This window comes from Alosa sapidissima, chromosome 2 (assembly GCF_018492685.1).
Source record: "Alosa sapidissima isolate fAloSap1 chromosome 2, fAloSap1.pri, whole genome shotgun sequence".
Taxonomy (NCBI): Eukaryota; Metazoa; Chordata; class Actinopteri; order Clupeiformes; family Clupeidae; genus Alosa; species Alosa sapidissima.
In genome coordinates this window covers 17,438,673-17,560,568 of record NC_055958.1, presented here as the reverse complement: position 1 = coordinate 17,560,568, position 121,896 = coordinate 17,438,673, and the positions used below count along the sequence as shown (strand labels likewise).

The 121,896-nt window shown below is 42.6% G+C and overlaps 7 protein-coding genes and 1 long non-coding RNA gene across 37 annotated transcripts in view; 3 read left to right on the top strand and 5 right to left on the bottom strand.

Annotated features, from left to right (window-relative positions):
- Nucleotides 1–381: 381 nt before the first annotated feature.
- LOC121699150 (fish-egg lectin-like) lies at nt 382–2,236 on the bottom strand. The gene is made up of 5 exons (XM_042081737.1): nt 2,100–2,236; nt 1,561–1,791; nt 987–1,219; nt 697–824; nt 382–582 (listed from the first exon to the last, which is right to left on the bottom strand). Exons 1-5 carry the CDS (start codon nt 2,164–2,166, stop codon nt 441–443), a joined length of 801 nt encoding a protein of 266 aa, XP_041937671.1. The 5' UTR covers nt 2,167–2,236; the 3' UTR covers nt 382–440.
- Nucleotides 2,237–16,598: 14,362 nt separating this feature from the next.
- Nucleotides 16,599–18,236, bottom strand: LOC121703926 (fish-egg lectin-like). 2 transcript variants are annotated; one of them, XM_042084397.1, is made up of 5 exons: nt 18,101–18,236; nt 17,767–18,000; nt 17,424–17,677; nt 17,061–17,188; nt 16,599–16,946 (listed from the first exon to the last, which is right to left on the bottom strand). In XM_042084397.1, exons 1-5 carry the CDS (start codon nt 18,165–18,167, stop codon nt 16,805–16,807), a joined length of 825 nt encoding a protein of 274 aa, XP_041940331.1. In that variant the 5' UTR covers nt 18,168–18,236; the 3' UTR covers nt 16,599–16,804. The 2 variants fall into 2 exon arrangements, with proteins under 2 accessions (XP_041940331.1, XP_041940332.1); XM_042084398.1 differs by having other exon boundaries at nt 17,767–17,997; nt 18,101–18,200.
- An 8,614-nt stretch (nt 18,237–26,850) lies between these two features.
- Nucleotides 26,851–42,657, top strand: LOC121703927 (high affinity immunoglobulin epsilon receptor subunit gamma-like). Of its 4 annotated transcripts, none has more exons than XM_042084402.1 (8): nt 26,851–26,989; nt 39,263–39,360; nt 39,471–39,512; nt 40,045–40,113; nt 40,433–40,462; nt 40,917–40,979; nt 41,063–41,092; nt 41,305–42,657. In XM_042084402.1, exons 1-8 carry the CDS (start codon nt 26,932–26,934, stop codon nt 41,380–41,382), a joined length of 468 nt encoding a protein of 155 aa, XP_041940336.1. In that variant the 5' UTR covers nt 26,851–26,931; the 3' UTR covers nt 41,383–42,657. The 4 variants fall into 4 exon arrangements, with proteins under 4 accessions (XP_041940336.1, XP_041940334.1, XP_041940335.1 ...); XM_042084400.1 differs by having other exon boundaries at nt 26,852–26,989; nt 40,430–40,462; XM_042084401.1 differs by having other exon boundaries at nt 26,852–26,989; nt 40,042–40,113.
- A 7,034-nt stretch (nt 42,658–49,691) lies between these two features.
- On the bottom strand, nt 49,692–64,545 carry pou2f1b (POU class 2 homeobox 1b). 21 transcript variants are annotated; one of them, XM_042080860.1, is made up of 15 exons: nt 64,500–64,545; nt 59,374–59,439; nt 58,869–58,960; nt 56,973–57,068; nt 55,421–55,600; nt 54,350–54,494; nt 53,841–53,959; nt 53,421–53,594; nt 53,152–53,293; nt 52,580–52,734; nt 51,859–52,041; nt 51,395–51,524; nt 50,869–51,241; nt 50,440–50,540; nt 49,692–50,186 (listed from the first exon to the last, which is right to left on the bottom strand). In XM_042080860.1, exons 1-15 carry the CDS (start codon nt 64,543–64,545, stop codon nt 49,915–49,917), a joined length of 2,274 nt encoding a protein of 757 aa, XP_041936794.1. In that variant the 3' UTR covers nt 49,692–49,914. The 21 variants fall into 21 exon arrangements, with proteins under 21 accessions (XP_041936794.1, XP_041936822.1, XP_041936844.1 ...); XM_042080888.1 differs by having other exon boundaries at nt 50,452–50,540; XM_042080910.1 differs by having other exon boundaries at nt 51,419–51,524.
- An 11,065-nt stretch (nt 64,546–75,610) lies between these two features.
- LOC121704017 lies at nt 75,611–80,360 on the top strand. The gene is made up of 2 exons (XR_006030208.1): nt 75,611–75,767; nt 80,243–80,360. It is a non-coding gene; the product is annotated as an uncharacterized LOC121704017 (long non-coding RNA).
- An 11,624-nt stretch (nt 80,361–91,984) lies between these two features.
- Nucleotides 91,985–110,774, bottom strand: col28a2a (collagen, type XXVIII, alpha 2a). Its single transcript, XM_042084585.1, has 36 exons — nt 110,577–110,774; nt 110,141–110,296; nt 108,747–109,324; nt 107,868–107,888; nt 107,701–107,760; nt 106,344–106,397; nt 106,075–106,119; nt 105,855–105,881; nt 105,682–105,726; nt 105,534–105,578; nt 105,282–105,335; nt 102,952–103,020; nt 101,842–101,910; nt 101,614–101,682; nt 99,721–99,789; nt 99,037–99,105; nt 97,947–98,015; nt 97,636–97,704; nt 97,447–97,518; nt 97,147–97,215; nt 96,977–97,048; nt 96,748–96,816; nt 96,516–96,584; nt 96,316–96,384; nt 96,135–96,203; nt 95,914–95,982; nt 95,586–95,654; nt 95,369–95,437; nt 95,190–95,270; nt 95,037–95,072; nt 94,877–94,913; nt 94,224–94,781; nt 93,557–93,828; nt 93,186–93,414; nt 92,864–93,055; nt 91,985–92,740 (listed from the first exon to the last, which is right to left on the bottom strand). Exons 2-36 carry the CDS (start codon nt 110,286–110,288, stop codon nt 92,733–92,735), a joined length of 3,669 nt encoding a protein of 1,222 aa, XP_041940519.1. The 5' UTR covers nt 110,289–110,296; nt 110,577–110,774; the 3' UTR covers nt 91,985–92,732.
- Nucleotides 110,775–115,560: 4,786 nt separating this feature from the next.
- zgc:172182 (coiled-coil domain-containing protein 89) lies at nt 115,561–117,669 on the bottom strand. Its single transcript, XM_042065212.1, has 7 exons — nt 117,514–117,669; nt 116,665–117,137; nt 116,445–116,575; nt 116,223–116,359; nt 116,031–116,107; nt 115,843–115,942; nt 115,561–115,723 (listed from the first exon to the last, which is right to left on the bottom strand). The coding sequence occupies exons 1-7, from the start codon at nt 117,571–117,573 to the stop codon at nt 115,637–115,639; spliced, it is 1,065 nt and encodes a 354-aa protein (XP_041921146.1). The 5' UTR covers nt 117,574–117,669; the 3' UTR covers nt 115,561–115,636.
- The window catches only part of lrp2a (low density lipoprotein receptor-related protein 2a), a 65,537-nt gene continuing 61,118 nt past the window's right edge, over nt 117,478–121,896 (top strand). For 3 of the 6 annotated variants that reach the window (XM_042065151.1, XM_042065144.1, XM_042065161.1), the window contains exon 1: nt 118,784–118,962. In XM_042065151.1, coding sequence (XP_041921085.1) covers nt 118,893–118,962 — 70 coding nt within the window. In that variant the 5' untranslated portion in view covers nt 118,784–118,892. Of the gene's footprint in view, nt 117,493–118,770; nt 118,963–121,896 lie in introns of those variants that run through there. The other 3 variants (XM_042065179.1, XM_042065135.1, XM_042065171.1) reach the window with 2 other exon arrangements.

Here is a 121,896-nt window from a genome sequence, read left to right as displayed (position 1 = left end):
CAAGTTTTCCAAGCATTTACATGAAGCTCATGATATGCCGAGCCGACTGAAACACATTCCATTCAGATAGCTAGATGGCTACCAGGCTCATAATTCACTTTTAATTGCAAACAGAAATGTGAAGCAATATGTCCATACATAGCTTCCATTTCCAAAGCAATGAAGGCTGCTTATAACAATTTAATAGTGTGCATATTATTGCTAATATTGCTATAGTGCTATCAATGTGGCTCAAACAAATGAGGCTTGTAAACAAGAGCTGGCTAAAGGGCATTATGAGAATGTAAAGACTCAAAGTTATTAAAGTGACAATGCATCATTTAAAAGTCAAACAGCATTTCTTCAGAAAGTAATACAAATTAAAAACATACAGCAATGATCTGTAAATTATTATTAGTTTTTATTTATTTATTTATGGGGGGGGGGGGCATGTTGGGTATCTACATGAGACACACCAGAGCAACCCCAGTCTTGGTGACCACCCACAGTCTGCCCAGGTCATAGCTGACATGTCTAGCTGGTAGGCACACGTCAATCCTGGTCCAGCTGGTTCCCTTAGGCCTCTGGATGGAAATGCCATGTCTACAACACAGAGAAGATCTTGAGCTGTCTGCTGCTCTGCTACTTGGCTTGGTTTTCCTTCATTACAATGCTGGTAACACTAAGGATTTATCAAAGAGTTGGGAGTGATATTACCTGCGTAAGATTTGACCTTGGCTGTTCACTCCATATACAGAGCCATCTGAAGCCACCTCCACCATAGACAAAGACCCACCCACCTTATACAGGACATTAGTGCCTTTACAGGTTCTTGGATCCACGGGCTGCATACATACATACAAATACATACAGCACACACACATACATATCCATGCATAAGTATTCAAAGACTCAAACTTTACATTATGCATTGTAAATTAAGTTAACAGTTAAAAATACAGATTACTTGTATTTCTTGGCATGCAACTCTGTAAGCCTTCTCTTACATTAGTGACAAAGACTTCATCTTTGTTGTTGATTACCCAGCAACGACTGGGGCCACAGCTGTAGTATGACATGTTTGCCCCAATCCGAAATTTGGGCAAAACAGTTCCTGGAGATTTGAAGGCCACAGCAGAGGGACGGTTCACACAGACGGCGCTTGCAAGTCCAGGAACCGGTGTTCCAGCCGCAGCCACAAACTGGTCCCCTCCTGCGTCCACTTGCCGCATCCGGCGTACTAGTGACAGGAAAAACAATTGTGGGAAAGTTAGGAAATCGTATTCTTGGTCGCTGGTAATGAGTATAAGTATAGGTATTAATACTCTTTTGATCCCGTGAGGGAAATTTGGTCTCTGCATTTATCCCAATCCGTGAATTAGTGAAACACACTCAGCACACAGTGAACACACACTAATCCCGGCGCAGTGAGCTGCCTGCAACAACAGCGGCGCTCGGGGAGCAGTGAGGGGATAGGTGCCTTGCTCAAGGGCACTTCAGCCGCGCCTACTGGTCGGGGTTCGAACCGGCAACCCTCCGGTTTCAAGTCCGAAGCCCTAGTTCTCTGCACTGTCTTCTTACCTCCTGTCCTTGTCCATTTTCCTGCCACAACCTTGTTGATGAAGCCTTGGCGATCAACTCCCCAAATCCCTGCTGGTCCTACGCTAGCATGCTGCATATAGCTATTTTGGGTGATCCAGTTGGAGCCGTGCAGGTGGAAGACTCGTCGGTTGCGGTCCACAGCTATCACCTGACCTGCTCCTGCATCAATCTGCTGCACATTCCTCAAAGTGACCTCCTTGCAGTTGTGTACTAGGAGCAAAAAAGCAATCAGCCAGTAATCACTTCATAGATAGATAGATACTTTATTGTCATTGTACACAGATACAATGAGACATTGTTTGGAACAAATCTGAGGTGCCCACAGATGAGCTAAAAAAGACTAAAATACATAAAATAGGTTAAATTAATAGTTACATTGTTATGCTAGTAGCAAGTTGCACTTGTACCCTTGTACACTTAAAATTGTACTTCATAAGATAACAATAATGTAGAAATGTCTCTATACAGTACATTTCATATTCTTACACATTTTACACATTTTTTGCAGAACACCTTACCTGACTGGCTAGCCGCCAGACTGATGGACAGCAGAGCCAACAGTGCAGAGCTGAGTTTAATCTTCATGTCTCAGGAGTTTGATTGACATGGGCAGAAGTGGAGCTTCTCAGCTTATATACTCTACAGCATGGCACCCTGTCAGGTCAGAGGGGAGAAAGAGGAAGGTTTCTCCATTTTAAGAAAAAAAATATACATTTATTGCAGGTGATGCAGCAATCACTCACACAGTAACGACTCATGTGGAACACACTATTGTAAGAAGAACAGGAGGCTGTTTCCCCATTGAATGAAAACAGGAATGTTTCTTGGAGTTAATGTAGCAATCAGTGAGTATGACTTCCCCTATAATTAGACTGACACATAAAGTTCAGTTGAAGATGCACTTCACTGTGTTGATTTGCTGAAAATAAAGCATTTATTAAAACATATATACAGTAAGTATATATATACAGCTCTGGAAAAAAAATCAAGAGACCAATGCACATTTTTCTGATGTCATCCTACGGTTGCTGAGTGACATTTGAATGAGTTGATGGTCATATTCAAAATTAAGAGAACACTGCAAATTTGAATATGACATTCAACTCACTTTGAATGTCACTCAGTAACGGTAGGATGGCATCAGAACAATGTGCAGTGTTCTCTTCATTTTTTCTACAGCTGTATACATAAAATAAGTGCAGGGGCTACAGGTTCCATGTACACCTGTTCCACGTGTTTGTTAGGGCTTACTGGTCTTTACTGGAATAAAGACTGATTGTTATATGAACCACAGGAAACATGCTTTTTCTACAATGGAGAAATATTCTCGATTTCTTTCACAATCACAATTCGTTACTGTTCATCAACTGAAATACAAACTGATTGCTGCATCAACCGCAAGAAGTGTAGATTCTTTTTCTTAAAATGAAGAAACCTTCCTCTTTCTCCTCTCTCACCTGACAGGGTGTCATGCTGTAGAGTATATAAGCTGAGAAGCGCTGAGTGCAGGGATGGATTACTGCACGGGGCTACCTGAAGCCCAAGCCTTTGCATGGAATCATTGCCTCAATATCAACAAATCAGGATGTAGGCTATGAATCTGATTGAATTTAGTATTGGCCCATCCACAAAATGCACCAGAATACAGGAAATCACATCAAACAAATTAAACATTTTCTGGGGGAGGACCCCCAAACCCCCCCTCCCACATATACGACAATTAGTGGGGGGCCCTTAATACATCTGGGCCCAGGGGCCCGAAAGTTCATAATCCGCCCATGGCTGAGTGTAATCTTCATGTCTCAGGAGTTTGTTTGCTGATATGGGCACAAGGTGAGCTGCTCAGCGTATACTCTACAGCAGGGATTCCCAAACTGTGGTACATGTACCATTGGTGGTACGCGAGCTTCCACTAGGGGGTACGCAAGATGAAAAAGGCAATGTCGGAAAGGTTCTAAAAATTATTTTTTTTAAAATCTGAAGCCTGTTCTCTTTGTTCTTCCTCTCCCTCTTACCCCCCACAAGCACGCCATATGGCAACTGTGGCAAGGAAAAACTCCCATATTCCAGGAAGAAACCTTGAGCAGAACCTGACTTAATAGGGGGAGCCCATCTGCTTCTGGCTGGCTGCGCCCTCCAATAGTAGCAGATGTAGAATAATCTGAAAAAGTAGTCTACAGGATAAGATGAGTTAACTAAAAGCTTTCCTGTACAGGTATGTTTTCAGATCTTTTTTAAAAATATTTACTGAACTCGCCTGCTTGATGTACAGAGGCAGGGTGTTCCATAGTTTGGGGGCATAATGGATAAACGCAGCTTCTCCACTTTGTTTGTGGAGCACTTTGGGTACGATTAAAAGATTAGAATTGGATGATCTAAGTTTCCTTTGTGGTTGATAAGATATTAAAAGCTCAGAGATATATGAAGGTGCTATGCCATTCAGAGCTTTGTAAGTAACATAACCTTAAAATCAATTCTATAGGAAATAGGGAGCCAGTGCAGTTCAGCCAACACAGGGGTGATGTGTTCTCTCTTCTTAGTCTTAGTTAAAAGTCTAGCCGCAGAGTTCTGTATGAGTGCCAATTTCTTTAGATGTTTTTTGGGAAGACCAGTGAAAAGTGCATTGCAGTAGTCCAGACCCGGCGGCAGACACAAATTCACGGACGGGCATTACACCTTTCCAGGGGGGGCACTGGAACTTAAATTGATCACGGCAGATTAAAGGGCGTCGAACTGGGGGGGGAAGTGGGAAGTATAGGGCCCCAATGGAGGAGAGGACCCTTGAAAAGTGGAAAGGGGGGGCACAACATTTTCACCAGGCATTAGTAATAACTAAGGTAATCCACACATAAAAAATCCAAACAACTCCATAAGTAGAGTCATCTGTAATGAAGTGGAATAACACAGGGGAAAAGTATTGAACACGCTAAAAAAAAGCACTATGGCAAGGAAAGGGAAGGAACGAGCTGGAATCTAGTAGTTAGAGAGTAGTTATCCTTTCTATCTGTGCAAATTAATATAATAATAACCAATAAGCTTGGTTAGTAGCCTACATATTGATGGGCTATAAAAAGATTTTTCATTACCTAGGTGTCACACAAGAAACATTTAATGATGGATAAAAGCAAAAAGCTCTCCCAATACCTTTGCAACCTTATTGTTGCAAAACATATCAATGAAACTGGTTACAGATGCATTTCAAAACTTCAGAATCTTCCAGTAAGCAGCATGGGAGCCATCTGCAAGTGGAAGGAACATCACAGCATCATCAACCGGCCATGCACAGGATCTCCTCGCAATATTTCTGACAGGGAGTCAGAAGGATAGCCAATTCCAAGAGCCAAGGACCACTCTGAGAAAGCTCCAGAAAGACTTGAAGGCATGCAGCCAATTCAATTCAATTCAATAGTCTGGAAGTAACGATCAGTTTTCACAAGAGGGACCCCTGGAATCTGTTTAGAACAATGGGCTAAAATCACACCTGATAGTGCAACTAAGTTTTGTCATACAGGAAATGTCTTGAAGGTGTCATTACAAACAAAGGCTTTTCCACAAAGTATTGAAGAAATTTCAGTATGCACGTTTAATACTTTTTCCTGTGTCATTCCATTTTATTACACATAACTCTTATGTTTGGATTTTTTATATGTGTGTTAATATAATGTGTGGTGAAAATTTTGAATAGACTCACTGGAAGTTTAGGCTAATTACTGGAAAAAAAAAAGCATTCAATACTTATTTCCACCATATATTTTACCTGAATATTTTAACTTCCAAATTAAATGTCAAAATGAATGTCAGACGGAATTTAAAGTTTGACTGACTGGATTTTGTACAAAACATAGTGAAAACGGTCTAAGGTCACTCTCACTCTCCCTTGCTAAAGAGCTAAAAGGCTTAGTCCGCCTGCACAATTCATAACTTAGTCTATCTTTTGTTTATTTAGTTGAGCATCGCTAGTAGTGGACCGCTAATTGTTGTGCTGCTGGTGCAATGTCTTTCTCCAAGAAAGCCAAGTCAGGTTACCAAACACAAAGGCCAAAACAGGAAAAAGAGAGACATCCAAATGAGGGGAAACAACTGCTAATAAACTTCTTTCCAAAGAAAGGTGAGCACAAACGTCAAAACACGAAATTCCATGGTGTTTGCTTGAATATCTCCGCAATCATCAGTGCTAAAACGAACTGAGACAACCCATTGAAATAGCGGAAAATACACTTTCATAGGTTAGGCACATGTAATAATGCATCTCGTCATCCAGCTCCATCACAAGACTGCATGGCGCCAGCTTGATTCATGTCCTTTTGTAGGCTACATGCTGATCATAATCAGGCTAGTGGTTTAATTAGGGCGCGATTTTTTTCTCTCCCTTTCTATTTTCGTTAGTCTTAATTTTTTTTTACTCAAGTAACGTATGGGATTTTTGATGTAGCGAAGTACAATACTTCACTCAAAATGTAATCAAGTAAAATTTAAAATACCGATTTTATAAACTACTTAAAAATACAAAATACACAGAAAAACTACTCAATACAGTAACGTGAGTAAATGTATTTCGTTACTTTCCACCTCTGCATTTAGGTGATGGGCTTACCTAATGTTCCTGATTGATTAGCTACGGAATAATACAGATTTTACCAGTTTTATTTGCTACTTGCTAGATTGACAAACGTATAGGCTAGGCCTACAGTACATTTAATAAGTGTTCAAAATCAATCTATGGGATTGGGGTTGGTTGGAGCAGCCAAGCTCGTTCAGGGCGGGCACAGATGACTTCCAGGACGGGCCTGACCTCCCAAAGCCCCCCCATGCCGCCGGGACTGCAGTAGTCTAACCTGCTAGTGATAAAGGCGTGAATTAGTTTTTCTGCATCTTGTTGAGTTAAAAAGGGCCGCACTTTGGCAATGTTTCTCAAGTGGAAATAGGCTGTCTGAGTAACTTTACTGATATGGGGCTTAAAACTTAACTCTGCATCTAAGATGACACCGAGGCTTGTTACTTTTGGTTTGACCTGGTGCGCCAAGTTCCCCAGATTACTAAGAATAATATGTTGTGATTGTTTCTTAATTGTAAAAAAGGACAAACATCAGTGCAGCTCAGCGCCTGGTTTCTTCCACACATGCCATTGTGAATTGTGGCCAAGTAGTTCAGTCTTTGTTTCATCAGACCAGATGATTTTACTTCTCATGGTCTTCTCAGAGAGTTTTTCAGGTGCTTTTTGACACCGGGCAAGAAATGGCTTCCATCTGTCCATTCTACCATAAAGGCCTGATTGGTGGAGTGCTGCACTGATGTTTTACAATTCTCTCATCTTCTCAAAGGAACTCTGGATCTCATTCATAGTGACCATTGGGTCCTTGGTTTCCTGTCTGACCAAGGTCCTTCGTCCCAGATTAGGAAGATGTAGGCCAGATGTAGGAAGACTGTTGGTTGTTCCAAACTCCATTCCATTTTCCATTTGAGAATGATGGAGGCTACCGTGATCTTGGACACTTTCAATGCTGCAGAAATGTTCTTATATCCAGGGACGGATTAAACAGATATTGCCCCCTGTGCACAATATCAAAAAAGGCCCCCCCTCCCCCTGACCGCGACGCGCGCATGCACGTGACGTGCGCGTCTCTCTTTGCTGTCGCTGTGCAGGCTGGTGCACAATTTCACACAATGAAAATGTAGTACATTATTATCATATTATATTATATAAAATGTAGTACATTATTATCATATTATAACTCAGGCCCACACAGAAATGAATTCCAGCAGCTGTTTTTATTAGGCTTTAATCAGGGCTCGAATTACGTGGGAGCCAGAGGGAGCCGAGCTCCCATAGAGTGAGGACTGGCTCCCATGAAAGCAACAAAGTCAAAAACCTCAGGGGGTCTCTCATATCTGAAGGTGTCTGGCATTGTAATTTAATCACAACAACCGCTCATTATCCATCCCTGTGCGATCTCTTACCATAAAGACGTTAAATTAAAATATAGGCTACTAAGGGACGTAGACCTACACTACGCTCTTGAACGCAGCATGACACTTCACCACCACACCACTAGACTATATGAACAAACCGTATCGATTTGACAGCACTCGCAAATCTGAAGAAGTCTATTTGTCTATTTGCATAGGCGTTCATTGGGCTAGCCTACGTGGTTTGATACGTGCTGAAAAGTCCTGTTTGCTGTTGAACTTGCGCTTCACCTATTCTATGTTGATTGACAAAGCCATAAATGATGGCCCATAATGCAGCCTACAATGACTGTGAGTGAGCACAGACCACATTGACTGTGCTGGGAACCCTCTGCACCCGACCTCCACTGGAAACAGCCATGCTTGCCAGCCTTTGTCTTTGCAGTCCATGATGAGGTCCTGGTATTTTAGGCTCTTCCTCTCATGGGCCTCCTCACAGCCTTCCTCCCAAGGCACAGTCAGTTCCACCAGGATGATTTTCTTAGCTTGCTCTGACCAAATGACAACGTCAGGCCTCAAGGTGGTCTGGACGATGGGTGGGAAAGTGAGCTTCTTCCCCAGGTCGACTGACATCTCCCACCCCTGTGCCCCCTGGAGGATGTTGGTCCTGGCTCTTTTAACAGAGGATGGCTTTTCTCCTGCCCTGACGAATTGCATTGATGGTACTTGTGGCTTGGTCGGCTGTGGTCTTCTCCTGGCCTGCTCGAAAATGTCAGCCATCACTCGGAGCACTTGGTCATGCCGCCACCTATATCTCCCCTGAGCCAGAGCGATTTGGCACCCTGCTAAAATGTGGGCCAGTGTCCCCCTCTTCCCACACAACTTGCAGAGCGGGTCCTCCCTCAAGCCCCACCTGGCTAGGTTCGCTGGTGATGGGAGTGTGTCATACACAGACCTCAGGAGGAAGCTAACACGGAAAGGTTCCAGCCTCCAGAGCTCAGTCCATGTGACCCTCCTGTTTGGGAGGTCCCATCTGGTCCATGTTCCTTGGGTTGCCAGTTCCACAGCCTTAGCCTTCCGTGTCTCTTCCTCCTGGTGATGAACTTCCGCTTGTACCATCTCCCGCCTCTGCTGGACGCTTGCCTTCCTCCACTGTGTGAAGTGAGATGTTCCCAGTCCTTGCCGACCTATGCAGACATTGACTATTATAATCAATAATATGTTGAAATTAATTAAAAGTAATCAATTTCTATGAAAAAAATGCGTGTGTCAAGGAAAATCCTAGGCCTACCGTGCGCATACTGTACTGCGCAAAAGCGCCACTTGCGCCTAGGCTATTTCATTGTATCGCCTTGTTAGGCTATGCGCGGGGTGTGCCAACTTTTTATGAGATAGAGAGACCCCCTTAAAGACAAAAAGATAATTCGAGCCCTGGGTTTAATCTCCCTTTGCTGTCCAAACAAAAACAGTCTACAGCAGGGGTTCCCAACCTTTTTCATTAAACGGACCGGACAACAGTCATATTTCTGACGGACCGGTAGCAGGGACGTTGATCGTATTTTGTGAGAGGTGGTGCTGATCATATTACGGGGGGTTCGGGGGTGTCTCCCCCGGGACAATTTTGAAATTCTGGCTGTTAAATACACCCTTTTAGCGCAGTTTGGAGGGGGCATATAAACTTTAACAGAGCAAGCAGGGCCCGTTTTCTGTCTGACTCAGGTGACGTGAACATTGGCTACCTATATGATAAGGTTTTCACTTCACTGCTGCGTGACACTACCTTGCATGGAGACATATTTCACGTTAAAGGGACACCAGGCAACGTTTTCGTGTTAATTAATCATCTTCGTAAGTCGGTATATGGTTAAATGACTCATTACGGGGCGAATGAAGGCTCTCTCGCCCGCCCCTACTGCCTGTAGGAAGAATATCCCACTTGCAAGTTCGGTGTATCCTACCCGCCAACCGAAGCAGAATCAGTTTACAGCACAGAGGCAGGCTAACGAAACGCTAGAGATTGTTGCAAACGTGTGTATAATGGCAGAGCCGGCGAAGAAGCAGCGAAAACCCTTGACGGAAGACGCAAAGAAAAAGAAAAGATCTTCAGACCGAGCGAGGGGGAGTTTCGTAGAGAAAAAGCATCAGGCTTGCCTGGTGTCCCTTTAACAGTAGAGATGTTAGCAAAACTATAGCGTTTGGTAAATGGAGATGCAGATCATCTCCCTAATTAATTTCTTTGCGCAACAGCCCACATTATGCGCTCACTCCAGCAAGATGAGTGAAATAAATGTAAGCCAAATCTGTCATCGGCATCGCCATAGGCTATTTGCTACGATATAAGCTACTGTTAGGCCTACAACATGTTGTGATTTATTAGGCTATCCAAATGCTATGCTGTTTTTATGAACACTACAGGAATCCACTTCATTCACCTACCCACGAGTGGTTCAGTTTGTCAGTTTCACTTTCGCAAACACGCATACACATTGAATGAGCACTCATAGCCTATACCACTTCCACCTAATGTTATGCCTCTATATTTTATGAATTAAGAAATAGCCTATTTATTGATCAAGAAAACATTTAGTTTTCTTACGGTCCGCATTTCCATAACACCATTCAGTTGTGCTGCAAATTAACAGAGAGAAGCACCGGGCATTATCTAGCCATCATCAAGTCATGGTTGATGGTCAATTTTTTTTTTAAATCCGAGGGCCCCCATTGGCTCAGGGCCCCTGTGCACGTGCACCTGGCACAAGCCATGATCCGCCCCTGCCTGTATCCTTCCCCAGATCTGTGTCTTCACACAACCCTGTCTCACAGGTGTACAGACAATTATCTTGAACTTGTGGCTTGGTTTTAACTCTGACATATATAAACTATATAAAGAGAAAGAGAAATGAGCCTCTCCTAATAATGTCAAGTGAATTAATTTAGGTACAGATGGACTCCAATCAAGAAGCATCTCAAGGACCATTGATAGAAGTAGGATGCACCAGAGCTCAATTGCAAGTGTCAACAAAGGGTTTGAATACTTATGTAAATAGAATATTTCAGTCTTTTATTTTTTATACGTTTACAAAACACTCTAAACACCTGCTTTTTTGTGGAGTGTTGGGTAAAAGTGAAGTGCTGTGAATACTTTCCGTATCTGTACATATGTTTTAATATACAGTATGTTTTATTTTCAGCAAATCAACACGGTGAGGTGCATCTTCTACTGAAGTTTTATGTGTCTGGAACATTCTATTTTGAAAAAAAGTAATAGAAAGGGCAGAATGCTGCTGGACAGATTACATGTGACAACTGCTTCCACAATGAGTTAAGCAATGAATGGCAAGAAATCTTGTGGGTTGGGGTTGGGACTATTCAACAGAAAAACAGTAAAATGCATTTTGACCAACATGTTGCAAAATAAACTGATACCACCGCTTGATTGATACTAGCCTGACGAGCCAGACCCACATTAAAATGTAGGGTCTGGGCACTCACCGTTCGCAGTGCTCAGTCCGAGGGGCGGGATAATCAGTTGTCTTTCAAATTCCCTCTGCACGCAATAGGACAGCAGCAGTGCTATGAGTCCCATGCATTTCCCACCAGCGGAGCTAGTTGGCTAGTTCAAACGTTTGCCAACTTAATAAAAGCTTAACTCGTGTCTCACTGTTCGCCAACAGCAACATCCATCTTATTTGTTTTCAAGTAGCAGGGAATTCAAGCCAAACCTTTGCAACTCTGCCATCAATCATTATGTTAAGCTCACCTAACGACTCTATACACGATTTCATTGGCCTGATTGAGTTTCGATTTCTGGAGCTCACAAGCCAACGGAGAGTTGCTAGACTAGCCCTGGCAGCAAATGTAATTTAGGGGCGCATCTAGATTTCTAGGCTAGATTGATACAGAACCCAACTGCTAAACATGGACTCATAACGTGTGTGTTGTAAAATATGTTACAGCCTACTGGATGGTTGGTGAGTGAGTGAGTGACTGTGTGTGTGTGTGTATGTGTGGTGGGATGGGCTGGGGAGAGACAAGCAATTTAATCAGTTATTTAAAATATATATAGTTATATATGTGGGGCTTTTCTAGCCTACATAGACACAGTGAACACACAGTGAGGTGAAGCACACTAATCCCGACGCAGTGAGCTGCCTGCTACAGCGGCAGCTCGGTGAGCAGTAAGGGGTTAGGTGCCTTGCTCAAGGGCACTTCAGCCGTTCCTACTGGTTTGGGTTTGAACCGGCAACCCTCCGGCTACAAGTCTGAAGCCCTAACCAGTAAGCCACGGCTGCCCTGAATTTAACGCTGGTTTCATGTGATTGGTTTATTCAATTTCACATCACCTGAGAGCCCTGCCCCACCTATACGGAGCTTCCTGCTACCTATATCACTGCCGAACACGGGCCTTTTAACTGGTCTGGTCTGCTCTCTTTGTTGTCAGAGGGTCTGACCTTGTTCGATATTATGGTTTATCAACAATACCAAATATTTTTAATTACATTTCTGGGCATAATACCTAGGTAGCTAGCTTTCTATGATTGACAGTGCCAATTGCATTCACTTGAACTTTGAACTTTCCTTTCAAGTTGTAAGAAAAAATAGGAAAGGTTTTCTCTTCAAGGTTCACAAAGGTTCAACCTATGCCTGCCCTCGGCATATTCTCTGGAGTTCTCTCTCCTTTGTCCTGTCTGGGTCAACTACTTCGTCCTGTGTGCCTGAACTAAGAGGCCGTTTACACGACACCGCCGGGTGGATTTTCTCTTACCGCTTTCACACCTTTAACGACTCCGGCAAGAAAAAACCTTGCGTGTACACACAGAGGTGTAACCGGCTAAATGTGCTGTAGTGCATATGCCAGACCAGTCGATGGCGCCGCTGTGCAGAAGCTTCACGATAATTTCGGGTGAATCGCGTAGAAGAAAACATTGTTAAAACAGTTTGTTAAGCCAGAGAATGTCTAATAAGTGCTCTGGTTAAGCAGTCGCATGAAATAAGGAGACTACAGACAATTCGGTTTTCAATTTAACTGTTAAACTAATAAAGTTCATTTTCAAGGTATGTGACTGCTATGTGAAATTTCAAATGCTTAGCCTACCTACGCATTGCATTAGGTCTGAGCACCACTGGAGAAAACACTAACATGCAGTAAGCTAATGTTTAACTAAGTTAAGCTAACGTGTGCTTCTAACTTAGCCACTAAAGGCTGATAGGCTACATTGTGCACATAAATCATGACAGGGGAAAGAAAAACATTTTAATATGATAAATAAATGGTTTGGTTTGTTTTGACAAGCAGCATGTCAGGTCGAGTGCCGTGGCTGAGTTGAGAGCTGGGGCTATGTCATCATAAAGTTGCCGGCTTCGCACCTACAGGCGTCTACACGGCGAAAGTTAGCCGGCGGTTTCAAAAGTTCCCACTTCGGAAGCCGGTTTCAAAAGCTATCGGTTTCAGTCTCCTAAACTGCCGGCGTCGTGTACATGCAAGGCGTAACCGTTAACAAAACCTCACCGGTTTCACAAAAACCGGCGTCGTGTGCACGGCCCCTAACTAAAAGTTACCAACTCAAGTCATTATATGCTGGTCTCAATGCAAATTAATCTGGCTTCCCAGATAACCTTTTGTCCTATGTATATGATAATTGAATTAACCTCACACCTTTGGCTGGGATGGTTTTCAATGGCTTACCCCCAGAACCATTCTATGATAGTTGGTGTTTCACACCTCACCTGGCGCCAAACTGTCTGGCCTGCCATCAGAACATCAGGCCTAGTCCACACGTACCAAACCGATCTTTTTTTCCTCCGTCTTCCCTGGAACCGTATCAAGAATATTTGCGTCCAAACGGATCCATCTCAACATGACCCAACACGTTACTTCATACCCCAGGCCTATAGGTGGCACTGTGTCTTTACAGAAATTCACCAAAACTTGCAAAACTTGCACTTTAAAAACAGACAGAATAGGCTACGGCGAAATGGCTAGTGCAAGGAAACCAGAATTGTTTGTGTGGACTGATGGTGAACTGTCAACTGTAGTCAACTGTAAAACTAATAAACTTTATTTTACGGTTTGTGAAGGGTGCAGTCCCGTCCTTTATTTGGCAGGTAGGCCTACTAATCACCTTTACTTTCTTTGGTTGTAGGATAGTCCTAGCCTGGCGGGCCATCCTATATCATTGAAATGTATAGTCTGGCATCGAACCATTCACCTCGCTTAATCCAAGGGGCAGGCAGAGAATTGTCTTTCAAACTGCCTAGGCATGCAATAGGCCAGCGCTACGACCATATCCGTATCCGGTCGGCAAAACGGCAAATACATCCTTCTTCGAAAGGAATGACTTAAGTGCATTGTGTTGCTCAACTTTCAAAGAAAAGCACAAGTCCAACTTCTTCAAAGTTGACGCCAACACCGATTCAAACAACCGCTCTTCGTTCGCCATAGCCACCTTCCTTGTTGTTCACCGTCGCAGGACTATCGTTATCCTGTTAAGCCCGCCTTAAGACTCTCTAACAAAATAGAGCGCTGTGATTGAATAACATCCACGGTGTTAGCCAATAGAAATCCCTATGGTTTGATACTAGACGTACAGGCTGAGCAAATTAATTTGCCGCCACTAGGGTGCGTCTAGATTTCTAGGCTAGGATAGTCCGTGATTCACATTAGTTTTGGCTATCACCGCAATTAGGCTACTAAACGCAAGGCTTACCCAAGTTCTAGGCTATTCTGTCGCCACATTTATAATATTGCTATAAAACCTTCGGTAGTAACAGTCAATACTTTTGCCTGCATCAAATCGTGCATTCGCATTCAGTGTGCTACCATCGGCTTAACGTCTATGTATGCTTCTATCTGATTTCACTCGACTGTGAATGCATGTATATATGTTGTAAGACATGTAAAATAAATGAATGACACTGGCACTACGCACAAATTAATGTAGCCTAAACTTACACCGCACTTTCCTAATAACTTAAGTTAAGTCTCGCGTCACTGACAGTAGCTAGAATGCATAAAAAAACACCGGTAAAAACAGTGTTCAGTCCACCAAGTCATAAACTATCGGCGCTGCGCAGCACCAGTTGTGATATTTATCTTACGGAGTGTAATCGTAGGTAATGTCATGTATGAAAACTAGTATTGCTAGGCAATACAAGTCCAGGGCAGCTGAGGTGTGGCGATGACATCATCGATACGCAAGCAGGATGTGCGGTTTCGCTGTCTAAACGAACTCAAACGGGACGGGCTACGGTTTCAGATTTCTCCACTCTCGGACCAGGTTTCAGAAAAGTGCGGTTTTGGGCAATGCGTTTACAGGATTCGTTTGGACGCTCGGCCAAGATGAAGCAAAACCTCTGCGTTTAACCTAAAAAGCGTCTCCGTGTGGACAGGCCCTAAATTGCATTATCCATACTCAATTCTCACTGGTATCTGCTAGACAACAAGTACCAAAACATGATTAGTTCATAGATTTCACATGTAAAATTCATTTTATACAACCCCACCCCCATCTTGCCTGTTCATAATTCTGAGAAATTCTTGAATTGTGTGCATGTGTGCGTGTACACGTTTATGTTTATGTGTGTGTGTGTGCGTGCTTGTGTGTTTGCCTGCGTATGTGTGTTTGTGCATGTGCATGCATGCGTACATATGTCTACTGTGTGAGTATGTGTCATACGTATGATTACTGTGAATGTATGTGTGTGCGTGTGTATCTGTTTATGCACATGTGTGCACATGGAATGGGTTAACATGACCCCTGGAGGCAAACATACGGAAAAAATTGGTCATCCTAGGCCCTACGGTTCTCAAGATATTCACAGAAAACTGTGTCTGCCCTACCCTCCTTTCGGGGGGTCCAGTACAGCGGGGGGGCTACAGATCAAAACGAAAAACGATGGTTCCATACTATCTATGTGGGGTTACATGCCCACCAAGTTTCGTGTACCCCGGTCTTTCAGTGTCCCGGGAATCCTTGTTGGTGTACGGTCACTAAATGTACACATAAATTATTTTATTGTAAGGCCCCCCATGAACGAAAGTTCACAAAACTTGGCATGCATTCGGAGGGTGTCATAATGATCCTACACTTTCAATTTCGTGCAGTTTTGACCATGTCAGTCAGAGATATTGTGATGAAAACACCTAGTTTTTTGCTTTTTAATTTTTAACTAGGTGGCGCCATACATGAAATAAGTGGTAATGGGATGGATTGACATGTCCCCTTAAGACCAACATACAAAAAAAAGGTGGACCTCCTAGGCCCTACGGTTCTCGAGATATTCACAGAAAACTGTCTCCGGCCACCTACAGGCCAGTTGGTGTATAGTAACATAAATTAATTTATTGTGTGGCCCCCCATGAACGGAATTCCACGAAACTTGGCGTGCATTCAGAGGGTGTCATAATGATCCTACACTTCCAATTTCGTGCAGTTTTGACTATGTTAGGTCACAGATACCTGCGATTACAACACCTCATTTTTACTTTTTTGTGTTTAACTAGGTGGCGCTATACATGAAATGAGTGGTTATGGAATGGGTTGACATGGCCCCTTGAGATCAACATACAAAAAAAAATGGTCCTCCTAAACCTTACGGTTCTCGACATATTCACAGAAAACTGTGTCTGCCCTACCCTCCTTTCGGGGGGTGCAGTCCAGCGGGGGGGCTACAGATCAAAACGAAAAACGATGGTTCCATGCTATCCATATGGGGTTACATGCCCACCAAGTTTCGTCTACCCCGGTCTTTCAGTGTCCCGGGAATCCTTGACGGAAATTTGGACATGCGAAAAAAAATTTTAAAACAAATCTGACTAAACCTATATGACCGCCGCTTCGCTGCACGGCGGTCATAATAATTGACTAATACGTAGGAACTCCATAATAATTGACTAATACTTAGGAACTCCATACTGTAACCATTTGCATGATTATATTATATATAACCATTGTCAGAGATGTAAAAGTCATGCCATGTATTGATTCCACTTGTGGGCTTGTAGGTGATTTTACTAATTAGGAGATCTACCTGGCTTAAGAGTTGTGCTAATTAGAATCAGCTGATTAAGTGAATGGATGGAACAAAAATGTGGCAGGTAGAGACACACCTACAGTAATGTAATGAGCAGTCTTTATTGAGAATTTTGTGCAAAGAAAAAAGTAACAAGAAGTTAAGGATTTTACACAAAGAAGACGTACATTTCTGTTTTCTGTCATTTCAAAGAAATCATCTCAAACATTTGCTGACTGCACTGAAACTCTTGGAAAAGATAGAGACTGCATTTATAGTGAACTGCTGTGGACACATCGAGTGACTATATGAGACACTCCAGAGCAATCCCAGTCTTGGTGACCACCCACAGTCTGCCCAAGTCGTAGCTGACATGTCTAGCTGGTAGGCACACATCAATCTTGATCCAGCTGGTTCCCTTAGGCCTCTGGATGGAAATGCCATTTCTACAACACAGAGAAGATCTTGAGCTGTCTGGTGCTCTGGTACTTGGCTTGGTTTTCAACCATTACAATAGTGGTAGCATTGTTTATTTAACCGAGAGCTAAGAGTGATATTACCTGCGAAGGATTTGACCTTTGCTGTTCACCCCATATACAGAGCCATCTGTAGCCACCTCCACCATAGACAAAGTTCCAGCCACCTTACTCAGGACATTACTGCCCTTACAGGTTCTTGGATCCACCCTCTTCATACATACATGCAGTACACAAACACACACACACACACACACACACACACACACACACACACACACCATTCATGTATAAGCATTCACAGTCAAACTGTATATTATGCATCGTCAATGAAATTAACAGTTACAAAATTCTGTATTTAATATGGATGTTGTAGGGTGCTAGCGTTCCCACTACCACTACATTACTTCTATTTCTTGGCTTGCAACTCTGTAAGCCTTCTCTTACCTTAGTGACAAAGACTTCATCTTTGTTGTTAACTGCCCAGCAACTATTAGGGCCACAGCTGTAGTACTTGAGATACCCTGCTGTGATCCAAAATGTGGACACAGAATTTCCTGGCGTCATGAAGCCCACAGCAGAGGTACGATTCACACAAATGGCACTTCCTCTAAGAACTGCAGTCACCATTTGTTGGTCCAGAATTCCAGTCGCAACCACAAATTGGTCCCCTCCTGCATCCACTTGCCGCATCTGGTTTACTAGTGACAGGAAAAACAATTGTGGGAAAGTTAGGGGGGAATCGTATTCTTGGTCGCTGGTAATAGTTCTCTTACCACTGTCTTCTTACCACTTGTCCTTGTCCATTTTCCTGCCACAACCTTGTTGATGTAGCCTTGGCGATCAACTCCCCAAATCCCCGTTGGCCCTACACTTGCATGCTGCATATAGTTATTCATGTAGAGCCAGTTGGAGCCGTGCAGGTGGAAGACTCGTCGGCTGCGGTCCACAGCTATCACCTGACCTGCTCCTGCATCAATCTGCTGCACGTTCCTCAAAGTGACCTCCTTGCAGTTGTGTACTACTGTAGGAGCAGAAAAAGAATCAGCCAGTAACCTTAACAGTAATGTAGAAAGGGTCTCTATACATTTCATGTTCTTACACATTTTTTGCCGAACACCTACTTGACTGGCTAGCCGCCAGACTGATGGACAGCAGAGCCAGCAGTGCAGAGCTGAGTTTAATCTTCATGTCTCAGGAGTTTGATTGACATGGGCACAAGGTGAGCTTATCAGCTTATATACTCTACCTCACACCCTCAGGTCAGAGGGGAGAAAGAGGAAGGTTTCTCCATTTTAAGAAAAAACAAATTCTTGCGGTTGATGCAGCAATCAGTCTGTATTTCAGTTGATGAACAGTAACGAATCATGTGAAACATACTATTGTAAAAGAAATCAAGAATGTTTCTCCATTGTAATGGAAACCAGTATAATGCATTTTGACCAACATGTTGCAAAATAAACTGATACCACCGCTTGATTGGAAGAGAACCCAACTGCTCAACATGGACTCATAATGTGAGTGCGGGACTGAGTGAGAGAGAGAGAGAGAGAGAGAGTGTGTGTGTGGGTGTGTGTGGGTGTGTGTGTGTGTGTGTGTTGGGGGTGGGGATGACAATCAATTTAATCAATCAATTCAAGTTATTTTAAAATATATATAGTTATATATTTGGGTCTTTTAGATAGATAGATAGATAGATAGATACTTTATTGATCCTCAAGGGGAAATTCAAGAAATCAGCTAGCCTACATAGACAGGATATAGTGGACAGTAGATAGGAAATTAGTGGGAGAGAGATGGGGTGTGGGATCGAGAAATTACCTGTGGTTGTAATCGAACCTGGGACCTTGCAGACTCTGGACCCTGGGACCAGCTTCCCTCAGTTTATTGGGTGCTTGGCCCAACAGAAAAACACACTTATAGCAGTCTACTCCATCTGAACAGTTTTAACAGTTTGGGTGCAAGTTTGACAAAGTATTTTGCTGACAGTACATGCACACTGTGGCCAGAGCGAAGTCAGACACACAAAGTGAGAGTCAGACCGAAGTTAATTAATAAAACATAGATAGATCAGAATTTAACACTGGTTGCATGTGATTGGCTGGCATGTGTCTGACCTTGTTCAATATCACGGTTTATCAACAATGCTAGGGTGTGGATCTTTTCTTTGTTACCACAATATTACCATTTTGAAAATTGTAGTCATCACATATTTGGTGGTCACAGTTTGTACAGACTGCCACATACACCATCACTGAGTGCCGCCTTTGTTGATTACATTACATTTTACTGTGTTAACAGGTTGTGACGACACAACATATGACAACAATAGCGTGTGCTGGGATGAATGATGAGATAAAAGACTATATATTGAGGAAATTTCATTTCATTACAGGCCTAGATTTGTGACAGCATATTAGCAGCCATTGGGTCAGCAGACCCAGCAGTGCAGAGCTGAGTTTAATCTTCATGTCTCAGGAGTAAAATATGCTTAAATGACACACATGGAACCAGGTGTCAGAGTAAAGTGTGCAAAATGTGGTGTGGATATTATTGGTAACTGTCATGGGGCAACATTTCCGGAAAGGTACTGGCTTGATGGAATTCATTCTGGGCTCTATCCGACCACATAAAGACCTCGGGATACTTCGGTTTGGCTTTAGGGACCCTCTACTCACTACCACGTAAGTGTAATGTTGTTTGGAACTGTAGAAGAGGTATAAAAATAGCATTTTGTAACGGCGAAATGACATGCCCATGTCACTTCCAGGCTAACGAGTTTTGACTAAAAATTGAACTTTCTCAAAACACATCCGAATGACATGATTTGGATGTCAACTCAACGTATGTACTCCCAATCATCCGTAAATTGATCTAAAGTGCATTTTACTCCAGATAATTCCTTTAAGTCAGGTTCTGCTCAAGGTTTCTTCCTGGAATATGGGAGTTTTTCCTTGCCACAGTTACCATATGGCGTGCTTATGGGGGGTAAAAGGTTAAGGCTGCCAGTCTTATGACATGTTATTTTCTATATTTTTGATATGTTGCTGAGTGGATCATAAACGGACCCAGCAATGAAGAAAAGTGATTGATAATGACTGACTGACTATTATTGTGTTACATGCTTCAAATGTAAAGCACTTTGAGCTGCATTCTGTGTATGAAAGGTGCTATAGCCTACAAATAAAGCTTATTACAGTGCATGAAAATGCACTGTACTGTTCTTCCTAGGCATTTTATTACAGTGCATGAAAATGCACTCTACTGTTATTCCAAGGCTTTTTAGAGTGCATGAAAATGCACTCTACTGTTATCCGAAGTTTTCTTATTATTATTCCGCTGACGCTTTTTGTGCGTTTAATACAGTTTCAACCGTTTAACTTAGAAACTTCATTCAAACTGCGTTGCGTAGGTCTTACTTATGTGACTTCAGCTATGTATTTTTCAACTTTGTAACTTTTATACTTTTTAAACTATTAATTAAAAACTACTAAAATGTCCCCATTGACTTAACATTAGACTATGACATCACAATAGAGCAATTAGAATCCTATGCCAGGTGTTCAGGCCACCTGGAGCCACTGTCTCAGGCTTTAAGCATACAAGGATACAAGGATACAAGGAAGTTTATTGTCACATGCATATAGTTACTGGAAGTACAATATGGCTGTATTAAGACTGCAGATCCTGTTCAACTGCTTCCTGTGCCCACAACTGTTTCAAAATAAAGTTTAAACTATCCAACTTTTTAACTGTTCAACTGTTATCAACTGTTCAACTGTTACTGTAACTGTTTGTCAACTATGACTCCCATCAACTGTATCCTCTGCCTTCAACTGTTTCAAAATAAAAGTCCTCACTAGCTAGTTAGCATCATTATATTGTTAGCGTAGTTAGCATTTTAGCAAAACTGCTAAAAATGATTAGCTAAGTAAGCTCACATGGTTAGTGAGCTAGTCACATAGTTAGCATGTTAGCATTTTTAGTAAAACTGCTACAAATGATGAGCTAAGTTAGCTAAGTAACGTTTTTAGCATAGTTAGCATGTTAGCATAGTTAGCATAACTGCTAAAAATTATTAGCTAAGTCACATGGTTAGCATAGTTAGCTTGTTAGCATTTTTTCCAAAACTGCTAGAAAACATGAGCTAAGTTAACTAAGTAACTTGGTCAAAATAATTATCTTTGTTAGCATAACTGCTAGTAAACATTAGAGCCATTCCAACTGTCAGTTATCATCAACTATCTACCTATATAGAGCCTTTAAACTATTTGTCTACCAACACGCATTAAACTATCATTATGTCAACAACCTTTAAACTATCTACATATAACTTTTAAACTTTCAACATTCATTAAACTATCTGTCTATTAAACTGTCTGTCTATTAACAACTGTTAAACTACTACTGTACTGTTCTTCCTAGGCTTCTTCTTATTACAGTGCATGAAAATGCACTGTACTGTTATTCCAAGGCTTTTTACAGTGCATGAAAATGCACTGTACTGTTCTTCCAAGGCTTTTTCTTCTGATTATTCTTCTTCTAACGCATTTAATGCAGCTTCAAACGTTTAACGTAGAAACCTCATTCAAACTATGTTACGTAGGTCTTACTTAGGACATGTGGGCTTTGTATTTTTCATCTTTGTAACTTTTATACTTTTTAAACTATTAATTAAAAACTATTACAATTTCCCCATAGACTTAACATTAGCCTTTATGACATCAGAATACGGCCGTTAAGCAATTAGAATCCTATGGCAGGTGTTCAGGCCACCTGGATCAACTGCCAGTCTCAGGCTTTAAGCATACAAACTGTCCCTATTAAGACTACACATCCTGTTCAACTGCTTCCTCTGCCAAAAACTGTTTCAAAATAAAAGTCCTCACTACAATATTTCACTGTTAAACAATTTAACCCTTTAAACTACTGAACTTTTTAACTGTTCAGCCATTGTAACTGTTACTTGTCATAAACTATGACTCCTACCCACTGTAGTTAGTTAGCATGGTTAGCATAGTTAGCATAACTGCTAAAAATGATTATCTAGGTTAGCTAAGTCACATGGTTAGCATAGTTAGTATTTTAGCACTGTTAGCATGCTAGTTAGCATAGTTAGGATAACTATTAAAAATGATAAGCTAAGTTAGCTAAGTCACATGGTTAGCATAGTTAACATTGTTAGCATGTTTGTTAGCATTGTTAGCATAGTTATCATTTTTTACAAAACTATTAGAAAACATTAGCTAAGTTAGCTAAGTCACATGGTTAGCATAGTTAGTATGCTAGTTAGCATTGTTAACATAGTTATCATTTTTTACAAAACTATTAGAACACAGTAGCTAAGTTAGCTAAGTAACATGGTTAGCATAGCTAGCATGTTAGCATTGTTAGCATAACTACTAAAAATGAATAGCTAAGTTAGCTAAGTCACATGGTTAGCATGTTAGCATTCTTAGTATTTTAGCATAACTGCTATAAATTATTAGCTAAGTTACCTAAGTCACATAGTTAGCATTGTTAGCATAGTTAACAACATTAGCATATTTTTGCATTTTCATGCACTATATTTCCTTCAGGAAATACTTTTCTAGTTATTACAGTACTGTTCTTCCTAGGCTTCTTCTTCTTCTTATTATGACCGCCGCGCAGTGAAGCGTGTCCAAGTTTCCGTCAAGGATTCCCGGGACAAGTTTCGTGTACCCCAAGACCGGGGTACACGAAACTTGGTGGGCATGTAACCCCACATGGATAGCATGGAACCTCTTGTTTTCGTTTTGATCTGTAGCCCCCCCGCTGGACTGGACCCCCAAAAGGAGGGTAGGGCAGACACAGTTTTCTGTGAATATCTCGAGAACCGTAGGGTTTAGGACAGGGGTCTCAAACACCCGGCCCGCGGGCCAAATCCGGCCCGCGACATATGTCAAAATAATAATGTAATCCGGCCCTTGAGACTATCTTTAATTGCGACAAACAACGATACTGATTCAAATAGACGATAGTTCCAAGTACGGTGACAAATCTCATTTGTAGCCTACTCTGCTCCACTATGTGCTAGACATCCAGAGCTTCATTCAAACCCAAAATCGCTGCGCAAAGTTTTCAGGAAATACTTGTATTACACGCGAGAAACACAAAGACGTGCATTTGTAATAACGCGGAAGCGATGCAGGCCATAGTGTTGCATAAATTTAAGCAGAAATAGACCTACACCAAATGTTGAAAAACGTTTACGTGTGATGAAGTCTTAGGTAGGCTATGCTATTCACCTATTCTAAATCTGAAGGAGAATATCCTTTAGGAGATTATGATCGATCGATCGTCTATTGAATGGAGGTGCGTCTGGGTGTATACGACGGTGTCCACTAAGCATACCATGCTTATTTTGACCCTCTGCCCAACATAGGTTGGAGGTTGCAGTGGTAATCGTGATGATAGTGTCCGTAATGGACGTGGTACAGACAGCAGGGCTAGTAGAAATAGGGCTCTAAAGTCACCCGCAATATGATGCGAACTTCTGATTACCCGCGAAAGGAACTGATTTGACCAGAATACTTTATTGTAGGCCTTGTGGTTTAGTAATGCATCACTAAACCATACACATCTTAGGTGTTGGTATACATCTTAGGTGTTTTCCTGTTAATTTGTTATGTGGGTAATATGAAAAAAGGAAAGTAAACCTGCTCAAATATGTTCCAGTATTTACTGAAAGGTGCATAATTTGAGGTGCTTGCCATCCAGTCGCAAATTAGATGGGTAAATTTACCCCCTTCATAAACTTTTGTTTTACTCAAAGATTTTTACATTTACAGTAGGACTTTATCTCTGACCACTTTAGAGCCATGGCCTTTTGAAATTTTGATATAAAAATTGAATGGTGTTGCTTTCTTAACCCTGACGCCTATAGTTTGCCAGGTTTAAAAAAGTTATGAGAGGAAAATATTTTTATTTGGTGTGAAACACACACATACCTGTTTTTATGCTTTTCATTTGTTTTATAATTTGTATTAATATTTATTTTATCATTATTTTATTTATAAGCTAAGGTTGCTAGCACAGGTGTCTAAAACTAGATAAAAACACTTGCACTTTCTGTTTGCAGTTGTGTGTGGTATTTGAAAAAAAGAATATTGCATTTTCAGAAATAGCCGGCCCTCCAATCAGATGACGTTGGCAGAATTGGCCCCCAGCTCATTTGAGTTTGAGACCCCTGGTTTAGGAGGACCGTTTTTTTTTGTATGTTGATCTCAAAGGGCCATGTCAACCCATTCCATAACCACTCATTTCATGTATAGCGCCACCTAGTTAAACACAAAAAAGTAAAAATGAGGTGTTGTAATCGCAGGTATCTGTGACCTAACATAGTCAAAACTTCACAAAATTGGAAGTGTAGGATCATTATGACACCCTCCGAATGCATGCCAAGTTTCGTGGACTTTCGTTCATCGGGGGCCTTACAATAAAATAATTTATGTGTACATTTAGTGACCGTACACATACCCACTTGTATCAACTTTCAGCTGCTCATCTAGGCCCCATCAAAGAATCAGTTCAACTGATTGCACCTGTATCAACTGCTTTCTGCTGAACTAGGCCAACTCTTTCTGTGACTCCATTCTACAAGGATATAAGGCACATTTCATCCAACTTTCTATCCATTCATCCTCTTCAAGCCATTCACTCATCCACCCATTAAACTATCCATCAACATCCATTAAACAATCTGCCTATCAACATCCATTCAACTATCATCTGTTTTAACAATATATTTCACACCATATGTTTTGCATTTTCATGCACTGGTAATTCCCTGGAATTGCATTTTCTAGTTATTTTTCTTCTTCTAACGCAGTTAATGCAGCTTGAACCGTATAACGTAGAAACTTCATTCAAACTTATGTTACGTAGGTCTTACTTAGGACGTCTGGGCTTTGTATTTTTCAACTTTGTAACTTTTATACTTTTACTATTAATTAAAAACTACTCAAAATGTCCCCATAGACTTAACATTAGGCTGATGACATCACAATGGGCTAATTAACTTGATTTGCACCTGTATCAACTTCCAGCTGCTCAACTAGGCCCCATCAAAGAGCCAGTTAAACTGATTGCACCTGTATCAACTGCTTTCTGTTGAACTCTCCAACTCTCTCTGTGTCTCTCCATTCTACAAGGATATAAGGCACATTCCATCCAACTTTCTATCCATTCATCCTCTTCAAACCATTCACTTATCCACCCATTAAACTATCCATCAACATCCATTAAACAATCTGCCTATCTACATCCATTCAACTTTCTGTCTAATAACATTCATTACACTATCTACATTTAACTTTTAAAACGTATACTCTGTCTCAGGCTTTAAGCATACAAACTGGCTCTGTTAAGACTATATATCCTGTTCAACTGTTTCTTCTGCCCACAACTGTTTGTCATTCCAACTATATTAAACCTCATCTACCTAGCAAATAATTTAACCATTTAAACTATCCACCTATTTAACTGTTCAGTCATTCCAACTATATTAAACCTCATCTACCTAGTTCAGTCATTCCAACTATATTAAACCTCATCATGTTGGTTGCCAATTAGCACATCATTTGTTTTAACAATATATTTCACACCATATGTTTTGCATTTTCATGCACTGGTAATTTCCTCGAAATTACATTTTCTAGTTTAGTCTATTACTATTATTCATATTATAGGCTATGTGACTACTTTGAATTTTTATTTTTTAATGATAACGCTTATTACATGTCACTTTGGACAAAAATGTCTGCCAGAGTTTTAACTAGAAAATGCAATTCCGAGGAATTACCAGTGCATAAAAATGCAAAACATGATGTAAAATATACAGTGTTAAAACAGATAATGTAGAGATAGTGACAATAGTTTTGCTTAGATAGACATGGTTGTTGCTATGCTAAACAAAGCTGTTTCTATGATGGTTTCTAAGGTAATCATGTTGGTTGCTATGGAAACTGATATAGATTCTTTATTTCAATGGTTGCTATGTCGGTTGCTAGGTAGGTGGTGGTTTAATATATTTGGTTGGAGGCATAGTTGACGATAACTGAAAGATATAACTTGATTGGCATCTCAGTATCGGAAGGTTGTATGTCAGGTTTTTCAAGGATGCTTCAAACATTGAACAATGCATGGCATCAGATGCAGGCTACAAAAAAGAAAGAAGAGAACGTCATGCATTCCTCGACCTGGCCAAAGACTTTGAGTTTTGTGTTGTATTGAGTGACCATCACAAAACTGGTCAGAAACTATTTTCAATGCCTGCAGTTTTGTCTCACACAACAACACCACATCTTCTTGTCAATTGTTAATAACAGCACGCATAATCTCCCCATTAACTAGCCATGCCATAAAGATCAATAGAGGATCTGAATTAGTGGTTGCAGGAAAATGCTTGCAGTATCTGTTTGCCTGTATGGATAACATGCTCACTCTGACGGCAACCATCACATGAACAAAGTAACTCCAGGAAATACTTTGTAACATGGGCATACATACATGAAGTTTGGCCAATCATTTGAAACCTACACACCTCATTTGAAACCTACACACCTACGCACCAGACATTAGTGCCTTGCTCAGATGCTTTTGTGTCCTCCCACCTACAATTAGAATCACATTAAGACCAACTTTCACTCTCAGTGATCTAACTCATAAGCTCAGATGAAGAATCATGTGGATCAGACCACTAATGCATCTATTTATTTACTGATAGATACACAGAAGACCACCAGGGGGAGCTACTCAACATAGCCACTTCCTGTTGGTTATGGTGGGAGGCATGAACTAGTTGTTCAGAGAGTCTTGGGGGTTGGTGGGGAGGGTATGAAAGAGGAAGAGTATCAGCAGCAGTGAGGTCATTAGAACCACCACTGATTCAGAGAAAGAGAGACAGAGGTGGAGGGCTACGGCCGAGACAGTGATGAGAATGTGGAGGACCATCAAACTCCTTCCACTGTCCTTGATGGTCCATGTAGCAGGTAAGAAAATATCTGTTCATCCATTATCATATCTTGACCAGTCTCTCTGGTCTCTCTCTCGCTCTCATATCCATTGCAGGTTTACCTGCTTGGAGGCCTCCTTCAACTCGAAGACAGGCTCTGTGTGGACCACCGTGCAACACTGACTGTTGTGTTCACATAATTTTGAATGAATGTGAGGTATATTTGTAGTACATATAACTTTTTGTCTTTTCCGCTGACTGGAAGCCAAAAAGTACTCTTAACCTATTTTCGCATTGGTTTCCGTGTCGCAATCACAGAGACAAACAGAGCTGACAAAACAAGGCCCTCTTGGGTAACAGTTCATCATCAAAGATGGCTACATCTCACCACTTTTTCTTTGACTGTTGGGTTTTGACTGATTATTGTAGACTCAGTTTGTAGACGCAAGTATACAAATCTTACAAAAGTTATGGTTTACTTTATAATGTATACATACAAGTATATATTTACATCTTATGTTTTTTTTTACTAATTTCTTTCAATTTATGTTTGCATAATTTACTTTCTAAAACCAAACAACACATTTTAAACCAATGTTTCACATATGAAGGTGTTTATTGAACAACCTAGTATAATTAAACAATATCCCCATATTGCAGAAAGCCTGATATATTATACTTGCATAACTATATTAATTAAATAATAATAACACTCAAACAGTAATACTGTATTTATCTTTACATGATGTTAAATGTCACACAGTGTATTGTGTCAAGGCTGGCCATTTGCTATTTTATTTTTATAAAATAATTCACTGAGGATTTATATTGAGCAAAAATATAAAAGTAACACGAAGCAATCTCAATAACCAGTCAATTAATTTAACAGTATGGATTCTGCATGACTTTTGTCCATAACATATGAGAGATTTGTGCATAGAATTTGAGAAAAATGTTTCATGAAATATGATACCAAAACATGTCGTTCATGTTTATTCAGTGTACATTTATAAAATGGAGGAGAAAAAAGTCTTGAAAAGTATATAGACTATGCATATAGTCTTGAAAAGTAGAGAATTATGAATTACTGTTTTCAGATTCAATCAATAATCCTGAAAACAAAAGGTCAAAATTCCAACAAAATACACACTTTTCTCACAAAAACTACTAAAAAAGTATAAACTAAAACAACCAGCTTGAGAATCACCATACCTGTTGTTCCTATTATAGGCCAGTTCTTTGGTTTGGGAAGGACCACCCTACAAAAATATGAGAAAAAACAATTAGCCTATATAACAACTGTTTCACCAGAATACACCATTTATGCTACCAAGTGTTTATCAGTGTCAACAGTTGCCGTGTACAAGGTTCAGGTAAGCCTTTAAAATTGCTTGGTTGTTTTAGACCAGAACTCATCACTGCTTTTTAAAAGCCTCTTAATGATTTATAGCTACTGATTTACTGGTACAACTTGGATCAGACATGTGGTATTACTTCAGCATTTTATCTGGTTTCAATTTAGTTATGTAATGGTCCCACGGTGAGCGTTGTGAAGTAACTGAAAACATGTCTTCCAGATGACGTATTTACGTATTTACAAAATATGAAAAACTGTATTAAGAATAGAAACCAGTTACACTGAGAAATTGAAGGGATTACATTATAATCATTATAGCATGTACACCATGCCTTTTCAAAATCAAATTCAAATATTTTTAACCACACCATGTAGCCTATGTATCTCTCAAGTGGCTCCATTCTCTTTCGCTCTCTGTTTATATTTATGTCTCCGACTTTGATGAAAATCCAAATGTACATATGAAACAAACCTTTTCTAGCAAGAACAAAGCATGGGTGGTAGTAGAAGTTAACTAATGACCTTGTTCCTTGTGTCACAGAGAATTTTAAGCAAAAATAAGTCTGCCAAGTGTGAGGCTCAGGTGAACCTGTTGGCAAATTTGATTTTGCTCTGCAGGTTGGTCTGGAAAGGATCCCATTGATGTCCATTCCCCAATCACCAAAAAAAGTTCGGAAACGGGTGTCAATGGGCTCTGTAAAATGTTACGTTTAATGTGTTTTGAACAGGACAGAATGGAGAAGCAGTGGTAAATATTACGAGAAACTATGATTAATCTGACTCCATAAAATTAAGAACTTGACTTTGAATAATTACCAAGTAGTAGCAGAGTAGTGGCATACGAGAATAAATGGTGGTCAAATTATGATTTATTAACCAATAAACCATAACCTTAATTGTAAACCAATATCACTTAGATTTAATGTAAGGTCAACTAACCAACTAACAAACTTAAACATAAACAACAAATTATAAAACAAGTTAGATGTTAAACATCAAATAAAACAATACATCAAATATAAAGAAAACAAAGCAAAGAAAGGGGGGTGGGGGGTCGAGAGGTCAGAGAAAGGAGAGAGTGACCTCCAGCCAGCGGTAGACCAGAAAGGGCAACCCTGCTTTATCCCAAACACCATTTGAATATGCACAACCCTCATTGGTCAGTTGAGGTAAAGATATAAGTGTCTACAGCGTAGTAACTAGTCTATAACTATGCAAAAACACATTCAATTATAATGAAAAAATGATCAGACTGTCCACATTAAAGTATCAATTCAAGACCAAACATGACTAATATTCACAGCATGACAATCAAACCAGTTTCTCTTTTTGGAGTAATTTGACTGTGTGTTAATTAGTTACCCCTGGCACCCCTGTGTGGTGAATGTTCTTTGTTTGAGAAGGGGGGTGGCCATTTGGCTGCTTTGGTCCAAAGATCCTGGCCTTACAGCTCCTTACAGATGTACCTGCAGAGCAAATTCAAATTTGCTAACAGGGCTGGGTTCACCCAGGCTAGTGAGGGGTCTTTTACATTCACAAACATAACACCTTTACAAGCTAAGCCACAAATGATACAAATATGCATTATATATACGTAATAATCCCACAAAAATCCTAACTTATACACAATAACTCATTTCCCTCTTTGTTAGAATGTGATGTAAGTATAATAAAGCACATATTCCACTGTCAATAGTCATCACCATTTCCTGAGTGTTGTGTGTTATGTAAGGGATAAGGGATATATATAACACGTTCATTATCAGGAAAATAAGTCCCGGCATGGCGAACTGGACTTATTTTACTGATAATGACCGGCGTTCAATAGCCTACATTAACCCGCTTATTATATGGCTAGTTGCTGTTGACAGCGGTAATTGCATGAATTTATATTATTGTGGAATGTTTGGAAATCCAATTCAAGTTAATGGAGCGTGAAGAGCTGTATAATAAAAGGGTGTAACGGTACACATGTGTACCTCAGTTTTGAAGTCACGGTTTGGTTCATTTTCGGTAGTGAGCCTGCAGGTACTGCTAATTTAAAATTCACTGACAATATTGCTGATGCACAACAGTAATGGTATTTTGACGTTTAATTGACCACTTATGTTTGTGTGGGAACTTGAATTTAAAACATGGTCCGCATGCAAAAAGCCTGTCTGAAAGACTGCATTTGGTACATTCGGTACAGATCTGTATTGAACCTAACATCCTAAACGGTTCGGTATGAATATGTGTACCTTTACACCCCTAGTGAAATATCCTATAGCTTAATGTCCATCTTAATTTCCTTTATAACTAGAGGCCAGGCTCCAAAATTGAGATGTGTGTGAGAGTTTGTCTACAGGTTGTTTGATATTTATATAAAAAAAATTATTTAAACACTGACTGATACAAAAGGACGTGGCCTGCATTGTAGATGATGGTCAAAAAATGATCCAGTACTATTAATCTAAGATGATCATACTGCTAACCTGTCCAGTGCAAGTTAGACAGAACTCCTTTATGATGGAGGTCTGTGAATAAACTTGAAGAAGAACACCCCATGCCAATAATGGATGATGAATTCCACAATTCCAATTAGGCTGATGAAGACACAATGCCAACAACTGTGTGATTATAAGACAAACAATGAATTCATACATTCAGTCCATTCTTACTAAACCCTATAAACTGGACATATTAGACCATATAAAAAATTAAGTGAATACTAAAATCCATCGCACACCAGAGCCAGCGCACTCAGACCAGCGCACTCAGCCACCGACGTTCGATTAGATTTGTTTTTAACACTGCCACGCATACCATCACTAAGTGGCGGCTTTGTTGATTACGATTACATTTTACTGTGTTATCACAGATTGTGACGACAAAACATATGACAACAAAAGTGTGTGCTAGTGTGAGGTGGGATGAAGGATTATATTTTGAGGAAATTTCATTACATGGCCTTTAGATTTGTGACAACATATTTTCTAAACTGATAGCAGGTACAAATTCATTGTTTTTGATTCATCACATTTGGTGTACTACTTTTTTTTTACCTTTCCACACTTGAAATAACTTTTTTATTTAACTATCAAATGACAAAGCTCTCCTCCATGTGCCCCGGTCAAGGCTCAAACAAAAAGGTGACCGAGCCTTTGCAGTTGCAGCGCCACGGCTGTGGAACCAATTGCCCTTGGACATTAAAAATGCCCCCTCCATCAGTGTTTTTAAGTCTAGGCTCAAAACCCACCTTTGTACCTTATCCTCCCCAGCTCCCTAACTCTCTGTCTGTTGCCCTGTCTGTAACTCTGTACATGTCTCCTGTTGTCATTGTTGATCTGTGTCTGTCTGTTGCCCTGTCTGTAACTCTGTACATGTCTCCTGTTGTCATTGTTGATCTGTGTCTGTCTGTTGCCCTGTCTGTAACTCTGTACATGTCTCCTGTTGTCATTGTTGATCTGTGTCTGTCTGTTGCCCTGTCTGTAACTCTGTACATGTCTCCTGTTGTCATTGTTGATCTGTGTCTGTCTGTTGCCCTGTCTGTAACTCTGTACATGTCTCCTGTTGTCATTGTTGATCTGTGTCTGTCTGCTATTTTCTGCTTTATTTCTTTTTGGTTTCTTTATTTTATTCTGTACAGCACTTTGGTCAGTGAAAGCTGTGTTTAAATGTGCTGTATAAATACATTTTACTTACTTACTTTTTTCAAACTTAGGTGACAATTATGTTTGTGGGAAAATTAAATCTGTGGAATTATCATATTAAAAAGTACAGATTCATGCAACAATTATTTCTGTGGGAAGTTGTGGGTGTAACAGAAGTCCCTCTTACAAATCAGTCCTCCATTTTAGTCTTCTGTTTCAGAGTCACTCAGTAATGTGTTGGCCTATTTGCATACTTTTTTAATCGTACTTTAGAATTTATCGCTCTGCTAGAGTGCTTTTTAATCTTATGCACATTGTTGTTTTTGTAATCTGAGGTTGTTAATCAGTCAGTCAGTCAATCAATCAATCAATCAATCAATAAATCAATCAAACAATCAGTCACAATATATTTATATTATAATACCTCAGTAAACCCATTGTAGTCAAGTAAAGTCCTCTGCCTACACAGTTTTTTGATTTGCAAGAACATTTCACTATGTTAATCTATTTATACACTGCATCATGACTATACCACTTTCTCTGTCTTTATACTCTAACATGTAATGCAACCTTTCCTCTCTTTTCTGTCACTCAGACCCTAAAAAACACCATGACTACCCTAGCAACACTCAAGTAACCACCTCAACTGCAACTTAGGAACTGAACCACTATCATAGCAAACAGCCTAGCAAACATAGCAACAGCACCAACTAAACCAGCAAAACCTTATACTCACATGTACTCTCTATTATAACAAAATGCTTGAAGATACACACAACTATTGATATTTAAACAATCTTTTGGGACGATGGCAGCACTAGATTAGTAATGACTTGTAATGAGACACATTTCACATGATCACAAAGTGCAATTTAATGCGTATGTTATGTTATTATTTTAACATTATAATTTTTTAGATTTACAAAAGGCTCATACCACAAAGGGGGTTAGAGGATATTGCACAAATAAGGTCTCAGATGGCTGGATGTATTTTCATCTTAGCTTTCACATCTTCTTACTGAAACACTTGGTTTCATTTACTTTCAAATGCACAGGTGCTCATGTGCAAAGATCACAGATGCTTTTCCAGCTTTTTTTCTGGCAAGATGATTTATTTCCTGTTTTGCTTGATATAATCTCACTTGTAAGTCGATGTGAACAAGTATCGTCACATATTGGACACATATGATGATGTCCACGCTGGTAGGTTTGTAGAGACGCACTGATGAGCACGTATGATCATTGCATTGTGAAGTATAGCGGCATGTCATGTTATTGTCAGCTATGAATATGAACACATACTGTATGCAGACACACTGAGGAAGGGAGACTTAGTAAGTAAAAAACTTACTAAGTAATCTACTTTTGTGGCACCGTGTTTCATGGTGATTTAATGATTTCTGTGTATTCATTTTTCTAATGAACAATTTCAAGAAATTGATGACAGCTTACCCTATAAATAAAACCCTATAAAAGGGAGATAGACAATGACATTGTCAGAGTGAAAAGGGGGTATATACGCTCACAGATTCAGAACAGAGACATTGTTGTCGGCAGAATTCAGAACATCTTCTCTCTGGCTTTACGTTGCTTGTCTGAACTTCTATCTGATGTGTAACATACAACCATCTCAAAGTCCTGATCTCAGGTCCATATATACACATGTAGGGTATGGAGATCTCAGGTCCAGATATGTACAGGGTATGGAGGTCTCTAGTTCATATATGTATACACATGTAGGGTTTGGCGATCTCAGGTCCATATATGTATACATATACAGGGTATGAAGGTCTCTGGTTCATATATGTATACACATGTAGGGTATGGAGGTCTCTAGTCCATATATGTATACATATGAAGTAGGGTATATATCTAATCACAACAGTATGAACTACACGGATGAGCATATCAGTGCCTTTATACACAAATATTGATGTCATTTTGTAGTTTTCTGTACGTTGCTAGATTTTAGGTTTTAACACTAAACACTTTAACACTGGCTTTATTTTCATTCAGAAATTGCTAAGATAAGAATGAAGAATGTTTGATGTGCTCATTGATTAATTATCCAATAACTGCAAGTGAGTAATGACAGAATTTGACTCCATTTCTTTGGGAATGGCAATAGATAGTATGTGACTGGCTTTACAGCTTAGGAGGTAGACACCCTGTATTCAAGGGAACCTCTTTTGAATCATCTTATATCCAATATCCACACACATGGTTCTGTGTTGTCTTCAAGAAACTCTCATTTCCACTGCAGGTTGTCGTGTCTGTTATCAATGGGTACTCATTAGGCAAGATTTTTCACTTATCTGGGACAATAATGCAATATGAATAGAGTGCATTCTTCATACACTAAACAGTGATACATTCTGGTGGAATATCAGCAACTGGTTTGCAATACTGGTTGTATTTTTCTATAGCTATTCCCTCAACTATATGACCATTTCTAGCCTTTGTTAACTTTCATTGGGAAAAGGATGAGCTGCTGCGTTTGATGTGGGTCCGGTAGGCCCTGACAATTCAGCCTGCCAACAGACACAAAAGGATCTCGTCTCTAAACTCAGAGCACAGTGGAAACTGAAGGTGGAGGGAGAAGGTAAGAAAACTAGAGAGACAGAAAGAAAGTTTGAAAGAAAGGAACTGGCATGTGATCACAAGGCCTGATGCTGAACCCAGAAAGGGTCACATTTATGGAACAGTCACTTTACTTTTCGTGGACCTATTTTGTACACAAAATTAGGTACATTTTCTGGTGTCTGTAATTGTCTATAGCGGACAGGTGCACTGCATGTCTTTGTGTTATTCTCTTTCACACTCTCAAAAGCACATGCACATGCAGAAACTCACACACCACATGCACACACACACGCAGAGAGAGAAAGAGAGAGAGACAGATAGAGAGAGAGAGAGCTGTTAGCACACCAGTTGTGGGTAGGCGACCGCTGAACTAGATACTGCGCCACTGACACAGCCTGACCACAGAGGGGTGCGGAAGCCCAGTGCTCTTCCTCCCCTGCGAAACAGAAATAACCTCACCTGCAGGCTCCACCACGCTGCTCGCAGGCGCCCACGCCTGCTCAGGGTGTTTTTCTGCTGAGGGTCAGGGAGTCTCCTGATAACCATCTGTGCTGAAAGAGACAGAAAACACAAAGCTGGTAGGCTGGATGATGAGAAATGAGGCGGCCTGAGTTCTGTAGTGTTGTACTAAATCTGTAAATGGCTATAAGCACTACTCATTGTAATGCAAGTATCTACAGAGAATTAGTGATAAAATACAGTTAAGAACAAAATTATTCGTACCCCTGGCAAATATTGATTTATAGTAATGTTGATTTTCTCTTGACCAATGTGTTTATTTTGACTGAAAATGACACTGCCACATGCCAAAAGGTTGTAAGACAATGTGGTAGAAAATTGGAATAAAAAAAATAAGCATTTTTGTCTTTTTTTTTACATTTCTATGAAAATGGTGTGTCCACAATCATTCATACCCTTTTAGAATAATCAATGGAAACATCTTTATTTGCCATCAAAACTCTCAAAATGGTTTTTATAATACCTACCAAGCCTCTCTATGTCTCCACAATGATTGTAGGCCGCACCTTTTTAGCAGCAATCCGGTTATGAGGCACAAACGGTTACTGGCCTTGTGCTCACTTTTTTGATGGATTGAGGTCTGGACTCTAAAATGTTGACATTGCTCTTTATTAACCATTTCTTGACTTGTTTGGTTGTATGTTTTGGATCATTATGATTTAATGTTCCAATGACGCCTGTTGGGGCAGGTCTCTTGGCACACTACCTGATCTTTTCCTCCAGAATCTTAGTGTAGCCTCTTGCTTGCTTTACTTTGAGAAGGTCACCAGGTCCCCCTGGTTGAAAAACATCCCAAAAGAATCATTCTCACAGCCCCACAATTGAAATGGACATGGTGTCATTGGGATTTAATGCTTTCTTATGCCAATCTTGGGCCATGTCCAGGTGTGCCCTTATAATGGTTTAGCTGAGTTGTGCATGTTTGGAGAACAGTGGTCCATGATCAGAATCCATGATGACCAAGTGATCCATTTTGGGATAGAGGGAAAATTTCAACCACCAAACCACCATCCCCCCAGTGGAGAATAACTATGTATTAGTTTTGAGTGTTTTTCAGACAATGGGACCTGGTGAACTTCTCAATGTAAATGGTAACACTAAAACAAGGGGCTACATTGAGATTTTTGTAGGAAAAGATCAGACAGTCTGCCAAGAGACCTGCCCCAATAGGCACTATTGGACCATTAAACCACACAATGATCTAAAACATACAACCAAACAAGGCAAGAAATGGTAAACAGAGAACAATATCAACATTTTAGAGAAGCAGAGCCAGAGTCTAGACCTCAATCCATCAAAAAAGTGAGCACAAGGCCAGAGTGATGGCAAATAATCGTTTCTGACTCATAAACCCGGATTGCTGTTAAAAATTCATTGTGTATACATATAAGTAAGTATATATACTCTTTTGATCCCGTGATGGAAATTTGGTCTCTGCATTTATCTCAATCCGTGAATTAATAAAACACAATCAGCACACAGTGAACACACAGTGAGGTGAAGCACACACTAATCCCGGCGCAGTGAGCTGCCTACAACAACAGCGGCGGTCGGGGAGCAGTGAGGGGTTAGGTGCCTTGCTCAAGGGCACTTCAGCCATTCCTACTGGTCGGGATTCGAACCAGTTGTGAATGCAAATAAAGATGTTTCCATTGATTATTTTAAAAGGGTATGAATAATTTTGGACATGCCATTTTTCATAAAAATGTTAGAAAGAGGAAAACGCTTCTTTTTTTATTTTGGCATGTGAAACTGTCATTTTTCAGTCAGAACAAACATATTGATATAGAGAAAATCAACATTAAATCAATATTTGGCAGAAGTATAAATAATTTTGTTTTGTAAAACATGTGGGCGAAGAGGTCAGGCTGGTTACCCTGGTTACCCTGTGTTGGGCAGTCAGAACCAAGTCTCTTTCCTTAGACTTCTTTAATATCCATCAAACTATACATAAAATGGAAATTTGTCTATACACACAAAAAAACACACACACATCACAAACAATACAACACTATGCACAATAAATAGATATAAATAGGAATATATAAGTAAAAACTATAAAATCAGTCCAGTTTGCTCCAGAGGAGTTAAAAGATATAAATAAATGAGTAAGATAAAATGCCTAACTGCATACATCTATCTGACCATGGGCAGTTCTTTGTTAAGAATGGTCACGGCTGGGGGAATGGATGACCACTTGTAACCATTCTTCCTTGCCATTGGGACTGCAAGTCTCCGTCCTGATGGCAGCAGCTGGAAAGAACAGTGGATGAGTGGGATCTTTATAAACCTGTAAGGCCTTTTTTATTAAAATCTGTGAGTACAAGTGTGGGAGTTGATGTTGTTTATGTCCAAAGATCTTTCCGGCCTGGTTGACGATTTGTGCCAGTGTGTTCTTCTGTTTGACCGAGAGGTGCCCATTAGAGTGCGGATCGGGCCGCAAATTTCTGTCCGAACCCGGCCCGCGTCCAACAGAGTTGCGTCCGAACCCAACAGGCATTTTCATTTTTATGTCCGAGCCCGAAGCAGATGATGCCTCAGTTATTCCCATGATAGTGATTAAACGTTCACGTTTGTGGATAGCCTGTCTTTTTAGCCCATTAAACGGAACACACAACAAATTGTCTACAGAATCAAATGAGCGCACGCTCAAAATGCACGCACGCAGGTCACACACAGCGCACATTAACACAAGAGGCCCAAGCAGCATAGCCTATTGAAATAGAATTCTTGTCTTACCAAAAGTCTTACAAATGAACTGCAACAGTCGTTGAAACTACAGTGCCTCTGTCACTGATCCATATGCAGCATCGACGTTAATTGGGGCAACTCGAGGAAATCCTCATCCAGTTGAACGAGACGACCTTCCGGTAGGCCTATGTCTTTACCACAGTATGCAACGCAAATAATCTTAAAATCTCCTGATAGGCTAACAACTTTTTTTAACGTCACCCAAGACTGTGCTTATGTGCATATGTGCGAAATGTGCATAACCATTTGTTTATGTATCGTGACAACGCGGCGGCATGCCTGAAATGCCTTGTCACGACAAACAAATCTTGCACACAGGAAGAAAGCTATTAGGTCTTTTTTACATTTTACTTTATTCTCAAAAAACAAACGTTTGCATCATGTAAAGCAGACCTGTTGTTTACCCAACATAATAAGGAATTTTAAATGTAAAGCTTCCAATGCATATCGCCCCATGTTCGAACCCGAACTGAACCCGAATTTCTAAATATTTGTCCGAACCCGACCCGTCGGGCTCGGGTCGGATAGCCACACTCTCGTGCCCATACCATGACACGATGTTGAATGTCAGCACGCTCTCGGTCAGTGATTTGAAGACCATGGTCATTGTGCGCTGGCTGGTGTTGAGGCTCCCGAGCTTCCTCAGAAGGGCCAGGCGCTGTCTCCCTTTCTTGTACACATAGTCCACATGGTTTTGGAAATTTAACTGGTTGTCTATTATTGTTCAGAGGTATTTGAATTGAGTGACCTGCTCCACTTCCTGACCCTTCATGCTGATTGGCTTGAAGGTGGGCACAGAGTCTTTGTTGCCTCCTCTCTTACTGCTTCCCAGCCACATCTCCTTTGTCTTGATGATGTTGAGATCCAGGAAGCTGCTGTCAAACCATGAAGTCAGGGTGTTGATGCACTGCAGGTAGGGAGAGCTGTTTGAATCCTGAAGGCAGGCAATTAAGGCCATGTCGTCTGCATACTGAATGAGGGAGAGGTCACTGCTGTTGCACTGTATTTCATTCGTATATACGGAGAAAAGCAACCTCACCTCAACCTTTCCTCACCTTTCATCTCAGGTCTCTGGGTGATTCTCAAAGTGACCAGTGTGAAGAGCATTAACTCAGGCATGTGTCACCTGCCAGCAGGGAGACCTTGTGTCAGACCTGGCTAAAGCCATTCACACTGTATGTGCTCTACAGTGAAGAGGGGCATGGGAATTCTGTGTGATTATTATTTTTATTATTGATGATAATACATTTGTGTGTGTGTGTGTGTGTGCGTGCGTGCGTGTGCGCGTGCATGTTTGTCCTACAGAGGCTACATCTGTGAGTGACCCAGTGATCTGCTACATCTTAGATGCCGTTCTCCTCTGATGATAATACATTTGTGTGTGTGTGTGTGTGTGTGTGTGTGTGTGTGTGTGTGTGCGTGCGTGCATGCGTGTGCATGTGCGTGTGTGTGTGTGTTTGTCCTACAGAGGCTACATCTGTGAGTGACCCAGTGATCTGCTACGTCTTAGATGCCGTTCTCCTCCTCTACTGCATCGTCTTCACGGCGCTCTACTTCAGAGAGAAGGTCAGAGGTCACCCCAGGTCCATCACATAATGAAACATTATCAGTCCGCAATGATCACAACAACAGGCTCATGTTTACCTGTCTGGCTTTCCTTCTTGCTCTTCCTGTAGTTTTTGAGGAGTCCAACTACGCAAGAAGAGAACAACCAGACAGTAAGTGTAGAGGAATCCTTCAGCATCGCTTACGTATTGTGCTTTTCTTATATATGTGCTGTTATGTGTTCACTTTGCATTTTTAGTGGACATTAGCATAGAAAAGGGTTTTGACAAACATAGTTCCCCAGATTACATATTGTTCAGGGCAAGATGTTGAAAAAAAATTGTTTTGTTGTTGTTGTTTAAAAAAAGTGATCAGGTGCTTTGCTGTTAGCCCTTTCGTAGATTCGTAGTGATCATTCATTTTCGTTCACATGTTGTGGATGCATTTGTTTCGACAAAATATACAGTACCTAGCAGTCTGTTTTGTTTAATCTAAATTTATGTCAACTAGTAAAATGCATAAGTTAGTGCTACAGCAGTTTTATTATCCAAAACATTTCAAAACATTTCTAGGGTTGTGATAAAAGGCATACGCATGCACTTCTTTTGAGCTGTGGTCTGCTGCACCTGTGTTGTCTTCGTGTGTGTGTGTTGGTGTGTGATTGTCAGTTGCATCTCATCACCTACGGACATTTGTTCTCAGCAGGAGGGTGAAGGGGGTACTTACGAGGCAGTGGGCACCCAGAGCAACCCAGAGACTGGGGCAGTGCGACGAGTGAGTACCATCTGTTAGATCATATCTGTGTGTGTGTGTGTGTGTGTGCGCGCGCGTGTGTTTTGCGTGTTTGCACAAGAAAGACTTAATATCTTCGTAAACCATCTGTAGGTTTGAGACTTGATACTTGGACCTGTGAAAGCTGTAAAATGGTTGTGAGATGTGTTCTTCTGTACACTAATTATTATTGTTCATATATACATGTATACTCCACAATCTTGCTTGCGTGTTTGTTTGTATGCAAAACCAATCAGTAATGGTTAATATGAGACTAAGTTTCCACTGTGAACCGGATGTACTGTTCACTCTCTTTCAGCAGCGGGCCCCAGCAGCAGATGATCACTATGCGGTGAGTTTGCAGACCACAGCCTATTAGTCCCATGTCATCAGCAGCATTAACCACAAAGGGTCTACAGAAAGCTAAGAAGCTAAGTGCTCGCCCAAAAATCTGACTGGTTGACAGGTGACACGGGGCTTTACTTTTATGTTAAAGGCCACCTGTGTTTGTCTTATTGTAAGGAAATCTGTAAGAGTTAAGAGAACAATATAAAAAAACAACATACAAAAGTTGAACAAGAACAGCACATCATCCAGTTACTCTTATGACCCATCTGTGAGTGGGTCAAAGTGAACACAGACTGTCTGGGCTAGATCTTGGGCCTGAAGAGCTCCATACAAACTGTCGGTGGAGATGTAAGGTATCCAGCAGTGCCCTCATGAGGTCGACTCAGGTATGACACAGAGACAGTGTAAGCTGTGACAAAGTGCACTACCTGATAAAGCTGTTTGTTTGCTGTTTACAGGCTCTGCAGCACCGGACGGGAGACACCTACGCACAAATCCAGAACAAGAAGAAGAAGAAGGATGTGAGTCCATTCGGTTCCTAAAATGTGCCTGTATACTTAAATGTGTTTGCTATGCATGATATGTATTTTCCTTTTGCCCACAGGCCCAAGCAAGCAGGACCCAATTGTATGAGGTACAGTGAAATAGACTCAATCTGTCTGTCATTGCTCATTGGCAGCCTAATGGTGTCCTTACCTCTAGAACCACAAATGACTCAAACAGTGGTTCCATGCCCCATTTACTTTACTTCTCTACAAATGGTGTCCCAGCAATAATGAGTGTCTGGCTTCTGTTCAGTCAAACTAATCACCTTGACCTTGGTCATGTCTCTCTCTCCTTCTCCAGTCTCTCCAACAGACAAGTGCAGATACTTACAACTCACTGGAGATGAGGCCTCTTCCACCCCCGCATCCACCAAAATGAGCTGGTCGTCCTCTTGATTCAACTGTGTAGGTTTGATTTTAAAATGGGAGGGGGACATACATTTGTCTGCATCACCTACAAACAACATCTTGATAATTCACCTTTTTGAGTCAGGTTCTTCATCAATTTATGATAATTTCATATAATTCAACAGAAATATTGGTCAAACGTATTCCTTTAACCTTGAAATGCCAGTCATTTCTCTAATTTACTGAATACCTCTGTAAAATGTCCACTGTTTGCTAGTACTGTCCATCTGTCTCCATAATTCACTAGGCCTATACAGTTGAATTTACAGTTTGATGAAGAACAATTGAATTTATATCATGCAAGGCTTTGCACTGATGACCATCTCTTACAGTCAGGGTTGGGTCAGATTACTTTGAAATGTAATCCATTACTGACTACAGATTACATGGCAATTTTTGTAATCAATAACGTGAACACACGACATACACATTCTTATTTCCCAATCTTTAATTCAGATGCATTCAGTTGGTGATATTGCCAGGTAGGCCTACAGAACACATTTTTCCTGATTGAAACAGGTCTATCGTTCGACGTCGACGGCTCCATAGACATTAGAAAGCTAGATACTGCATTGGGCTCCAAAACGTATGTAAATAGCACCGCCATATTGGTGGGGGCAACAATCACTGGAGGCCAATGGAGAAACATGTGACTGACTGGAAATCAGACAGGTGTCTCTGATTGCCGGCAAGTGTTGCCCCCAGCAATATGGCGGCCGCGTTTACGTATGGCACCTAATAGAACTCGACGGACAATGCGGTATCTAGCTTTCTAATATCTATGGACGGCTCTTCCATCTTGGGTTTTGATTTGAACCTTTTTCTTGTCAAGAAACTACACAGGCAATTGGATGATAGTGACATCTAGTGAACAAACAAACCTATAATCTAATTACACATTTTTTTTTAATTGTAATCTGGGTTGATTATAGTTACTTGATTTTTGTAATCTGATCACATAATCCAGATTACATGTAATCCATTACTACCCAACCCTGGTTACAGTTTAACCCACTTAGCTCCTTGACTATTTACTACCTTTATGTTTAAGCTCTTATCTTGGCCCATCTAAGCATGCGTTTCAGGTTAGGCTACCATCTGGTCTTTATTCACCGAAGACCAGTTACTGGAACGTTGAATAAAGTATACAACCCGTGTTTGCATATGTGCAGATGTCATGTAGCCCAATGTTGATCTGTGCATGCTTTGATATGGAAAGCAAATAAACCACCTTTTATAATCTTGAGCCTAACTGTACAGATAAGCACAATATACCATAGATTTGGTAAGTTCTAAAAGATTTGGCTGTTTGGTATGTCTGATATGGTTTGTCATATGAGTGAAGAGTTTGTGAGCTACTCAACTGAGAAGAATGGATGCAGCTGTATGCAGAATGTAAATTTGATGCAAATTCAAAGTTAGTTTTCTCACAAACTGCTCATCACAGCAACTAGTGACTATACCATTGGATAGCTCTGGTTGTGCTGTTTCATGCGATATCTTTGTGATGTTTTGAGGCACTAAAAGCTCTGGAACACCGGTGATGAAATTAATGTAGGTTGCCGTTTCAGATATAGCTACTGAGAGTTCCTTTTCCTTCTTAATTCAGAATTTATGAATTCTAAGGTTAGTGTTCACAAAGAAATTTAGTTTTTGTAATTAATCAATCTTTTTATATGAAATACAGATTGTTGATGTTAATGATGAAAATGCATCAATTCTATAAAATGCATTCAATTCTAAAATAAATAAAGATATGAGTGTTAGACCTACAACTATTCAGTAAACTGCCATACATATAGCCTAGGCCATTGTACTTGACATAATCAAACCTCAATGAGTTTATGTTGAAGCACATGTGAGGCAGTAAAATTCGAGACATAAAGACAGTGCTGAGATACAATATTAAAACACTTGAAAAATGGTTTAATGATGTTTACAACAAAAGAAAAAAAAACTGTACACCTACAGTAAAAGATTATCTTTATATATATATATAATATATAAAAAAGGAAAACAATACAGCAGAACAAAAAAAATGCATCAATCTACCATGTATTCTGATTCACATACTTCAAAATTTCTACAGTCATTCAGTACTACACCACCATGTTGCAGCCCATTTACAGTCTGGTCACTGATGTGTGTCCCCATGGTAACCAAGAGCGGGGTGGGTATCCCAGTGCAGTGACATCCGGGGCCCCACAAAAAAGCGTCACTATGACAACAGTGAGAGTTCTACAGAGTCAAGAATAACAATTTTAGAAGAGAAAGGGGCACACATTCCTTGAGCCATAGTTGCAGGAGATGAGAATAACAAATGCTTATATGACGCATTTCTTTCTTTTGAAAGAGAGTTCCACTGATGTGTTTATGTACAAGTTTTTTTTTTCAACATTTTTTTCCCCCCATTTTTCCTTGTTTTGGTAACTTGGGCAGTGAAACTGATATCACACACATGGACACACCCAAAAAACATACAAAAATACTATTTCATTTACCTACCAAGAGTAAGACAGTTCTGTAAGTAACTCCATGCGGTGACAGAAAAAAGAGCAATACACCCAACAAACAAGATATTGAAAACGACAAACTTTTTTGTTTCTTTTTTTTCCCCGTCTTTTACGTTAAGTATCTCAGAAAAATACCAAAATATACATCTAAGCTTTGGAATTACTGAGGTTAGAGCTAAATCACCTGGGTTTCGGCTAGGTCTCATAACACACTCACGCTTCGGGAAAAAAGAAAAGAGACAGAGGAAAAAAAGTCTTTGGTATCTGTGTTTGTCATACATGTAATATTTGGATTTTTGCTTTGGGATAGAGCTTGTAAATTCCCACAACCCTCTCCGCTAACGTGTACAGCCATTAAGCAAGAGGGAGAGGGTCGGTTAGGGATCCATTTGGTGAAGCCGTGTCGTCAAGACTGAGTGGAGGACTATAATGCATAGTTGCACAGCTGATGAGTCTAACCAAAAAAAACGACCCCACAAACGGCAGAGGACCGCGACAGAGACTGAACGGAGACGAGACAGACACAAGGAGTCCAACGGCACATAGAAGGGGGGACTGCATGTCCAAGAGACGTCCACGGCGTCCACAGAGCTAAGTGTACTACAGTCTTCGAATGTAGTATGATGGCTGTGGAAACCACATTCTGTGGCTGTGATGCAAACATGGCACGTCACACCATGCTGGACATACAGGCCCTCCCCTGTGTGTGTGTGTGTGTGTTACGAGACCTTCACCCAGCCCAGCAAGGGTTCAACATGTCTGTTAGAGAAACCAGCCCAGTCCTAGCAATCTCCACACAACCCTGAGTCTTAGTAACGTATGTATGTCTGCGTGAGCACACAAGCTTGTGTACAATGTTCAGCTATTAGGTGGTGTAAGTTGATTCAGGGTTGTGCTGAGAGATTGTTTAGTCCATACAATCACTTCAGTAAGTCTTTGGTTACCATGGAGAAGAAGTGAGAGACTTGCAAGTCAAGCCAAGGAGAAGTAGTCAGACACCCCTACTGTTCCAACACACCACATAACACATTCACAACTACATTCAGATGTAAGAGAGATGGGAAATCAAATACATGATTGTCAAATCATAAAGAATGAAATGGGGTAGGATATTCAATAAAAGATAGAATATATAAAAAAACAATTTACATAAAAAAATAGCAATACTGATTTCTAAACAGATGATTAACAACTCAAGAGAAACAGAAAAATTGGATCTTTTAAATAGAGGAAACAAAAATTCAGCACTACAGAGTCCTTGCTGACATTCATCAGTATGAGCATGTGTGGTTGTGTGTACAGGCATGTCTGTCTCTCCTTGGCCTCCTCCAGGTCACACACACACACACTCCAGAGACTAAATAGACATGGGCAGACTTCTCTCACGACAATTCATTTTTGTATCTTTTTTTTTTATTCCTTTTTTTGTTTAAAGTAGATTAAAGCAAATTTGACTCAGCCTTGAGTTAGAAATGAGGTATACAACAGCTGCTTTTCCCAGGCCAGCTACCCCACTTTTCTGGTGCACCACCTGTGTCCATTCACCAACCACCAGAACCAGACAGAGCGACCACAAAGCAGGCCGTCCACTTCTGGCCAACAACATGATCACATGATCCAACATTACCCCATCAAGAACACCAGCAGCTCTACTCCTAACCAATCACAGACTAGAGCATTCAGCTCTAAGCTTCAATGTCCTAGACCAAGCACTGTAGCGGGGACACTAGCAGGAGCACATAGGTTTTCAAAAAAAGCAGTGGTCACTGTGGTATTAAATCTCGGAACATTTTGAGTTCTCTTCGAAAGAGAAACTAATCTTCAATGCACAGAGATCCTTACCTTTTTCAACCTATTTTTTAAGTGCTCCAACTGGAAATTCTATCTGCTCCATTACAACGCAAATGCACCATGGCCACAGACTAAGGTCAGCTCGGCCACTTGCGCGCACACGCACGTTATTAGTAAAGCTTTTCAATCTACAGGTGTTGCACCTGTCCCATGTCACACCATTTCAACCATAGGTAGCAACAAAACCTGAAAACACCATTAAAAAAAAAGAGAAAAACAAAATAAAAACCTCACAGCCTCATTCTGCATGATCGAGTGAGTCACACATACATGCATGCAGGGATGCCTGGTTTATCCCACATATTCGTCCATTCACACACATTTTGCTACAATGCTTCCATCTTCCTAAAAAATTAACAATAAGGCATAAATGATAAGGGAAATTGTTTGCTTTGTCAAACTAAGAAAGCCAGTGATGTTGCTCCCTCATGCTATACAAACAATTAAAAGGCAAAAAAAAACAAGTAAAATAAAATGATTGTTAAAAACACTGCAAAAATCAAGTCTGTAATCATGAAAAAAAAAAAACCACAAGAACAAAAAAAGAGATTAAGATCGGGTGCTTTAGAGTCTGTTACCCCAGCAACAGCAAAAGCAGGGGTGCTGTCTACCAGGAGCACCAGAGCTACCACCCCTCTCAATAGGAGGGCCACTGACGACAGCAACTCACCCAAGGGGGTGTGGTTTCATTTTTGGTCTTGATAAAAGATTTGAGAATTGCTATCATTATTACAAGAAGTTTTTTTGTTTTGTTTTTTTCTTTGTGAATAAGCATGACAAAAACACTACATTCAATCTTGATAATAGTTCAAATATAAAATATGAATATCTTACATATGTGTGTGTGTATATATATAGAATTTAAAAAAAAAAGTTTTTCTTCCTCTCTAATCGTTAAGTCGTTCCTCAGATAAATATTTCAGTAACTTCCCATGGCCCCTGTGCTGACCCAGATGACCATGCTACTGCACTAAAACTTAGATAACACAACCACAAACAAAACTACAAATCCCATGAGGCCTAGCTGCGACCTCAGGACAGAACCAGCGGAGTGAGCAGCAACGAGACATCAACCCAGCCGCAGAGACAAAGGCTTTTTTTTACTTTGGCAAGTAGGATAAAATAATCTTTACTGGTTAACCTGGAATCACCCTAAAAGTAGTAGTACTTGAACTAGCAGTAGTAGTTTGTCTTGACATTAGTTCCTTCTAGTGGAGGATTTTTTGGTGGTGTTTTTCATAATAGAAAAGAGGTTAATATTTGATTGGTGGGTTGTTTAAAGTGAACCTTTCTTCTAAGTGCTGCTGAGGTATTTAATAAAAATGTGACAACATACAAAAATGACAAATAATGAAGAGATGAGCACTGCAGAGTTGCTTTAGAGGCAAGAGGCAGTGAAGCTGCTGTTAGAAAGCAAGAGAGAATGAACTAAGATAGAGAGAAATGTAAGAACCACTATTAAGCTCTACATAGGCACAGTAACAAAAAGCTGGCATCTTCTTTCATATATTAGGCTCCTAAAGGGTTCACCATTTTACCAGACCACAGGAGCGTGGTGTCCTTCTGCAAGGACAGTTAATGTTTTTTTTTATTATTATTAATAATATTATTAATAATTAGGTGGCTGCCTTACTGACAAGATGGCAAACGTATGAGCAAAAGGGAGATAGCAGATGACAGACGTGACCCGACCCACATTTACCCCAAAAACCACTCAACAGCACTCTAAGAAGGCTCCGAGATTCTTTGGATGTATTCATTTTACAAAAGCTCAAAGTAGTTAGCATTGCTTTACTTATTTTTTCGATATCCACGATACTGCACAAGCTCTTGTCATTTTATAACTTTTAAAATTCTTGCTGTAAAGCTGAATTAGTTTAAGTTAACTATAAGTGAAAAAAAAAAACTGGGTTTTCAGTCAGTAGTGTGTAGACTAGTGAGCGTGTGAACAGCCTCGACTGTTCGACACAGGCACAGCAGCTAGTGAGAAAACGACTTTGGTTAAAGCTTTACATCATGGCTGAATATCGGTTGGGAACTTAACAAGGAGAGAAAAACAGGACAGCCCCTTTAAAATCGCCCTAACTATGGTGCTTAATGCCTCCAGTACTGGATTATCGCTGTTCTGCAGAGGATCACAACTCTCAGTCTGTCAAAATGGAAAGGGCAAAGGGGGGGGGGGACTAAGGATGCAAATTCATACTAGCACAACATTTCTGAAAGACCACCAAGGACACCCCTTGCCCTGTAACTGGTAGCAATGTCCTGGAGTTCTCTTGAAACCCATCTGCTTGCGTCCACACACATTAACACACAACCCAAATATATTAACTTTTCTTTTTTTTAGGGAGAGGGTGGGGCAAATGCACCACCACCTCTCCTCTTGCACTCATAAAACACCTCATCAGTTCAAGCACCAGAGAGCGAGTGAGAGGCCTCGGGCCTTGACTCAGTAACCTACGGGATGCAAAACCACCACACACAGCTGTTGCACACTCGCTCTGCTACAGCGGAAGTGTCCTGCTCACCCTAAACCCATCCCTCCAAACCTGAGCCCTAAAGCTCCAAAACACCCACCCCCGCAATCTTTTATTTTTGGTTATCTGCGTTGTCGCTACAGAGAAGAGCAGGGAAAACTTTTCTTACAAATTAAAAAATAAGTTTGTCTTTGGACATGGATCTTCAAAATATTGCATTTTTAAAAATCTCCTGCTGTCTACCCAGAGCCTTGACTCATAAATATTTAGGCTTAAGCTACACACTACAATGACAATATACAGCAATAGTTTAACAAATATTTTTGGTATATCTTGGAAAAAAGGCCAGTTGAAGACCTTGAAAAGAACGACCTCAACGTGCGACAGAAGAATTTTCTCCTCCAGAGTAGGCAGACTGCAGTTCTCTAGTCCAGTTTTTTGGTACAGACACTGTGCACAAGTAGAAAAACAAACATAAACCCCTAAAAAGAATTTGAACCAACAAGCATTCCTTTCCTTAACACCGCACCGACTTCACCCTAAAAGTTGAGGCTGCTTTGACATCAGCCTTTATAACTCCTGCTGACTACGCCACAATTAAAAAAAATAAATAATCATAATAAAAAATAAAAAAAAGCCCACCGACTGGCCTTGGCCGATTTCAGAGCAGACCAGGTTACAGTATTGGCTGTGTTTAAGAAGACCAAACAGACTAACATTCATGTAGAAATAATAATAAAAAAGAAAAACTGTTTCGCCCAACATATCATTCGCCAACTGAGGTCTCAAAGCTCATCTGTTCATCACACATAAAGCTATGAGACGCAGCGGATGGCCTCTATGCAGGATTCCGCGCAAGCGATCACTATTAGTCTGCTCATCCTGCAAGAGATTTTACACCAAGGGCTATATATATATAAAAAAAAAAAAAAAAAATGAAAGTGTTCTCAGACAGACAGTTGCACATTTCTTTAAAGTGGTGAAACTATATATCTGCCATTATGTGATGTACAACTTAACGCTGACTCGTGGATAGAGAACCAAAAAAGAAAAAAGAAAAGTTAAATTAGATATGAACGATGTAAAAGGCCTGTGATACAGTACCTCTCACTGGGAAATGACAGTGGACCTTACACTAGGATAAGAAATGATCATTCAGGAAAATGAAGAAAAAAAAGGTTAAGATCCCACATTTTTTTGGTTAGAAGAGTCTTCAAAGCAGCTCTGAAACAGAAGTGGAGGATAGATTCAGTTCAGGGAAGATGAAAAGGACGTGATGATGGGGAAAGGCGGTCTTCGTTTATCTAAGAACACCTTCTGCAGGTCATCCAGTGGGTCAGAGTCAGAGACACACTCCACTCAGGCATGATGTCAGTAACCCGTAAGACACACCACTCCCATAAACAAAAATTACAACCCCCCCGCCCCCCCTCCCAACATTCTGGAGTTAATGCTAGGAGAACACTTCTTAAAAATCCTTTCTTTTTTAGTGTCCTTTTTGGATGGCAGCAGAGATTAAATCATGAGTCTCGAGACAGCTCAGGATGCAGAAGAGAAGTAGAGGATAAGGAAGGAAGCAAGAGGAGAGATGATGATGATGATGATGATGATGATGATGGAGGAAGGTGCGGGGCACAAGGGCTCCGTCAACTCCCCGCGGCTTTACTGTGCCTTGGAGGCGGTGCTTATGGTGGAGGCGGGCATAGCGGCTGTGGTAACCACGCTCTGGTGGGCATCGGCTGTGAGCTGCAGGTTGGCACCGCCGGCAGATACCAGGCTGACAGGATTGCTGGCGAGCAGCGACAGGTTCTGCGGGTTGAGGAAGAGTGGCGCCGTCACCAGGTTGGGCGTGCTGCCCGCGCTGGCGTTGGCAAACAGCAGGTTCCCACTGCCATCCAGAGAAGTGATGGGCAGAGTTCCACTAGAGGCCAACGCTGTAGAGAGGGAAAAAACAAAAGCAAGTAAACATTGGTCACCAAAATATACAGAATTTCTTTGAATATATTGAGTCAGTGGGTATGATGCTGTGTAGTTACCCTCAGAAGGCACAACAAGAACCCGATTAATTAAAAAAGTCACCACTATGAAGGGCTTAAATACCACCTTGGATGAGTTTCCCAGAGGGGCTAAGGGACACGTGCAGGCGTGGCTACTGTTTGTGTTAATGCAGAAAGTTGGTGTACTTGCCGCTCCACACACCTTGGATAGTGGCCAAGGTGCTGTTGCTCATCAGTGCAGGACTCAGAGCGCTGCCCAAACCTCCTGGTGCCAGACTCAACAAGGCCCCCCTGCACAGACCACAAAGAACAAACAAATTAAAAAATATAGTTTTTTAAGCTTAAAACATCAGTCAACACTGCATTACATTTTTGTAATTGTGAAGAAGCATGCTGAAATCTTGGTTGAAAAAGCCACAAACTTCTACATACATCTACAAAAACATTTTCATAAAAATAAATAAATAAATAAATAAAAATAAATAAATAAATAAATAAATAAATAAATAATCAGTTGAATTAACCAGCAAAATACATGACCAATTACATTATTTGTCATTATTTGCAGAGTTTAGGCAACAGTTGACACACACACACACACACACACACGCACACCTACCCAGGGGTGAACTGTGAGGAGGCCATGAGGCCGGGGTTGAGGCCTGCGGCGGCAGCCATGGCGGCGAGGCTGGCGCTGGTGGGGAGCTGTGCCCCCTGTAGAGCGGCCGAGAGCCCTGGCGCGGCCACCATCACCTGGCCCGAGCTCAGAGCCGACGCCAACGTGCAGGCCGGGGTCGGGGCATGGGACACCACGCTCCCGCCAGAACCCTCCTGGGGCCCGCCGCCCGAGTCGCCGACAGACGTCTGCAGTGATGCCCCGGTTGGGGACGGGCTTAGTGAGGGTGAGCTGGCAGCGGCTGCTGTAGTTACCAGGGTGGGTGTAGCAGAGATGACAGAGGCTGTGTTGGTAGGGGCTGCAGTGATGGTTGTGCCTAAAGAAAGGGGGGGGGGGGGGGGGGTGTTAAATCATAACAGCACAGTTGAGCTAAGCCTCTTGTTTTAGCTAAAATTAGGTGTTCTACTTGGAAATCAGCCTGCATAAGTCTTTTGAGCAAACTTGAGGCAGTGTGCGATTGGCTTCTTACCAGCGAAGGTGAATGGCATCTTACCAGTGAAGGTGAGGCCAGAGACACTCGTGCTGGTGAGAGGCAAAGCTGGGTTTACAGTCAGTGTGGTCGGTGTGTTACTGCTCACAAGGCTCGCCGTGCTGGACACCTGAAACGCACAAGGCACACACACACACACACACACCTTTAAACGAGGAACGAGGACTTACAGTTATGTGATTGTACATTGAATGACCCCAAGGCTTTAATTCATTTAAATAATCCTTTGCTCTTTCTACTGACCATGTGTTTATAAACATGGGACACCACCTTGGCTGAAACTGAAAATAACAAGCCACCCCAAACCATAACATCCACTCAAAGCTGTAATTCCTAGCCAGTCGTTTTTTTCCATATACTTATATCATTTCATATTACTAGTAAAGCACTGACTGAATTGCAGACATTTTTCAATTAGAAAAGTACAGTGGAGGCAGCCATACCAGGGGATTGGAGGGGGAGAAGATTGCTTTGATGGGGGTGGTGCCGCTGCTGCCACTGCTGGGGGGGTTGATCCTCTTCTCCTTCTGCCGGCGGTTGCAGAACCATACGCGGATCACCTCCTTCTCCATGTTGAGCTGGTCGGCGATCATGGTGATCTCCTCAGAGGTAGGTTTTTGGTTCTGCTTGAAGAGGACAAAACGCGTCGGGCACAAACGCCCTTTCAATACGGGGAGCACTACACTGTAGGCCATGAAGGACACAGCTCCGAAAATATAACATTATGTTCCTTTGACTGACAAAAACAATGGCTTGCTCTGATAGCTTTTTTGGCAGAATGGAGGTTAAACAGTTTTTACTGAATATTCATAGCATAAAATGCATTAATAACTAAGTGAAAAGCACTAAAATGCAGTAAAATGCAGTAACATCATCCCTAGAAACAAGAACCATACAACTGTATATTGATTCATTTTTGTTGCCACTTCTAGACCAACACACTCTTCAATGCTACTAAATCAATGTCCAACCCTCAAGCCCTGATTTAAGATTATATCTCTAAAACTACTCCCAGTAATTGTTGTATTACACGCATGCAGATCCTTACACCTCGTCAACGTTAATACGGATGTTTTGCTAAATGAACAAAAGCCCCCAGTTACAAACAGTACCCTACAATTTCATGCCTGCTTGTTGAGGCTCTGGAGGTCCTTGATCGCTCACCTCTAGAAAGCTCTTCTCTAAGGCCACACGGATGTTGGTCTCGATACTGGTCCTCTTCTTGCGCCGGCGGTTCAGCCCCTCCATGCCCAGGCCTGGGGAGCCCAGGGAGCTGGGGCTGGACAGGGCCTGGTCAGACGTCAGGTTCTCTGCACACACAGCACGCAGAGAAGCGCACAGGGATGGAGGTAAGGACCATGGTTTGACCACAGAACAGCCATGAGGAGAGCACACTTACTTCTACTATACACCGACATACAGATTTATCTATTATCTGTTAGGGGATTATCTGTAAAAAGATGGCAGTATGGAAGATGGTACAATAGGTTGATATTGTGAAACCAGGCTGACTAAAGTAGAGGCACAGGAAACTCATCATTCACACAAATATTAACACTCATTCAACATATTGTCACATCTGACAAACATCTGTCAAATTTAAAAATGCACCTGCAGTCATGAAGACATGCACACACACACATGCACTCACACAAACGCTACACAGATGGTTCTCCCATCTAATATCCTGGTCTGTTTGTTCTCTCGTGTGAAGCGTAGCCAGAGGAGAGACATACCTGCATCGTTGAGCCACTTCTCCAGCAGAGGCTTCAACTTGCACATGTTTTTAAAGCTCAGGTTCAAGGCCTCAAATCGAGAGATGGTGGTTTGGCTAAAGTCATTGCCATAAAGCTTTCCCATGGCAAGGCCAACGTCCCCCTGAAAACAATATACACAACACATGTTAATGAAAAGATAGACAAAGAGGGGGATGGGAATGCACTGTATTTCTCAGTGAGTGTGTCTGTGTGTGTGTGTGTGTCTGTCTGTGTGTGTGTGTGTGTACCTGAGTGAAGCCCAGTTTGATTCTCCTCTGCTTGAAGGTCTTGGCGAACTGCTCAAGCTCCTCCAGGTCACTGGGCTCCTCCAGACTGGGGGTGTCCATGCGCTTTGGTGTACTCTGGGTGAGGGGCAGGGGCTGGATGGGGGTAGCTGCTATCGTGCGAGTTGGGGTCGCGGGCTACAGCACAACCACACAGCAGAGTGAAAAGAATGCAAGAAAAAAACAAGCAAACATTTTGCTTTGTTTGTGCCGACTTTGTAAAGTGACCTTGAGTCTGAGAAAGGCGCTATATAAATAAAACGTATTATTATTATTATTATTTTACAAGCCATGAAAAAAGTGCTAGCACATGGCATTCCAATAAAATTAAGAACAATTTGAGAAACGGAGAGAAGAGGATTGTGGGGTTTGTAGTCTCTTTACCTGGGTGGCGAGGGTGATGCTGGGTTGGGTCTGCAGGAGGTTGGCTTGGCTTTGAGGTAGTTGTGTTAGTAGGTTGGAGGCCTGCAGGAGACCTAATTGATGATTGGAGAAGAAGGGAGCTTATAAAGAACCCAACAACAAAAATCAAAAAGAGGTGAGTGACAGAGTAGTATGCACACTTGGGCCCCTGAGAGGAGCTACGTCTTTAAAGTGTGCTACGTCTGCATATGTTTAACATAGAGATCAGATTTATGCATCTTTTGTAATGTTTTTGCAGATCTCTTAATAGAGGTCAGATGTATGCATCTTTCCATGCATTTTAAACACACAATATTAAATGTGGTTGGTTGTTTCTGCTCTGTCTGTGGATCTTCACTGGATGCAGGACATGGCAATGCAAAGTGGTATGGTGCAGGACCATGCGGTGTGGTGCAGGACCATGCGGTGTGGTGCAGGACAGTGTGTGGCGGTGTAGTGTGGTGTGAGTGGGTGCGCGTTGCGGTGCATACTTTGCTGGCCCTGCGGCGTCTGGGAGATGATGAACTGCGCCGGCTGCAGCTGGGTGGCGATTGGCAGCCCCGGCTGCACCAGCACAAACTGCTGCAGGTTGGGGTTCTGCTGCTGAAGCTGCTGCAGCTGCTGCATATCCCATCCCAACACACACAAACATACACATAGCACACATTATCATCGGGACATAATTCAAAGGGTAAAAGAAATAAAGTGTCAAGACAGTCTAACAGTTATATATCACAACCGCATTTCAGAGGAGACGAAGATATCAACTTTAATTACTGTTCAACATTAGAACTCTTTCTGGATCCCAGCAGGAAAAATACCCATATCTGCCTTTTTGAAGTTTTACAGCAGCTGCCTTATTCTGTCACTTTACACAGCATGGCTACTCATCTTTCCTGTCCTAATTATAGCTAAACTTATCACATCCCAGTTATTATCCTTGACATTATGAAATCATCTCATGTTAAATGAATAAACCCTCATTATATGCCTGAGACAATCTGGGTCATTTAGAATAAAAAAAAATCCCAGCTAGACAGACACATTAAGTTTTGAATTCAGCTAGCCTGCGTTGTTCTGTACAGAGAGATAGAAGCGTTTCAGGCTCAGTTTCAGGCTCAGCAAGTGGAAGCATCTGTGAGTTTTTCTGGCCCACTCCTTTCACTAAGGCAAGTGATTTCACTCACTCATTCACGCCATTTCCTTGTTAACAGGTTCAGTTAAGCAAATCAATATGGACAGAAAGCACTCGAGTGTTACCAGTGCGGCTCCAGTGGGTGGGTAGGGGAATTCCACAGCAGCACATGCTTTTTGTTTGTTTGTCTTTCCCAGAGTAACGTAATGCACAACGGGAGCAGAATACAGGAACAAACCAATCCTCCAACTATCCACTCACAAAAGGGCACCTAATACTGTAACTGAAAACCTGCAGTCAAAGCCCCATGCACAGGCACGGTTTGCCCCTAAACATGATTTCACCCCTGACTAAACCCACAATACCCAACCCCAAGCCCCCATGATGAGAGGAAGGGTAAAAAGGGGGGCCAGCGTGTCTCTCTTACAGGCGTGATCTGGATGGGTTGGGACAGGGGGATCTGGGTGATGGGTGTGGCTGCGGAGGCAGAGATGTTGGCCCCGCTGGTGCTGCTCTGCTGGCTGGCTGAGTGCTGCACGGCCGCCGCCAGCAACTGAGCCTGGGCCTGCTGCAGCAATAACTGCTGTTGCGCCGGAGTCAGAGTCAACTAGGGGAGAGGGAGACAGAGAGGGGAGAGGGGACAGAGGGGAGAGAGGGAGAGAGAGAATTATGGTTATGGGCAGATAAACATTAACTTCACACAAATGGCTCATCTACTGATGTTTGATGCAGATAATAAATAGAAAAAAACACAATACACCAGGTGAATGTCAAATTCAATGTGTGGATGAAACGCGTGTGAGCAGCACTAAACGTGCATGTGATGAGTAGCACCGCCTCCGCAGTGAAGTGATTATTTCAGACAGACACAAAAACACCATCGTGCAAGAATGACAAACAGACCGACTGGTGACCGGTGACAGCGGGGAGGCTGTCGCCGCCCAGAGGCACACTCCTGCCTTATATAGGCCTCGCGCCGGTTGAACGCTTGACTGGCAGGGGCACGCAGAGCACATGGCACTCTGATGACAGATGGGAAACAAAACCAGGCCTCTCTTGTCCCTCATCCTCTTGCCACGTCTCCAGTCATAACCCAACAAGGGCAGCGGCACCATCACGTGACGCGATTTTGCCTGTGCTGAACCATACACACAACACGCAAAAAGCCGGGTAGTGTTTACTGTAACCAGATGAACCAAATTAAGCCAACTTAATGCTAATATTTGGTCATTTATATTAGGCTATTAACACATGGTAAGCAGGCACTGGCAAGCCTTCTGGAGATCAACTAAGTGTGAAGGCTTCTAATCCTGCAGGAGCCCCAGGAAAGCACCAGGTGGAGTGGCTTGGATTGGACTTTTCAAGCCCCAGCGGTCAGTGAATTAAAAAGAACACAACATGGAAGAGATGAGCTTCGGTGCAGGGCCGCTGGACGGAGCCATTATCACAACTAGTGTAGAGTCGGGGCTAACCCCATTACTCCACCTCGAAGCTCCACTTTTTGTGAAGTACTGGAAGGGTGGACAACAGAGATGTGAGTGGACGCTGGAAGAGTGAGGAAGAAAAAAAAAAAAAAAAAAGTAGTCTTGTCCGACCTTCTACTACGTCACAAAACTGGGCCTTTGAGAGCCGCAAGGCTGCAAGAGTAAGGAATGGGATAAGGCTTTAGGAGTCCCACTAAACCGCTGAGCTGAGAGGAATTGAAAGCAGCGGCAGTTGAGGGGAGTTTCCCTAGAGGTCTCCATTTCTCCACGTGGAGATCTATGGCTGGGCGTGGTGCTTAGTCTAGTTGTGTGATCCACCCAATTCCCACCACCAAGTGAAGCAGGTTGGAAGATCCCCTGAAGGACCTTGACCATCAGCCCTGGGTGATACGTGATACCAAAACAGTGATGCCACACACACACACACACACACACACACACACACACACCCTTCCTGTCCCATGAGCAGGCAGCATGGGGCAGCATGCCACTTACTCCAGCGATCTGTCCCCCAGCCAGCATGAGCTGGGTCTGAGGCAGCGGCCCCGTCTGGCTTGAGGCCACTGGCTCGTCAGCCTCCTCCGTCTTAAACTAGGAGCAGAACACAGTGCAGAGGTCAAAGGTCACTCAGTCACAGGCCAGAGGAAAGGGTCAAGTGGTCAATCTCAGCAGGGTGAGATCTACTCAGGGTCAGGAGTTCTAAATGTTCTTGAAAAAGAGCCTTTACTTACTCTATGATCACTGTGCGTTCAACCATCCTGTTTGTTTTTTAGATGAAGACGGCAACTACATAGACGGTTGTAACCCACTCATTACAAAGCTCCCACAAAATCACCTGAAACCTTCATTTTTATATGTACACAAACATTTTATAGGCATTTGAACTCTGAAACAAAAATGAAATTTAAGAAAGGTGGTTTCCTGATCTGTCATGTAGTCTCGCACTGAGCAAAATGCCAGGACGCAGTCAACCAAAGCGCCCTTCTGACGCTCTACAAGTTCTCTCATTTTGACTAGAAAAGCTGCTCCGTTTGCATAAATTCTTCTGGAAGTACAACTTATCACCCTGGAGCGGGGTGGGGTGGGGATTGGGGGTGGGGTTGCGGGGGGTGGAATGCTACTCACTGCCCTGTGACACTGAGGCGCGACGCTTTGAGGGGATTTAGCGAGTCCTCTTTGACCCGACTCACATCACTGGGGTTTGTGCACACTGACTGCTTTTGATGGGGAAGAAAATCTTGTTCGGATTAATGCTCGGACTGAGGGTTAATTAGGTTGCCATACACTGCTACGCAGGGCTCAACATTTCCGTTCACTTCAGGCAGGAAATATTTGAGGAAGACACTCGAAATACTGCCTCGCCCATATTCATCGAAACAGTAAAATGTGGTGCCTTACATAAAGAGTGTTTGAAAAGGATGGTGCTGGTTAGGAACATCACGCAGTCAACTGAGACTTTTAGGAGGAAAAGGGGAGGCAGGCTATGTTAATTAAAGGAGGGAAAAAACAAAAAGGAAAAAAGGCGGTAATGCTGTGCATGTAATAATTCTGCATAGATTTGCATATTCTCCACCATCTGTTTCCGAGCAACTGCGGAGCAGCTAATTAGCATACAGGGCTGATTAATTTCCCTTGTTGCTGGGTGATGGCAGGCACTGCTACAGCTCTCTCCCTCTCTCTCTCTCTCTGGCAGAACTCAGCCTGATACCGCTCAGTCTAACTGTCTGAACAGTTCACATCCCCTTCAGACCAGTCCAGGTAAACACACGCTCACACATCCCCTATAGACTTGCAAACAAAGATTACTTTTCTTCTTTAATATAGGCTACATGTTCATAAATATGAAATATGAAAATACATGCATGCGCACTCACTCACCCACACACACACTCACAACCAAGGCTTTTTTTCTAATACACAGTATTAATAGTCCATGGAAAACAAAGAATATGCATGTGTGCACATACACACACTCATCTATAGTCACAGCCGGCAGCTGGGAGCCTCGTAGAGGTATGATAATAACATGGCAGTTGTTGAGCTGTGTGGACAGGACGCGTCATGTCAGGGAAGAACAATGACCCCCCCCCCACCCCCGAGACATCTGCACATTCCTACAAGCGTTTGAACAAAGCTTTTGTGTGTGGGTCTGTGTGTGTACTACCTGCCAAGGTAAGGCTTTTTAGTGTAAGTGAGCAAACATTACTTGTTGGTACAGGTTGTTTTTTTGTGTGAACACACACTATGTCCGAGCATGATTTTTGCATGTGTGTATGTGCTCTCTACCAGTTGGAGCAGAAATTGTGTGCGTGTGTGTATGTATGTGCTCTGTACCTGTTGTGCTCTGTACCTGTGTGTGTGTGTGTGTGTGTGTGTGTGTGTGTTCTGTACCTGTTGGAGCAGAGCTTGTGCGTGTGCGTTGGTGATTGCGTTTGTTGTCTGCACTGTCTGTCTCTGAAAGTCCAGTCCATTTGTTTGGGCACCTGGAGAGGGATAGAGAGAAGAGGGGTTAAGATCCACTCACTCAGACCCTCGCATTAACCTGCACACACACACCCCTCATCCACTTGAAACATTCTCACTCTTGCATGCCCTCATAAAGACACAGACACAGGGATTTTTGGAAAAATGATTATCTTGTTTATAACAAGAAATGTTGCCAATGTAATAAGGATAAAAAAAAAAATTAAAAAAAGCCAACAATTTCCATTGTTGGTTAACAAAGGAATGCAAGTCGAGTTTGAAGATGTGCACAACCAAATTACTGAACACACAACGCAACACAGTAAAAAAAAAAAAAAAAAAAAAAAAAAAACCCTGGGGCAGGTGAATATCCAGAGGTGTGGCAGGGAGCTGGAGTGGTGGTGATGAGGTGGGGCACGGCAGGTGAACTCACCTGTGTTTCCGTCGCCACTCTCCATTGCACATTTACTCGATTCAGACGGATTACTCATTTTAGAATCTGAAATGAAGGAGACAGGGCACACACTTCAGCCGAGTGCTCACCAAAAAGAATAAAAAATAAAATAGAAGAAAAAAAAAAAAAAAAAAAAAAAATCCCAGTTCATTTCCATGAGTAAAGCAGCCATTCAGCCGACCCAGCCCACCCACGTGTGGCACGACCCCACAACCCGAAACAGAGCCTCCGGACCACTCTAATCTGGCCCATGTTAGCGCTCACTCGCCAGCTGCATGGACCACTTCACTCCAATGACTGATTTGGATCACAGACATTCTCCTATTCAACTGTCACAATCGGCAGCAATACCATCTCATGCACCAGCAGCCACACCAGGGTGTGTTGAACAAACTGGACACTGGCAATTCAATCAAATTGACAATTTCAAGAAACACGGGCTGACTATCCACACGCAGAGAGAAAAAGAAAACAAAATAAGGATAAGGGGAAAAAAAAGGAAATCACTGTATGCAAACTTGAATAGACAAGCCGAGGCTGAATCTCTGGAGGGCAGAGCCTGCGTAGATTTAAATGCCTTAGCACACCCACACCCTTTTTTTACAACTCACCCGCCAAAGCTGCACCTGCACTTTCCAGCATGGCTTTCAAGGATGGCAAGTAGCAGCGCAGGTCTCTTCCAGCAGATGCAAACTCAAGATAAGAGATGGGAAAAGCTCCGACAAGCGATTGGGCCTCGATGGTATGCGGACACAGTCCGAAGATGCAAACGCGATCGTCCCAAACAAACCAAACAGCAAGATGTCCACAGTAGGGTCTTCTGCACACGCTAAAGTGGCACAGTAGGGATAATGACTGCAACGCTGTTCTCTCAATCGCTACCGTTTTTTTTTTCTCCTCTCTCCTCTGCCTCCCTCTCCCTCTCTTTTCGTGCCATGATCGTCACGGCAACTCGAGTGTGAAAAAAGTTCCCTCTCTCTTTTTTTCGGGATTGAAACAGAAACAAAGAGTGCAGCTGGCAGCAGCCATAACGAAGCACAATCAGTATTCAGCTGATTAAAGCCGTATGCAAATTTCCCCCTGCCTCGTTAGCGGCGCAACACTTTGAAGTCCTGCGAGCAATTCATTTCACACAGGGCTCTGAAAGCTTTCTGCATAATTTAAAGCCTCCATAAATATTTATCAGCTCATTAGCATATTAATTGGATGGCTTTGGAGGGAAAAGGAAGGGAGCAGGGAACGAGCGAGAGAGAGAGAGTGGGCAAGTGGGGGAGGTGGCACGGGCCCAATTACTGAAAGAGTGAAGGCATTATAATTAGAAGCAAAGGTAAGCAGAGACATTCCCATCATGCACTGCACAGATAGAAAGCTCACAGGAGTCTTAGGCCAAACTAGTAAACACTAGTTTCAGGCAGCAGATTTTGCTTCCCTAAATGTACCAAAAAGCCTTACAACTGCACTGTGAAAGTAAGGAAAGTGGGGGGAGGGCAACTCACTTTTCATCGTTAATAAATAACTTGTCATTAATCCACACTGAGAGAATTATAATGACAGGACCCCCTACCACTCAAGCACTCCAGTGATCAAAACCAGGCAGCTCTGACACACACTCACACACAGTGTGTGACTGTGGCAAGATTAGCATATTTAGATTAACTTTAGATTCCATTAACTTTTTTTTCTGCTCACTGAAATTAATTCAGCCTTTGCAAACTGAGCTTTGGCAGTCAGCTGAAAACCAGACAAAGTGTCAAAAGCAAATGCAAAGTTAACTTGCTCTGAAGTTAGCTAGCACCCCCCACCCCACATCCACCACCACCGAGCCAACTCCAGAGTGACTGCGGGGAATGTTTCAGCTCCTAACATTCAAACAATGCCAAACTGGTCTTTACAGCTGCAGGGTGTTTTTCGCAGAGCTCACCAACCTTGTTGGCTTACATAAATATGTTAAAAACAACTGAAGTCACTCTAACCAACTGACAGCCAGGTGGCCAGAAGCTGCCGTCTGGTCAAAACAGCACACAGATTTCCTTCCAAAATTGGGCCAACGTTACCTCCTCAACAGGAGCCAAAAATGAACAGATTGGATGTTTTTACAATTATTAGGCGTACTGCTGTCAGGAGCCGTTTGCACAGTTTGTTTCCACTCCAAATGATCTTTGAACGCAAGCCATTTTAGCAACTTACAAAACCGTTATCAGCCTGACAATCATATGCATATAAAACATGTTTCAAGGAGAAAACCCCACAACAAGTGAGAGATGGAGGACAGTGTTAATGTAAAGAACTGGACATTGGGTTGAGTCAGATAAGAAATGCCTAGCACCTTAGCTAGAAGAAGGGAAAGAAAGAGGGAGTGAAGAAGAGTGAAGTGGAGCGCATTTCCATTTTTGCCGCTGCTACGGTTTCATAAGCCTAAACATGTAACAATGTATTATGCAAATATTTTACTTGAGTGAATTTTAAACAGGGGAACTCATTAACAGTGTTTTATTGAAAAGGGTGACTGAATAGCGTAGGGAAAGATTAAGTGGTTCGAGAGAGTTGGATGTGAGGGACCACAGTGATGAACACAGAATATTAAGTATAACTTCCACACCCATTTAAACAGAAAGAGGCAAGGCACTTGCTTTCTTGAATGGTAAAAATGAACTTGATATAATATAAAAGCTACTAATTTGTGTATTTCTTTTCTTTTTTTTTTTTTTGGGGGGGGGGGGGGGGTACAATTAAATAAATAGCCTACCATATTAAACCTAGAATTAAATACACAAATGAATTCAAATGTACGTGTAGGCTAACTGAGGTACAAATGCATTTATATCATGTACATCTGTCACAGCTACTGTCCAAATAAGCACTATTAAACAACTGAGCCACACGCAGCCTTCCCTATTACACTAGTGAAATGCCAGCCCATGTCTTTCTGTTTGCGTTTACATTGGGTGATTTGTGTGTGACCACTATTCATAATGCATGATTTTTATGTTTGCACTAATGAATATTCAGTAGGTTGTTATGCTCGAATGCCGGTCGAGGGACAAGAAAGTCCGATAGAAACAAACAAAATAATAGTGCCGATTTTCTGCAGACAATTTCCCTCTTGGAGGAAAGCCTGAAACCACTGAGCTTATTAGATGTAACAAGTGGGAGAGCTACCATTTGCGTAAAGTTAATGTAGTAAATTAATTAATTAAATAGATAAATAACTAAATAAATAAAAATATATAACAGTCCGTCTTGAGAAAACGTTATCTGCAATAGTAAACATTACGCATTCAGGTGTGAAAATAATGCGCCACAATAACGGGAATCATATCAAAGCATTGTTAAATAGGCCATTTCAGGCAGATGTGTGTGTTCCATCTTAAGCAACACCTCTCCGAATTACCCATTCTAATGAGTTCATGTAATGTATTCACTTGTCGTAAACAAACACCACCCACACACAGCTGCGGTACACAACAGCACAAGTGATTTCTGGAGGGAACCGAGTTAGCAACTGAAATTCCTGAATTTTTGCTACATCGTTTTGAATGTCCTACAATGCATATGATTGAAGGAATTGTTCTGTTGTTACTCTGTTTTTAAAAGTTCCGCCGTACACTGAGGTGCAACGATTGTTGATGGAAAAATGCATCACATTCAGCTCAAACAAACACTGAACGTTAAGATTACTAACGCACATTTAATCGGATTCAAAGTTCTGTTGCACACACAACTTTAGGTTTGCATTGTAATATGTTTAATGTGGCTATTACTATTCGGCCCTTTGTTCTAGGTAAAAAAGGCAATTTACATTAGGTGGTCAAAGCCAGCTTGAAAGCTACAACTGCTAGGCAAGTAGCAATATGATTATTCAGATTGTCCAGGCAAACAATGCTAACGTTACTCGACATAAAAATGTAATGTTAACGTAGCAGCTGTAAGGTTGCGCTTTTCTAAACGGGGCTGCTCTGAAATACTCATCAAAGCAAAGTAACACATAGGCAAATAAATTCTAGCTAGTTAGCTTTCCCAGATGTAGCTATCTTAGTCTATCCGTGAACTGAATGTTACAGCTAGCTCGTTACACTGTTGTGGCGTACTAAAGTCTGCTTAATAGTTTTAAAGCCATATATTATATCAGTATAATTTAAAAATGTGCCTGACTTATCCACTCAAGACATCATCGTCCTGTGATAGCAAGCTAGCAGCACCAATTTAGCTTATTCTAACGCTACTGTAAAACAATGTGACTAACGTTAGCTACATTAAACCAAAAAGCAACATGGCTCTAAGGAGAATTAAATGTGCTACCAACTGAGTAGCTAAGTGAGTTTCTTCTTATTAACAAATGATAACTAGGGAGGTAGTAGATCTACATGAGATTCGCATTCAGCTATGCGACGAGTTAAATGGATTCATTCTGATAGAATATGCTGAACACCGCATTCTCTGGTCCAGAAGGCCCACATGAATAACACAACAGGCTACACGCCTGCAACGAGCACAAAGGCTGATCAGAATAGGCATAAAAATCACGCTACACTCAATCTTCAGACTGTGCTAAATCATACAGGACCTGTGTTGTTGTCAATATTTTATTTTAATTGTAAACGTATGCGAAGACCCTATCCGATTGGAGGCGAATGAATATGCAAACCTTTATCGGGGAATGGTTCATGACACAATACGAAAACACAAAGCCGATGTGCCTAGCGTTAGCAAGCTGCTAGCTAGATACCTCTTATCTAGCAAGCTAGCTAGTTATGATTCAACACTGGTTTTGAACATCACCTGAATATGGCCAGGTAACAAACAAAAGTTGTCTCACCGATTACTAATAAAATATGCTAAATCGCATTTGCTCAGCGGCGATATGAATATGTAACGCGCTTAGCCCTCTAATCACACAGAGGCAGTTTTCCCATTTAATTTGCCGTCGCAGTGCCTTGCTAGTGTCCCCACAGTGAATTATCCGCTTGCAATGGTCAATTCAAAACCTACAGTGCATAGACATTACATAAAATATTTTTGTTTACATTCATCCTCCATTCTTATCTGGGTTGAGAGAAAGAGTTTTTGAATATGAATATGAATATGTAAAATGCTGTAATGATTACCTGGTCCTGAACTCTCATCTTGACTCGCTGCTCCTCCGTCCGCCATTTTGAATATTTAACCCGAAATCCCAACCCTTATACAAAAAACCAACACCCTGCCCCACCACCACATGAAACGTTAGGCTATTTTCCGTTGCGGTCTTCTCGAGACATTATGTGTTAGATGTTTTAATGTAGAATAGACACGGAGAGATAGGAGCTTCTTATCTAAATTCCTCACGTTACTTTCCATGGCACGCAACTTTCAAATAGCAAATTCATAGCCTGAGTCAACACCAGAACTTAAGACGTAGGCCTAGTTCTATGTCCTCTAATAAGACAAACGAAATCTCTCACTGATGTAGACCATAAAGAGTAAAATATCATCTTTTTAAATGTTCAGATAGGCCTATGGAGCCGACGTAGATAGCCTACAGGCTATGCCTTCGCATATTGTAGCCTAGCTCCTTTCTAAAACGCTGGAACACATTGTATTGCATTTTTACTTGCATTTTGGTAGTTTCCTCAAAGACAGGTGTGCTTGACTGAGGCCTAACATAGCAGCAACAAAAGTGTAAGTGGTAAAATTGGCTACTGAAAATAGGATGTAGTAGGCCTAGTCTAGGCGCATTAAACCCTGACCTGAGAATGTGACATGAGTCCTCCCTTACATATTTCAGACTTGTCCCACATAAATGTGGATTGCCTCTGACCACTAGCCTACTCATTTCTTTTGTGTGTGTGATATCTGCATTTTCTCTTTTTGTTGGATTGGGACACATCCTTGGGATATCAAAGTGGTAGGCTACTACTGGGTGTGGGTTTTATGTGTTGGCTTAATATAACTTATTCCAGCTGTCATTCTGCATTAAGTCTTTAAATGACATGGGATGTACAGAGTGAAATTCAACCATGATCCAGTCATGTCTCTTATATCACTATGAATCAATGGGGGATAAATAACAACATTGTCCCACAGGTTAAATAGTTGGACCCATTCACTTTTGCACTCTTCATCTATGTCTGATATCAGACCACGTTAAAGGCCTCTCACTTCTAGTCTATTTGGTCTGCATCAACGTTATAACTGTCGCTGGTATGATCCTGATTATTACTTTTAACAATTGTTGTGTGTCATAGTACAGTCTTTGTCGACTTTGCCTCTGGAAACTGCTCTGTGTTTTCATGCGCATTTGTGCACAAAATATTGTTTGTGTTTGTGTTTGAACCTGCAGTCCATCATACTCATCACAAAACAAGGTCACAGAGAACTACTCAGAGCACTTCATTAATCTCCTATAAAGTAACACTGCTGTATCTAAACAAAGACAGAATGTTGCAGACACTCAATTTGCTTTTCTTGCATTACATAAGTTGATAGCCTACATGTTGCTTCAATTTAATCAAAAGATTTGTTGACAGTGATGCTTAATATTTTGTGATGTTTAAATAGTCTATTTCCATATCATAGCCCACTTGAGTGTTTTTAAATAAAGTATAGCATTTAAATGAAACAGCTGAACCCCATTTGTTGATCTTTTTCTGGTATGCAAGGAACAGTTCTGATAAAAAGAAAATGCATACATTTTGATACAATTAACTACATAATCTCAACATTTGACATTTGCGGTTAAGATTTGACATGATATGATACGACAAAATGTAATTTTGAATGTTCATTTCTTAAAGTTTATTACTTCTCTCCAGGACCACTTGTTCTCTTTTCCACCAACAGAGAACCGGCTCCATTCTGGTTCACGGTCCAGATGTTGAACCATTTGGAGAATTTCGACTCAATAAAAGGTGGGTTCGGAAAATATAATGTTGTTTTAGAGCCGGCACCAAAAATTAGTTTTTCCTGTGAACCAGAGTTTGCATGTCATTCTACAGTTCAGTTATGTACGCAACATCCTCTGTTGATGATGCATGGTTCCTGGTGGAAATGCAGACTGGTTCACTATAGCATCAAAGTTCAAAGAATTCAAGAACCAATTCCCTGTTTGTACAAAAATGTGATGAGAATACAGACTTGACACTGTCTCAACACATTGAGCCAAATGTCAAAGTCTCTCGATTCTGTTCCGTTCTGCTCAGTCTTTACAGAGACACACATTATGGAGTTCATCCCCTGCATAGACAATTTGCATTTCTTGAATCTACAGCAAACAGGAGTCTGTGCAATAGGGAGGCCCAATCGAAGATATAAAAAGACCAATATAGGCCTATATATATATACATATACACACACACATATAGGCCTATATTGGTCTTTGTATATATATACGTATGGGATAATGGACTCCACGGTGGTCTGTTCACAGAAGTTAATGCACGGTCGAGGTTGTAAAACGGCCCCGACGCGAAGCGGAGTGAACAGACCACCGTGGAGTCCATTATCCCGCTTATTCCACTGTTGCCACTTGCGTTGTGTTCATTTCCTGTTACAATTTAAACGTTTTAATCGCTAAAACTGTCTTGTTTGTAGAACTAATTTCTTCCGACACATATCAACTAATTTCTCAACTCACAGGACAAACTGTAATCAAGGATCTTTGATATGGACCCTTTCAAGAGAGTTCCATTATCAGCATCATAGTTGGCCCCACAAGGCTTCCTTTTTAACATTCCATATGTTATCTTAATGCAGAGGAAGTAGATTGGGGCCCAAATAGAACGTTCAAGCATTGTTTTTGTTTTTATTGTTGAAAGGGTCCATATTAAAGCCTGTGGTGCAGGTTTTTTTTTTTTTTGTCTTTTCTGGCAATTTTCTAGTTGGTAATAAACATTTAAACAATTATCCATTGTATTTGATGTTGTAAAGTATCACAAAAAAGAAAAATAATAAGGAAAAGTAGGTGATATTTTAGCGGTTAGCAACAGGTTTGCGATGATTCTTATTTCTCCCACAATACATTCCATGACGTCACATGAGGTACTCGTTTTGGGATGACAGAGGAAAGGCTGCATTGATACCATTGAGAGAGACGACGATTAGTGAGAGTAGCAGCTAGTGAGAGAGTAACAGTGTCAGATATATAAGTAAATATAAAGATAGAGATAGCCTATATATATATATATATATATAGAGAGAGAGAGAGGTAGATATATATATATATATATATATATAGATATAGATAGATAGATAGATAGATAGATAGTAGTGAGAGATAGCATAGCATAATGTTACAGGTCCCAAGTGTGGGACTGACGTAACAAAGATAAGTAGATCCTGTGAAACAGGTGGAAAAACAAGGAGATGACACAGGCTGCTTCTTGTCAGTTTTTCATCCAAAGTGCATCTGTGGGCAGAGCGGTGGTCCGCTCCCATAGCAACCCAGATGCAACTGCACCTCCTGTGTCACGCGCTTATGTTCCTACTAGGCACTAGGCCGTTCTAGAGTAATAATATAAAAATACAGTAATAATCTAATATTGACAAATAAAAGTCCTACTAGGCATAGTGCCGTTCTAGATGAATCATATAAAAATACAAATGCAGTTAATAAACCACAACACTTGTGGTCACCTATTTGGGTGCGCCACACGCTCCCCAACTACAAAAGTGGCTCCCGACACTTGCTCTTAAACATGAAACCTCAAGATCAGTGTAAAGAGATGTCGTGTTCAATAGCAGTGGATGAGGTAAGGGGGTGGCAGGTAAGTAAAGGGAATTGTGTGTGTGGGATGGGCTGAATAAGGTGTGGGCTGAACAGCATAAGAAGTGGGCTGAACAGCATAAGGCGTGGGTTGCATAGCATAAGGTGTAGGCTGGACAGAGTAAGGTGTGGCCTGGAGAGAGTGAGGTGTAGGTGGTATAAGGTGAGGTGTACGCTGGAGAGAGTGAGGTATAGGTGGGATAGGGTGGAATGTAGCCTGAAGAGAGTGAGGTGTAGGCTGGAGAGAGCAAAGTGTAGGTTGAGCAGAGTAGACAGCAGACTGTGAGTGTGGGTGTGTGTAAAATGTTGTCTGAGCATCTATAGCACTGACACTAGTGTGTGGCTGATATGTAGGTTGCCCAAGAGAGGTGTAGGTCAGCATCTGGGGGGGGTGCCTATCTCTGGTAGACCTCCTCAGTGTTGGCTGGACATCAGACTGAGGCGCCTGCACACCTTCACCTGAGTCTCTAGCCTGAGGTCGCTCCTGCTCCTCGCAAGACAGGGGTTCTTCCCATGGTAGTGCAACCTCATCTGGTCCTTCTTGCACCTCTTCCGCTCCACATCCTCTTTCAGGTTCAGGCCTGTCATGCTCGAAAGGCCCCTGGTGAGCTCCACTCTGCTCATGGCTGATCTGTGTATCACAGGTAGCACTCTGGTGGGGTGTGACAGTCTCAACTCGCTGCACTTCCCTTGGTATCCGCAGCCAGTAACAAGGCGCTTCTCCATCTGCCTCTGAATCACTCGTGTCACTCTGTGGCTGTGCAACAGTTCTTAGTGGTTGTGTCGACTTTCTCTTTCCCTTTAGTGACTCAGTAGGTGTAGTCGTGACTGGAAGCTCAACAGGTAAGTCGTTTACTTGGAACAGCAAGTTTCGATGAAGGGTGCGGATGGGACGACCTCCAGTCTCAGGGCTAACTTTGTAGACTGGGTTATCTCCAAGCTGCTCTTTGACGACGTAGACCGTCTGTTCCCAATAGGATTTCAGTTTACAGGGTCCTCCTCTTACACCAAGGTTACGGACAAGGACTCTGTCTCCAGGTTGAAGGGTCACACCTTTGTTTCGCTTGTCATAATAGTGTTTGCCTTTTGCACTTGACTGTTGGCTGTTGTCGCCAGCTATTCTGTATGCTTCAATCATTTTCTCTTTCCATTTCTCTGCATATCCTCTCGGCGTGTTTGTTTCTTCCTCGGCTACCAACCCAAAGAGAAGGTCGACAGGAAGGCGTGGATGGTGGCCATATAACAGGTAATATGGAGAGTAGCCAGTCGCCTCATGTTTGGTGCAGTTGTATGCATGGATGACATGGGACAGATGATCTTTCCAGCTTTCTTTCTCCTTCTCTCCAAGTGTTCGGAGCATTTGTAGAAGGGTCCGATTGAACCTCTCTGCGGGATTGCCTTGTGGATGGTAGGGGGAAGTTCTGGAATGGCTCACACCAGACAGCTGTCTGAGGGTCCTGAACAGTTCATTTTCAAACTCCCGCCCTTGGTCATGGTGCAGCTTACTTGGATATCCAAACCGAGGGATGAAATCATTTAAGATCTTGTCAGCAGCTGTCTTGCCAGTCTTGTTTTTTGTGGCATAGGCTTGTGCAAACCTGGTGAAATGGTCGACTACCACCAGGATGTACTCGTACCCACCACGACTTGACTCAAGGTGGAGGAAGTCAATACAGACGAGTTCAAGGGGTGAGCTTGATGTTACACAACCCATGGGTGCTCGGTCATTTGTAATGGGTTTCTTCTGTTTGATGCAGCGACAGTTCCTGGTGATGTACTCTTCAATCTCCCTTTTCATGAAAGGCCAATAGAAACGTTCTCTGGCAAGGCTCAGAACTCTTTCTACACCCACATGTCCCATGTTGTCGTGCAGGTGTGTGAGAACTGTCTGTCTATAGATGGCAGGCAGAACCAACTGTTGGCGGCCCAGTGCTGTTCTGTAGAGGAGGCCATCCTTCACATGCAGCCTGCTCCATTCCCGTGACAGTTTTCTGGTGGGCCTGTCGAGCGTCCTGCGTATTGTCTCAGTCAACTCTGCTGTTCTTTCTTTTAAATCAAGGATTTTTCCAATGACAGGATCTTTACGCTGCTCACTTGCCAGCTCAATGGGGCTGATCACTGGAAAGGGCACTGATTGAGTCTGCTGTTCTGATGTTATACTGAGGGCTGCCACCCATGCTACATCACCCTGTTTGGCCATTCTGCTCCCATCCCAGGTAGCACACACTGCCTCTTCTGTCAGTCTTTCTGAGCACTGGTTAATGAAAGCATCAATGTCAAGGGGACAACGAGAAAGAGTGTCTGCATCAATATTTAACTTGCCTGGCCGGTATCTGATCTCAAAGTGGAAGTCTGACAGCTCCCCTACCCAACGGTAACCCACTGCATTCAGTTTAGCAGTACTCATAACATAGGTCAGGGGGTTGTTATCAGTGTAGATAGTGAAATGAGGGGCATAGTACAGGTAGTCCCGAAATTTGTCACACACTGCCCACTTCAAGGCCAGAAACTCAAGTTTTCCACTGTGGAGGTGATAATTCCGTTCTGCTGATGTTAGCGTACGTGACCCATAGCCAATCACTCTCATTTTTCCTTCTTGCTTTTGGTAAAGAACCGCTCCCAGGCCCTCTTGTGAAGCATCAGTGTGGAGTATGAAGGGATGGTCAAAGTTTGGGTAAGCCAGTACTGGAGGGTGTGTCAGAATCTCTATTAGGCGCTCAAGGATCTGCTGGTGCTCACCCTTCCACTCAACAGGCATACGGGAAGGAAGTTGGGGCCCCTTTGTCTTCCCTTTTGTGGGCTCGGGTGGTTGTACCCCGTGCTTCACCTGGAGCAACTCATACAGCGGCCTTGCTATTCGAGAAAAGTCCTGTACATATGCCCGGTAGTAGCTCAGAAAGCCAAGTAACCTCCGGACATCCCCAACTGTTTGTGGTGTTTTCTCCTTCAACACTCGCACCGCTTCAAGGTCTTTTGGATCCACCCTCACACCGTTTGCAGACACCAACCGACCCACGTACCTGACCTCTTTGCGAAACAACTCACATTTTTCTGGCCTCAGTTTAACCCCGTGGCGCTGCAGGGCTTGGAGTACATGGCGCAGCACTTCAACATGCTCTTCAAAAGACTTGGAGAAACAGAGGACATCGTCCAGGTAAGGTATGCAACAGTCATCTCTAAGGGTGTCAAGCATATTCTCCATGCTCCGTTGGAAGGCTGCTGGTGCATTTGACAATCCAAAAGGTATCCTGACCCACTCATAAAACCCCCATGGAGTTGTGAAAGCAGTCAGATGCCTGGATCCCTCAGCAATGAAACCTTGGTGGTAGGCTTTGCCTTGGTCTAAGATGGAAAACCAACTATAACCTCCAAGCGAGTCAAGCAGGTCCTGTATGCGTGGGAGTGGGTGTCGGTCTGGCACAGTCTTTTTGTTGAGGAGCCGGTAGTCGATACACAGCCGTAGTGATCCATCTTTTTTTCTCACACACACGATAGGTGCGGCATAGGGTGACTGAGACTTTACAATCCATCCTTTCACCAATAGGTCTTGGACATACTCTTTGACTTCCCGGTACAACGGCTTTGGGACTGATGCATAAGCCCTTTGAACAGGGATATCATCTCTGAGTCTGATGGACATCTGGAGCGAGGGGATACACCCAATGTCAGTGTTGTCTTGAGCGAATGCAGCAGACTCCTCATACAACATTTTCCCAAGCACTCCTTGCTGTTCTGGACTGAGGTGGCTGAGGTCAACAGGTGGGTGCCACAAAGTGGAAGGAGTAGTGTTAGGTGCGGTGACATTATTAACTTCAGCCCTTTTGCAACCTGTTGGATGGAGCCTAACAGAGTTCTCTTGGGTAATACGATCTCATGCTTAGTGTAGTTTGCAACGGGCACACTAACAGACGGCCATCTGCCCTGACTGATCTCTAGCAGACTCTCACCAACACTGAGCTGTTCTAGGATGGCACTCTCCTCTGCTGGCTCATACAGAACAAGGCAGTTAGTCATGTCAAAGGTAGGTGGAACTCTGCATTGCACATGTGTTGTCCTCCCAGGTGGGATGGTAACATTGTCTCTACACACTCTTATGGTGGCAGTACTGCAGCTCGGTCGTTCTTTGGCTTGTATGAAGTTCACCATGGCGCTGGCTTGTTCTTCTCCCACGCCAAGAGCTTTACGCAGAAGGCTGATGACAATGGCTTGTGCATCTGCGATACATGCCTGACTGTTGACCATCTCCTGCAGAACATTAGCTCCAAGTAGGGGCTGGGGGAGGGGAAGTTGGCTGACCAGAAAAGGAACCTGCATGGTGAGGCTGGGGTTGTCATTTCCTGGGAGGTTGACTGTTAGCTCCACCCATCCGTCATAGGGAATGGCCTGTCCGTTTGCAGCACATAAATTCAAGCTTTCCCCTGGGTCAAGGAGCTCTTGTAAGTGTCTTACTGGATGATTGGGAATGAATGTCTCTTTCCAGGATCTGTCAATGATGCTTACTTGTGACCCAGAGTCAAATAGAACTGTTACAGCATAACCACTGATGAAGCAGTTTAGCAGGCTCTTTCTACCAATCAATGGCACTGTGTGAACTGTACATTTGGGAACTGTCTGTGTCCTCAGAGAGTGAACGTGTGTAGCTCTTTGATCACCTTCGCGCCCCTTGGACTCTCTTTGCTGGCGCGTTGATGTTAGTGGCTGGGACTGGAACTGTGGAATGGCCTCTGATTGTCCCTCAACAGAGACCGATTCCCATTTCCCTGCTGCTGGCTTCTCTTCAAACAGCCGATAGCCCGATGCCCTGGATCCCCGCACACAAAACAGTGATTACAGTTCTGTAAACCTTGTTGTGTACAGTCGGTGCAGCTGGATGTTCTACCTCTATTTGTGGCGGACTGGTTTGTTGAAGAAGGGGGTAATTGAGTGGGAGGTGTGCGTGAGGCATGGTGTGTCTGATGGCGAACTGGAGTTTGACCAGTGACAGTCCTTGAGTGGGGCGCATGCATGACAGCTGTCTGTTGATCCATCAAGGCTGCCACCATGTTAGTTAGAGCCTCCACTTTTGCATTCAGCTGTTGTATGGACTCACTGTCTCTTTTGTCCATAGACTGGTGTTCTCCATCCATCTGGACACTGTGTGTATGAGCTGTCTTCTGGCGCGGAACCTGACCGAGTCTGCGCTGGTGTTCATTCTCATCACTGATTATCTTCATAACCTGGCTAAGAATTTCCTCATCAGTGACATGGCCAGTTGAAAGGAATACTCTGAGTCGCTGCCTGATATCTGTGTGTTTTGATCCTAGGCCCTGATAGATGGTGTGAAGGAAAACTTCCTGAATGGTTTTGGGATCATAACGAATGTCTGCACTTGCCTGCCTTGACTGAAAGAGGATTTTCTGTTTGAGCCCAATCATGCGGTAAAGAAACTGCTGAGGGGACTCTTGGTCGTTCTGCTTTGCACACATTAACTCCTGGAACAGTTCTGTGCTAGCCTTCTCACACAGATGAGACCTGAGGAAGCCCTTGATTTCATTGGTGGTGATCTCATCCTTGTTGATGAGCATGTCCTTGAAAACACCTGGCTTGACTATCTTCAGCACCCCTCTGACCACCTCTGTCTCCGTGAACCCCTCCCTGACTCCCTCATCAATCTGTTTACAAATACTATTGAATGTGATGTCAGAGCTGTGGTCCCCAATCTGTCCCCCATGTACCTTAAATTCTCTACGCTGGAGATAAGACAGATCCCTTAAAGAAACTGTGCCCCCTAACGCAGTCTGTGCCTGAGTATGATGTGGTGGTGGGAGTAGTGTTGGTGCCCCTGTATTATAAAGTATACCACAGTCAGTGCTAGTCATATTTCTGAAGTGTTGTGTCCTGTCCGGTACACTAACATGAGGCTGACTGACATGCTGACTCGTAATGTTAGTGTCTGTGTTGAGACCAATGTGCTGTTGCGTAGTATGCACTGTGGTGGTAGCCGATGGAAGAGTTGTGTAGTGTGTGTGTGTGCTGCTGGGAGATGGCAGGTCAGGTGTAGTGTGTGTGTAGCCTACTGCTGGTGATGGGGCAGTGGGTATGTCTTTAACCTTTTCTACACCCTTTGTGATGACAGCTGGAATACGATTTTCAATAGCAAAACATACAAGGTCATTTAACATTAGCAGTTGACTCATACCCTCATCTTCAGAACTTGACAAGCTATCAGACTTCATATAACTAAGAATATAATCTACACATCCCTCTTCATCAGAAGGCTCCAGTGTGTTGGTACCTTGACTGGCCGTTGCGATGTCTTTTGCGAGATGGTAGGCTTCAGTACCTGAGAGTTTGTACAAGTTCTTTTTGATGCTCCAGACGAGTTCTTTGCGTGCGGTACTCATGACGTACTCTGATGAGGCAGCAGTGCGGTTCCCTCTGGCAGAATGAAGACACAAACGCCCTCTGTGGATACCCACCAGCTGTCGTCTCGGCTGTAGTAACGTCACGTCGCCTTGCTGTGGCCTCGTGGTTCTGTTATCACTGGATCAACTTCCCCATATGATGGTGACGGAAGACGATCCCGGACGAGCCCCCAAAATTTGTTACAGGTCCCAAGTGTGGGACTGACGTAACAAAGATAAGTAGATCCTGTGAAACAGGTGGAAAAACAAGGAGATGACACAGGCTGCTTCTTGTCAGTTTTTCATCCAAAGTGCATCTGTGGGCAGAGCGGTGGTCCGCTCCCATAGCAACCCAGATGCAACTGCACCTCCTGTGTCACGCGCTTATGTTCCTACTAGGCACTAGGCCGTTCTAGAGTAATAATATAAAAATACAGTAATAATCTAATATTGACAAATAAAAGTCCTACTAGGCATAGTGCCGTTCTAGATGAATCATATAAAAATACAAATGCAGTTAATAAACCACAACACTTGTGGTCACCTATTTGGGTGCGCCACAATAACATAACATAGATAGCTGATGGAGAGAGGGAGAGAGTAGATATATAAATAAATAGATAAAATGGTTTACTACTGTGTTTGTGCCGGGTGCAAGAACTCCAGCAAAACTGGACTTAGGGTCCATTACTTCCCCAAGGACAAAGGGATCTTCCGAAGCTAGGTGCAATTTGTCAAGGTTAGGTGGGCAGATTTTTCAGCTAGCTCTGTCACCGCCTTCTCGAGAATATGCAGCGCGCATTTCAAGGAGGAGGATTACCAGTCAGGGGATTATATATATACATACACACACACACACACACAGGAATTCTCAATCTCAACTCAAACACCAGGTGAGCTGATGATTGATGGGGTGCTACTGGCTCATCAGGGATGCACATTCAAATGTTCACACTCTAAAAAATGCTGGGTTATTTTCTCAACCCAAACGCTGAGTTGAAACTGTTGGGTCATTATGTGGGGTTGTTTTTACTCATGTTGGGTGATTTTCTGTAACCCAGCTTGTTGGGTTGATTTTAGGACAGGGCCCCTCCTCTCCCCCACCTGACGTGAGCACACTACCCAGCACCAGGGTAACTTTAACACAGCTGCATAGTTATTTGAGAGTTCGGGGGAAATCGTTATTCTTTCAACCGTCCATGCAGTCCAGAAGCTGTCAACATGCAGTGGAAATCAGGCCATTTTGGAAGGTATGTATCTGCTTTTAACTTTTTTTATTATTATTATTCAGACGGATTTTAAAAGTCCACCCAGAGATACCCTTCGTGATATGAATGGATATTCTGCCTGCCAATGTCATTCAAGCCAGCTAACGTTAGCTAACATTAACTTACAATTACTGCTCATGTTAATGTTAAATCTACACAAAGACAGACTCTTAAAAACATAGTTCTGTGTTCACTGGGTATGAACTGCTGAACAGAAACAAAACAAACTTTTACAACGAACTAAAATTAGCATAGTTCTACCAACAGCTGGCTAGGTTAAAGTTAGCAGACGGTTGGTATGCTAACGTTAATTAAATGCTTCGTGGTAGTGCAGCGTGTGTGTCAGCTACAGTAATATACAGTCGAAGTAGTCTCTTCACACGTACGGTAATCATCATGCCAAACAACATTTTAATTCCTTCAGGGTAGCTTCATATTATAGCCATGTAACGTACTGGGCATGGGCGTAGATTTAGGGTGGGACGCTAAGGACTAGTCCTAATCAAAATTTTAAGATGACAAAATTGTCCCCACCAATATTTTAGCGAACTTATTTGTACTGCTGATCATTCCGACAGCCAGCACGACAATACAAGAAACTTCAGGGTTATCTGACACGCAGGCTACACGCATGGAGAATGCCAATGCACAGGCTACTTTGGCAGTCAAGCGAGCAGGTGTGTCAAGACAACGGTAAGTTACCAGGGCTGTCTGCCAATACATACCCCATAAAAGGCCAAAGTAAAACATTTTGATATTCCCTTTGCCCTTCAGCATGTACATGTTTGCCCCTTTTTGTGGTTTGTAGATCAGCTATGCCACCCAAGAAGAAAGGGGACATACAAAGCTTTTTCATTATGCATTCATTTCATTTCATTAAGTAGGCAAACTAGCCATAGCCTACAAACTGGCGACTAGTAACCAGGCTTTCAAATTCGGATTTTAGCCTACTGTGTAAAATAACATTAGCTGTTAGGATTACCCAGGATATTGTCACAGCTAAACCTAGCTTCTGCAATCTTTCAACCAAAGTTAGGAGTCATGCTGAATATGGGTGTGCCGTACGGAGAGTCGCATAGGCTATATCACAGAAAAGAAGCCACTAGGCTGCCAATCTTGCAGTGTATTTGTGAATGTAGCCTGCACAATGCAAAGAAATAAAAGATAAACTAAGTGCATTTCCATAGAAATTAAAAAAAACATTGCGAGACACCAGATATTTCTTCTATGATCTCATCCCATAAAGCTTTTCTTTGACTTGTTAGTTTTTTGAACATTTATTTTATCTAATGACATAGCAAACATGATTAATTGAATCCACATATCCTTGCACTTGCGAAAACTATTTTTCACTAGCCTAAAACAATGAGGTCGCAAAAACAATGACTTCAGACTTGACTTGCGACTCCACTCAAAAGACTTGACTCGGACGCTTCGAGACTCCTGAACAAGCTGTATTTCATGCAATTATTGCTTTTTTTAATCTAAATGTATTCATGTATTTCTATTTTATTGCAACATACAGTATACTTTGGAAAACGTATAACGAGCGGCATGGCCCCTTTGCCATAATGTGCAACATAACGCATGTGCGCACACTCACAGATAAAAAATGCATTGACCATGGCGACAAGAAGTCCTCCCGGAGTGCCTTTTATCATTACTTTCGGTTACAATAACTTCGTGCACAGAGGAAATAAGCGAACAGCTACATGCAAGGTGTGTGGCTACAACGTCTGATTTCATCAGGCATCTCCAAACGCACCCATATAGGTCAGTCACTTAGGCCTAGCATATATCGTCACAGGTGACAAGCTAATCATCGCAAAGTGTTGTGCTAATGCTGGGAACAGGCAGGGATGGGCAAAAATACATCAGAATGTATTTCAAAATAAAATACCTAATAGGCCTACCCTCATTTTTAATGTATCGAAATAAAATACTGTATTTTTGTATTTAGAAAATACTCAAAATACTGTTTTCAAGGAAGTATGAAAGCACTGCAAAAAAGCTTTTTTTTATCCCAAACATTGAGCCTATAAACTATACAGTAAAAAACAATACAATTTGGTCCCCTTCATGCCATTTTGGATATACCGTATGCAAGTTCATGTAGTGTGATCAGAATTAAGGATAATTCAAGAATTTCCATTTTCATTTACTAATTCCATAATTTTACATCTAGCTGATGCTTATCCAAAACGACTGACAGAGCTTTCAATTCGGCAGCCGTGGCCTACTGGTTAGCGCTTCGGACTTGTAACCGGAGGGTTGCCGATTCGAACCCCGACCCCTCATTGCTACTCGAGCGCTGCTGTGTGCTGAGTGTTTCACTAATTCACGGATTGGGATAAATGCAGAGATTATATTTTCTTAAATGCAGAGATTAAAATATACTTATACTTACAATTAACCACATTATAATCAATAGGCCAAAATCATAATTGTGTATCTGTGCCGAATTTCGTAATTCAAGTCCAGTGTAGAACTGAATAAGAAAATCATAAGGCTGTATATCTTGAACTTCCAGGATGTGAGAAACTTGACTTGCCTTAATATCTCCAACCTCAAGTATGCAGCTAATAAGGAAATAGAATTGTTATTTAATTAAACATGGTGAACTTCTCCCCACTGTGCAATGCAGAAAAGGATGCTACAAGGAAGGGAATTCAAACACACTCAACACCTTACCATCTATTGATGTCATTGTGGTTCATTGAGATATCTGACATTTTTTCTGTTAATTGGCTTGGATACAAAAGGACATTGTTGCCTTTGTCGGTTGGCAACAATGTCCTTTTGTATCCAAGCCAATTAACTTGCACAGGTAACCTTGCTCATCTTTACTTGCGTACGACTTCACACCAGTGCTTCAGGACAGCCGTGGCCTACTGGTTAGCGCTTCGGACTTGTGACCGGCGGGTTGCCGGTTCAAACCCCGATCAGTAGGCACGGCTGAAGTGCCCTTGAGCAAGTCACCTAACCCCTCACTGCTCCCTGAGCGCCGCTGTTGTTGCAGGCAGCTCACTGCGCCGTGATTAGTGGGTACCTCACTGTGTGTTCACTGTGTGCTGAATGTGTTTCACTAATTCACAGATTGGGATAAATGCAGAGACCAAATTTCCCTCACGGGATCAAAAGAGTATTTATACTTACGCTTATACTTCAGACCAGAGCTGATGCTTCAGCAAAGGCCGTCACTGAAAAGCTGTGAATGTCGTTGAACACAGCTGTTCTCACATTAGCTGATTGCGATAAACATTAACCATTGTTGCCTAATTACCAATTATTCATTACACCTGTGTGTAGTATCTACTTTTTTTAGTGTTTTTCACATATAGTATTTTGCAGTATTTTTAAAATACAAAAATACACACCAATAAAGTATTTTGATACAAAATACAGAGCCATTTCCTTCAACCCAATAAAATAAAAATGACAAAATACTATTTTGTATTTGAAATACATATTACATATTTCAGAAATCTTGACATGTCTAAGTTTTGGGTTGCAATATACAGGTAGTGGGCTCTCTGTTAATTTTAATGAGTAGGCCTAAGCCTAAAGTTACAGCATTTCTATCACAATTGACCAGACTTTGACCTTTGGTCTGCTTTTAACAAAATTCTGGCTATGATTGTTCCTTGTATTGCATCATGAGCCATCACTGTGCCTATTGCATTCTACTGTTGTTAGCCTTAAGCCCAGCTCAGTCATTATGTTATACCACATCGCCCTCCATTAGAAGTGCAATGAGCTGCCTTGAGCATAATAAACTGCATTTAGAATTCCAGATTCATATTTCTAGATATTTTGGTGAAAGTAACTCAAAAGTAATACAATAGTAGTGTAATGCCTTACAATTCAGATACATATTATAATGTAACAAATTACTTTGAAATGACAGTAATGAGTAATACATAATACGATTTTGAAGTAACTTGCCCAACACTGATGACAACCATCACTTTCTATGTATGTCTGTGTTTGTGTGTGTGTGTGTGTGTGTGTGTGTGTGTGTGTGGAAGGAAATTGAGATTCTTCACTTAGTATTGGTATTGAAACACTAATGTTGGTATTGTGACAACAGGAGTTGGGGATGTGTCCCCACCAAAGCTGAGACCAAACCTACGCCCTTGTTATTGGGTGGTTTTTGGTGGTAACATTAACGTTACAGACAACTTGAATTTAACTAACTGAATGTGTTAACATGAGCTAGCTAACGGTAGAACTATCACTGCCACTAACATTAATATTACTGAACGTATGTTTGTCAGTCTGCTGTTAAACAACTCCATGAGGTGGTCATGGTTTCCGAGTGTGTTGTGCTAATATTTTGTCTCCGGATTTGTAATGTTTGTCAACATCATTCACTGATAATGGTTCGTGAAAGTCTTGATATAAAGTTCTGTCAATAGCAGTGATTAATTCACTCTTTTTCTTTCTTTGATTGACAGGGCTGGCCCCCAAATGGACCGTGGAATCTAGCTGTCTTCATGGAAGTGACTTATCACATGCTGATGCTGCTTTTAGAGTAGGCTATCCGTTCAAAAATAAAGTAAACTGTGAAATAAATAATGATGTCGAACTGTTTTATTTCATTGCATGGCTATTTGTTGCCCATTTTCTCTCAATGCAACCCAAATACTGGGTTTAGAAAACCCGACAACTGGTAATTTTAACTAGCAGTTCTGTTGATATAACCCAGTGGTTTGGGTTGAATACCCAATATACTGTGTGAATTTTACTCAACATTTATATAGTTATAACCCAGCACATTGGTTACCGTTACCCAGTCTATGTGCCAATTTAACTAACGTTGTGTTGATATAACCCAGCGTTTTGGGTTAGAATCATACCCAATCTGCTGGGTTTAATAATGTACCCAGACCATTGGGTTAGGATAACTCAATGTGGTGTTGGTCCAATAGTTACCAGTGGCTGGGTTATATTTGGGTTATTTTTAACCCAACATTTGCATGGACATTGAAAATCATGGTTGTTCTTCACTCACTTGTGTATGTTCATAGACAGTGGGTGTATGATCTAAATCTAACAAATGACGCTAGTCAGCAAAGTTTTTTTTTTTTAATAACATATGCAATTACTGGTCTTGTACAGATGGGGGCAGTAAAATATTAATAAAGGCAGAGCCGTATACAGTGCTCTAAATGAAGGCAGCACCTACGGCTCTGAATAAAGGCATGCAGGGCTGGGGCCTTTAACCATGGATATATTTTGTAGACCTAGAAAGTACCTTCTCTATCCATTTTACTGGCTGGTGCTAGACTAGCTACTTCAACCAAAAATATCCCTAATTATATATTACATTTTTTGCCCACTTTTTGCAAAACTTCGGCTCATTGTGTCAAAACTTTACACACAAGCACACAAACAAACCGGTTCGTAAGCAGGTAAAAGTGTGGCCTGAGGGAGCCTCCGATGCTCTCCAAGACTGCTTTGACACAACAGACTGGGAAATGTTTAAGCAGGCAGCCACTTACAACAACCGGACAGACATAGAGGAGTATACAGACACTGTAACCTCTTACATCACCAAGTGCATCGATGATGTGACCCACACAAAAGACATCATCACTCGGGCTAACTGGAAGCCATGGCTGACAGGGGATGTCCTCAGGCTGCTGAGGGCCAGAGACAAAGCCTACAGAGCTGGGGATGAAGCTGGCATGAGAACAGCGAGAGCCAACCTGTCCCGTGGCATCAAGGAAGCAAAAAAGGAATACACTCACAAGATAACCACCCACTTCAAAGACAGCAGGAACGCACAAAGCCTATGGCAGGGCATTCAGGCCCTCACGGACTACAAGCCCGCGCCACAGAGCTGTGAGAGCAACATCCCTCTGCTCAACAACCTGAACCGCTTCTTTGCTCGCTTCGAAGCACAAAACAGCACCTGCCCACAGAAGACCCTCTACATGAGCAGCCCCTGTGCCTCTCTGCCGACAGCGTGAAGAGGACACTTGCTGCTATCAACACCCGTAAGGCAACAGGTCCAGACAACATCCCAGGTCGTGCGCTGAAGGACTGCGCAGGGGAGCTTAAGGATGTCTTCACAGACATCTTTAACACTTCCCTGAAGCAAGCCATCGTCCCATCATGTTTCAAAGCTGCCACCATCATACCTGTGCCGAAGAAAACTGCTCCATCCTGCTTCAATGACTACCGCCCTGTGGCACTGACATCCATCATCATGAAGTGCTTTGAGCGGCTTGTCATGTCACATATCAAATCCATTCTCCCCCCCACCCTGGACCCCTTCCAGTTTGCATACCGAGCCAAGCGGTCTACAGAGGATGCAATCTGCTCTGCCCTCCACCCAGCCCTCACCCACCTGGAAAAAAGAGACTCATATGTGAGATTGCTGTTTATAGACTTCAGTTCTGCATTCAACACCATAATACCACAACAACTCATCTGCAAACTTGACAAACTGGGACTCAGTACCTACCTCTGCAACTGGCTACTGGACTTCCTCTGTCAGAGGCCCCAAGTAGTACTGTCATGAGCTCTCTCTCTGCCTGGTAACACGTGCTGATTGAAGTCTGATGACCTCCACCTGTTCCTGCTCTGCTCTGCCTCACCCTCGTTACCTACCAGCTGCACTGCATTCACCACTCATCATGCCCTCTATATAAAGCCTTGCTTTTCAGTCCACACTTGTCAGATCGTCTGCAACCAGCACCAGTTACCTGCCTGTTTATTGAAAACGCCTCTGACTCTTTGCCTGTGATCCCGGACCCGCTCGACTACTTCTGTGTTCTCCAGCCCCGGTAATCTTGACCTGCCTTCCGTCCCTCTTCTACGAATACCGCCTAGTCCTTGACTGTACTGCTGCTTCGTTTCAATTGCTGTTGTGTGTGTGTTTCCCCCAGGACTTCCCGGATCATCCAGCTCCTGCCTTCGCTGTTCGGCTACTGGGGGAACACACACACGCAGACTCTTGGAACTCCTGTACCCCCCCAGGAACCCCTGAAACCCCCAACCCTTAAATAAACTTTTGAACGTGACGCAATTGTGGTCCTCGTCCTGTTTGGTGTCTGACAGTACGATCTGACCAAACATGGACCCAGCGCACGGTCGAACCAGCATGGAAACCGACGAACCAGAACCACCCACCGCCATGCAACGCCTGGAAGAGACAGAGAGAGAGGTAAACCGCAACACTGCTGACATTGCCTCCCTACTTCAAGCCGGCTTGAGCCAGCGTCAGCAGTTCCAGCAGCAACAGCAACAACTTGCAATGATCATTCAACTTCTCACCAACCTTTCTCCTCTGCCTGCTCCCACCGGCCCAGCCCCAGCCAGCCTGCTCACCGGCCCAGCACCCGAGTCTCCTGCCCAGTCCACTGCTACCGTGGCTGCCGGAGCCCCAGAACCCAGGATCGGCAATCCAGAGCGGTTCAGCGGCGACCCAACCCAGGTACGGGCGTTCCTGACGAGCTGCCGTGTCCAGTTTACCCTGCAACCCAGGACTTTTGCCACTGAAGGGGCGAGGGTCGGTTACGTGATCACTCACCTGACGGGCCGAGCTCGACTCTGGGGAACGGCGGAGTTCGAGCGCCAGACCCCAGCATGTGCAACCTTCAACCTATTCGCAGAGGAGATGCTCAAGGTATTCGATTTGGAATCCACAATAGCCGAGGCATCTCGGATCCTGATGAGTATTCGCCAAGGCAGAAGGACTGTTGCGGATTACTCCATCGACTTTCGAACCGTGGCAAGTCGGAGCTCCTGGAACATGGAAGCATTGGTGGATGCTTTCCTCCACAGCCTGGCGGACTACATAAAGGACGAGCTGGTTTCCCATGATCAACCCCCCACTCTTGATGAAGCCATTGCTCTGGCTGTCCGCATCGACCGCAGGATCCAGGCCCGCCGTCATGAGAGAGGGCGCCAGAGTCCATCCACCAGCACACGGAGTGTCCCAACTGCCCTTCTGTCCGCACCTGCCACACCATCTAGCCAGCCGGACCAGTCTGAACCGATGGAGATCGGCCGCACCTCCCTAACCCCTGCAGAGCGCCAGCGACGCATCACCTCCAACTTGTGCCTGTACTGTGGTGGTGATGGTCATCGAGTCGCCACCTGTCCAGCAAAAGCCGGAGCTCACCAGATGTAGGAGGAATCCGGATGAGCTCAATGAACATTCAGCCCTCCATCAGCCGTAAACCCCTCATCCAAGTCTGTCTTCACCTGTCTGATTCCACCCACACCCTGGCAGCCCTGGTGGACTCTGGCGCAGAAGCAAACATTATTGACACAGGACTTGCTCGTCAGCTGGGCTTGGAAAGCCATCGCTTGTCCACTCCTGTTCCAGCCCGGGCCCTGGACGGTCACGCAATTGGCACAGTTACCGGCTCAGTACCCCCCAGCATTGCCCACGACATTTCTAATGTCCCTGAATGTTACCATGGCCTCCGAGAGGTGTTCAACAAGACCAAAGCCACATCTCTGCCCCCACACCGTCCGTACGACTGTGCCATTGATCTCCTCCCTGGGACTGCTCCACCCAAAGGTCACCTCTACTCACTATCCCCTCCTGAAAGAAAAACTATGGAGGATTACATCAGGGACTCCCTGGCAGCTGGACTCATCCGCCCGTCTTCCTCTCCTGCTGGTGCCGGGTTCTTCTTTGTGGGAAAGAAAGATGGTTCTCTTCGCCCCTGCATTGATTATCGAGGTCTGAATGATGTCACAGTGAAGAACCGGTACCCTCTGCCTTTACTCACCTCTGCTTTTGAATTGCTCCAGGGATCCACTATTTTCACCAAACTGGACCTTAGAAATGCTTACCACCTAGTGCGAGTAAGGGAGGGTGACGAGTGGAAGACAGCATTCAACACCCACACCGGCCATTATGAGTACCTGGTAATGCCATTTGGCCTCACCAACGCCCCAGCGGTATTCCAGGCGCTGGTGAATGATGTGCTGCGGGACATGCTGAATAAATTCGTCTTCGTGTACCTGGACGACATCTTAATTTTCTCCAGAACTCTGTCCGAACACACCCGTCATGTCCAGCTGGTTCTTCGACGGCTCCTGGAGAACTCTCTCTATGTCAAGGCGGAGAAATGCGAGTTCCATGCTCAGACTGTGTCATTCCTGGGATACATCGTCGCTGAAGGCAATATCCAGATGGACCCCGCAAAGGTCTCGGCAGTTACCTCCTGGCCAGTTCCGGGGAATAGGAAGAAGCTGCAGCAATTCCTCGGTTTTGCCAATTTCTACCGGAAATTCATCCGGAACTACAGCTCCGTCGCCGCTCCCCTCACAGCTCTGACCAGCATCAAACACCCCTTTTCCTGGACCCCAGAGGCCAACACAGCCTTTCATACCCTCAAGGCCCGGTTCACCACTGCCCCCATCCTCCAGATGCCGGATTCAGACCGGCAGTTCGTTGTCGAGGTGGATGCCTCAGACGTGGGAGTCGGGGCCATACTCTCTCAACGGGCAGAGGAGGACAACAAGTTGCACCCCTGTGCATTTTTCTCTCGCCGGCTTTCACCTGCAGAGCGCAATTATGATGTTGGAAACCGTGAGCTGTTGGCTGTCAAGCTTGCCCTGGAGGAGTGGCGTCACTGGCTGGAGGGGTCCACAGTTCCGTTCCTGGTCTGGACCGATCACAAAAACCTCGAATACATCCGCAATGCCAAACGTCTTAACCCCAGACAGTCCCGCTGGGCCTTGTTTTTCACCAGATTCAACTTCACCCTGTCATACCGCCCAGGTTCTCGGAACACCAAGCCGGACGCTCTCTCCCGTCAGTTTCATAAGGATGACGCCCCTTCCCAGGAACCTGCATCAATTCTGCCCGATCCCTGCGTCGTAGCTGCCCTGACCTGGGATATCGAGGAGGAAATTCAAGAGGCCCTCCGTGACCATCCCAGTCCCAGTGCATGCCCAGACGGTCGTCTCTTCGTCCCAGATAATTTGAGGTCCCGGGTCATACAGTGGGGACACAACTCCCGCCTTGCCTGCCACCCGGGCTCCGCCCGCACCTGCCATCTCCTTGCCCAGCGCTTTTGGTGGTCGTCTTTGAGAAGGGATGTCCGAGAATTCGTCCGTGCCTGCCCCACCTGCAATCAGAACAAGTCCTCCACTCGGCCCCCCGCTGGTTTACTCCAGCCCTTGCCTGTGCCCACACGACCCTGGTCCCACGTCTCCTTGGACTTTGTAACTGGCCTCCCACCATCAGGTGGGATGACTGTCATTCTCACTGTGGTTGACCGGTTTAGCAAGATGGCACACTTCATTCCCCTCCCTAAACTGCCATCTGCCAGAGAGACTGCCCAGGCTGTTCTTGATCATGTCTTCCGTCTACACGGGCTGCCCAGGGATGTTGTCTCTGACCGAGGCCCGCAATTTACCTCTACATTCTGGAAGGAGTTCTGCCGTCTTCTAGGGGCCACAGTGAGTCTCACCTCTGGGTTCCACCCCCAGTCCAATGGTCAATCCGAGCGGGCAAACCAGGAGCTGGAGAAGGCGCTGCGGTGCATGGTTTCTCGCAAACCCCAGGCTTGGGCACAACAACTGATGTGGATAGAGTATGCTCACAACTCCCTCACCTGCTCTGCCACTGGTATGTCACCTTTCCAGTGTGTGTATGGCTACCAGCCCCCCCTGTTCCCCAGCCAGGAAGGAGATGTGTCCTGCCCGTCTGCCCTCGCCTATGCCCGCCGTTGCCGTCGTACCTGGTCACAAGCTCGTGCCACGCTACTCAAGTCAGCTGTCAGCTATGCCACTGGGGCTAACCGCCGAAGATCGCCGGCACCCGCCTACCATGTTGGCCAGAAGGTGTGGCTGTCAGCCAAGGATCTCCCACTGCGGGTGGAATCGCGTAAACTGGCACCTCGATTCCTCGGCCCGTTCCCTATCCAGAGGGTCATCAGCCCAACCGCAGTCCGGCTCCAGTTGCCAACCTCCATGAGGGTGCACCCTACTTTCCATGTTTCGAAAGTCAAGCCGACGCATGAAAGCCCGCTGGTCCCCGTGCCGCTTCCTCCTCCTCCTCCTCGCCTCGTTGACGGTGGGCTGGTGTACACCGTTCGACGCCTGCTTCGGTCCAGACGGCGAGGTAGGGGCCTCCAGTATCTCGTCGACTGGGAGGGCTATGGACCTGAGGAGAGAACCTGGGTGCCAGCCAGTCGGATTGTGGACCGGACACTCATCGCCGACTTCCACCGTCTGCATCCTGATCAACCTGCAATCCGTAGGGGCCGCCCCAGAGGGGTCCCTAACCGTCCTGCCCGCCCGGCTTCCTGTCATGTGCCTGACCCTGACCCTGTCTCGGTACCTGTCCCGTCTTCTGTCCACGACCCTCCAGCTCCCTCCGAGGATGAGGATGTTCACTCGGACCGCTCGGAGGAATTCTAGCCCTCCACCGGCTCCCCTCCGCCCTCCCGACGTGGTGTCACTCTTGGGGACTTCTGGGGCCGTCCCTTAGGGGGGGGGTTCTGTCATGAGCTCTCTCTCTGCCTGGTAACACGTGCTGATTGAAGTCTGATGACCTCCACCTGTTCCTGCTCTGCTCTGCCTCACCCTCGTTACCTACCAGCTGCACTGCATTCACCACTCATCATGCCCTCTATATAAAGCCTTGCTTTTCAGTCCACACTTGTCAGATCGTCTGCAACCAGCACCAGTTACCTGCCTGTTTATTGAAAACGCCTCTGACTCTTTGCCTGTGATCCCGGACCCGCTCGACTACTTCTGTGTTCTCCAGCCCCGGTAATCTTGACCTGCCTTCCGTCCCTCTTCTACGAATACCGCCTAGTCCTTGACTGTACTGCTGCTTCGTTTCAATTGCTGTTGTGTGTGTGTTTCCCCCAGGACTTCCCGGATCATCCAGCTCCTGCCTTCGCTGTTCGGCTACTGGGGGAACACACACACGCAGACTCTTGGAACTCCTGTACCCCCCCAGGAACCCCTGAAACCCCCAACCCTTAAATAAACTTTTGAACGTGACGCAATTGTGGTCCTCGTCCTGTTTGGTGTCTGACAAGTACGTGTTGGCAACAATACCTCAAGCAGCATCACACTGAGCACAGGGGCCCCCCAAGGCTGCGTGCTCAGTCCGCTGCTCTTCACCCTGCTGACGCATGACTGCACTGCAACCTACAGCAACAATCACATAGTGAAATTTGCTGACGACACAACTCTGGTGGGTCTCATCACCAAGGGCGACGAGACTCAATACAGGCTGGAGGTCGACCATCTGACCACGTGGTGCAGGGACAACAACCTCCTGCTGAACGTCAGCAAGACCAAAGAGATTGTTGTTGACTTCCGGAGAGGTCACACCCAACACCTGCCACTGACCATCGACGGTGCTGTGGTGGAGAGAGCGAGCAGCACCAAATTCCTGGGGGTGCACATCAGTGAAGACCTCTCCTGGACCACCAACACTGCATCACTGGCGAAGAGAGCTCAGCGCCGCCTGTACTTCCTGCGGAAACTCAGGCGAGCAAGTGCTCCACCAGCCATCATGACCACATTCTACCGAGGCACCATTGAGAGCATCCTCTCCAGCTGTATCGCTGTGTGGGGCGGAAGCTGCACTGAATACAACAGGAAAGCCCTGCAGCGCATAGTGAACACAGCTGGAAGGATTATTGGTGCTTCACTCCCCTCCCTGAAGGACATTTACACCACCCACCTCACCCGCAAGGCGACCAAAATTGTGAGTGATGCAAGTCACCCCGCTCACAATCTGTTTGATCTACTGCCCTCTGGGAAGAGGTACAGAAGCCTGCGCTCCCGCACTACCAGACTCACCAACAGCTTCATACACCAAGCTGTAAGGATGCTGAACTCTCTCCCTCCTCTCCCCCCTCCACCCTCAGCTACATAACATCCTGGACATTGGACCCACAATGGCCGCCTGCACTACTCCACTTGCACACTTGTACACTTTACAACTTGTTGTTGTTGTCCTGAAAACACAACACTTCTGCTGCTCTTACATAACTTGCACCACTATGCCACTTTCTTTCTTACTTAGGTCAAACAGAACTACCCAAGCCTTTTATTGGCCTGACTTTGCACTAGTATTTTATTGACTGTCTATGCACAATTTCAACCAAATTTTGCTGCTCTTCATTATTATATGTGCCCTCTTATTTACTTATTTACTTACTTTTTTGTTTTACTTGAATGTTATGTTTGTCTGTGGACTTAAATTGGTAAAATATGTCTTGTCTTCACCGTGGGATAGTGAGAAACGTAATTTCGATCTCTTTGTATGTCTGGAACATGTGAAGAAATTGACCAATAAAGCTGACTTTGACTTTGACTTTGACAAGACGCAACACTGGGAAATAAACCATTCACATCTATGTCGAATTGAAACTCAACAATCCTTGTCAAAATGTCACTCTGATGACAAAATGATACACACTTGCATCATATGAATACACTTTCAGATTAGCAGCAACACACTACTTAATTAAAAACACTGCGGTTTTTAATTTTCACTGCTTTTATTCAGTTTATCAGTTAGCATTGTGTGAAGCTCAATGCAACACTTACAGTTTTTGTTATGTTTTTTTTTCAACAAAGGTTTTGACAAAAAACAAAAATGAAAGTACTGAAAGGTTACAAATGACAAATCAATAATGTACATCACAGTATTTACAGTAACGCAAAAATAAAACAAAAATACACTACTGTAAAACAGGCTTAGATGTGGTGGACTCTGCCCAGCTTCCCTTATTGTCAGGCCATGATTTATCACATGATCCACCAAAGTTTCTCTAATATCATCTGAAATATTGTTCCGTGCATAGCCTCTTCAACCTCCTACCTCTCTCTTTGTCTTCCTCTTCCTCTACCTCTTGCTCTCCCTGCTTGCAAAGTTCTCAAAATGTCTCAACTGAGGCCTATTTGTGGCTGGCTAATTGGTGTTCAGTTTTGTAAGTAAGTATTTTCATATGTGTGTCAGATTTCAGATGTGTTTTATATTTTGAATAGATGTGTTGTCCCAACGTTAGCCTACATGAGATTTCATTTATGAACGAAATGTCTTATTTATGAAATAGTGTGTAGTGTGCAGGAACAAGTGCAGAAAGGTGCAAGTGTGTTGCAGAATTGAAAGTGCAAAGCAGCGCTTTTGTTTAAAGCAACACCAAAGAACTTTTCCTTTGTCAAACGCACTATTTGTTTATCCAGCACCGGCTTTGCAAATAACAATGTCCACAGACAAGGTAGAATATGTTGCATGATTTTATGAAAGTACGATGTATTGCGACGTATGCAAGTCAAATTCCATCATTCCATCAAACTACAGATCCGCTACCCGATCTGGCAAACTTACATAGTGCGGTTAGCCGATAGAGGGCCGCGAAGCGAATGCAGAAGTGCCGTTCACCCTGTTACAAGTTGATGAACCACTGAAACGATTTTGGAAACATTATTTTAAGGTGCAAAAAACTCTTTGGTGTTGCTTTAAGGTGTGGTTACACTGTGTTTAACTCATTGAATGCCAAGCTGTTTTCGGGAGCTTTGTCCTAGAGTGCCAGCAATCTAGACCATTGTTGATCATTTTTGTACAGCCACAGCATATTCTGTGTTATAGCTATGAACACATACAATAGCTCAATAGCTCGATAAAAGGCCAGACTTTAAGCTCTCGGTGGGTGCAAACCGTGTATTTCTACACGCCTCTGTTCCTGAGAAATCCCAAGCTAAACAGTGGCTAGTTTTCATCAAAATCGCTGTTTTTTTTTCTAGAAATGGAAATATAACGTCTTTCATGAAATATGAAGTGTTGCCACCTATGGTTGCCACTTGTGTAAACTTTCCGGGAAGTGATCAGCGAGACCTGTCGAGACTGCCACCTATTGATAGACCCACGAAAATGTCCTGGTTTTGACCTGACGTCCATGCGTCACTGATTCGACCCAAAGCGGCAACCGAGTTATGAAAATGTCCAGATAAAATGTCCAGATTGTGCGTTTTCATGAGTTTTCGATCGTCATATATTTCATTTTCATTCATCACAGAGTTCCCAAAATCACATAAGGTGTGTTAGAGTGTCTAGTTTCGTAATTAAAAAAAAAAAAGCTAAAAACGTATTACGTTTTTGGCACTCAATGCATGAGTTAACGCATGTTATTTTGGTCTAAGCATGTGTCTTGTTTAAGCAATTGGCAAAAACTGTAATATAACATATTCATAATTAACTGATGCCACAGGTGCCACTGCCAATCCACATAGACAATAGCCTATACTCTTGTGTCCACCAGTAATATATGGCTTGTTTGTGGAGCACATGGGATGCTAATTTTAAAGGTGTTGTGTGGCCAACCATGGAACTAACTGGCTGAAACTAACTTTTAACTATTGAGTCGGAGTGATGTCATAGGTAGCAAAGGATTTTCCTTATTGTACACAACAGGATGTGAAGACATTTTGTTTGTCATATTGTCTATAGAGTGGTATAGCCTATACAACACAGTCTGTAAGTTCTATACATTCAGCAAGTGTTGACATTGCTGATATATATCACCAAGCACAGAACATCGGGCTCATGGCCACCCACAGCTTTTGCCTGAAGCCATGAATATAAGGAGACTAATAGGCTTCCATTTCTTCCTTCAGGTCACTTCCCCCGTAATGTATGTGGTTCTAGCCGCTTCTTGAGGGTCTGTGGTGCATATGATTGACATGCAATCTAGCATTTTCCCCAGGGTCAGGAGTTTCTGCAGTATTTATAGAAGATTAGTCGAGATGAGAGATCTCATTTTTTCCACCTTACAATAATAAGAAATTCCCTTACTGCACTCATTCTCACGCTTAACAAAGCATTGGTTATTAACAAAGCAGACTTGCTCCCACCTATGAATTGCTGTGCTAAATTACTGTGTGTGTATGGGGGGTGGGGAGCGTCTAGTTTTAGCTTTAGATGGGGTGGGATAGGGGGACGATAATGTCTGTAGATTTTTTAGGACTTTGTGTATCTGTACTGTATACTGTAAATACTTTGTCTGTATTTTATTGCGCCATCTATCTGCCCAGGGACTACGGCCGGAAACTAGACATCTAATAATGTTTTTTGTGCACTGTCCCTGTTCAAATAAATACATTACAATTACAAAAGCTTTTTACTCTTCATCAAGTGACAACATTTATTTACATTACATGTTTTATTTTAAAAAAAGTACAAAACATCACTGTGAAAAGAAAAAACAGTCACAAGTTCAGTCGCACCAACAGATTTATCGGAGGTTATTATTCATTGAAAACATGTATTTAATACAATGTCTTTAACCCACTTTCATAAACAATGTCAACAGTTAGCTAGTTTGGCAGGTAGTCTGTCTATTCTTTAATATTAAGACTACACCCACTGAATAGAGATGCTCTTTTTGCATCCAGTCATAGATTACACAACTAATGTAGCACTCCAAATATTGCCTACAAAAATAATATCTATTGTTTTTCTGCTACTGTTATCTACATTTTCAACAGTTGAAATCACATGATGTTTATATTTTGTCCATTATAAAATTCCTACAAGGGTGTGAAATGTCACAGTATTCAGTCAAGTTTTGAATTAAGACAAGGCACAAACATATGCCATTGTCCAGAGGCATAGGATTACACAGCGTCCCCTGAAGAGTTGCAAATATAAGTAAAAGACACACAACTGAAAACAAAACAAGTGATGGTATGGGTCTATTTCAGCGACAATACTGAACACTAAATTCTGGATCACTAACAGAGTGGATACCTAGGAAATCAATAGTAAGCAGTTCTGTCGATGGGGGACAATGTAATTTTGTCCTTTCTGTTAGAGACATTTATCATGTAAGAAACAGTGCTGCCACGCAAATATTTAAGGTCCTGTTGGGTGTTGTAGAAGATGATCTTCTTCACTCTCTTCACTCACTGAGAGTTCACGCATTCCCATTTTCATCTTTCTTCTTAACCAACTGTAGAGAAAGCAGATACCAAAGATCCTTAACCCTCTCTGCAGGTACTGTGACAAAATCTCAGGTGTGATGTTAAGGAAACTTATTCTAAAGGAAATTAAAATTAGGCGGAATATACTTTACCTGTCCGTCCATAGACGCATAAGTTCTTACACTCCTCCTCTGACTCAAAACGGTTGTCATTGCCATCACAACCACCATACCAGAACTGTGCACAAGCATTGGCCTGTTTGTCATAATACCAGCGAATGACATACTCTCTGCAGCTGCCCTGACTCAAAGCCAGGTTACAACGAGCATCTGTGGGTAGTCTCTCTGATCAGGGAGAAAGCAGATTTAGTCAAAACACTGACAGTGTGTACAGAGTTAAGATTCATTTTCTTTGAGCCATTCAGTGAAAGTGGCGCGGGATAAGAATGCATTCAATTTCAGTGCATATACTTACGTGAAACCACTACAGGGGGTGTCTCTGGCTGTAAATATGTGGTGGACCCCAAAACTCCAGTTGATGATGCTGAAGATGAGGAGGATGAACTTGTTCTTTTGGAGAGGGTATCTTCCCTCTCAGAAGCGACTGGCTGTATAGGTTGAAGCGTCTTGTTCACAATAGCGATCTTGCCACGGTGTGGTAGGTCCAGATCTTCTCCCTCATAATAGTCATCCTCTTCATGGTCCTGTGGCAGATCATTAATAGACAATAATAGACAATAAACACTGATTATTGAGAAGAACTCAAAACAACTATTGATTTTTTGAAGCCTGTATGATGATTAGGATTGTGTTGCTTGTGACTGGTAAAGATGAAGGTTTGTGTACCTGGGCAGGGGCTGGGCCAGAGTTGATGGGGAGAGTGAACGTGTCTCCTCGGGCTCTGCTGTAGCTCTCAGGCGTGATGATTGGATTCTTCTCCACTGTCCCTTCCTCATGGTTATAGTTGCTCCCATAGCCATTGTTTCCATAGATACCATACCCGTTTTGTCCATTTGCATTTGTGCCATGACCATTGGCATAGCCATTAGTGACACGGTTGTAGATGAGGGCGCCATTTTCATCCTCACAGAACTGGCTCACAAGCTGCGATTCCAGAGCTAAACAAAGAAATAGAATATCAAGCTGAATATTGTGCAATCAATGCACTTCCACTGAAATACTTTTCATTGTTGTACATGGCCTCATATTTGTTAGGTCATATTAACACTGAAGGCCGCATGAAGCAGTGTGTGGATGTGTATCTAGGAAATGCGTAACTGTATGACACAAGGACTGTACACTAGTAGTTGTAGTAATTGTAGCAGTAGTAATAGTAGTAGTAGTAGAATTAATTTGTCCCAAATGGGGCAATTTCTTTTGCAGCAATAATACACACACACACAGACACACACACACACACACACACACACACACACACACACACACACACACACACACACACACACACACACACACACAGTGTCTCACAATGTGCAGTTGGCAGGGCCACTACCTGGCAGGGTGTTGAAGTCATCAATGAGGAACATGTGCTCGCTGTCTGGGTCTGAGGCGATCAGATTGAGCTCACGCAGGAACTCGGCCTGGGTCGGGTCTGAGCTGTTGACAATCCCCAGGGCGTACATCTCAATGTTGGCAGCATGAGCCTCCCGCACAGCAATGTCCAGCTTGACGGGCTCTCTCTTGTCGGTCTGTCCGTCTGTGATAACAATGGCCACTTTCCTGACACCAGTGCGGGTGCTGTAGAAGGCATCTTGGGTGGCTTTACGGATGGCAGTGCCAGTGTAGGTGCCTTCACCCATGTAGGGCATCTTCCTGATGGCCTGCTTGACGTCCTGCTTGGTCGTGTACCGTGCCAGGTTGAACTCCAGGTGGACGTCCAGACTGTAGAGAACCATGCCAATACGGGTTGCGTTTCTTCCCACAGTGACGCGGTCGACCAGCGCCGTGACAAAGTCTTTGATGATCTCGAAGTTCTCTGGGCCCACACTCTCTGAGCTGTCGATAACAAACACCAACTCCATGGGCCTCTCCTTGCACTTGATACCACATCCTGAAAATATGGGGGATAGAGAAGCATCTCATTATAGATAAGACTTCACGCAAAGACTTTTATGAATGTCATCTTTAACTCTGAATGGGCCTCACCGCAGATCTCCTTGATCAGTTTGATGATATCTTCCCGCTGAAAGGAATGGTATTACAGAGTTGGATGTTAGGGAAAAACACAGAAAAGCATAGCTGCCTTTCTAGGATTCAACATCTTGGTATTTAATACATCTTGTAGTTAATGGCTCAGACAACTTACAGTGAGTCCTACTTCTCCTTTTATTCCTGGTCTTCCCTGAGGTCAAGAGAACACATTAAAGGTCAATCAATAACACAGAAAACATGAACTGTGATTGGCAACTTTGTTACCACTTTTATAACTGTTGGCACTGGCTCTGTATTAACAACTCACATCCTCGCCAGGATGTCCTGGGTCGCCCATATCTCCCTTAACTCCTTTGTTTCCCCTCTCACCCTGCAGGCCTCTGTCACCCTGCATAGACCAGACACAGCACAGGTCATTACACAAAGGTTAAGATCAAGCAGCATTCCCAAACAGCTTGCGACAGGGTTCCCCATGAGTGTTCTCACCTTGGGGCCTGGGAAACCTTCTCCCGGTGGCCCCCTCGGCCCAGATACTCCCTGACTTCCCAGGTCACCCTAAAAAAGATAATTTAAAAAAACGTATGTTTATTACTCTCTCCTCCCTGTTTACACAGAGTTCACCACTAAATTACACCAGGAGCATAAAAACCATAGGTCACGGGCCACGTCTCTCTCTGTGTGATGAAGACCTTTATTAACATACCTTGGGGCCTTGCAAGCCTTCCCCTGGGGGTCCAGCAGGGCCCGAAGGGCCTGGTCGTCCAATAGTACCCTGAAACAGCGGGTGGGCAGGATTAATGAGGGAACACAGAGAAGAACTCTGCTGCTGCCATGGCAATGGAGATGAAGAGTCAAACATCTAAGACCTTCGGTCACCTCACTGCTGGATGTTTCTATATGTTATTACTATGACTGAAGACAGAGCCTTTTGTGTTGCTTTTTTCTGTAACAAGGAACTTGTTGCTTATAGAAATGTTACAAATGTTATGTTACTTTTACAAACTTTTAGCAAGTTTGATTTTTTGTGATACCTGTGGTCCTGGTAGCCCCTCCCCTGGAGGACCTGGAAGACCTGGCAGGCCTCGGAAGCCAACATCACCCTTTTGACAATAACACAATAACACACATTACTGTATTTCCCCAATGCACAAACTACCCACAGATACACACTAGTTCAAAGAGACTCTACAAATACATGATACATGATAAAATGCAGCAGTTGACATATCTTCTTTTTTTACAGTGATGTTACCTTAGGTCCTGGATAGCCAATTCCCTCAGGCCCAGGCTCTCCTGGAAGTCCAGGAAGACCAGGAGGACCCTGTGGACAAAGCATCTTATTTATTTGGATGCATTCTTCTCTCATAATGGTTCTGAAGGCAGAGAGGATGTGTGCATTCAGAGGGTCTCGTGTAAGAGCATTGTGCACTCACCATTGGACCAGGGAAGCCCTCCCCTTTGGACCCGAATGGGCCAGGTGGGCCAGGACCGCCACGATCACCCTGGTGTTCAAAATAAAAGTCGGTCACAGTCAGTCAATCACCAAGGCTGTCTTCCTATTAATCTATTCTACTGAGATATGTCCAGTGAATGTCATTGTCCATCTATGTCATGTTTGACATTATTTTCCTACCTTTGGACCTGGTAATCCATACCCAGTCTCACCCACGGGCCCAGAAGGCCCTTGCGGACCAACGTCACCCTATAGTAGGAAAAAGTGATGTCAGACTTTCACAATCTTTGCTGCCATTGAACTCCTCTGAGCTCTGTGAAAGCGTTCTGATTGTTGGCAGCAGGCCTATGGAATGAGTACTCGCTGACATATGTATTGCAAAAGCAGGATAAAGCCAGCGTGAGTTCATTACCTTAGCCCCTGCAATGGCACGTCCTGGCAGTCCCGGCATTCCAAGTCTTCCTGGCACACCAGGCTCTCCCTGTGAAATGGTTGTGTACAATTTTTAATCTTAGCTATGAGATGATTAAATAATACATCAACAGATGATTGCTGCTCCCTTATCATTATGGCAAGGGACAAACTAAAAGATAAATGTATTTGTTTGTTAAAAATTTGCTAAATAATTTCTTCATGCCCACCTTTGATCCAGAGGGGCCACTCATCCCAGGTGGTCCAGTCAACCCTCGGACACCACGCTGCCCTTGGTCTCCCTAGGAAATAACACAGGGCACATCAACACCATGCAACCCACTGCTTTTTAGGGCACATCCCTGATACAGTAATAACATAAATCATAGTGGCTTCATACCTTTTCACCCTGGATGCCAACTCCTGCTGCTCCCTCTGGGCCTCTGATACCAGGAAGCCCAGGCTCACCCTGCAAAACATAAGGTTAGATAAGATTTTACCATCCTATGCTAATGGTAAATGATAGGTAGTGTTGGCATATTCTTTTAAATATTGTGCTGTGAACAACAATTTCCATTTGCTGAAAGTGGGAAGCAACTGGGTTTCCTCATCAAGAACAGACTGATGCATTTTTCAGTAGCCCTATCACAAAAAACTATTATGAGCAAAACAGAGGATGAAAGTTGGCATCGAAACTCACCTTCTGTCCAGGAGCGCCATCTTCTCCAGGAAGCCCAGGTAACCCTCCCAACCCGGCGGCGCCCGGCTCTCCCTATAGAGCAGTGGGAGGTTAGAAATCTCATATTCGCAGGGAAAGTCAATTAAGATGTGAAATTTAGTTTGCCAATCTATTAAAACTGAGACAGAGCTGTTAGAGCTGAGGCTTTACCTTTGCTCCAGGCTCTCCAACCCCCCTCTCACCAGGAGCTCCAAATTCTCCTGGCAGGCCTTGGTCACCCTATCAAGTAGAAGACACCCAGAAAGACAACAGGGTTAGGTGAGCACTATTTTGAAGAAGCTCTTTTGCGCCTTTGTATGTATGACAATCGGCTAGAGATGAGTAGAGTCCAACTTCAAGGCCTAGAGGTTGCTTGGAGTCATGCATTATTGTAATGCTTGAATAGGTGTGACATTACATAAAACATTCACATTCAGTGTTGCAGAAGTATTATATAACTAGACTGGAATAAAAGATGTTACCTTAGGCCCAGGTAAGCCTTCTCCTGGTGACCCTCTACCTCCTGGTGGACCTCTGGGACCCTCTACACCCTACAAATAGGAAATCAGGGAAGAGTATTAAAACTGGTGGCTAATAAATGAAGCGAGTGAAGCCTTAGCCAAGCACAAAAAAAATGCTTGAAAAAAGATGTGTCTCTTCCCTCCATCCATTAACTTAGGCCTATGTGGTACCAAGTTGAATCTACATACACTTTGAGCTCGTCATGAGCTATTCAAATTTCACAGTAAACTATTTTAACATTCAAATAGGCATATATCTCTAAGATTGAGACCACAATGAAAATGTCATGCAAAAGCAGCAACATGTTCTAGTGGCCTTCTGGCATCCTCTGCTACACAAGTACAAACAGGACCGGCAGCCCTTAGCCTCGAAAGTTGATTTATATTACTGGTTGAACTTCCATTACATTTTCTTGATGCAATGATGGTATCCCATAGAGAGGGGAATCCAGAAAACTCAATAGTTCATAGTCACATGATTATTTAGATTTTTATATAGAAAATAAAGGCTTTGTGCATTTTAAAGCACTCATACTTAGATCGATAGATTGATATTGAATATTATGGAGATGTTTAGAATGAAAAAGAGATTTTGAAAGATTTTAAAATGAAGACCCATAGCGCCCTCTATTGGCTAGCCGCCACTGCAAAGACTTTTGAAATGGCATCCTGTGAAAATCAACAGGATAGGAAGTAGTAGGCCTATTCATATTGTTTTATTAGCTTCTCTGGACAGGTTGCTAAGTCCTAGTTGTTTGTCTGCTCAGTTACAAGACAGTTATTGCTGATAGCAAACAAATGCTTATAATTATTTGTTTTTGTGTTACAAGGCCAGCTACAGCAACAAACAAGTATAAAGAGCCACTTATAAAGGCTTTGTGAAGTTTGTAAGACTGGCTTGTGCCAGAGTTGCCGTTTCGGAACAGGTAGGCTACTTTATATGTAGCCTGCTAAGCACACATAGTAAGTGAAACACTTTCTTTAGACTGAAAGATTAGAACATAAACATAATCAATTGTCTGAAATCAGTTGCAAAATTATACAGACTCACCTTCTCACCTTGGATACCAACACCAGGAAGCCCTGTAGGCCCAGGAAAACCAGATGGCCCAAGTTCTCCCTGCACATCAAACATAAATTCTCAAACATCAGCAGGCAGATTTTTCATAGTCACAGTACAGCCTATCACAAACAGCCCAAGCTATTGCATGGACCTCTACTGGGCATTGCTATTTAGCTAGTCGTGGTAGTTATGAGAAAGGTTGGTAGGTTTCAAATGATATCTTGTGCATATGCTAAGTTGTAATAGTTGAGCAATAGTATTAGAACACTATTGTAATCAGTGCAGAGGTGTTGAGACCCATTCCACTTACCAAGTTCACTTAAGTCATATAAGTTGACTGCTGTTGGTCTCAAGCTTTAGTAAACTGAGATGTTAAATACTAGCCTAACACAGGAGAATGAAGGATCAAATGGCTTAAAACCAGCAGACAGGTGTTAAGAGATTGTCTGACAGGTGTTGAGACTTTCCCCTCTTCAACACATCTTTTCCCACAGCAACCAGATCCTTGCCAGCCCTTCCCAGCGACTCCCAGCCCCATTCTCCCAGAAGACTTCCTTAGCAGGGTCCCATGTGTAATTGCAGGGCTATTCATTACTTCATTAGCTCTTTTGTGGAGCAGACATGGCATGGCGGTGAGAATGGCATTCAGTAGCTGATGTATTTACTGCCTACCTTTTCCCCTTTGATTCCAATGCCCGACTGTCCACGGGGCCCCTTCGGCCCCTCCACTCCACGGTCTCCCTGCCAGACAAAAGAGAGGTCATCAGCTTTCTCTCAATTCCAGCCCTACACCCCCAATCCCTGCATACCCACCCAGCCACCATCATTGTACATCTCCAATCTCTGGCTGGTAACTGTATGAACCTGTTCAGAACTTTATTTGCTTTTGTGTACATACATTGTATTGTTGTAACCCTGTCATCATTTGTCAGTATAAATTGCATTGTGGAGTCTACATTTCCGCTGTTAATAATGGTGTTGTAAGACCTACTCTATCTTTATTTCCTCAGGCTGTGTGCCACACCTCACTATTTGTTATCAAGGCAGAAGTCTTCAAGAGGTTCAAGAGGAACACCACTAGAGGTTGTGGTTACTGCCTCAACAGTGATCAGAAACAATGAAACCTAGATACACAGATGGTAGCTCGCTAAATTCGAGGGATTTGATCTTGCCCATAGAGTTAATCTGACCTTTTTTGGTTTTCTGAGGAAGAGGAGTTCCCTAGAAGTTGTGGGTTCAGCCCTGACAGCTGTTGAACTGCCTGAGGACTTGATGTGATGTTTATGGTTCCAACATGGGACTTATATCAAATGTTAAGCACAATTATGCTAGGCATAGATGTAAAGGCATTCCTGAGAAACTGCATTTCTCTTTGAAGTTAATGAAAGTGTATTACCCATACATTATGGGCATTTATGAAAGATGTGGGTATTAAATAGCTACCCAGCCGGCACACGACCGACCTTCAACGTTGAAATATAGGGGAAATAACGTCAGTTGTTGCGTCAATGTTGAAACAATGTTGAAACAATGTTTAATGCTAAATGGTTGTAAAAGGGTATGTAGACAAACATTGAAACAACGTTGGTTGTAAAAAGGTCAAGAAAATCAATGTTGAATTATAGGTGAAATAATGTCAGTTGTTGTGTCAATGTTGAAACACTGTTTTAATGCTAATTGTAAAATGTTGACAAATGGTTGTAAAATAAGAAATCAAGGAAATCAGCACCAATGTTGAAATGGCGGATGTTGAAATAATGTTGCGATATCAACGTTGATTCAATTTGCAAATCCAACACATAATTCAACGTTGATTCACCCGTTATAATGTTTTTTTTAAAACGTTTATAATGTTTATTTACCGTTGAATCAATGTTGAAATGCCAGCAGGCTATTGTTATAACAACACCTTCTAAGACCCCTTTCATCAGTGCACATTGGTGTTGCACAGTAAATGTGTTAAGGTTGTTGCTGCCATTCAAATCACAATTCACCTCACATGTTTTGGCATGGGGGACTTGTACTGTTTCTACCAGCCCAGGCATGCATGGCCATATAAACAGCACAAAGGGAAACATTTGTAGAGGATTGTGAGCAAGTCTTGTCAGATGCAGCATTAATGTAAATGTAAATAACATAGTTACATAACAGAAGGAAGTCATTCTAAAAACAAATCAATCATTATACAGTATTTGACCTCTCTCTGTGCTTTGGATTGAATCAGTGCTGTGGTTAAGACTGCGAGGAGGAATAATGAACTGAATTCCAAACTATTCATGTTTCTCAAAGCATCCTGTGAGTATACAGTGGCAGTCTATCTGTAATATGAAAGACTGAGGTGGTTTTTACCAACTTTTACAAATGAGCCTCCATGTTCATGCCCCCAGAGTGTACAGTAGCACTATACCTGCCTGCCAGCTCTAGCTGTTGGCTGCAGCAACTCGAGCTAGGTAGAACCGATTGTTTTCGTACCAACACAGTACTCGGTGACCTTGGGAAATCTCTTAATACAACTCCTAAAATATCAGATATGTGTCCTGTATTTGTGATTTTGGCCCTGTTTACCTTTGGTCCTGGAAAGCCCTCTCCCTGAGGTCCTTTTTCGCCTTGAACACCCTGTGGCCCTTGAGGCCCCTGTGGAATAAGTCACATCACATAGTGTGAACAGGGCACATTTAGGATCAGGAAATACAAACAAATTCTTTAGAAGTAATTAGCGTTAACTTAAAGAATAACTGCATAATAATCAGTCTCAAGCTGTTCACGGTTAGATGGCATGGCAGGCATACTCACAGGTGGGCCTGGCTCGCCGATCCCCTGAGGCCCAGGAGGTCCTGGTCTCCCCTGGAAACCTAGGTCACCCTATTTAGACAATAAAGAGCATCTATGACAAAGAGCTTTGTGACCAGTCCTCTTAAAGGAATTATCCGGAGTAAAATGCACTTTAGATCAATTTACGGATGATTGGGAGTACATACGTTGAGTTGACATCCAAATCATGTCATTTGGATGTGTTTTGAGAAAGTTCGATGTTACAGTTTTTAGTCAAAACTTGTTACCGTGGAAGTGAGAAGGGCATATTATTTCGCCGCTACAAAACGCTATTTTTATACCTCTTCTACAGTTCCAAACAACATTACACTTACGTGGTAGTGAGTAGAGGGTCCCTAAAGCCAAACCGAAGTATCCCAAGGTCTTTATGTGGTCGGATAGAGAGTCCAGAATAAATTTCATCAAGCCAGTACCTTTCCGGAAATGTTGTCATCTTTGCTGCCATCTTTAGGGGAAAGTCCGTAGGAGTCGATTGCCAAGTGTGCTCTGGAAATTCACAATTTCGTCGCGTCACCGTTTAAAAAAAAACAAAAAAACATAGTCCAGTCCATACAACTTCATTTCAATTTCAAAAGAAATACTGGACTATGTTTTTTTTTTTTTTTTAAACGGCAACGAAATTGTGAATTTCCAGAGCACACTTGGCAATCGACTCCTACGGACTTTCCCCTAAAGATGGCAGCAAAGATGACAACATTTCCGGAAAGGTACTGGCTTGATGAAATTCATTCTGGATCTAAAGTGCATTTTACTCCGGATAATTCCTTTAATCCCGTTACAACTGTTGCTGGGCAATTCCACAGAAAATGGACTTTCTGTCACATCCATAACGCCAGTGAAATGCCTTGGCATTTGTATGATGTGAATGATAACATTCATTTTTTGTGCATTTTTTCTCATGTACATTCTTCAGCCAAAAATAGCAAATGCTCAAATTTTATGTAATTATTCACATCATACCATACCATCACATTTTATTGGCGTTATGGATGTTACAAAAAATGTAATTTTCCATGGAATTGCCCTGGTGTAAAAAAACAAATGATATGTGAATATGGTTGGAAAACCTACCTTTGGTCCAGGTAGACCAATCCCATTCTCTCCCTGCAATCCAGGTGGGCCAGCAGGGCCTCGCTCCCCCTGAGTGGACGGCCAATAATACACAAACTCAGAATATATCAGAATATAACAAGTTAAGAGGCACAGATGCTTATTTGTGAACAGTATGGTAATATAACATTAGTTAGAAACAAGTGTTTCTATCAACACAGGATTCTCTAGCTTTCAGAGAAGTTGTTAAACATTGGGGGGATTATAATGTACATGCCTTACAGGTATATGTGTAGGCGTAAAGGTAATTATATATTTGACATCCTCTAAGGTGTGTAATTTTGCATGTGAATGGAAATAGTAAATCATTCTGCAGTTGTTTGGACTGTTGACATCAGGTTTAGTACAAATCTGTAGAACAAGCCTCTGAAAGAGTATGAAAGACAGTTCATCGATTTAAATAATTATTCTATATAATTATATTCTATCCTCATCACATGTGCAGTAAGCATTTGATTGTCAGTATGCATTTTGGATAACCAAAAGTCCTATGGGGAGTTTCCATAGGCATTTTACAAAACGCATGAGCATACCTTGGCAAATAATAGCCTAAAGCACTCATATTTTCATTCTATATTGATCTACTTTTGCACACAGCTTCACAAGACCCGGTGCTAGGGCTCAGTTGTGTTTCTAAGTGATATCAAGTGACCTAGAGGGCTGAAATGTGGTCAGTTCCGGCAGAAAGAAAAAACTATATTCTAGCCTCTGTAACTCTGTGTCAGTACATCACACAGTTATTGTTTCCTAAGAAAACTACAGGTTCTCAGCTTTCTATAAAGGTCAAACATTTGATGGTAGGCCCCAAAAGAGGTGGGAACAATGCCCTCGTAATTAGGCACAGTGCGATTTCAGGCAAAAACTTGAAATGTGTATTGGAATTCATGTGGTTAATATTTGGCCCGCTGATAGCAGCAGGTAATATAGATGCTCATCAGGGCAGTAGTCTTGAGATGTACTTACATGATAATTTCAAACATTATCTATTTGTCCGATTAATGGTGATGGTGGTCATGTTACCCAGATATTACCAGATATCTGCTAAAAATAAGTAGTAAAGTAGTATCTCACACATTTGGTTACAAAGCACTAACTTTTGTCTACCTTAACACACACACTATGCTATAGTCTAGTCCCCAAACAGTTAGTTATTTAATATTTGAGAATGAGCCAAGTCTATTGATCCAGACCAGAAAGCATTGAACCCCAAATCATGCCAAACAAAAGAGGTATTATCAATTCCTAGCTAGTATTACCAGCACAAAAAAGAGTAAAGCAGGTATTATATAACCTGCATTTCCATTATGTATATTTGCACAATCAAGGCAGAAAGTAAAGATTATTACAATGCTCATTAACATGTAGTGAAGACTTTTCAACTAAATCTTTCAAACCAAAACACAAAAGTCATTGAAAATGTCATGTCAAACTCATCAAAGCACAAAACTAAAAACGATCTGACCACTAGTGTAAACACACTAAAATAACTACCAAGCGCCAGGCCCCCAACAGGTCTCGGTTTTCTTCCCCGAGGTAGTGCTAACACTCGACTGTCTCCCACTGTGGGCTCTCTAGGCTGAGAGCGCCCACAGCTCTGTTGTCTAAGCGGAATTCCAGTTTAAGCATGCCTGACAACAGCATTGAGAGCCTGTGACAGCAGAGAACCTGCGCCTGATGAATGGCAGGATAAATAGTCAATTTTGCCACTCAATGTTGTCCGAGCAAAATTTACAGGCTCATTCTAGGCTAAGTAGGACATCACAGATCCTATAGGTGACATTTAGCCTACGTATTACCTGCATTCTTGTGAGTGGTATTTGTTTTTGGTATCATTTTTCTTCAGAACACCTGCATGTAATCATGCTGAAGGATAATGTATTTATTTTCTTGTAAGGACAAGTTACGGCCATGACAAACTGCAGACAATCTTTTGTGACACCCTATAAAGATGAGGCTACTGCTGTAGGCACTATCCCACTTACATGCAGAAAGAGGACCCTTGCCTCTTGGAGATACAGTACATCAGTCATAGGGCCATGAACGCATTCACTTTTCGGTGTTCGGCTAACATAGCGGGATTATTTTTGGCCCAAAGCCAGTGGATTTCAGGGGTGCCAATTACACGAGACTGGAAATGACCCTGCGACCACAGAACACTGGTGCTTCCGTTTCTATGGTTGCGCAGCGGAGAGCTAGCGTGCTGCAGTGTCTGTGTCTGTTTCTTCCAAGTGCAACGTGTAATTACCGATGTGGCATATGGGATAAAAACACAGAAAACAAAAACCACAAACCTTCTTTCCCTGTATTCCCTCAGGTCCAATGTCACCCTGTGGGCCTGGTAAACCCTGTGTGGGAATTCCAGGAAAGCACAATTTAGAATTACTCAATTCTCCACAGTATAGTAGATGCCTGTGTAAGTTAAACTCTGCTATGGTATTCTCTATTCTCTAAGGGTTGTTATTTTAAGAAGTCACATCTAGCCACAATGTTGTTTCCACAGGTGTAGATAGTACTTTTTTTATCCTCGGTATATCTGTGCATACCTGTAGTCCTCTGGTTCCTCTTGTGCCAACAGGCCCCTCAGGTCCCTGTGAGGAAATTTAACATGATGAAATCTGAAATGCTACTGAAACGTTCTCTCAAAATGTGAGAAGGACAACAATAACTCAGTCCTTGTAACAGAATACTCACCCTGTCTCCTTTGATTCCAGGAGTTCCGCATTCACCTCGCTCTCCCTGCACAATTGATTGCAGTTTTAGTTATACACAACAAAACACTGAGACAGGGCATTCACAGTGATGTGACACACTGACGTACTGAGCCACAAGAGGAAAAAAGATTAATCACTGCTCAGATTACGTACCTTATCTCCCTTGTAACCAGGTTTGCCCTAGAGACAGACAGGCAGCAAGACAAAACACAGATAGATAATTCATAATCAATTCAGAGTAAATGCTTTTAAAAAGAAAAAGAAGAGGAAGAAGAAGACAAAGAAGAAGCAGAAGAAAATAATAATTGTTTTGTGTCTGGCCAGTGACGAGTCAGACATGATAGATTTCTCCCCAGGTATGTTGACCTCTCACCTCTGCTCCTTCTCGACCGGAAAGTCCCGGAATCCCACCTTCACCCTGAGTGGAAGAGGAATCAGTATTGAGTGATGCACGTGCAGTCATTCATCATGGCCATGTCTTAATGACAGGCTGGCCGTGCTGCTGCACCAGTGGCTACTTGTCACCTTTTTTTTTACGGAAACATGACATGGTCAGTGTCACAAAACAATAAACGACAGCAATGCTCTGGAATTCCACAACTCTAGATGAATTTACAGCTGTAATGGAGATGGATTAGTGACCTTTTGTCCTTTGAGTCCGGGGGCGCCATCGTCACCTGAACGACCCTTTTTGCCCTGTGGAGGTAAGAGGAGAGGCTTGAGCAGACCGGATCAGAAACAAGATGACTGAAATCTAACATTCGTCTGAGACCATTACCTCATCTTTGCATAAGGTGTCTGACAAAATCCCATATAAGGTCATGTTACCTGACCTCACATTTCCACATGGATGAAGCCTCTCTCTCTGAGGCACATTGTGCTGTACTTTAATAACATTAGTAGTGACAGAGAGAGTGACAGAGAAAGCTCCCTCATCTATCTCAGCTGTCTGTGTGTAAATAGGTGATATGGAAGGGGAGTAGAAGCTCTACCCAGTCCACGTCATCTCTGACCTGATGACTACACCCTGGTCTGTGATTACAGGCCAGTCAGAAAGAGAAAACAGTCCAACAAGAATGTAGTGAAAGTCAGAATAATAGCAGAGTGTGTAAGTATAGGTTTGAACTTGGGGCATGGATAGGTTAGGAGGACCAGTGACTAGGCATGTTTCTGCCTGGTCAGGAGCAAGAGGTCATTGGATTGAACGGCACCTGGGTTGACCATGACAACTGTAATCCATCAGGACGGCTGGTTTCTGGCCATTAACGTAATAAGAGCATCCTAATGGCAGCCTGTGAGTTACAGCTCTAAGAATGCTCGGCATAGTTCTGCACCTGGTCAATAACCATGAGGTGATTGTTCCAGAGCATTGACGCAAGTGATCATTACATCGACTGATCTTGCATCTGATACTTTGTGTCTTTTCTTCTCAGTAGCTGTGGGAGAAGACAGAGACAGCCGTCAGTGTTATTTATGATGGTAACAAAGCCTTGTTTTATTGGCAGAGGAGACCTTTACTAGGGGCCCCCTCAGCGTCTCCATGGGGGACGCATTCTGCTGTGAGTAAATGTGTCGCTCTCGGACCAATGAGGAATGAGCTTGGGGTTCTCGCTCTGTGAGAAGTGTGGAAGTGGATAAACCGTGAAACATGCAAATTTCCCCTGTATCTGAGGCGACATTTTTAGCCTGTATCGTGGAGAAAAAGAATAAATCTGGAAGTCGCCTCAAACCTTTCAGGCAACATTCACCCAGAGGGAGACAGTCAGTCGGAGCTGGGGGTGGGTGGGAGATGGTGGGATCGCAAGACAGCAATTATCCCGACTTTCACAAAGTATGCACTTACCTCTAAATGTCAGACCCTAGCCAGTTCCTCTCTGAAATTTCCCAAAGAATTCATGCCCTTGGGTAAAGATCACCTGTCCTCTAATGATTCCGAGGAGCGGGAATGTGATGATTTAAAAAAGTATAAAGAATTCTTTCATTAGGAGGTTAAACTCACCACTGGACCACTGGGCCCCCTCTCTCCCTTCTCACAAGTACACGTCTGGGCCAAAGGACACTGGAAATATTGGAAATTAAAAATGATTCCACGCACTGATGTTTACTATAACATTAAAAACATATCACAGTCCAGATATTTTATTGAGGGTCTAATAAAGTACTTACCCCATCCTCAGCCAATTCAGCCTATTTGAAAGAAGAAAATAGGACAATAAAAATAAGGTATCATTTTTCAGATACACAAAATTACAGGAAAGAAATAATAATTTACAGTTGTGGGTGATTAATTACAAACAATATGAATAGCTTGAATTACAATTCTAATGCTTGTACAATCATGCATGTGACAAATAAATTATATATGACTATGAATATGTACTTGTTTAGGCTCTTATCACTGTCGGGGAATACATACATACAGACATACATTTTAACACCCAATTAAGCAATTTGTGCTAGCAAATTCTACAGGCTGGGGTTTGCAAGGTATGTGATCCCAAGACATGTCAAGTCCTGAACTTTGTTATACTAAATTTCACTCTGTCTTTGTTATGAAAACACTGGTCTGCAAATTCAAGACATGCATGGAATACAATGAACGAAACAGAGATCTGAGGGGATATTCTGAGGGAGACCAGTGCTCAGACGACCACACAAAGGCCTGTGTACTTGTTTTAAATGACAAGTGCAGAAAGATGGAGCTCACAGCTTAAGAGATAGAAATTCAAAAACCCTCAGAAACAGAAAGACTCTTTACACATGGATGGTAGGTATTTTCAGCTGAAAAAACACTAAGTGGGCTCCATGCAGGTTTTGTGTTATAATTGCAAACCCTTGTAGGGAATGTAGGGAACAAACCCCCATCACACTGATTTGTAACCAAATACTAATAATTACTGAGGAATGTTTGGCTGGACCATTAGCATTGGAGCTCTTTGGTTGCAATGTCTTATGGATCCTATTAAGTACTTTATAGATCTACCTAGACTGACCTAAACCTAGAAAGGCCAGAGAAATAGGAAAAGTTAACCAAACTTTACTCACAATCTCTGTGAGGATCTTCTCGACAATGTCCTGGTCTTGGAGGTTGTAGAGAAAGCGTGAAGCGGGCGAGCTGGCCAGTAGACGCAACTGGGCCACGTTGGCCGGCTCATTGGCAGTGCGTGTAATGCCCACCATAAAGAACTTCACCCCCTGGTTTTTGGCGTCAGCCGTGGCCGAGAAGATGTCTGGGTTGCGTGGGTGCGACACGCCGTCGGTCAGCATCACTGCCACCTTGATGGCGGCGGGTCCTGACTCGGCCTCGAACATCTTGGTCATGTTGGTGATGGCGTAGGTTGAGTAGGTTCCGTGGCCGATGTAGGCGATGGGCAGGATGCGCGTCCTGAAGTTGTCGATGCCGCGCCACTGGCTGAAGGTCTGCTCGATGAGCACGTGACTGCTGTACTGCAGCAGGGCCACCTTGCCACTCAGCCTGCGGCCCGTCTTGAGCCGAATGCTGGGCAGCTTTTCGGCCACATCAATGGCGAAACGCTTCTCCTTCTCATGGTTCTCTTTAGCGCTCTCCGAGCTGTCCACCAAGAAGGCCAGCTCCACGCTGCAGTCCTCATCCAGTATGGCTTCTGAGGAGACCACAGAACACAGCTCTATTGATGTGCATCCATGCAGTAGATTTCAGTCACACTGTATATGGCACTGCTGTGAATGACTATTACCACATAAAATAGGAGCTGTAATTGGCCTCATCAGAGGATGTATACAGCTTTTCAAATGCATCAGAGGTTTGAGTTGGATCAAAGAAACTTCAGTGATGCGGCAACTCCAGGGCAATAAGTAACTACAACACTCATTAGGTTGTGCTTGAAGAGCTGGTTACAAAGCTGCATACTGCATACTGCATACTGCATACTGCATACTGCATACTGCCATATTAGGATTCAGTTGCATCTCTACTCTCTACTCTACATCATTACATTGACACACTCTGCATTGCTTTCACAGTCATGGTGGTAACAGTGTGAGGAGTCAAAGTCCAAATTGATCTACCATTTTCCACACACATCACTTCATAAGACATAAAATAAGTTACTGCTGTATGTGGGTCAATATAAATCACCCAGACGTGCTAAAAGGAAGGTTCAAAACAGCCCTTCGGGCCTGATAACATGAAAGACACGATAGATCTAGAGATTAGATCAACATAGCACTGTGAGCTGAAAGTCAAGTGCTCCCAGTGAAGTGTTTGATTCCAGTCGTCATATCATGTTTAACATCTTATAGTTTTGCCTTGCCCTGTAATCAAGTGGTACTGATTTCTCTAGACTCAATACTACATATTCACACAGGAATAAATTGCTTATTATAACCCTTATGAGACCATCAAATTCATTGAGAGATATATTGAAGCCCACGAGCCACAAGTCTCTGCATGTTTTTACCTTTTCCACTTTGGAGTGTCTGCACTGCGTTTTCAGTCAGATATTTGGTCCTTATCCTCCAGGTCCCTGGTCTGTCCCCATAGTGATCCTGAGCCAGAACACCCAGCCCTGCCAGGAGCAGGAGCCCAGTCAGAGTGTGGGGCATCATCTATCGCTCTGGTGTGGAGGAAGATTCACATTTAAATGCATATGAATGGGTTTCAATTATACACATTACATTTTTATGATTTTACACAAAAGAGCAGAATTAACTTCATGCAGTGTTACATGTAGTAAAAAGATTCACTGCAATAACTAGCAATCCTGTGGCAACCCTGACATGTCAAGACAGGTGCTGAGGAAGCTTAACTAGCGTCAAATATTCCATTTGACAAAGCCAATTGAGGTTCTGCATCAAAGATAACAATCTCCAGAGACGGAGCGAGACTAGACTCACTGTGGACCCCTCCTAAAGCCCCGGGGGTGCGCTGCAGATCCAGGTGCGCAGGTCCTTTGTTTGTGGCGCGCGATGAGCGAGGTGCGGGGGCAAACAGACAGGCAGAGTGTCAGTGAATCAGACAGAGAGAGACAGACAGAGAGAGAGTGAAAGATGATAAGGATGATGCCTGTCAGCTCCCTGAGTATGCCGTAGCCACTATAGACATCCTGGGTCTATAGTGAGCCCATTTCACTCCTACCTCCTTTTAAATAGAGGAGGGACCGCCTAGAACCCTGGAAGCCAGACACCCCCCAAAAAGCTGGGGGCTGGCCCAGTTATGCAGATTCTCTGATATGCCCTGATGCATATTTTGTGGGGAATTTGCTGTTATACTCTAATAAGTAATTATAATTTGCTTCACCTAAGGTTGTTCATTTTATACACTGACTCCATTTGTGTAGTTATGAAGCATCCACTGGTGAATTTAAGTTGAGTGAGCAGTGTCTTTAAAGGCCAATAAAATGTTGTATTCCACATTCCACTACATACTATGGGGTTGTCATGTGATTGGAAGTTGGTGTGGTGACCTCATCTGGCCTTTCTCTTTGTGTATGGAGGTCATTGTTTGATGATTGTTATATATTGTTGAATCGATCTAAAATGTTCTGTTCAGTAACAGTGTTCATGCAACTTATGTCCCTACTGATGAATTAAATTGTGTGTTTTAAAAGTGTTGAGTGTAGGCATCACGTGACCTTATCTGACAGACAACTATTCCACACTGATGACATTCCAACTCTGGTGACAAAGGAAATAAATTGTTCTGCCTTTCTCTCTAGTTTCTGTTTAAGCATGAGATGTATCATGTTGTGTATACATTAAATACCAGGTTATTCTTTATGCTCAATGTGCCTTTAGAAGTTCCAAAACAATGAGTTAAAACACGTTAAAAAGTATTTAAATAACAAAGAACATCTTCCAATGGAAGGAAAAGTTGCTTGGAATACCAAGGAGAGTATGTTGGATAAGAGTTAGTCTGACATCCTTATACTATAATGGCATTGCCTTGAGGGAATGGATCTTCAAAGAACTCCTTGGAAAGAGACATAAGACTAGATAAGACCTAATCTAAATATCTGTAGTGTCACCATTGCTTCAAAAGCATTTAGCTATACCCTAATCTGGCACATTTTTAGAAAAAATATATTACATAATACTTTGGTCCTATGAATTAATTTCAATATTTCTGTTGTCATCAACATGTGATTGTTGATCAGTGCTGCCATGCTGACTTCTGACAATACCCATGCTCAGAGTTAAAGCCAGATCTCCACTTGCAGGATTTCAAGACTATTTCCTAGGCATAGGCATATTGTCATGATCTAGTATCAACTCATACAAGATGTTTTCTTTTCTGCTTTATAGTAAACAAGTGTTAGTTCTAGAGTCTGATAGCTCTTTTAGTTGTGGATGCATTGAGGCAGGAGAAAATGTGGACAGTGACAACCAGTGAAGTCTTCGTTCGGTCACACTGACCACAGTAAAATGAATTAGGGGGTGAAGAGAGGCACACCTTACTTTTGGTGGTATATCAACATATCTGGTCATAATCATTTATTTGCTGTTAGAGAACATGTTTATGTGAATGAATATAGGACTTGCCCATCTGCATGTCAACTAGTTGCCTGTTGAAGCTGAAGCAACTTCCTGCAAGAAAAAGTTCTGTCACAAAAGAAATCAAAAGGTTCATCATCATTTCATCTCCTTAACAAAGACCAGTCCCAGTATTCGGGTCAAAGACCAGTGCCAGTACTCTGGTCAAAGACCAGTCCCAGTACTCAGGTCAAAGGTCACGGTCAGTCATGGCTCTCAGAGTTCCTTAAGCCCTAAAGAGTTACACGTTTCAGTAACGTAAGGTTCTCTTTTGTCTTCAAGACGTAGTGCACAACGCTGAAGCAGATGACTTGATACGTCTTGATTTCTCAGCTGAGCTCACTCAGCATGCCCACTTTCTCCGGCCAGGGGGTCATGGTTTACCACCTAGGCATTTTGTCTGCACCTGAAGAGCGATGACCATCTGAATCCCGTGTCAGTGAGCAGCCCTGACCTGTACCCTGGCTGTCAGTGCGCTGCAGGCTGGGACAGGCCCGGTGTACGCTGGCTGAGGTGTGCGCTCCAGCTGTGTGAGGGGTGACAGAGCATTTTGGCCCCAACCTGGAGGCACAAAACAATCAGGGGCCAAGCTGACACCCTGGAATGCTCTGATAAGTAATGGCACTCTGCTACACTTTCACCAATTAGAGAGGGGCACAGAGAGGATTACATTGAATGTGAGTGTATGAATATATAAATGAAACTTTTTCAGACCAAGGACCACTTAACCAATACAAAAAAAAAATCACGGAAAAGCTAAAAAAAAAAAAAAACAGTAGACTTACTTTAACAGTATATTAAACAATAGACCTACTCACGGAACCACCTTGTTTATTGTCTTTGCACCTTGCTTATTGTGTCAGAGGATTCATATGAATTTTGGCGTAGCTTACATAGGTGGTGTTGCAGAACTCTTTGGAATTACATAAAAGTTGGTTCAATATTGCAAACAACTCATCTATATTATATTTTTACCACGTCTGCTCGCGGACCACTTGGGATAGCTTGCGGACCACCAGTGGTCCCCGGACCACACTTCGAGCCTAGACAAGTGCCACCCAGTGTTATGCAGAACTTTTAACACCAAAAGGTTAAGTTTTTGTAGCTTTAACTCTAAATAATGGCACTCTAGCAATTGGAGAGGGTATTATGAAGTATTATGCTTATTAAGAACAGCACAGCACTCCAGACAAGACAAATGGCATACAATTTTGCCTTATTGTAGCCACCAATAAATGAGGTACCTTTGCCCTACTAATAAATGGTGAGTTTACAGTTTCACATTGAGTATGTTAAACTATTACTATATGTTACATTTGACATATTTTCAGCTGTCACTATTCATTAAGATGTACAAAACTCCAAGTCCCAGCAACAGAGTTGAGCCATACACAGACAAGTCTTGAAAGTTCTGAACTTCATATTTTCCAGAGTTTGAGTTTGAGTTCGGGTACAACATTCTATTGTAGAGGTCTACCCAGTGATCCTCTGATAGAATGTTGTTATCATCAGGAGGATTGGAGAATGACTTGGGTTCAGAAAAAAGTGAAGGCTCCTCCAAATGTAACTCGTCAAAATAACATCATCCAATCTGCAATACCATGACCTACAATTCTTTCTGTGATGTTTAAGCTTTCCAGTCACCTCAAGAGGGTGGACGTTTCCAAAACAAATTAAACATTTCCGAAATATATGTATCATTTTAAACCTTTGTCAGCATCATATTATGATGTCTGGGTCTGTCCCAAAGGCAAATGGATAGATTATTGTCTGTCTAGATCAAAAGATCCACTTCCTTGGGTACAGCAACGAAAACTATAATTTTCTAGTAATGCATATCTGCAAGAACACCTCAAGTGGTTTGAGGCACCTCTTCAGTGAGGTATCTGGTTAACACACGTGGTTAGTGGAATGTTAACTACCCAAATACATTTGCATGCATGCTCTGACACAGGTTGGCTTCAATAAACAAGACTGGCCTCATGACACAATTTGTAATGAAAGGCTATAAAATTATTTTGACTGACTGGCAGTCACTCATAAAAAGTACATTTGTTGATTGATGACAGATCTGGTCCAAAGTGTGTTCAAATAAATGGTTAAATAAGTCATTTTTAACAAGCGTTTCAGAAATCATCTGAAAGTTTGTTATGCCAGTAGCATTTCAGTAACATATCTTTCACATGAATGGTGGAAATGGTTTCTTTTGTAATTATATTAAATGAGATTTAAAGGAATAATAATTCATACAAACTCTGTTCAGAAATAATTAGCACATGTTTTAATGAACAGTGTTACTGGTCTTAATATAAGGCATTATATATATAAAAAAAAACTGTTTATAGATCATGACGGGCTTAATCCACAAAAGATTTTGTAGAATGTGTCAGCATCAGAGCCAGCTACTACTTTATTTGGTTTATACTGCAGTGCCCTCATGTGGACAAACACCGTCAGGCTCTTCAAATAACCAGGATGTTACACTGATTCACTTTTATTTTAGGAATACTAATATGTCCAAAGAAAACATCATATTGTGCTCTTTCTCACAAAGAATAAAACATAATGTTGTAAAATCATATACGCCTACTTGTACATTTAGTAATAAATTGTAAATTGTACTTTTACTGGACAAAGTAAAGCACAATTAGGCTAATATGATTAACAGTCTAAGGTCTTATGAGATGCAAATGTATGCACTGTTGAAAATGTATTGTAATCAGAAACTTTGAAACTTTAAGTTGAAGAATCAACAGTAGCATGGCTCTTGTACTCATCATGTTTTTTGTTGTTGTTTAAATACACATATTACTTCTTTAGCCAGTGAAAACACAATAAGACTTTAAAAGGACAACATACTACAAGCACAAACATTATTACTCCGGAAAATAGAGAGATTAGTACAACTGCATACAAATAGAAGTTTCAACAAGATGACTCCGTTACAAGATTGATGATTAATTTGGTCTGGGAATGACTTAAGTACACTTTAAGTATACAAATTCACTTTCAAATATGCTTTGTCTGTGTATGTTTACTGCCTGTGCCATAACTCTTGTCAATAGGGCTGGAAAACTATTTAAGACAGTGAGAACTGTGGACCTGTAACAGCTCTGTGTCATTACAAGCACTGTTATAGTCCCCTATTAAAATCCTATGATGCCATAGTCTTTACCTGCTTTGTTTTAAAACATTCCTAAGCCTTTATAACCTTGTGAAATTTATTATGGGGTTTTGGAACATACTAATTACAACTTGTCTGCCAGAATAAAAGCGATGAAGTGACTAAACCAATCATGGTTTGAAAAACCTCAGCCTAATGTAATTATTTGCAATAAAAAGATGAAGATATACAATGCCGATTTTAATGGGAAAACAAAGGAACATACTGATGTATAATGTTGATGAGTGATGGGATGGAGCCCTCAACCAATCACATGGCGTAGCTTGGCATTTAGCTCCCTCTCCTTTGCAAGTAGATCAAAGCTGTGCTTTTTATACGCTTCAAAATCCTGGGAAGAGGATTTCACATGTTTAAATGGGTAAAGACACAATGCTCAGAAATGGTGGTAAAATATAAAAAATACAGTGTTATAGTTGCCATTCATTTTTTGTTTTTCCATCAACAGACCTTCTTGATATCGCCATATGCCTTCTCAGCAGCGTCAAGGGCAAGCTGAAGTTCCTTCACTTTCAGATTTGCATTTACTGACGACACTTCTGTCGCAAACCTACAGAGTCACAGGACAATCCACATGTATGTCCAGTAATGGTAACAGTAGCGTTGCACAAAATACACCTTATGAATCTACTTCATACCGGTCTTCTGCCGCAATCCTGGCATTTTCAGCTTGCAAACATTTTTTTTCCAGCTCCAGTATCTCAACTTGTCTGTTCTGCAATCAACAAAGGCATCATAAGTTGATAAAGATAACAAACTGTAGATTGCATGTATTTTTTTTTTAACATATCAGTTTGCCTCTGTCAAAGATTTTGCCCATAGCAGATTACCTGTATAATGTTTCCTCTCTGCATGGACAAATCCAAAAGCTCTTCTTTCTCCTTAGTTAAAGCTTCAATTTTCTTCTGCACTTTAACTTCATGTAAGTTGTTACTGTCTTGTGAAAGTTTCAATCTAAGGTCCAGTTCTGGAAATAGACCAAAACAATTCTAAGCATGAAACTCATAACATGAGCATATGTATTAGTAAAAAGTAAAAATGTAAAAAGTCACCTGCACACATGTCAACTGCATTCTTCAATTGATCTTGAGTGTCCTGTAATTCATGTTGCAAAACTGCTTCCTTGGTCTGATGTTGATTCATAAGTTCCTTTAACTTCCCTTGGAACACAGCTGTTTTTTCCCTGTTTACACAAAGAAGAGTACTTGAAAAATAACAATTGTCATATCATTAGAAATATATACATGAAATTAAATAGCCTTGCCTACTCACTGGTATTCGGCCTCTAATCGCATGTGTTGCTGAGCAAGATCCTTTAATTCCTTGGTTAATGACAAAATTATTAACTCTTTCTCTTGCAGTTCTTTACAAAACAGCGTTTCGTTTTCCTCCCGAAGACGTTTGTTTTCTTCGGTTAACACAGCATTCTGTCGTTTGTACTCGTCTTTAAATTTGATCAGTTCTTGGTGGTTTGCGGCCAGGTGCATGAACCTCTGCTCTAGCAGCGAAGACCGCTTCTTTTCATTGTCAAGTTCAGCTTGTACGGCACCACGTAAGGTCTCAAGTTCAGCGTTGATTTTGTCTAAAGCTTGACACCGGAGCAGCATCTCATCAGCTCTTTGTTTCAAGATGCAAATCAAATTGGATTGCTCGTCTATTCTTGATCGCAGCATGCCTGTTTCTGCTCGATCCTCTTGGGACAAACTGCGGAGTTTTTCCAATGCCTTGTACACATCATCCATGTCCTATAAATATTTCAAGACAGAATGTTTATTCACTAAAATAACATTTTAAAAAGAGATCAGTGGTTATAATTTAATCAACACGACATAACCGCTATGATTACTTGGAGTAAGAGGCTAAAGCAACAGCTGATGTAACAACCATATTAACCCATATTAAATCATGTCTAATTCATATGATATTGATAGCTCAGCGAACTATTGTTGTCATTTAGAATGACATTCACTGTCATTAGCCAGATGGCTAGTCTGTTTGCCACCTGACGGCTTGAACATTAGCCATGATTGCTATGGTAGTTAGATATACCGAGCCTCGACATTCAGGGTGATGTTGACGAGGATTTTGCAAGATTATTTGGTAACGTTATTTCTAACTTACCTGCTTTGTGTCCGTGATCATTATCTTGAGGTCTTTTGGGTGTTTCTGGGGCGATGCCATTGTGCGTACCGTCTTTGCAAGGAGGAAGAAAATGAGAGGGAAATCAGTGTGCAGTACTGATATTATCCAAGTGGGAGCTGTCACAAAGTTTCCCTGGTTGCCACTGGTAACAAGCATGCACACGAGCGATACCCCGCCCTTATGTCTGCTACATGATATTTTCCTTTCAAAGACCGCCGAAGCTTGAATGCATATTAGGCTACAGTGTCTTGTTTTAGGAAATAACACTCCCTATCATACCGTTTTTTTTGCAGAGCGAATAATAATGCGTTTGGTGTGTTCTGTCACTTTAATGTTTGCTTTATTAGTCTTGGAATGCTGGCCTTAATCAGATTTGAGACTGATTAGGCTAATATTGTGCCTAATGAATTGTGCCCCATATTTTGTTGGCCCTTGCCCATCGGTGTACTTGATATCGATTTGGTCTCACACTTGTATGGCCGCGAGATGGCGCAATTGTGCTTCAATTAATATCACAATCAACGCTTGTCTATTTCAACGTGACTTGGTGCGCGTTTACAGAGACTGTCTTCATCTACGCATGCTTGTTGGTGTGGCACAGTATTTTCCATGTCAGTAATAGCCTTAAATAAAACAGTCTTTAATTAACATGTACTATGGCCAGCTATAAAACAAGATAGCCTATGATAACACTGATTCATGGTTTAGCCTAATCCTGGAAAATTCTGCAAATGCAGGTGTAGACGGCCGAACTATACATTTTGGATCGTAGTTGAAATCTGTTATTGCCCATTATATTACAGGAAATTCCTAATGTTGCCATTTTAATTCTCAAGTTGTATGGCTCACGCCTTGTTAGGTAACTGTGCATTTATAGTCGATCATACTTTATTCAACAAATTAACCAAATGGGCTACCATGCCCAACATGTTACCTAACAAGTGACACAACTTTTTCACCTCTACATTTAACATTTAACAGACCTCAGTCCAATTTAAATTCAAGTTGACCTGTAGCTGTTTTTTTTTTTTGTACCACAGGCCTATAGCATAACATGCTGATGGCTAAATACACGCACTCAATTTAGGAAAACATAACTCTGACGGGACAGCCCACTGGTGCTGGTCGCTGACTTGCTCTTGGTCAGTGGATTTATGCAGATTCCTGGGCGCCACGGTTAAAGGATTTGATCCAGTGGGCCGGAGTGGGGGAGCGTCATGTCTAAGCTGAATCCGCCCTTTTTCATCAGCTAGGGACAAGTGAGAGAGAGGCAAGCAACAGCATCCTAGTCCCAAGTGCACCTCCATCTGCCCGGCTTCACGAGGAGCTGGCCAGACCAGCGGGGACCGTGCATCAGAATGTGGAGAGCACTGCTCGCCAAACTTGTAGTTGTACTTTTTTTATGTTCACTTTCAAGTCACGCACAAGGTAAGTCTTAATTTGTTTAGTAGGCCTACCTTTTGATTGAGATTTTATTTTATTTTGATTGCTTGTAACACAGACAAAACATTGTGCCATTAACAATGGAAATGCGAATTTTTAACCTTGCGAGTCTTTTGCCTTCTTACCGCGTGAGATGAAGGCAAACACACTAACGTTGAATCCGTTAGCAAATCTGACTTGAGGTTTTTCTATGTGGTAATGTCAACCAGCTAACGGACTCATTTTGCTCATTTTTTATTGTGTAATTGTGGCAAAATGATAAGGTTGTGTAATTGTTTAGAAATATTTCTTTAAGTTTCTTTAGCCAGTTTGGACATTTTATGTAGACCTGCGTAGTCAATTAGCTAACATAACACTTTACATGGCTAGGTCCAGCCACTGCGTCAGTATGGATCCGGCTAATTTAGTTGGGCTTCACTTAATTGGTGTCGCAAACGGAAAAACACATCTAGTCGAGGCACCTAACACAAATGTCGCATGCTTCAATATTGCGAATGTTATTTAGCGTAACGATCACCAGATACAACTGAGAAATGTTATTTAATCTTGAACACAAAGCCTCCCCTCAGACAGATTTGAAGTTCTCTTGAGGAACTTTTGCCTGAGCTTTGCCGTTGCTAGGTAACAGAGGCGAGCATGTGACCAGCAGACAATCTTCGGATTCTGAGCTACTGGTAGAAATCTCGGTTTGTACAACTGCGCTTCAATACCCAAGCAAGCCTGCTGAAATGATGATATCCTATTGGTTGTGTACATCATTTCAAGCTTCGATACAAAACAAACGTGTTTATTTGACATTCTCAGGCTACACTGCGGGTGCAAATAGAGGTTGTGTTGCTAGACCTAGCGAGCTTCTCAAATTGTAATCTGCTTTCTTTTTGCTCAACCCTTAGTATGTAAGCTCCTTAGTGTGAATCAAGCAACTAATTACGCTGCAGCTGCCGCTGAAAGCCACTATTACTGCCCTAGGAACAAATGTTTCTAACGAGTAGGTTTCAACACTTTTTCAACCGTTTGCATGCATTTTACCAAGGAGGGGTTTGTGACATTTGTAGCTGATTCTGATAAACTGTCAGATGATCAGCCCAATAGGCAGTACAAAGAATCATGTCATCATGACAGAGAAAAATGACCAGTAACAATTGCCACTCTGTTTAGCATCTCAGAGTAAATAATTTCCTCTTCTTATGATAAGTGTATTTTGTTTGACTTTATAGTCTTAAGTGTAAAATGTCAGATTTTCGTCACAGAAAAAAGTAGCCAAAGATGCATTTTCTGAGGGCTTGTATGCCTGAATGTATAGGCCTAGTTTCAGAGTGCCGCCCCTGGAAAGAACTGAAGTCTATATGTTTGGCTGTGTGTGTGTCGGACCTGAGCGAAGTGGTACTTGTTGATCTCCTCAGAAATGTGAGCCAGTTGGAATGGTTGATTTAATCCAGATTTATTCAGCATGTGTTTGAGAGGAAATGACCAAAAGAGCCTTGATGCAGGAGGACAGGTTACTTTCTCTAATCCACTGAGCCTCATTTCCTCAGGATTCTCCGCAGTCCTGAGAGAGGAGAGTGGGCTCCCCTCCGCCGCCCCACACCAGGTTTAAGGGAGGCACTGAACCTCAACTTGTTGATATTTAATGTGTGATCGAATACCGCACACACTGTGTCTGAAAACACACTCTAGGCCTTAAGAATGCCTGTGTTGGCACTATTTTGTGATTGTAAATTAGACACTGTGTCACTGGTCGTTAATATGTAATAAATTACAAGCCATGGAACTGCTTACGCTGCTGAACTGTCCTTAAATGATCTGTAATCTCTGTAATGGTTTGCTGACGATCCCAAACAAATTTGCTGATTTTTGGTGTTTGGAGCATGTTTTCTGGACTAAGATTGTGACAAATTGCAATCATTAGCTCCTAACACTACATATGAGTAACTTGCCCTGAAGTTAGCCCTTTGTATATTTAGGGCATCCAGTGATACTGCGTAGCCCAGAAAACTTATTGCCGAAACTGAACCCGGATTGTCAGGTAAATGTGTTAGTTCAGTGACCCCAGAGAGGATACTTCAAGCATTTAGACTAGACTTAGTTCTCCTTCATCTCTTCAGGAGAAGCAGGTGTAAGATGTCTGATGGTGTAGGCCTAGCCCACACGTCGAGCAGGTGGCAGTGGACCTCTTATTAGGGTACTGTTGCAAGGACTAAGTATCTAGTCAGGGTGTCACTTGTATGGAGGTATTGTTGGAATTGTTGGAACTCATTGACTGTTGACCTCTTCATTAGCGATGAAAGAACAGGAATCATACCGTCAACAACTGTCACTCCTCCAATTAAAATGTAAAAGTGGACTACGTATTGCTAAAATGTATGAAACAGGGTCACTTTAAATGGTGTTGATTACTTGTTTCAAGTATATTTCAGTCAGGGCAGCATCACAAAGGTTTCCCATAACTGATGGGGGAAAAAAACCTTGCTTTCCTACACGTGCTTCTAAAACCTCACACCATCCTTTCCGGTGTAAATCCTTGAGCAACAGTAGCGCAGTATTAGAAATAGGAACAGAAGTTAACGCAGTTGGCAGAAATGAGGTCTCCTAATCCTCTCACTGTAAACAGCACCCTTAGCATTGGTATTAGCCTTCTCTGTCATGCAGACAAAGGCATAAAATGCCTCAGCTGTGTTGTCTTTGGTATGCAGACTGCAGTAGTAAAACCTGCAGAGTGGCTGGACAACCACATTGTAGCCTAACAACGGTCTGTTAGTACCAATCTGTAGGTTTGGTGTTTTTATTTTGTTACATCTATGAAATTAATGAAATAAAATACTTTAGTAAAAGACTCTTACTCAGACTGCTTGAGGAAAAAACAATGGTAGCATTCTGAGCAAGGAGAATGGCTTTAATCGGAGAGGCCTGGGTGTACAT

Excerpts from the sequence above, each read along its gene's own strand:
- LOC121699150 (XM_042081737.1), bottom strand. The coding sequence starts at position 2,166 with ATGAAGATTAAACTCAGCTCTGCACTGTTGGCTCTGCTGTCCATCAGT. Across the intron at positions 1,220-1,560 it reads AAAATGGACAAGGACAGGAG|TACGCCGGATGCGGCAAGTG; the intron begins GTAAGAAGACAG and ends TCCTGTCACTAG. Across the intron at positions 825-986 it reads ATGAAGTCTTTGTCACTAAT|CCCGTGGATCCAAGAACCTG; the intron begins GTAAGAGAAGGC and ends GTATGTATGCAG.
- LOC121703926 (XM_042084397.1), bottom strand. The coding sequence starts at position 18,167 with ATGAAGATTAAACTCAGCTCTGCACTGCTGGCTCTGCTGTCCATCAGT. Across the intron at positions 18,001-18,100 it reads TCTGGCGGCTAGCCAGTCAA|TAGTACACAACTGCAAGGAG; the intron begins GTAGGTGTTCGG and ends CTGCTCCTACAG. Across the intron at positions 17,189-17,423 it reads ATGAAGTCTTTGTCACTAAG|AGGGTGGATCCAAGAACCTG; the intron begins GTAAGAGAAGGC and ends GTATGTATGAAG.
- LOC121703927 (XM_042084399.1), top strand. The coding sequence starts at position 26,932 with ATGAGAATGTGGAGGACCATCAAACTCCTTCCACTGTCCTTGATGGTC. Across the intron at positions 40,114-40,429 it reads AGACTGGGGCAGTGCGACGA|CAGCGGGCCCCAGCAGCAGA; the intron begins GTGAGTACCATC and ends ACTCTCTTTCAG. Across the intron at positions 40,980-41,062 it reads ACAAGAAGAAGAAGAAGGAT|GCCCAAGCAAGCAGGACCCA; the intron begins GTGAGTCCATTC and ends TTTTGCCCACAG.
- pou2f1b (XM_042080860.1), bottom strand. The coding sequence starts at position 64,545 with ATGGCGGACGGAGGAGCAGCGAGTCAAGATGAGAGTTCAGGACCAG. Across the intron at positions 57,069-58,868 it reads CACAAGCTCTGCTCCAACAG|TTTAAGACGGAGGAGGCTGA; the intron begins GTACAGAACACA and ends TTCTGCTCCTAG. Across the intron at positions 51,242-51,394 it reads GATGCCATTCACCTTCGCTG|GCACAACCATCACTGCAGCC; the intron begins GTAAGAAGCCAA and ends CCCTTTCTTTAG.
- col28a2a (XM_042084585.1), bottom strand. The coding sequence starts at position 110,288 with ATGATGCCCCACACTCTGACTGGGCTCCTGCTCCTGGCAGGGCTGGGT. Across the intron at positions 95,983-96,134 it reads TTGGCTATCCAGGACCTAAG|GGTGATGTTGGCTTCCGAGG; the intron begins GTAACATCACTG and ends TATTGTCAAAAG. Across the intron at positions 95,655-95,913 it reads AGGGGCTACCAGGACCACAG|GGTACTATTGGACGACCAGG; the intron begins GTATCACAAAAA and ends CCGCTGTTTCAG.
- zgc:172182 (XM_042065212.1), bottom strand. The coding sequence starts at position 117,573 with ATGGCATCGCCCCAGAAACACCCAAAAGACCTCAAGATAATGATCACG. Across the intron at positions 116,108-116,222 it reads AGAGAGGAAACATTATACAG|AACAGACAAGTTGAGATACT; the intron begins GTAATCTGCTAT and ends TGTTGATTGCAG. Across the intron at positions 115,943-116,030 it reads AGGATTGCGGCAGAAGACCG|GTTTGCGACAGAAGTGTCGT; the intron begins GTATGAAGTAGA and ends GTGACTCTGTAG.